At 44.5% G+C, this 144,179-nt stretch overlaps 1 protein-coding gene across 2 annotated transcripts; it reads right to left on the reverse strand.

Moving 5' to 3' along the window:
* Window positions 1-9,754: 9,754 nt before the first annotated feature.
* NEDD9 (neural precursor cell expressed, developmentally down-regulated 9) lies at window positions 9,755-96,881 on the reverse strand. Of its 2 annotated transcripts, XM_066579364.1 has the most exons (8): window positions 96,796-96,881; window positions 70,820-71,012; window positions 24,023-24,439; window positions 15,126-15,224; window positions 13,880-13,969; window positions 12,545-13,669; window positions 11,176-11,265; window positions 9,755-11,094 (listed from the first exon to the last, which is right to left on the reverse strand). In XM_066579364.1, the coding sequence occupies exons 2-8, from the start codon at window positions 70,820-70,822 to the stop codon at window positions 10,591-10,593; spliced, it is 2,328 nt and encodes a 775-aa protein (XP_066435461.1). In that variant the 5' UTR covers window positions 70,823-71,012; window positions 96,796-96,881; the 3' UTR covers window positions 9,755-10,590. The 2 variants fall into 2 exon arrangements, with proteins under 2 accessions (XP_066435461.1, XP_066435459.1); XM_066579362.1 differs by lacking the exons at window positions 70,820-71,012; window positions 96,796-96,881 and adding an exon at window positions 33,976-34,076.
* Between the last annotated feature and the right edge of the window lie 47,298 nt (window positions 96,882-144,179).

Genomic DNA, 144,179 nt, shown 5'->3' on the forward strand with positions numbered 1-144,179 from the left:
AATCCCCTGCTGAAGAGTTTGAGATAATGGAAGTCCCTGCATTTGTCTGCCAGCGAAGAGCAGCTATAAAGTTGGTTTTAGATGGAACGATTATCTTCACTTTCACTTATTGGAAGGATTTTGTGAACGATAATTGTTAGGTCTAAACGCCAGCCAGCGACTGAGAATCGTTCGCGTTTCATTCAGTTTAAACTGCACTCGTTCAGCCCTTCTCATCACTTATACAGGGCATGTGAGCGACAGAATGATTTCTCGTGTGAACGAGCCAACAATGTATCTCCTGTATAGAGGGGCTATCCGAGAGCAAACGAGCTAGCGGTGACGTCACTCCTCTAAAAGAACCCCAAAGGGTGTCCCCTCCGGAGGACCTGACCTGTACTATATGTGCATTGCACACATGGGGCTGTGTAATGCTTCATTTCCCGTTTGGTGGGGGTGCGGGGGAATCGAACCCTTGCTGACGAGTTCTGATTGCTGGAGGTTCTCTGTAACCAGCGTGTCACTGATGGATACTTCTGACAAAAAGGGAACCCCAAAGTGGATAACCCCTGTAACTAAGCGTTCCATCCGCATCTGGCTGCACGTACTTTAACCCACTAGACTAACGGCACGCAGACCCCTTGTGTGAATTGGCCTTCATTGGGTTTTCTTTGTATGCATTGTTATGGCACTTCTTCAGTAATAAAATAAAAAAAATATATAATTTTTTTTTTCATCAAAGTACATTTGCAGACTTTATCTTGTGTAAGGGAATTTAGATTTGGATGCATTACATTTTAATTGAAGTAATCTATACAATCTATTAGGATGCAGCAACTTTGCCTTAGGAATACAGTTTTGAAGAAACTTCTGTTGCCTAATTTTAGCCCTATGAGCTAAGCTTATGGGCCAAAACTAGGTAACCCGCTGAGTCCAGGGAGGTAAGCAGTATACTTTGCCCCTCAGTGTGAGCGCTGAAAGCCACCTCTCAATGCATTAACCAGCGCTGCTAAGTAGTCCGCCCGTTCTAATTTTATAATGGGCGGACTACTTGGCAGCACTGCTCAATGCACTGCAGTAACGGCTTCCAGCGCTCACACTGGGGAAGGGGGATGAGCGGGATGGTAAGTAGTATAACACATCACCAGACTCAGCAAGTCACCTAAGTGTTATACTTACCATCCCAGTCATCCCTACACCTTTCCCGGTGTGAGCGCTGGAAGCCATTGCTGCAGTGCACTGAGCAGTGCTGCCAAGTAGTCCGCCCATTATGAAATTAGAACGGGCGGACTACTTAGCAGCGCTGCTTGATGCATTGAGAGGCGACTTTCAGCACGCACTCCGGGGAATGATGGGAGAGGTAAGTATAACCCTGACATCCCCGGACTCAGCGGGTCACCTTGTTTCAGGCCATAAGCTTTGCTCATATGGCTAAACGTAGGTGAGGGAGTCCCTTTATGTTATCATGGTGTCCTGTATAAGTGTGTCATTAACTTATTGTTGTCTGTGCCTCACCAAATGCACTTTATACTGTATGTACCACTAGGGTTTAAGAAAGGACAATGTGATCTCTACATGTTGCCTGGATGGCACAGCCTATATTAGTTTGTATATAGTTAGCCTAAAGCAATGAGAGCAGATCCTCCATAGCAAATAATGTCCTGTGTGACTGCAGCGGGCAGCAGAATTATGCACAATCTCTTACCTGCTGCGCCGCCTGCGTTTACACCGTCGGGGTCTTTGTTCTCTCTTAGGGCGTTTATTAAGACTTGCTGAGGAATGTCTTGTAATATGCCTCTTCAGTGTTATAAACCATTATTAAAGGGGATGTAGAACGGTATTTTTCCTTTATGCGAAAGATGCTCTTTGAAGCCTTGTGTGTTTTACTGAAACATTAGCTCCGTTTTATTTATGATGACATTGTATTCATTCATTAAAGGTAAACTCGACTCTCCTTCAACTTTATCTTTGTCTACTGCTTTTCTTTGCTCGCTGTGAATATAACGGAGCCAAACTAGTTTTATGGAGGTTGAGATTGGTCCTTTTTTTTTTTATTTCCTTGGGATGACTTGGACCTCCTGCACACGGGCGGTTTTCCATCACCGAGTCCGGGCTGGCGTCCGCCTTTGGACTCCGCAGTAAATACAGCTCATAGTATGAAATGACAAAACGCCATTTCATCTCCACGAGCGGAAATCAATTGCGATTTTCTGCTTGTGGCGAATAAATCACAACATGCTGCGATTAGTAATATTAGATATTAGATATATGGTATACTCAGGTTACACACCATTTTTTTGAATGGCGTCATACACATGAAAAGTGATTTCCCACATGACACCGCAATGCAGGAAACCATTCACGGCACGTCCGGTCTTTTGGAAGTGTCCTCACATCAGCCATTGTTTTCAGTGGGGACGGTGGCCGTATCACACTATGTGCTCGGTGTACGCCATGTTCTCACCGTTAAAAACAGGAGACACTCCGCAATCCTCCTCATTTGCTGCCCTCCAAATAGGTCATTAACAGCTAATTAGTGGAGGTCTGTTGCTCGATCTTCTCCTTGATCATTCGATTTAAAGAGGCAGTAGTTGGCCTCTCAGCCATGTGACATCATATCCATTGGTCAACTGGCCTGAAAGCAGCTCAATTCACTCAAGTGAATGGGACAGAGCTGCAATACTAGTCACCACCATTATACAATATACGGCGCTGTGCCTGGTATGGATTAGAGTGACACTGTCACTTCAGACAGCTGATTGGCTGAGATCCCATAGAAAGGACCCCCATCGATTAAACTATTGAAGGCTAAGGCTATATGCACATGAGCGAGAATCTCACGCGTGTTTTGTGCATTGCGAGATCCTCCCGCCCCCCCCCCCCCCCCCTGTGCAACTGAAGTGAAAGCAAAGGGATCCCATTATAGAATGGGGTTTATGCAGCGCTGATTGGTTTCATCATAAAACAGCCCTTCGGCCCGGGATTCCCCTTTACGGCTCCCTGAATGCAGATGCGAAACCACCCTAAGGTTACTGCAAATCAGGTGGTCCTAGGCTGGTTTTAGACATCTGCTTCGTCCCACTTTTATTCCGTTTTCAGCAGGCCAGGCTACCTAATAATCCATGGTAGTCTAATGCTGTAAATGCACTATACCTATTCTGTGATTGGCCAGCATTGCCTTCATGATCTGCGCAGGCCAATCACAAAGCAGTGCATAGTCTAGTTAAAAAAAAATATGTTGGCGGCCATCTTGGATACCTGAAAACAGGACTGGAACAAGCACAACCAAGAAACGGAGAAGATGATTGAGGGCGGGTAATAGACCACCAACCTACAGTCCCGGGACAGACTTTTGTCCTGAAACTTGAAGGCTGTTTAGAAAACGGGGTGCAGATAAACTGGCGATTAAATTATCAGGTCCTACACCCACTGATTGCATTGGCACGTATCGATGAACAAGCTCTGGGGGTACACAAATAATCTACTTAAAGGGGTTGTCTCACGCCGAAACGTTTTTTTTTAATTCAATAGGCCCCCCGTTCGGCGTGAGACAAACCCGATGCATGTGCTAAAAAAAAAAAAACGGGTAGTACTTACCCGAATCCCCGCGCTGCGGCGACTTCTTTCTTCTTCTTACTTACCTTAGTAAGATGGCCGCCGGGATCTTCACTGTGCGGTCCATTGCCGATTCCAGCCTCCTGATTGGCTGAAATCGGCACACGTGACGGGGCGGAGCTACGAGGAGCAGCTCTCCGGCACGAGCGGCCCCATTCAGAAGAGAGAAGACCGCACAGCGCAAGCGTGTCTAAAATCGCCAGAAGAGGCGATTTTAGACGGATCCATGGAGACGAGGACGCCAGCAACGGAACAGGTAAGTGAATAACTTCTGTATGGCTCATAATTAATGCACAATGTATATTACAAAGTGCATTAATATGACCATACAGAAGTGCATAACCCCAAATGTTTTCATGAGACAACCCCTTTAAGGTGCTCATACATGAGAGAGAAAAGTTTTTCCGGGTGACTTGTGTTTGGAAAAAAAATGTTCGCAATGGTGGACTAGTCTGCCGAAAATGTGTTCCGTCAGGTTGGAAAATGTTCTATTTCATAGGACATAAGAGAATGTCACTAGTTAGAAAATAGGCACATTTGCTCATACCAAATAATAATAATACAAAGAAATTGTACACTAAATTCCACTAGGGGGCGGTGTTGTAATGTGTTTGGGACTGGATTTAGTCACGGTTTTTGAGTATAGTGTGTTATGCCTTTTTCTATAAACTAATGTCTAAGACTCCGTCATTGCCGATTTCATTATATTTCACAATCCTATAGCACTTCATACAGCACTAGTCTTGATTCTCATCGACCCCATGATGGAACCAGACAGACCCTGCTATAACAACGAGGTGTGGTGTGGGCACGGTGGCGCTCTGCGGACGGTGCTGTTATGTATGGCATTCACTGGTGTAACTATAAGGGATGCGGTGGCAGTCAGGCCCAGGAGCCCATAAGGCCTGCCTTCATATAGGGCGCCTGAATAAAGCAATAGAGTTGGGGGCCCTGTTACAGCTTTTGCATTGGGGCCCAGAAGGTTCAAGTTACGCCCCTGCGTTAAGGGGTTAAGAGAAGTTCTGTATTTTGACCCCACACTTTTTGAATGAATCTAAGTAAAGCAGAAGGAAAAAAAATACTATTTTCATTTTTTGGCAATTTTAAAAACAGGGTTTTTTTTTGTACAGCACACAGATGAATGAAGACTTTCACTCCAAAACAGATACCTCTGTTTATTCTGTGTTAAGAGACATACTCATTGTGGCCCTAATATTATGTCTCTATGCACAACGGGGCCCGAACCGAAAGGAGTAGTCGGTGTCTTTCAGAACAGACATTTTGCTTGAAGGTGTTTTAGGCCCCATTGCCCACTTGTAGAGCCCTTAGGTGGCCAAAACGGTAGCAAATCCCCACAAATGAATCCATTCCGAAAACTAGACCCCTTAACACATTCATCTAGGGTCGTACTGCGTATTTTGACCCCACCGTTTTTGAATGAATCTAAGCAAAGCAGAAGGAAAAAAATTACGATTTTCTTTTTTTTTTTTTTGGCAATTGTGTCATTTTAAAAAATGATTTTTTTTTTTGTACAGCACACAGATGAATTAAGCCTTTCACCCCCAAATGGATCCCCCTGTTTGTGCTGTGTTAAGAGACACTCATTGTGGCCCTAATCTTCTGTCTGTATGCGCAACGGGGCCCAAACCAAACGGAGCATTAGACTTCAACAGGTTTTTAACTTTTTATGTGATCGTCATTATCCATTGGATAACGGCGATCACATGACCGGGGACCGCTCACTGCGGCCCTCGGTCACTGCTCCAGGCTCTCGGCTACCTTTAGGAGCAAGGAGATTTTTAATTTTCCGAGCCCTCCCTAGCTTCTGCACTTGTCTGCCATGCTTGCGTCAGGCACATGCAGCAAAGCTGGAGAAAGGCCAGTGGATAAAGATCCCGTTGGGAGACATCGGCCGTGGCCTTAGGTAGGTAGTTTCACCTCCCCTCACAGATCGGATCCGTGACGGAGGTAACTTTTTCTTTACTTTTGTGTGATCGCTGTTATGCTTGGGATAACGGTGATTACGTGACCGAGGACCACATACGGTGTATGTAAAGGATCCTCTGCTCCTGGACAATGATGGCCACACCGCTTCTCTAACTACCTGATGCACACTGGGCTGTAGTATGCATCAATATTCGAAGACACTGCATGCTACTCACCTGGGCAGCAATGGACAATCAAAGCAGCTTGTGTGTCTTTTAGGGCCGTTGAGTGGTTTGCATTATAATTGTTAGGTGTAAACGCGTGCGAGTGAACAATTAGCAATAAATTGTTAATTATTGCTGCTTGAATCCTTCATTGGGACCTAAAAATCACAGTTCATCTGTGAGAGAAAGTGGTGGCAGAGGCCAGGTTATGTTCCAATGAATGATCAAAACTATCCAATTACGTAGTATGTAAGGCTGAAGGGAGACAATGTCCATCTAGTTCAGCCTGTTTCCACCCCCCCCCCCCCCTCCTACCTCCTTGTTGATCTAGAGCAGTGTTCCCCAACTCCAGTCCTCAGGGACCATCAACCGGTCATGTTTTCAGGATTTCCTCAGTGTTGCACAGGTGAGAACATTGCCACTAGTGTTCTCTATGTAGGATATCCTGAAAACATGACCTGTTGGTGGTCCCTGAGGACTTGAGTTGGGGACCCCTGATCTAGAGTATTTACAATTATTCAGTGTAAATGCGTACCAAGCAATCGATATACGATTGCTAAATCACCGCTGGTCACATGCCCTTTCCAATTTATCTTACCTTGTGAAAGAACCCTTAATGCATACTAGAGCACAGCGTGCATCAGGTAGTTAGAGAAGCAGTGGTTATCCAGGGCAAGAGAGTTGCTTTAAGTGGTGGGTTCCCATGCAGAATGGGACTGCTGCACAGTTACGTAGTGTGTTGGTGTGAGCCATGGACAAGCTGTGCTGAGAAGAATATTCTTGACAGAGCCGGAGTGAGCAGATTGTGGAGTTAGATGACCCTCCAGGATCATCGGGTCCAACCCCCTGCTTAGTGCAGGATTTACTAAATTATCCCAGACAGATATTTGTCCAACCTTTGTTTGAAGACTTCCATTGAAGAAGAACTCCCCACCTCCTGTGGTAACCTGTTCCACTCATTGATCACCCTCACTGTCTAATATCTAATTTGTGTCTCCTCCCTTTGTTTCATCCCATTGCTTCTAGTCTTTCCTTGTGCAGATGAGAATAGGGCTGATCCCTCTGCACTGTGACAGCCCTTCAGATATTTGTAGACCGCTATTAAGTCTCCTCTCAGACTTCTTTTTTGCAAGCTAAACATTCCCAGATCCTTTAACCGTTCCTCATAGGACATGATGTGCAGACTTCTCACCATCTTGGCAAGTCTTCTCTGAACTTGCTGTAGTTTGTCTTATCTTTTATTAAAGTGGGGTTCCCAGAACTGAAGTAGAGTAGAGGGGATAATGACCTCACCTGATCTAGACTCTTATGCTTCTCTTAATACATCCCAGAATTGTTTGCCTTTTGCTGCTGCATCACACTGTTGACTCATGTTCAGTCTGTGAGCTATTATACCAAAGTCTTTTTAACCTGTACTGCTGTTTAGCCCAATTCCTCCCATTCTGTATGTGTTTTTTTTTCCATTTTTCTTGCCCAAATGTAGAATTTTGCATTTCTCCTTGTTAAATATTATTCTGTTAACTTCCACCCACTGTTCAAGTTCGTCCAGATCTTTTTGAATGATGATTTTTCTGTCATTTTAACTGTTAGTGTAGGGACTCACAATAAGCGAGGAGCTGTGAGTGGGTTCACTTATTTTGGCCAAAATATTAACCAATACCTCATATGTTTAATAATATGCAGTGCAGCTTTAAACACTGGGAGCGCTGGGGTGCCAGTGCCGTTCACCTATGGGGTGCAGTGCAACCTGCTGGATTCAATTATGGCATCACCAATAGGTTGTAAGCCTGCATGGTGCACTACATGTACAATGTGGTCTGACACTGTATCTACTTATGTGCAGGAATAACCACTAAGCAGCCACTCCCTTCAATATAGGGCCGCTCACACAGACAGGTTGGTTTCCACATGCAGGAGCCTGCAGCAGAATCCGTCTCTGACCACGGCCGGCGACCCCATGTACCTGGAATTTCTTTACTGCGGGCGCTCAGTCGGTCATGTGCAGTAGAGATTTTTTTTTTTTATGTGTATTTCCTGTGCCTTTGTTAGGCGATGACACGGGTACCCATGACCTAGCCAAAATATTTATTGCAGATGGCCTCTATCGACTTCAATGAGGACCGTCATCAGCAAATAGAGCATGCTGCAATTTTTCCTCCACTCGCGGAAATTGCAATTTGTTTTCGCGAGTGTAGAGGAAAAAGCAAAAGTACTTACCTGTCAGTGCATGCCTTTTGCAATGGATGTTGGGTGCAGATTCTGGAATGGAAATCTGGTCGTGTGAGACTGGCCTAAGCAGGGTTTGTGAGTGGCTGTTTCATCTGTGGCCCACACATCTGTTATTTGCTCCTCAGTTTGCACCAGTCTGGCTGTCTGCATGTTGAGGGATAAGTGGTGTATACACCCACCCTCTTGTATCAGTAAGTATATGGCAGTTTTCTGCGATTTTTGTTTTATATTCCCTTTCTGCGATTCTTCTAGAACAGCGCTGCATACTGCTGGATTCCTATCACACTGTGATTTATTTTTGTTACAAAAATTGGGGTTTCTGCTACGTACATTTCGCATTTCTGCCACCTTAGGCCCAGGCTTTTTTTTTTTTTTTTACTGCGGCGTTCTACGCAAATCGCGGTTTAATGTTCCGATTCTTTTCGATGGAGACTAGCAGATATCCGTTCGATCGAGCAGAGTCTTTTTTTTTAAGCGTATAGCGCACCTAACCAATGATTAGGCATGCTAAACCCCGCAGTCGGATGCAGGGAGCTGCCGCCGAAGACAAAAGTAAAGTCACGGCAATGCTCTGGCAATATCATGGTGCTTTGCAGCGCTGCTGTGTGAGGGAGGCCTAAGTCAGCTTGAGGTATGCTGCCACGTGCAGAGTGGCCCCAGTAGTAATACCGTAGTGACTCCCACATACTTACCTCCTCCTTGTCGAAGAGTCGCTGCTTCTTTGCTCGGCGCTGCTGTGGTTTCGAAGTGACTGACTGGCTGCTGTCTCGATTCCCACCTAGGGGGACCTCTCCTTGGTTCCACAGGAGGAGAGAGATTTTTTGGGGTTATCACTAGAGATGAGCGAGCATACTCGATAAGGCAAACTACTCGAGCGAGTAGTGCCTTTGAATAGCTGCCCGCTCGTCTCTAAAGATTCGGGTGCCGGCAGGGGGCAGGGAGATGTCTCTCTCCCTCTCCCGCACACCGCCACAATTCACCTGTCACCCGCGCCGGAAGCCGAATCTTTAGAGATGAGCAGGCAGGTACTCGCATAAGGCACTACTCGATCGAGTAGTTTGCCTAATCGAGTATGCTCACTTATCTCTAGTTATCACCTTTCCTCCTAAACGAAAAGCCTAGACCTACCACCAATACCGAACGTATGTGTTGGATACTTGGGACCTGCCTATTCAACTCCTTGGATTCTAGGGACCCCTAGGACGTGTTTACACTGCTGCTAGGCTCTGCTAACCATATCAGTTTCTCTGTTCTATTTGAGGGGCCGAGAAATAAAAATGAAGTCAGTGGGGAATACAATGGAAATGCTTCATTCTGGTAAGTTATTTTTTTTCCTTTTTAAAAGGAAATATCTCCTTATATTTCTGCATAATTTCCGTTTTTCAAATGGAAAACCGTAGTTAGCTGCGTCATTTGTCCCGTCTGAAAAACCAAAAGTGAAACCTTGTGTGAGACTACCCTTAGGCCAGATTCACAGGTGTATTTTATGCGTTTACTTGAAATCAATGGGTTCTATTTTGAGATGAGCGAGCATCGCTCTTCTCGAGTAACTGCATTCTCATCCGAGCAGGCTCGGAGGGGCAGTGGGGGAGGGGGGAGAGCGTGCTTGCTCATCTCTAATTCAATTCACTATGCATTGCACAAATATGATTGGGCGACTCCATCTTTAAAATGTGTCTTCTATTCCCTTTAATGAGATGTTGACTATACTGGAGAATTCATAAAATGTGGTAATGAATTAGCAAATTAAAATGTAAACTTTAACAAACTAGAAATACAACTTCTTCAGAAAGTTTCTTTATAAAAATCATGTTTTGCTTCTTACATTTTACACAAAGCAAATAAACCGTTTACCTGAACAACAATACTCTGACACCTTATAAACACTCCTTTATAAATAACCACAACTTTCCCACAAGCCGCTCGGAAATGGTCAGTTTTTAAACAACAAAAAAAAAAAACACACACCACCTCTGTACAATTCTTCCAGCTGACGTACATATAAATACATATCTTGCATACTGATCAGTAATGTGTCTAAATAGGCCGAGAATCACGTGTGCCCCTTCTACACGGGACGATTCTCTTTTAAACGAGCGCACGGGAGGGTGACGTCACCACTTCTTCACTCACGCTCATGTAGAATCCGTGAGACTTGCCCAGCGCTTCACATTCTATGTGAACCACTGAGCAGGGAGCGTTTACACGCAACTAAAAGTGAGTGAAACGCTGATTTTTATGCAGGCTGACACTATGTTCATTAGTAAATATTGCTGGGGCGGGGGGGGGGGGTAAAGTTTTCTACCCATTTTTCAAACTGTAGAAAGAAAAAAGGCACAAAAACAGAAATACTACATTTACAAAATTCATATCGTAAACAGCCGGTTATTTCAATGTATTTACACATAACATAAGGTGCAATGCATGAATATCATGGCTATCAGCATGTAATATGTACATAAGGTACTCTAATTCTCATACTAACCCTTATGGCCCAACCAAATAGCACATTTAAACAAAAAGGGGAAAAAAAACAAAACAAAAAAAAAATCTACAAAAATATAGTTTATATATACACACTGAATATTATATACAGCTATTACGTGTCCAGGCCATTTCATAAAGAAGCCATCTGGGCCACGGAAAGTTTAAAGAGTTGCGCCTGATTGGCCAGGTCTGCCACACGGTCCACCATTTCTTGCAAGGATGCGGCGCTTGGATATTTCAAGGCCGCAAATTTCGTGGCGATTACAATATTTTTGAGAAGTTCGCACAGCAAGTTACTGGAATTCATCAGTCGGTGGCAGATGTCCGTGGTGGAGACTTGTCTTGAGAGAGTGTCGCCAATGAATACCAGTTTGTGCGCGCTCAGGATGACGAATTTGCTGTGAGCAACGAAAATCCTAGGAGGCTGCGCCGCTCCCACGCAGCTGAAGAAGGCGTCGATGGAGTTAAGGAGGGAGATGAAGAGGGTCTCGCACTGGTCGGAGTAGAAGGACAGGAGCTGCTTATCTTGAGGAGTCAGGGTGCTGTTTTCCAAGCTGCGAGGCGACTTCCACTTGGAGAGATCATTTTCCATCGGCGCGGTAATCTCCCGCTCCAGCTGCTGGAACTGATTCAGCTGCAACACAGATAATGAAAAACATGATCCCCCTTCTATATATAGCAGCCGGCGGAGAGGCAGAGGGGGAGCAGAGCCTACCTGATGCTGTTCGAGTTGTGGTTTCCCTTGCTTCATGATATTTTCCTTCTCTAGAAGTTCTCGCTGGTGACGTTCAAATTCTTCTTTACCCTGACCAAAAAAAAACACACAATGTAACCTTCAGTCATTCTGCAATGGAAATACCAAGTCACATCACAAGTGATGATCTCATGCCTATATATATATACAGAAACCGCAAACACAAAAAGTCTTCAAAACTTTCCGGACGTAAAACCTACTCGGCCTGATAAGGATGGGAAACTTCAGCGCCGACTTGTATGCAGATACGGAGTTTATCAGGAACATTTACTTCCCATAGACAGAGCGTCTATACAAGTTACTCATAGTCTATAATATTGTCAGGCGTTACCACTAGCAACAAGGCACATTTTCGTATTTAGGAGTATAGTATTAGCTTACTAAAATAGGGCCTTGTTCCACCTCATTTATGCTATCAGATACGACTTGCTTAACCCTTTCCAATCCACTGTCTGAAGACATTCTGATTGAAGGCTGTACAGCTCCGATGTCATAAAACATCCGGCAGGGTATTCTTACTGTATGACTGGTCGCTCTGATCTCTGATGCTGGGGGGCCTCTCCAGCATGTCCCATACCGCAGTACTGGCTCTAACCAGCAGATGGCGCCATTGTATAATGGCAGAAAGAGAAAGCCCCCTAGGGAACTCTGAATCCAAAATTGGATTGCAAAGGGTAGGCCAGTTAAAAATTATTGATTGCCTATCCTTGGGTTAGGTCAACAATAGTAGATAGTCTGGATTGTTTTTTTTTTTCTCTTATGTAGTCTAGTGAGGGCTTATTTTTGTTGTAGGGCTTATATTTCAAGCCTTCTCAAAAAAAAAAAAAAAATAAATAAAAATAAAAAAATCAGGGAAGGCTTATTTTCAGGGAAACATAGTAAGTGCATGGGGGTATGTGCAGTTAGGACGTATATAGGCGCATGCATGAGAGGAAGGGGTTAAAAACTAGAATATTCTCGGGCCATGTAATAATATGCAGTAAAGCGAACTGGCTGCTAGTGAACCATCCCAGCTCGCCTCTCCCTGCTCTCCACTGCCTGAGGTAGCCAGCTTTTAGAGAAGTAACCAAGCGGACCGTTCAATGCAGTGTCCAGAACTCAGCACGAGCCATGCGGTTTTTCGCATATCAAAAAAAGCTATGCAACTCCCATTGACTTCTACAGGAGTTACAGAAACGGAACAAGGAAGATTAGAATATCCTTTTAAAGTTGTTTTTTTTTCTTCAGTTGGTCATTATTAAACTTTTGAAGTTTTACAAGGTACCACAGGGGCTACATCTGAGCTTCTACGTAACGCTACATACCCAAGAATAAGAATTCATTCTGTTACCTGCAAGTGGACATAATCGTAGTCATCCATCCAACTTCTTATTGAACCCTCCCGGCTCTTGAAATTCGGATTAGGCTCTTTTCCCATTTGTATCAATGGCTGAACACTCTCCGCTTGTATAATCTGGGACTTGTACATAAACTCCGAGTTACCGTTCATAGTCTCAGAAGGTTTCTGATTGGGGAGTCCTGCCTGCTTAAATAAGAGTTGGGCATTAACACTGATGGTGGTGGTCAGCTGCTTGGCATCATCTACAATGGTCCGAGCCACCATGACAAATCTTTCTAGACTGTCACATTTGTTTGTTGCTTTACTGGAGGAGAGGACATTAAGTGACCAGTTGCAGTTGTTGAGGTCCTGGCTGGTCTGACCCAAGATCTGGTGGGAATCGTTCAGTCTCTGCAATTCTCTTTTCATTTTATTATAAAGGCTGGACTCGGAAAGAAAAGAGGCGTTTACTGTGGCCCCCTTGGAGAACTGGAGAAAGTCACACAGACACTGTTGTACTTTGTCTACAGCAGAATGGATTTCATTGATATGTCTTTCCATGAAAGCGTACGAGCGCCATTCGACATTGACAAAAGTTAATAACTTAGACACGGACGTTTCCACCATTTGTTGAAGTCTTAGCAACTCTTCTATGGCGGAGTCTGGGTCCAATAAGAGTTTCTTGTCTTGACAAGGTGAAGAGGCCACAGAGGATTCCTTGGACGTTGTGGAAGATGTAGACATGTTGCTCCGAGTGCTTCCGGTGCTGGAGAAGGACAACCTGTTTACACCATCGGTTACATCCTGCGTTCTTTTGCAGTCCTGCTGAACTTGTGGTGGGAAATCATAGATCCCTTCCTGGCCATCTGACCCAGCGTCAGAAGTGTGAATTCCTCGAGGAAAGTCATAATCATCAGATGCCGTCTGACAGAGCTGGTTACGAGGAAAGTCATACACGCTGCCTTTCCTGGACGTAACCTCCGGGTGGAGCTGGCTGACGCCATTCATCTTCTTGCACTGCTCTAGACAAGTCTTAGAGCTCGGAGGAAGAGTGTCGTAAGTGGCTTCTTGCCTTATTTTCACCGATGATGGAAAGTCATACGCTTTATCCTTAGCGGAGGGCAGTATGTTGTAAACCTGAAAATGAAAGTATTACAAGTTAGTCATTTATGAAACTTTTTGTTTACATAATACTACTAATTAGAAGTTTTTAAAGGATGTGCTTCGTTGATAGAAACCTGATTAAAGGGGTTTTCCAGACTTTGATTGATTGTCTATCCTCAGAAAAGGTCAATAGTTGATTGGCTGGAGTATATAGTTTAGTCCCCCTAAAAACCCACCACTTACCGCTTGGGGAGGAGGAACATCATAAATTCCTTGTTCTCTGGCCGGACCCAAGTACATGTTATTTTTAGCAGCTGGTGGAACATCGTATACCTAAGAAAAGGAGATGGAATAGTATTAATCGCAGAATTCTACCAGTTACATTATATAGAAAACTTGGGCGGTAATCACACAGACGAGCGCACTTTTGGTCAGTGAAAAACAGACTGTTTTCCATGCAGTTTTCACGTGTTACGGCAGGCTTTCCTCATTTTTTTCATAGTAATCTGTGTTAACCCATCACACTCACATGAAGTTGCAAGACATGCTATTTTTTTTTTTCTTTAAAAGAAAAAAAAATAAAATAGCAACCCCCATAGAAAATAACGGATGAAGAATCATCGTACAAAAATAGGAACGCAGCGAACTTTGTAACTCGGACTATCGGTCCGGGAGAAAAATCACTCGTGTGTATAAACCCGTTCAAATGCATGGGTGCTTTTCACATGAGAGTTCACCCTTATTTAGGGCGGCTGAGCAGTGAAAGTCATCCACTAACAAAAAAAAAAATAAAATATATATATGGAGGAGTTTATCATGTCACACGGGCCAGTTTTCTGGTAGAAAATAGTTGCAAATTTTGCACGTTTGTGGAAAAAAAAAAATTAATAAAATAATTTAAGACGCTTTTCATTTTTCCACCGTTCACTCTCATGACCCGACACGTACTATAAATTCACACCAGAATCTGGCATAAATTATAGCGCAAGTCTATGCCAGCTCCCAGCTAGAGTAGAATTACATTTCTGATGCACCAAATTCTTTAATAACCCCCATGTATTTGTTTTAGTACTGTAAAAGGGTATTCTCTATTCCATCATTTATGACAGGTCCGCAGGACAGGCCATAAATGTCTGATGGGTGCAGGTCCCAGAAATCAGACTCGCCCCTCTCCCTAGAGAGAGGGTCCATGTCTGCACCCCACCTCCCCATATTCTGCAGGGTGCTATATCCAGGTTGCCAGGTTTACAGGAGCAGCAGAGCACCCCGTGCAGTTTTTATACCTCCCATATAAGTGAATGGAAGTTACATCAACAACAAGCTACTTGTAAGACGTGGCAGCAGCATAGCACGGGGGTCCTGGTCGTTGCATAGACCCTGCCACCTCTTGCAGCCTGGATCAGACATACATATGAGATATGCCATAAAAACACCCCTTTAATAGTGAATGACTTGAACATTTATAGTTCTATGCGCTTGCGATACATACTCCATGGGGTCGGGTAGGAGGCGTATCATACACGTTGGCCTGCCACTTTGGTGAAGATTCATAGCTGTACGCTTGGCCCATCCTTACTGGTGTTATGACCTGTAATTAGAAGATATAAAATACTATTTTAGTAAAAAAGCCAGATTTAATGGACTACAGTTTAAAGTAAGTGCTGCAGAATTATTATTATTGCTCCTTCTCACGGCGTGTGGCGACAGCATGTATAATACAATGCACCAATCTGCCAGACTCCCATGTTACCGCTCACGCATATTGCATGATACATACTTGCAAGAAGGATCACACCGTGTTCTATGTTTTGGCATATTACGCATGCCAGGGCGATTGGTGGCACGCAGTGACTTACGCCCGTGTGAAGCCGCCCTTAGGCTTGTATTCAATAAAAAGTGAACAGAAACAAGTTGCATATACTCCAGCCCATAGAGGAATGCCATGGATCCAATAGAGTCACTTTAAAATGGTGTAAAGATGACTCAAGTGCAAGAGTTACATATATTATACCCAAGTAGATTTGTCAGCCGTATATGGGGGCGGCCGGTGTCACATGGAGGTTTTTGAGCAGTGCTTTGCATGCGCAATACATAGGAGATGGAACCCATTGATTTCAATGTGTTCGGTCACAGAAGCGTATTCTGAAGCATCAGCGCCGTTCTTGTTGTATTCCATCCAGCACTACGGGACAAGTGACTCGTGAAAAGCAACAATAAACTCTGGTTTCTATCTCAAGGAAGGTAGCGGCCGCCCGCCCTTCTGGTTTCCTGCACGGAGAAGTGCGCAGGTAGCGGCCGCCCGCCATTCTGGTTTCACTGAACCGCGATACAAGCTAAACTAAGTGGAACAGTAAGTATCAATGTTTTCAAAATAAGAGGAATAGTAACAACTGGACTTCAAAAACTGATGGTACGTTCACACAACGGAATTGGTCCAGATTTTCCGCAGCACGAAATGTGCACCAAAATCTGTGTCAATTTCCATGTCGAAAACCAACTAAAAAAAAACCACACCTACTTTTAGCTCTGTAAGTAGGTGACCCACTGAGTCCGGGGCTGTAAGCGTTATACTTACCTGCCCCATCATTTTCCCACTGCGAGTGCTGAAAGCCACCCCTCAATTAGAATGGGCAGACTACTTCGCAGCGGTGCACTGAGCGGCGGTTTTCAGCGCTACCACTGGGAGATGCAAGTAGAACCCCTACATCCCCGGATCCAGCGGGTCACCAACTTCCAGCCCATAAGCTTGGTTTACACGGCTTAAAAGTAGATGAAAGACTCCCTTTAAGCAACTCCTTATTCATAGGTGGATAAAATGTAAAGTGTTAAGTGGTGATGTATCTTGTTCCCCCCAGACCATCTTCCCCCCCGTTATCTTTAGCATCTACATACAAAAAAGCCCCAAAACTGTCAGTCAGTCTCATCTCTCTCAGTGATTTTTCCGCTGCCTATGAACAATCCTCGTCCTCCTCCCACTGTTTGCACGCCCACGTCTCTTTACATGATCTACGCAGCGCTTTCATAGTGAAAGATCAGAAACAAAGTTCACAAAGTCCACGAGCAGCGAGAGAATACAGAAGAATACAGAAGTGCCGCTGAAACCCCCTCTGCAGTAACAGCCCACACCGAAGTACTGCGCTGTGTAATTTCCTCAGCGCTCCGAGGTTACTAGACTTCCTGTTGCTCACATTTCAGTTCCTGCTCCTTCAGATTTTCTCATGAAAGGGCAGCGAGAGAACAATAAGGGATTCTGTGTGGGAAAATAATGGGGAAAAATCATTTCTTTCCGCTACTGGATATGCGTCAGACATCAGAGAGGCAAGGTGACAGCCTGCAAATTGGGCTGAGATCAGGGGGCTTAGAGCTTGACCCCTGGCTCTAAATATCTGCCGTCACTTCTTATGGGCAGCGACAGGTGGCCCGGCTCGTAACGCTGCCAGTGCCGCTGCCGTCCTCTACAGCAGGAAAGCATTCTTTGCTCAGTGTTGTTCTATGTACTGCAGGCTGGATTTTTTCAATGCCAACTAGCTGCAATATTTGTACTGTATACCCATCAGGCCGCACAGCGCCCGCGACACGCCACCACCCCGCGCAGCGCCCGCGACACGCCACCACCCCGCGCCGCGCCCGCGACACGCCACCACCCCGCGCAGCGCCCGCGACACGCCACCACCCCGCGCAGCGCCCGCGACACGCCACCACTTGTAGGGTAGGGTTAAGCATTGCAATCTGCTTAGTTTCATAGTCTAGATACAGTATATAAATCTCCTTGTTAGGCTACATTCTGGCGCAAGTTTTGTGCATTGCGAGACGCACAAAACGCGCACGAATACCAACTCCATTGAACAGACTTCTGAACATGTATGATTTTTTTTCCCCCCGGGCTCAAACAATCATGTTCACAAGCAAGCAAGCCAGCCGAACATCTAATGTGTGCGATCATGCAGCAAGCCTACAACAGCATGCACCAACATGGCGTGTATGCGCGTCAAAGTAGAACATGCCACTTTTTTACCTGCGCGCATTGTGTGAGCGGCACAATTAAAAGTCTATGGAAGATTGGTACTGCGTATTACGTGTGCAAAAACGCGGTAGAATACGCTCATGTGAGACCGGCCTTACACTCACTATGATGTTCATGCGAATCGCAGTGACCTCTGCGAGGCAAGTTGGAGCGAGCATGCGATGAGCGGTGAAAAGATTGTTGACATGCATTTACACTGAGCAATAATTGGTCAGTTGTACTTTGGATCACCTCTAGTCACATTGTAACGACGTGTTTAAACTAAGGAGGAATGGCCATAGACAATGATTTTTGGGTCCACCTGAAAGATCTGATCAACGGTTGCTCATCGTTTGGTCGCTGCAGGCGTTTACACCCAACAAGTTATCGATCAATCGATTATTCACACGATCGTTGCTCCATGTGAGAGGCCCTTTATAATAGAACGACAATCATTCAAATGAGCAAAAATGAATGAAGCGGGGAGCGTTTACACGCAGAGAGAATCCAGTGATGTTTTTGGTGTCGTCTGAAGGTCAGCAACATTGAGAAGTGAACTAATAGTAAACAAGTTTTTTTTTTTTTGCATTTACATGCATGATCGTCACTTATTTTAGTTCACTGTAACTAGTTTTGAGCGATAAGCGTCCCGTGTAGACGGCCCATTAGTTCTAGCTGCCTGGCAGGACTTCAGACGCAGAATCTACCCATCCTGCAGTAAAGCAGACAAGTCAATAACAGCACAAGAAGAAGTTTCATCACTACAAAAGCTCCACTTTACTAGCAGGTGATGCCCAGGTAAACACATGGAGTACGGACGGCAGGTGCGCTCGCTGTACAAACAGCCACGGCGGAGCACAACGGGGTCATCCACAAAGGACACTCACTTCTAATTAAAAACTCTTCTAAAAATCAAAAGGTTTCAATGTCCATTGAGAGAAAACAAACGACATGCATATAAATGTATGGAGGTGAAGCCATGGATATCACGCACACAAGTGGCTACGATCAGCGCCGTTTGCTCCGCCGCCCTCCGGCCCCGTTTGCTCCAGTCTCCCGTGTTTTCTTTCAGGGTGGATTGTACTTGTGGCCAAACGTCTGAATCATGTTAGCTAATCCTGCGTTCTCAGACACGGGGCTATAAAAAGCATCACTCCGCTTGTAGGAATCAGTAAGTGTGTTTGCTACATAGTAACAGCCGGACCAACAACACTTCCCCTTTACAGAGCAGCCAGTAGGGACATCGCTGGACCCACTCTTGTAATTCATTAATCACAAGGCTCATTAGGGCCTTTTTAGACAAGACGATTTAGCGTTTGAACGAGCGAGCGGCGTCCTCCAACTCATTCGCTCTCGGGCAGCCTGTTTGTACCGGCAGATACATCGTTGGTTCATTAACATTAGAAATATGAGGCTACCTTCACACAGGCGAGCGCGATATCACGCTTGTCAGAGTGCGTTTTACCTGTGAATGTCAGGCGTTCTGCATGCAAAAACTCTTTGCATCACTTCTGGGAATCCTCCCGCGCTTGTTTCTTGCGTGTCAGAGGATCAGCAAGCATTTCCCATTGATTTCAATAGGAAACATCACTTGCGCTGGTAGGCACATCACATGGCATGTAATGTGGTCGACTATCCGATTGAAAGCAATGGGAGGATCGGAAGGGATTCCCCATTGATTTCAATTGGAAGCCTCACATCTCACTTACGTGGACATCGCATGGCATGCAAGTGCCATCCAATGTATTTACGGTTTCCTTGAAATCAATGGGCGAGCGAGGAGTGAAATCGCCGGCGATATAATTTTGGGATATGCGACGACTTGAAGTTACAAGTCTGAAGCATTCCTTTACATCAATGTAAACCCGAGCATAGCCATTGAAAATGGGGGTTAAAGGTTCCAAGGACGCACAAAACGCGTGGGCAGCGCTGTAAACACAAGGAGCAGCTTAGGAAAATACATGACCGCATTACATCACAGGAGCGGACGATAACCGTGTAGTCACCGCTTATCACCGAGACCTCTGGACTATTACACAGTGGTTATATCAGCGCCATCTAGATAGCAGAAACCAACAGACATCACGGCTAAGTAACAACGTCTTATGATATTACTCAGTCCTGTCCCAAGGGTGCTTCCATTGTTCGAATGTGCGAAGGTGAACGATGGTCAATTGGTCTAAAAGTGAGCCAACGACCGAGCAAAAATTGTTGACTTTTCGCTCATCGTTCATTTTATATAGGCATAAAGAGTAAATAAAAAAAAAAAAAAATATTCAAAAAAAATACTGTTGGCTCGTTTAGTCTTTCACATTCGTTATACAACGGAGCCTTCACGCTGGCGAGAAAATCGTGCGAGATTTATGCATTGCGAGACGCACAAATCTGAAGCCCATTCTTCTTCATCCACGTTCGCGATGTCTTCCTGCATGGCACCGCGATGCAATACTATGCAGGAAACTAATTGTAGCTGGTCTTATTCTTCAATGGGTCTGGCGTCGGCGGCAGCAGCAGCGCCGGCCCCTTTGAAAACAACGGAAGAACTCTGCGATCCCCTGTCGTGGCTGCGACAGCTGCAGCGGGGATTCTGTTAGCCCTGCAGTCATACGAGGTTGTTTCCATGTGAAAACGCCTGGCATCCACGGGTTTCACATGCATGGCAAGGGCGATATCGGGCTGTCAGTCACTGCCCACCCTCGCCAGTGTGAAGGAGCCTTAGTGAATGAAGACGACTGAATGATTCTGAACGATCCAACGATGCATCTGCCTGTCTTAACGGGTTGCACAAGGGCGAACAAGCTGGCGGTGGCGCCACTCAAATGAAAATCGGCTCGTCTAAAAGGAACCAAAGCCAGGATGCTAAGAAGCAGTAAGCCGTTGTTCGATCCCAAGTATCAATGTGTCATTCTGAAAAACTAAGGGGTGAAATCCAACAGAACTCGTAACAAGTCAGACAAGCAGCGTGCAATACAGGAAAGATCCAAGTACGGTTCTGAGCCGTTTCATTTTAACGGAAATCACATTGTTAGATTTCTTGGTTTAGCCAGAACACAGCAAAACCAGATGAAACGGTGCGGCACAGAAAGGAGAAGTGAATGCATGGCGCTCCACTCCACGGCTCTGATGCAACCGGCCGTTAATTCACCCCCTACCTGTCCCCATTCACACTGCAGAAACAAACACTAGATGATACTTCTGTCAGGGGGGAGCTTGAAGGAGGCATCAATTCATTAAAGGATCATTCCTCTACTTGCTACGGCATCCAATCACAAATGAGCAGTTTTTTTTTTGCCACTGGCTCCCTGGTCCAAGTGAACCAAAAGTGGAGGACAAATGAAAGTTAATTTATTACATCTGTAATGGCTCTGGTTTAGGCAAAAAAAAAAAAAGTTTCCCAGAAGCAACGCTTTACTTCCAATCGACCCAATAAAGGCCAGGTGTGAACCAAAACCCACCACTTTCAAGCCATTCCAGACGAGACTGCAAGGGAGAGGTTCAGGGTCACAATGTGGCTTGCTGGTGGTTTCCATCAGTCAGTTATTGCATTCCATCGGAACAGTTGGATGAGTGGAATACCGACTCTGAAAGTAACAAGTTCACTAAATAAATCTCAAGGCCTCGGCAGTGTAGAGCCTAATCCCCTGTTCACTAGGCAGGGATTTGTCTGGAATTAACACCATGTAATTGCTCAGTTTTACTTACACTCAGAAAACCCAAAGAATAGATCATTTACTAGCAGGCTGCTCAAGCCGAATATCCAAGAAACTCATTCATATACAAGATTTTGCACATCCCCGCAGTACAAACTAAATTATGGTGCCGTTAGGGGACCTGACCAGAAGCCGGGTGATGCATTTTCGGTTTTCTAACTAATCCCGTGATCCAATGGTGCCCAGCTCTAAAGTCGGCACACGACACGCAAATGTGACTTGAGTCCCATGCACACGCTCTCGTATACAGGTCTATGGGAGAGCAAGTACACGGGACTCTGAAGTCTACATGTGCCACAGGAAAATCTGACCCTTTTCAGGGGTGGGGGCACCAATTCTGCACCAAATGTCAATTGGTTGTGTGTGGATTTTTTCCTCACAGCATATGGACAAGATTTTCAAAATCTTATCCACTTTTCTGCTACTGTAAATGCCACGGATTTTCCGCACAGAGGGTCCGGCTGGAAAATGCGCCCCTTGTGAACATGCCCTTAAAAGGGATTCCTCATGGCTGACGCTTAGCCAAATCACAGCCAGCACTCAATGAATGGCTGTGATTGAACCAATCGCAGTCATTCATCGAGCACTGGCTGTGATTGGCCAAGCGTCAGCCAATCACAGCCAGGGCTTCCAGGAGGTGGGGATTTTTGAATCCCTGGACAGAAAAGGTGGTGATCAGTGCCAGGGACTCGGGGAGAAGATGCGGCCGGGCTGGCAGTGCGGCAGAGGTGATGTTGTACATGCTACAAAACATTGCATGTGTGAAGGAACCCATAGGAAAGCATGGGCTTCTCATACATGCGATTTGTAGCATTGTAGCAACGCTACAAAATCGCGCAACTTTGTCTCCGTGTGAAGGAGGCCTTCAGTTGGGGCCACACGGGGCAGCATTTACGCAGCCACAATGTGACTGAAATCAGCAGCAGCCAATGTGGTTTTTAAAAGGATTATTAAACGGTCGCACAATTTTGCACGTCAAGAGTAGTGTCATCTGCAAAACCGTGCGGCCATCGCAGTGGCTGCATTCATGGCCTAACTACAAGAGGTCTAGGTGTTGACCTAGCAGGAGGTTAACTTTCCTATAGAGCATTCCAAACCTTCAGAATCTCAATCTACTCTACATATTCCTACGGACAGCGATGCTATGGGTCATTTGTAGAAAAGGGAAAAAAAAAAAAGTCCAAGTGTGGCCCTCACCTTTATGACCTGGCCCGCTTTCTAGCAAAGTGACCCACTGCAGTCACAACTATTGACATAAGGAAAGGAGGTGCGTTAGCAATAGACAACGGCTCTATAGCTCTCCGGTACTATACAGAATACTGCTGCACCTGGCTTTCATCAAAACTAAAGAGGAGCTTCTCCAAGTGTTATGAAACACAAATTCCACATGCGAGCCTTGGTTTTCCAAATATGCATTAGAGCGAGAGGAAGAAAGAAAAAAAAAAAAGAAGAAAAGTCGTCGTCTGGAGTAGAAGTCCCACAAGAAATATTACAGAGGTCTGTGAGCTGCAGCATTAAGTCTAGAGAGGAAAATGTCTGACCTCTCTGCCAATATAAGCCGCCTTAAAAGGCAACGGCAGCCAAGCATTTCCTCCAGCGTCCTGCCTGCGTCTGCTCGCCAATGGGGAAAACATATTGACAACAACTCAGTCAAGTCTGCGAAACAGATACATAACCGAGTCATTGTGTTCTTCATCTGGTTGAGAAGCCGTTTTACACAATAAGTTTTCATGGTGACCTACACTTATGTGAATAGAGATTGATAAACCAGCGGGACGACATTCAATGCGCTCACTTTTGTACTATATTACTTTACTTATTAAAGCGCTGCGTTAAAGGACTTTGCACATCGAGGCAGATCCCTCAACCAGGACTTAGTCATCCATCCAATACATGTATCTGAACAGCCTTCAGGTAATACTACATGTTTTCTGTAGACGAAATGCATAGCCAGTCGAATTGTTCCCTGCCAAAATCTGTTTGCCAGGGGTCTCTGGAGCCAGACCCATGGCAATTAGTTAAGCCCCATTTACAGAGGATGATGATCATTTAAACAATGTATTTTGAGCAATAATTGTTGCGTGTAAATATGCTACCATTGTTAGCTTTTCGGATTTTTGGTTGAGTTTAAAATCCATCCCTCGGCCGGCCAGCTGATAGCAGGGACCGCACGCTGCGATTCTCCACGGGAGCGCTGATAACATTGTATTCAGCTGCAGTCCTGCAGTAGAACAAAGGGGCTGTATGCAGATAACCGAACACCTGCTGTTATCTGCATACAGCTCCAGAGGCTCATTTGCATGCAAATCAAAGTAATAAAAGGGTATTAGTGCCCATTAGCAAATTATGCAAAAGGATCGATCAAACTGCCATTCTCCTTATCTTTTGAACGAATTTTGAGTGATCCTCTTTGCGTGTAAATGGCGCTTTACACTCCATAGCCAAAGGGGTTATCTATGATGGCACAGCTCCTTTAAGTTGGCTATACAGTTATACTTTATATTCCTATAATGGCCTTTTGAGACTCAAAGTTTACAGTTTTAGAATTTGAAAGCAAAAAAAGTTTGGATGAACCCATGGTCAAAATACTTTGTGTGAACAGGGCCTTAAATGCAACTTTTCATCCTTCATAAACACAAAGTTTATTAGCATTAGTAAAGAACACCAACTTACCTTTGCACCCGGAGAACAGTCTATACTTTCAACAAACTGTGAAGCTTGCTTTAAGTCTTCTAAATCATGACCCCTGTAAGCCTTAAACATCACCGAGCTACTGTGAGATGAAGGAACCTGGTAGACGGAGTCCTGGAAAGAACTTTGTGGCACTTGATAAGTCTGATGTTGGTAGCATGATTGAGGAGAGGCTTCTTGCTTGGGAAGATCATGCTTAGACGTGTCCATCACAGGACCAATAAGAAGCTTTAGTCTATTTCCTGGCGCAATACCTTGGCGACCATGTAGTGAGCAGAGCCACCAGCCTTCCAGACCTCCAGTGTTCTGCTCAATCACCGTCAAGATATCCCCTTTCCGGAAGGACAATTCTTCTGCACATTCGGGAACATTATCATACATCGCCCTTGCCATGAGATTCTAAAACACAAAAGAAAAAAAGATTTTAGTTATAATAGTGGTTACCAAAAGAAAAAAAAGGCAACTTTACCATGCATGTCAATATTCATCTACTTTAGGGTGCATTCAGACGACCGTATATCGGCCCGGAATTTGCACAAAAATGCCTCACTTCTGTGAATTTCCAATCCTCTCGCGCGAGTTTCATGTAGGATAGTGGATCAGAAGGGTTTCCCATTGATTTCAATAGGAAACCTCACATCCCACGGCATGTGAGAGCCATGCAGTGTATTTAAGGTCCCATTGAAATCAATGGCTGATGAGGTCTGAGGAACACTAATTATATATATAACATGCCACGATTTTCTCGAAAAATGACTCAATTGAGAAGATTTATACCATTTTTTTTCTTTCTAAATGATCTAGATTAAGAAAATATAGAAAGTTCTATCCTTTGCGACATAGCCTGTGGAAAGCTTACAAGGAGCTAGCCAACAATACACTACAATCCCCCTGACCGGCTCGCTAAGCGCTACACAAAACGTGCGATAGACAACTATACAACTAAAAGGTCTCTTCTACATTATTAAAGTGCGATCCCCATCCCTCCTCCCCCTTCCCCACCTGTAATGGCGGCGGCTTATTTAATGAATCCTTCACGGAGAGTAACAATGTGATCCTCAGGAATGTCCTCATACTTCAAACTGAAGAACGAAGTTTCAGCAACTTCTCCAAGTAAGGGCAAGATGTTAAAAAAAACCTGAATAAGGGAGTAATCCCTTCAGTCTTGTGACAGGCTTATAATAATGCAATATTAAGAAGGATATACGCAGTACTCAGTCTGATCAAGTGATAGCAGGGCACTAATGCCAACCACCATAAAACAATAGGACCGACGTAAGCAAGTGCATTGTGGGTATGTTCAAATGTATCAGTTCATTCACTTGATTATTAACACAGTTACTGCTGGGAGATGCAACAACTTTTTGGCAGCGGTAGCAGGAAAAAAGTAACAGCTTCCTTCCAAGAGTAACTTTACAAGAAAGAGTCTATACAGCAAACAGGTTCTATCAGCAGCTAGCTACACCAGTCCGACGCAGATACTTGGAGTCCGTCTCTAGTTATCTCAGGTGACTTCTGTTACTATTACTTGGCACTGGACATTTCTGCACAAATGCAACAGAAATCGTGAAGACAGAAACCTACAGCTCAACACAATCCACAGTGGATGAAAGCCGTTCAGGAGATCATGGGTGCTATAGAAAACAATGAACTTTCTGTGGTTCGCGGCCTCCTCGCGTGTTCTTACTCTGACGCTTATCCCGCAAGTGGCCCATGAGTGCAATTATTTTGATTGCATATGAAAAACGGTAAAAAGTTTCCAAAATTCAAAAAGGCACAACTCAAGAGCAATGGTATTCCAATACTGAAATGACGGCTGCACAGTTCATTACGCCGGTGCAACGTCCATAGCATTGGGCTTGGCGTTTTAGAGGGATAGCAAAAGTTAATAATTCGCCTGTGAAGGAGGAAGGTGCTATATGTCAATCACCCTCCACAGTCATAATATCATAAACGGACGTCAGTACGCCCTGTAACCTGAAAAGCTGCAAATGGTCACGTACTACAATGGTTAAAGAATGTATTAGGTTTCACAATTTGGTTTTAATTTGTTAAAAAAAAATAAAATGGGGGAAAAAAAAAAAAATCAAGTATCGGTTTTTATTTTCTGATTGGTCATTTTTAGAAGTCCCTTTTCTATAGATAACTATGGGGAGGCCATCCTGCCTAGGCTGCATCAGTATTAAGGGATACTTTATAGCAGAATTCATTAGCCATTCACACAATGGACAGAAGGGGACCCATCGACTTCAGTGGTCAGTGTGAAAATTGCTGTCCCCCCCCCCCCCCCTCAAAATATAGATCATGACATCAATAGTTAAAAGAAAACAATATAGAAAAATCCCCAAATGTGATTATATATATTACACACACACACACAAGAAATTTTCTCACTGTACCCCCACTTTTGTGCCTTTCATCCTCCAGACAGCCTTTCTGTATAGTGCAGCCTCCTGTTTGATAGTCTTGATTTTTTTAGATTTTCCCCTCTGCCTCCTCTCCCTCTATGCTGTACCTAAAAAGTAGTAGAAAGCCATTTGCCGTCTTACGCATGCTGCGGTGCATCCTGTCTACTAGTACGAAAGGTCAGTATTATGCCAACATACATAATACACTACAATACAAAAGTATTGCTGTGTATTATATGAGCGATCAAACTCACAGAAGAAGTTCAAGTTACCAAATGGCACTAAAATTAAAAAAAGTAAAAGAACAATGCCAGAATTACAGCCCGCATACAACTATGCTGGTAGAAAAAAAAAAAAAGTGTAATTATGTTGTGGCCTCAAAAAGGCCAGGACTGAGAAAAATTGCAGAAAAAAAACCCAACAACATGGTCTGAAGGCCAAAATCTTCCGGGTCTTTAAGGGGGTCAAAAGACATACAAGATGAAGAATTACAACTTTCACGGTAGGATCTGCTCTAAGCGCTAATCCAAAACCCTTTTTGGCTAACATCCAGAACAGGGTTTGACAGGTCAATAAAAATATCTATGAGCGTGTCTATGTTCAGATCCAAGACAGCACAAGCCTAAAAAAAGCAAGAAACACAGTGAAATGATCTCACTATGACTAAAAGATGCCACACCAAGTACAACACAAACATTTACTCATAGGTGTGTGTGAAATCGCAGGTTCATTACTCCAGGCGCTGCCAAGGTGTGTTATTACCTACTTCAAGGAATAGGCGATGATGCCAAAGGCTACTTAGATCTGGAGTACAGAGTTAATAAAGCAAGTGGCTATTAATAAGGTGCAAAAAGGCATTCAAATGCTACAGAGCGCTAGAATCACCACCTGCTCCATTCATCCAGCTTCAGACAACCCCTCTAATTATAAATGGGAACATTAGAATTACATGGCAAGCTTCCTCTGCCGTCCCGGTACATGCCTAAACAATGGTTACTTCCACCAAGTGTCCCACCTTCTACTGTTGGCCAAGTATATCTGCGCAGAAACAAAGGGAACCTTTTTATAGGATGATTATTGCCCATGCATTTCCTTTCACACAAGGCTAACGAGTACTAGATATATTTTTTAATAACTAATCCTAAAGCTATTTGAGTCTGGCAGTCTGTAAGCACAAAGGCTTTCATCGCAAGCTCTCTACATTCGCAGTAAGTCTTGCATTCTTCAATACCCATTATAGCTTTTGAAATGCATGGAACCGCAACCAGATTTGCAGTGAATGGGACACTTTCCTAAAAGGCCTTCAATTTGATTACCACATTCATAAGTGTGACCGATTCTTTCCTTTCTCTCAATAAACTCCTTTGGTTGGATCTTTGTGCTTATTAAAAAGGGGTTGTCCGCTTGTAAACAATTGATGGCCTATGCTTAGTATAGGCCATCAAAAGTAGATCGGTCCCCCCCACCCCCCACACACACACACTGACAGCGACACTCACTGATCAGCTGTTCTCTGGGACAGTGTGTGCACCGAGCTGATTTATAGTGGAAGCAGACAGCCCTGTTCTCATTGCAGAGGGCAGATTTGGTATTGTAGGCAAAGTTCCCATGCACTTCAATGGAAACTGTCTACAAAACCAAGCCTAGCCACTGCAGTGAGAAGGGAGCTGTCGGCTTCCTGTAGAAATCAGCTCCGTGCACGTGTGTGCTTGCCTGGTAAATAGTTGATCAGCAGCAGTCTCAGGCTGCGGACACCTGCTGATCTACTATGGATGACCAAAGATAGGCCATCATTAGTGAACAACTGGACAACCCCTTTTACCAGGGTTAAGAAAATTACCCATTATGAAAAAAAAAATGCATGTCAAAGTGCTAATAATTTCATTTGTTTGCAAAAGATGCTGAATTGATCTCTTTTGCAGAAATCTGGGGGGGGGGGGGGGGGGGACTTTTCCAAGTTTGTCATCCTAATGTCTATATTCTGAAAAAGTTTGAAAGTTGTTTTTTTTCCTCCGAGAAATTAATCATATTTGCCGTAACTACCTCTAAAATTAAACATCTATTTTTGGTATTGGGCGCGCCAGGAATAGAAAGCGATGTCATACAGTTCATTAGAAGTTAGTTTGTCCAAATGATGTTCTTCGGAGTTTTTTCACAGCTCTATTTACAAAGTTACCAGACATTTAACAACCACGGGAATCAGGAATGTGAGGGGTAAGCAACTCTGAGCCTACAAAGCACATGCTGTTCCCTTTTCCTCTGTACATAGCAAATACATGGAAGTCTTGTGTTGCCTAGGTAATTCCTGCCCCTCCACTGCTATTCCTGTGAATCTCCGCAGTAAAAGTTCCCATGTTACTAGAGACTTAGGGACCTTTTAATAAAGTTATTAGAATTGAAAAAGAAAATCTCTCTTTTGATGTTAACTGGGCTGATTTCTCCTAAAATGCTCATTTATAGCTGTTAATAAAAGGCATTTGGTTGGAAGCCCAGGCTATGTCTCCTGGTAATCTAATCTAGTCATCTCACATGTCCGGATACAATGGCTTGTAGAAGAACAGTACAGACCGTCTATTGTTACTACTGAAATGGCAAATTGCTGCAAATCTGTAATAGCCGCGATATGATTGCCGACTGCCGTCACACAAGTATGTGTCACAGGTAAATTATAAAAGTAGGGTAAACCAGTAGTATTGTGAGGATGCAGGTGATCACCAAAATAATAAAGGTTAACATACAAATGGCATTATCCACAATCTAGGGAGATTCCCAGCATCTATAGTAGGAGGTACAACCAGTGTGAAGACTTTTTTCAGCTCTAACTGCACATTACACAACAAAGCTGAATATGATACTTTGTGTCGAGTTTGTTACACTTCAAGTTAGCAGCAAGGTGAACAGTAACAGTTTATCTCCAATCCTAGGCAGTCATTTCTACACCAATTCCTGTCATTTGATTTCGTTTGCTTAGCGTATTGACCAACGGCGTTGGGGTGTTAGGGCCCTTTTACACTGAACAATTATCGCCCACTCAAACAAGAAGTCGTTTGGTGTAAACAGATCTTCAGACTAGAGTGGATGCAGAATGGCCATCCCTGCCTCTCCATTATTTACACAAGTGAACAGAGGTATTACACTAATCCACAGCACTGGGTATATAAGGTTTCCCTTTTCTCAGGGGGATTTTTAGCCTGCTCCACCAAAACCAGTTCCTCAATTAAACACGGTGAACTCCTAGGATTTTTTTTTTATCCCTCCTACAGAACGCAGATTAATGGAAAACCCCAAACTTCTGGTACTTGAAATGTAGTTCATTGATTTTTATTCTTGGGACTTGAGTTGTAGACTTATCCTTCATTGGGACTGCACAGGGTTCCAAGATGTCGACTGTGTTCAGATGGCAGGATTTTGCATCAGCATTTGTAAGCCAAAGCCAGGAATGCTTCCAAAGCCCCAAAGACGTACAGACCATCCCGCATTCTCTCTACAGGTTCCGGCTTACAGATACTTACCAAAATACTGCCATATGGAAGTGACCGTATCATTGTGATTGACAGCAACCGACAAGGTACTGCTAAGGATCTTAGAGGAGCAGCAGTTTAATTCCTCATCCTACTGCATCATTTATTATATGTGTTGAGGCAACAGAAGAGATGACCTAAGTCTAAGTATATATTCTGATGAAGTCTACAAGCTGCAAAGACAACTTTTCATAGAAGACTCAAATTCTCTGACATGTTAAGAGATAATTATAAAAGAGACTGCATTCTTTTGCCCACTTCCACCCTCATGTCAATATTAGGATTTTCCAAGTTGTTCGATTTATATAAAATTCTGCTCTCCGTGCTATAAAAATAGGCATATGCTCATTTTTCCCGCTGTGTCCTGCGCCGCCGCTCCGGGTCTCCCCTCCAACATCACGTTTACAGGCTGTCCCAGCCTGCTTATGGGACGTCACAAGCTCTGCAGCCAATGACAGAGCTCAGTAATCAGTACTTAGCTCTGTCATTGGCTGCAGTATCTGATGTTCCGCAAAGCAGGCTGGGACTGCAGCCTATACACAAACACAAAACAGGAGCGAGCGGCGGTGTGGGACACAGCGGGAGAGCAGAGTATATCCCCGTTTGTTACTTTTTCGGTTGAAGGCCTCCATTTATATCTACTTTAGTCTAAATGTATGGGCACTTTCAGTCTCCTACCAGCCCATTTATCAATATCACCACAATAGTGCTAAAATAAACCAATATTGTAATGTTATAGGTCTGCTGATAGAAGAAAACACTTTGGTCCGGGGTATATTTTTCCATGTAGCTTGCAGAAACACAATAAGATGTGAAATTCTATGAGAAAGTATTCATTTTTATTGGCCCGAGACAAAATCCATGTTATGCAACATGGTACACATGACAAGCCCTACAGCTAGATGAATGGGAGTAGCAGTGTTAATGCTGCTTTCTGAAGGTCTTCTGAATACACCCTTAAGAATAAAGTAGCACATTGTGTTCCTGCCTGTCGAACAACCTTGTTCTCAGAGTCACAGTAGACACAATGTCATAAATGAGGTAGGGATGTGTCCGCATGCTGTAACAGGAATCCCTCGGCGCTACAGCTTGCTGCAGCTTGTGAATGCCGACCCTTGGGCGTTCATACAGTAGGTCAATGATAGCAACGGCTTTGCATCCATCATATATGTTACTAGTAGGTGACAAAAGTTACAGACATACTCTGTCCATTAAAAAATAAGTAAGAATCAAGCACTTAGAAAGTTGTCGCTTTGCTGCAAAACTCGGCATTCAGTTCCATCTTAGGCAGATATGCAAATAATGAGAGTTGTGGTGATTAGATGAACGGTCTTATCACATAAGTGGTTCCTCCCTTGGCCTATAATGCGGCTCTCGGAGGCTCCTTGTGTGTAGTGACCTCTTCTTCCGCTTGTGTAGAGCTTGTTGACCACTAGACGCAGAGAAGAGATTTCACCCCGTTACCAGAGGGGGGCGCATTATTGGGATGTGAGAAACTGGATGACTTATCAACGAATTGTCCCCACCGGCCGTTCTGACCAGACTGTTAGGTGGTGTTGGGGCCAGTGGATGCGTGAGGGCATACAAGCCGACCGGGCTCAGGACATCTTCAAGAGACCACCAGTAGAGAGGATCGTCTCACAAGAGGCTCAAACTGTTTAGTTGTCCTCCATCCAGAGACAGGTGGCTTTGGAACCATTTCCAGGGTCTTGGCTGAACTACATTTGATCTCATGGCACCCATTATGTGTACAACCTTTAACACCCATCCATCATTGCCTCTATTTGTAGTGGTGTCGGCCGCACACACAAGGGTGTCACAGGAACGCCTCCACGATGTTGCCGTCCACCAAGAAGCAAGGGTAGGAGAGTCGCTCAGCTCCACTTCAACAGTTGTCCCAAGTAGTCACAGCCACCAACAGGGTGACGAGGGAGAATTTGTTCACTAGTCGCTTCATTTCAGCTGACCTACAAAGACTAGTTGCTGGTTGTTCCATTATCGTCTGTCTTTCATCGACTGGCCAATATTCTCTCAATTGGAAATGGAACAACCACTTCGTAAAAGCGCACAAACCAAATCAGTCGTTCATCCACCAACGGGTCGCAGTAGTTGTCCTGTGTAACACCTCTCAGACTCCGCTCAGCAGAAGATTACAAAGGATTTATGGTCAGCACCGTGTCACCTCCGAATAAACAAGTGCGCCACGAATGAAGTGACTATATGCAACAACGTGAAGGATTCGCCGTGCGCTCCATCGTCCAGGGGAGACATACAACAATAGGAGGAGTACAACACATGCGATCAGGGCTGCCAGCTCCTTCTTACAAGCCATCATTACATGCTGGATAATTACTTTGGTCTTATCTCACAAGGAGGGTTTATCCTGGGACAACTTTTTTCTTCTTCTCTCACATCTCCTCTGCTGGCCTTCACTTCTGGGTGCAGGAAGCCAGAGACGGTGCCCCCAAAACCAGGGACGATTGATGAGCCGCAGCGATCACATGCCCCTGCGTTGGGACACCAACACTCCGTACCACCAACCAGCAGGGGGACAGGAAGAACTGGGAGGTGTGCATGATACAGAATAGTGAGCAGCTTTCGGAAAAAAAACCCTTTAAATTGATATGATCAGCAACAGCCCCGTCCTCTCATCCACTGCAGACTGCCCATGTTAGGTGGCACCAGGAGACGGGCGTTAAAGATACAAAAAAAGAGGCACCAGTGATTCTTGTGCAAAAATGCCAACTTTTCTTGGCACCTGCCAGTTTTGAGAAGATTGGTACGACTTTCTGAGAGGGGGTACAGCTTTTAGGGCACGATCACACATTGCGGACTCAATTCATCTCATTGCAATTAATGAAGGTGAAAATCCGCAGCGAGACTCTTTCACTGAGGTTTGATAAAAGCTCCACTTATTAGGGCGCCTTCACACCTGCGATCGCGATATCGCTGCGGTTTTTTTTTTTTTTTACGCAAACGTCAATAGGACTTTCTAACGTTAAAACCGCATCGCAAAAAAACCCAAAAAAACCCCATTTTTCTTCTTTACGATTTTTGTACGATGCATTTTTAACATTAGAGAATCCTATTGGCATTTACGTAAAAAAACAAAAAAAAAAAACAAACAAACAGCGTTATCGCGAATGTGAAGGCATCCTAAGGGATCTCACATAAGAGTATTTTACCATATATTACGCAGGCGGGTTTTGAGCACGTAATACGCGGTAACAATCTTTACAATGACTTTCAATTGTGCCTCTCGTACACAGTGCACGAAACGTGAGCGCAAAAATAAAAACACCACACATCACTACTTGTATAAAACACATTGAAGTTAATGTATCGTTTTTCACGTACGGGTTCTATCCATATCGCCACTGGAACGCGCGTCTGAATGCGGACTTAATAAAGCTGCAGTGAGAGGCGGCGACACGTTCCCACCGCTCACTTTAAGACATTCCAAAAACGAAGCCAGTTTATCAATAGACATTTGAAATAACTTTGGCGCAATTCATTCCAATCTTAAAAAATAAATTTCAGTCCAACATTTAAAACGCCAGGATTGATAAACGTACGCCGCCATCTTTTTGCAACGACCCAGGCATTTTTTTTATGACACTTCAGAAAGCAAAAACACGCACATCACATGACCATAACTTACCGCATGCGTGCGCAGCATCAGCCCACAACTAGTTTAACAACTTTTGGTTAAAAAAAAAAAAAAAGTTTTGGAGACTACTGTATTAGAATTCCGCAGTGGGATGAGATGAGAGATAAGCGGCGGCACCAGGCAGGGCGGCTAATTAGTAGTAGAGGACGTGCCAGGATTCCAGCACACTGGTGACAGCTGCGCAGCAAGGGGTTAACCTCATTATAAAGTCAGGAGAGCAGCCCCCTCATCCCCATAGTGGGGCCGGGGGGCTTCCAGGCTGCTGCAGGGGAGCCCTCACATACCACGACCCCCACAGAGACCGTACAGAAGACTGCGCCGCCAGCGGCCCCTCACCTTGTACTTCATGTCTGCGGCTGCTCTGCTGCCCGGAGTTAAGCCGTCCACATCGGTGAGACGCCGGATCTGGGAGGCCGCCGCTCCGCACTGCACGCCGCGCTGCTGCAGTCTGACTACTCTGTTTGGGTTTGCACAATGCAGAGTGTACGGCTCATTAGCATAGTCGCTCCTGATTGGTCGGGGCGGAGCTTCCCGTCGGCGGACTCTCCACTCTGTACGTACAAGTGGTGAGGTGATTTCTATATGAGGGCAGAGAGATGTACAACACGGCGCGCAGGAGACATTCTTATGTGCTGACAAAATGGTTTCCTGTAACCTGTGAGGTCTCCACGTAATACATGAACATACTGTGTATACAAGGAGTAGTGCAGGCTGAGGGAGCAATGTCCGACTGTTACCTCATAAGCCATCCTTGTGCCCCTCACTATTACCTCACGAGATGTACTTGTGCCACTCACTATTACCTCATGAGCCATCCTTGTGCCCCTCACTATTACCTCAGGAGACGTACCTGTGCCCTCACTATTACCACATAAGATGTACCTGTGCCCTCACTATTACCACATAAGATGTACTTGTGCCCCTCACTATTACCTCAGGAGACATACTTGTGCCCCTCGTTAATACATCAGGAGATGTACTTGTGACCCTTATTGTTACCTTAGGAGACGTACTTGTGCCCCGCACTATTATCTCAGGAGATGTACTTGTGCCTCTCACTATTATCTCAGGAGACATACTTGTGCCCCTTGTTAATACATCAGGATATGTACTTGTGACCCTTATTGTTACCTCAGGAGACGTACTTGTGCCCCTCACTATAACCACATAAGACGTACTTGTGCCCCTCATTAATACATCAGGAGATGTACTTTTGCCCCTCATTATACACACAGGCGATCGCATTCTCAGACCGTTTTCACGGAGATGCAAGGCGCTTTTTAGGCAAAAATGCCTCCTGTCACTTCTGTGAAGTAGCAACTCTCCCATTGTCTCCCATTTAATTGGAAATCTTGCATTGCACACTGTGTTATGTGTTTTGCTGTCCCATTGAAAACAATAGGAAACTTGCTTGACTCGGCTGGCACCTTCGCATTACAGATGAAGACACCTTGGACAGGTACGCAGGGGGCACCAGGTTGGATTCTGCAGCGGGATCACGCATGCGGAATCTGACACGGCCATGTGCATTCGACTTTACTGTTATATTATAAACATTTTCCGTTCAATGATTTTAGTTTTTATTTTGATTCTGCAACCGTAATTTCACATTTCTGCTTTGCTACCTCACACGTATGTATTACATATTTTTTACCTTTTCTTCTGCTCGAACCTTAAGCCCCATTTACACGGGATGACTGTCGGGCAAACGATGCCTGACACTAGTCCCTGCATGTACTCACTCCGTGCTGTTGCACATGAGCGAGTATCGCTGGCTCATAGCAGGGCAGCTGGAGAAGATTTCTCTCCTCGCTTTCCCCCGCCCCTCTCCATTCATTTAATACAGCGGCCGTACTGAAAGGCTGCTATTTACATTCAACGATCATCGTTCGGGATTGTATGCTGCATAAACGATGGCCGATGAGCCGAACTATGATTGTTCAGTGTAAACAGCAGCCGTTCAGTACTGAACAGCACCTATGTTAAGTGAATGGAGGGGGTGGGGGAGAGCGAGGAGTAAAATCTCCTCCAGCCACCCCACTGCGAGCTAATGATACTCGCTCCTGTGCAACAGCACGGGAGCGAGTACATGCAGGGACGAGTATCAGGCATCGTTTGCCCGACAGTCATCCCCTGTAAATGGGGCTTTAGTCTTTATCTATCATTGCCTATTTTGAATATGTAATCCAGCTGAACTGATGAAGGGGTTTCGTCCTGAAACAAATTTTCCAATGCTGGTTGCTTATATTACCAAATAAAGGAGAAGTTGAACCTAATCATTCTAAGAGTTTTAATGTATATATTAAAAAATAGCCTTAGGCCTGGACAAACAGACACACACAAAACACCCACTGATTTAATTGGTGTTTACAAAAATAATCATCAATCGTAGGTTAAATACCCATCCCTTGCCCTAGAATGGTGACACAAAGGGATATTAGATTGATGACTAGCCTTGGTTATTGTACCATTCCTCCACACTATTTGAATATCTAAAAGGGTTTTCTTGGAGGAATTCAGAAAATTCCTTTTAAGTGTTTAAGCCTTTCTGGCCAGCGGTTCCTGATGAGGTTATGATATTATAGCCAAAACGCGTTGAACCGTAACCGTTAGAACCGTCATCCAGTAATTTTTACAATAGATAGAAAATCATCTTGGATTTTAAACTGAGGCTATTTAGCGAATTTTTTTGTTCTTGATTGGTATTCTAGCATCATGAGACATTTGATAAACTGGAGAGGAGGATAAAAGAGTATGCCAGAAGGCTGGCATAAAAGTTCCCCTGATGACAACCCCCCACCGTTCCAAAAGTTTAGTGAAGTATTTTTCTTTATAACAAAGCTATCAAACTAACATGATACATCAACAATTTAGTGTAATACATAAGGCACAGGAATACTTGCGGCAGTTTTCTGAAGTTAAAAAAAGTAATTTAAAAGTCACAAATTTCGGCGCATGACGATTTGTACTAAAATTTGTAAATTTTTTCTGGATTTTTTTTGCACTATCCACTTTTCAAAAAAAATGTTGGGTTTAGTGGGAGGGGCTTGAGCTTTTTGGGATCAACAGATTTACTACTACTTATGTCCGAATCGGGAGTATAGCACAAATCTTTGTTTGCTCATTGCAGGTGTATATTTGAACTTCAGCTTCAGGAACAGACAAAGATGTACCAAGCTTATGATGCATCTTACTCCAACATAATTAGGTTTAAGTGTAACTTGAAGCTCCTGGGCCCCAATGCAAAACCTGTAACAGGGGCCCCAACTATAATGCTTTATTCATAGTACTGGGCTCACTATATGGAGAAGAGAGGCTTTATGGGCCCCCTAATGATCCTGCATCCCCTATATTTACGCGCCTGGGTTTAAGAATAGGGTATTTAATGTCAGTCTTAGGGCTCCTGCACAAGCGTTTTATCGCTGCTATTTTGCCGCTATAAATCGCCAGCTGAAAATCGTGACCATCTGAAGCATTGGTTTCCAATGCTCTTCTTCAGATGGGTGATTTTTTGGTGCGCAAAATTGGTCGCCCAGAAAAGATAGCGCACATGGTGTGCATTCCAGCTGGCCGCTATTATGCTGAGCGGTCTGAACCTACCTTTTGACGGAATATGCCAAGCGTGGAGCCTATGGGAGCCGCCGGAAAGGGGAGTTGGGAGGGAGTTTAGCAACTCTGCTAAACTCCCTTCCTGTTCCCTCCCCCTCTTTGCCCCTTGCCGACTGCCAGCAAAGGGAGGGGGTGGGACGGGGCGGAAGATTAGCACACTAGCTCTGCTATACTCCCACTCCGTCCCGCCCTCTCCTCTTGCCGACAGCCAGCAAGGGGCGGAGAGGGGGATGGAGTTTAGCAGAGCTAGTGTGCAGGGCCTGACGGTATTCCGGGCTGCTGCGTATACACGCCGCAGGCCAGGGGTCTGAATGGGCATTAAAACGGGAGATGCTGCCTCTCGCTCACGGACGAAAATCGCAGCGTCCGTGTGAATAAAGCCTTAGGATGCTTTTAGATAAAACAATTGTTGTTTAAAAATAGTCGTTTAAATGAGCAAAAGTGAATGATAATCGTTCGGTTTAAACGCGAACCAAGGATTGAACAATAATTATTTACTTTTTGTTCGGTTTTCATTTTATTCAGGCATGAAAAACTTTGTTCGCTCATTCACTTATCGTTCTTCATTCACTTATCTAATTAAAAATTAGAGGGCTACCATTGAAAGACTAACAGTGGGCTGTGATTGATTTGATCCACAGTTGAGGAGGAGAGGTGATGGTCTCTGGCTTGCTGAACCACAACTGATTATGAGAGAGCGGAATTTAGTGGGCTAAATTAACCCGCACCAGTCTAAGGGCGCGGTCACACGAGCGTAGGCGTATTTACGTTCGCACGTGCGCAGCGTTTAATCGCCGGAAAGAACGTTTTTCGGCGATTATGACCAGAGCTAGAAAGCGTATTATCGTTTGTTCCTACTTTGCACTCTATCTTTTCGGCCATCGAATATGCGTTGGCGCGTATTTCGGTCGCATATGTTCCATTTTTTTTCCGGGTTGCCATTTTTACGCGTCGTAAAATCGCCCGTGCGAACGAATACATTGGAAACCAACGCCTCAGATGGTCACGTTTATACGATTGGGCGCAAAAACGCGCCGTTTATGCGCTCGTGTGAGCGCACCCTGAAGCCTGCACAGGAGTGAATATTCCTGATTGGTGAGAATGCAGGACTTAAAGACTAGAGACGTATATAGACTAAATCCTTCTGCTATATGCCGGTATATACCAGCATCTGTTTAGTTGCCCTCAGAAGATCAGATGGAACAAGCCTGGTGCAGTAACTATATACCTTCTAATTACAAATGCAAGTTCAGAAGTAAGTAATCTGGTTCTTGCTTGGATAAATCAAAAGGTGATGCAAGGTTGTGAGATAACTTGTTTATGGGGTGATGCAAGGTTCGATGTGTTTTCATGTCAGATTATGGCCATTTCATCAGGAACCTTTCGCATAGCATCACTATTAGCAGTGTCGCTACTAGATAGTGGATCTTGCATAGTTTAGTAAACTGAACTAGGTAGAAGGTAGCCAACTTGGATACACAGAAGGGGGCCACAGTATCAGCTGAGCTGGCTCATTGATATTTATAGCCCATCAGCGCCAAAGTTAACACTGGTCTGCTGGTCATAGCTGGTGTGACTAGCAACAAACCAAGGGGAAATGATTGCTGTTTTAGCAATACAACTTATAGACCATAGTGTTAAATTTGGCGTTGATCGGCTATAAACAGCTGGATGCAGAAGAGAAGCGGCCCCACTTGTCTTCTGCCTCCCTATGCTCGGAGCGCTCAGCTGTATAACAGCCGGGCGCTCCAAACAGAGAACAGCTGGATGCAAATGATATTTGGCCCCGCTTGTCTTCTGCATCCCCCACTTGGAGCGCTTGGCTGTATAACAGCTGGGCGTTCCGTGCAGAGAACAGCTGGATGCAGAAGACAAGCGGGGCCACCCCGCTTGTCTTCCGCATCCCCCGCTCCGAGTGCTCAGCTGTATAACAGCCGGGCGCTCCATGCAGAGAATAGCTGGATGCAGAAGACAAGCGGCCCCGCTTGTCTTCTGCCTCCCCCACTCGGGGCATAAAGTGATCACTCAACGTTTGAGCGATCACCTTGCGCTTAAAAGGCACACAACGATTATCGCTCAAAAGGCGCTGAAAAATAATCCTTTGTGTCTAAACCAGGCTTTAGTCTGGCAATGATAGCCATCTAATTTTTAACGAGTTGCTCAATAAATATTATTATTTTAAGTGTCTATGAGGGTGCGGGCAGACGAGCGTAGGCGTATTTACGTTCGCACGAGTGCAACGTATAATCGCCCAAGAGAACGTTTTTCGCTGATCACGACCAGAGCTAGAAAGCGTATTTTCGTTTGTTCCTACTTTGCAAACTATCTTTTCGGCCATCGAATATGCGTTGGCGCGTATTTCGGTCGCATATGTTCCGTTTATTTTTCGGGTTGCCGTTTTTACGCGCCGTAAAATCGCCCATGTGAACGAATACATTCGAAACCATTGCCTCAGATGGTCACGTATATATGTTTGGTCGCAAAAACGCGCCGTTTATGCACTCGTGTGCACGCACCCTAACTGTGAAGGGCTTAGATAATTGATTATATAGACAGTAATTGCCTCAGTGAAAATTGTCAAAGATTCACTTATTGTTCCGTTTTAGAAGCAGTTGTTCCGTCCCCTTCATTCACTTATACAGGGACTAATTGATTCTGAAAGATTCTCGTTTGCACAAGACAATGATGCATTTGCCTGTCTAAACAGGCTGCACGAGTGCAAACAGGTTAGCGGTGAAGTCACTCACTTGTACGCTTGTTCGAAATGAGAATTGGCTTGTGTAAAAGGATCTTTAGTAACTTCCCCTATAGGTACTGTACTGCTTCTCTTTATCACAACTGCTACTATATATGCCCACCAGATTTATATGACCTAAGCACCTATCACCCCTTGTAAATGTGAGTACATTTGAATGCATGTAAGCAGTATGCTAATCGTGTATTACAAATGTGGGCCCTGAGGCTACTAGGAGTTTAGCCAAAAGGAGATTACAAAACAATACAAAAGCACATCCTCCCCTAACCAAAATATGCACAGTAGGAATTAGACTCCCTGCCCACAATGGCAAGCACTTCTGTCTAGCAGCACAAAGATGTCTGCATAATAATTCCCCGTTCTTAGAAGTCACAGCTCTTAAAGCTATAGGTGCACATCTGATACAATTCATGTAGATACTCTCCCTTTACATTGCAAATATACTGTATGTGCAACTCCACCTTTTGTAAATGAAGTGATCTAAAAATGTGCCTGCGAGCTACATGAACTGCGTGCAGAGATTTTGTAGGCTTTAACAAGTTAAGAGAAGGTGAGTTCAAAGGGGTTGTCCAAATAAATTTTTTTCTGTAGTTTAGAAAAGTGAAAAAAGAAGGTCTAATCACCGGTGGGATGCGATCCCGTGCCCCTGCAAAGGCCAGCGGCTTATCCGCTCCCAGCGTCTCCTCCCTGCGCTGCGTGCCGGCTGCTGGCCAGCCGGCGCATGCGCAGAGAGGAGCCGGCCCGTCACCGCTGACATTTCTGTGCGGGCCTCTGCGAGACCCACACAGAAATAGAACATGCCGCGATATCACAAGGTAATTTCACACGGACAAATCGCAGCCGTCTGCCTAGGATTGCGTTTTCTAATGCAATCCTATGGAAGCGGCCACGGGTGAAAATTCTGCGGGAAATCCCTCAGCAGAATTTCCACCCGTGTGCAGGGGGCCATAATTGACACTGAAGTGCTCCTAATTATCATTCAGATTGTTTGAGGTATTGACATATGGCATAAAGGAACAGGTTCTGTGCAGCTTCTGCCAAGAGAGGGAAGACAAAAACATCCATTACAGCTACAGGTGCGGCAGCAGAGAAAATGGGCACAAATATCAGGGCCATCAACACATGGAGAAGTAAGCACTCGAGAAGTGCTCTTTCACTCGAGCGTGACCAAAGATCCTGTGAACAAATGGCAGATTTGTGCGCCCGTTCAGACTACCCGGGTCAGGCACATATACACCGAGCCCAGATTGCCGTTGCGCGGGGGAGACAGTTTAGCCCCCCTCTTTCCGCCCCCTTCGCTGGCTCTCGGCAAGGGAAGGGCGTGGGACAGGGTGGGAGCTAGTGCACTAAGCTCCCACCCCCTCTCCGCCCCTTGTCAACTGCCAGCAATGGGAGCGGGCAGAAAGAAGGGGGTGAGAGTTTAGCAGACACGCTGCTAAACTCCATCCCACCTCCCTTCTCTGGAAGCCACCATAGGCTCCCATAGGAGTCTATGGGAGCTGCCGCCGTATTCTGGCCAGGAAGATATTTCCTGAACAATTTTTTCTGGTCGATGTAAAAGTGCCCGTCCGAAATGTGCTCCTTTGCGCTATTTTGGCTGGCCGGGCGCTTTTACTCCATGTGAATACGCCCATCTGAACTGATGCATTGTAAACCAATGCATCAGATAGGCAGCATATATCGGCCAGGCATGAAAGCACGGCCCATATACGCTCAAGTGAATGAAGCCGAAGTCCCACGTCAAACTGGCATTCCATATGTGACTTTCTGAAGAGCATTATGGTGGGTCCTCCATTGGTACCCTTACGAAATTCAGAAATCCACAAACTTAAAGCTTCTGATTTTGCAAAGCAGCAAACGTTTTGGCATTGTGGCAAATTGTGAAAACTGCTTGGCAAATGTGTTGAACCCGATAAAGTGTCCATTTATCCTCCTATCACCCCTACGGCTTTAATGAATGTTTTCGTTCTTTCTGTTCTCAGCAGATCCTGCACAAAGCCTGTTGCTTCATACTGTACACCAATGCAAATGTAGCGCCATCTGGTGGACATAAATCAAACAAATTTTCTATTTTTTTTTTGTGGTCTTAAATAAAACCCGACGTGACATCAGGCATGTCTGTGATTATTCTGTTACTATACGTTTATTACTCACTGAAATACAGATTTAAAGAAAATGTTTACTAACTTTTGAATATCACCCTGTAGATCCCCATAAAGACAGCCGGTGGACTCCCATACACATCGTCAGCTAAAGAGTGCCCCATTTAAGAGTGTCAGACAGACAGGCCTCAATACATAGTGCAGCCATAAAGTACCCCTCAATAAACAATATCAGAGAGTGCCCCTATGATCATTGTGAGTCAGGGGGTGTCCCAAGTAACAGTGCCAGGCAGAAGGTGTCGTAACTGAGCCAAACACAGAATGCCACCTAAGCTTTGTCAGACATTGCTTCAAATATATTGTTAGCCGAGACTGTCATCCAGAGTGCCCCATAAATATTGCCAAGTACACAGTGCATCCCTAAAAATTATCAACCAAACAGGTCAATCACATAAACATTTTTGGCCGGAGAGTACCCACATAACCTCTGTCGACCACTGAGCTCCCCCATAAGCATCGTCAGACAGAGAGTGCCCCCATAAATAGTGTCGGACAATATATTTTATTGAAAAAAACGTAGACTTGTCTCCTCCTCACATCATTATAAGCGATGTTGGCACTAGAATGAGAGAATAGAATATCTTGCCATGTCTTGCCCTGCCAGTTTTCAGTTTAGGCCGTGGCATTAGTTTTATTTTTTCTATAGGCACATTTATGCAGTGAGCCTCCTGTACATTTTGCTTATTAACAGTTTGATGAGAAATGTATCAAGCTTATTAGGAAGTGTCAAGTTCTATACTGTTTAGATCACTTTATAACTTTTACAGCTGAGCATTTTGGTAGAGTCCTACATTTGCAACTGTTTGCTGAGGTACAAGTTGAAAAACCCAAGCTACTAAATAACATCATGCAACAAGCGCAGCCATTAAGACGACACACATAATCATATTTGGACCGGAAAAAGGAAGAATGGCTTAGTGATATATGGGCAAAATACATCACTAAACTGATTTACCCTTGAAGATTATAGGATTTGTGTATCAAGACACAGAGTAAGAAATGTCTCAGAGCACAGCATTTAAAGGGAACCCGTCACGCTGCACATGCGTTGCCTCCCATGCAATCAATCTGCGGGCAGCATAGTGTAGAGCAGATTGATATATGTAGTTTTTGTGGGAGATTCAGTAGAACTGTGTTTGCAGTGGTCTTGTGTCGTGTCCGCCATCTAGAAACAGGTGGCACCATCGTTACAGGCGCCTGTGTCTGTCGAAGCTATTTCCAAGCGCTTGGCTGAAGGAGTGTTAGAAGGTGTTGGGACCAGTGGATGCATGAGGGCATGCACACGAGACAACTGAGGTCAGAATGCCATCAAACAGACCACCAGTAGAGAAGATTGTCTGATCGTCCGACGAGTACAAACAACTCCAACTGTTTTTCGTCAAGCGAAGACAGGTGGCACCATCATTACAGGCCCCTGTGTCTGTCTGAACCATTTCCAGGCACTTGGCTGAAGGACACGTGGTCTCATGGTGCACATTACATGTACGGCCTTTGACACCCACCGTAGCCTCCATTTGCAGTCATGCTGTGAACAATAAAACTGGACTGCTATGACGTGGAACCAGATTGTCTTCAGCGATGTATCCAGGTTTAGTTTGTGTCTGGAGACCTCAGGGTGAGCACCTCAATCCTGCCTTTGCTGTAGGGCGGCACACTGCCCCCCCCCCCCCTGCTGGTGTGATCACATACAACATTCGGTCCCCCTAGTAGTGGTATGAGGGACAATGACAGCTCAGCTATATGTTCAGGACACTCTGCAGCCACATGTGTTCCTCTCATGCAACCCTATCTTTCCGCAGCATAGTGTAGGGCAGGAGGAACTGAGCAGGTTGATATATAGTTTTGTGGAAGATTCCGTATAACTTGTATTCATTTAAATATCTTGAAGGGGTTTATCCAGGTTTTAAGAATTGATGGCCCATCTCTATCCCTGCCAATCAGCTGTTTGAAGGGGCCATGGCAAGTGTATGAGCTCTGTGACCATTTTAATGTTCACACCTGATTCTGATCCTGTATGATCCTGTTTGTACTCAGAACGCCATACCTTTCATGGCGGGTGTTCCCAATACTGTAGAATTGCCTCATTCACTTTAGTGGGACAATTCGACAGTACTTATGCTCAACAACATTCCTTTCTAGTTGCTGCAAGCGTCTAATGGAAAATGTCTAAATACTTATATAAAGACAAAGATGACCTGATTTTAAAGAAGGTTTCCAAGATATAACATTTATGGCCTATCTTTTATGGACTATCATTTATGGACATGAATGTAAGAAGGGTGGGGGTCCCACCCTTGGAGCCATTAATGATGAATGGGGGGTACTGTTGTACCTTGACGCCACCGGAAGCTAGCGGTTTGACAGGGCTTGCATAGAGGAACGGCCCTGTCACGCCCCTAGCTCCTGATTGGCTGAATTCTCTAATGCCCTAGCAGCAGCGTCTGTATTGATTTTTGCCTGGGCTAGAGGGTTAAGGATAGGGTTCATTTCTTGTTAGGCTTACATGATATACCTAACAGGAAAAGTAACCCTAACCCTCCAGGCCAGGCAACAATCAATACAGACGCTGCTGCTAGGACCTGTGGCTCTTCTGTCGCCGCTGCCTGTGGCTTTCCTCCTACCACCCCTGGCTCTTCTCCTGCTCCTGCTGCCATTGCTGCTCCCAGTCTTACTGCTATCCTCCCGGACGGACAACGTCACTTGGGGAATTAAACGCGCCCCAAGCCAATCAGAAGCTGGGGGCGTTACTCAATTTCAAGTGTGCTTTATTATGTCGCCACCCCTATCTTCCGGTGATGACATAATACAACAGTACCGAATGGGGTTCCCATCCTTGGAGCCATTGATGATGAACAGAACTGTGACAACCATATGAGAGTGACTGTGGCTGGTACTGCAGCTTAGCTCTTTCGAGTGTATGTTTGTGTATATTGAATTATATGTGGCTCACTCAGGGTTCAATTTGTCCATTTTGTGGCTGAACATCTGGATGAGTATTTCATCTGTTTCATTTTATAACCTCCAAACTATGTGCATATTCATTATTCTATTGTATTAGCAGTAACCTACTTATCCGGATTAGGCAGCAAATAAAATGCCTCTTTAAATGTTACTTTGTATTTTTTTCTTACAAAGAAAGGAAAGAATGCTTTAGCTAGAACATAATGCAAGCCTCAAATCAATTACCTATAAAGAAACTTTACTTATATTTGGCTGTGCCTGTAAGCTGTCAGACAGTGAGCTAAATTGTGAGGTATGGCTGGTGTGCAGCTAATGTCTGGTCTGCCTGGACTCCTTGAGACTTCTTGGCACACTCCGCCTCACTATGGAAGGAAAAGCAAAGCAGTCGGGAAGAATCCAAGCTATGCGTGGGCCAAAAAAAGAGGAATGCAGGCGCAATGAAAACAATTACAGCTAAGAAAGGGTCCAATTCATTGCTTTTATTTATTACTTTGCTTGTGTCTGATGAAGATTTTTTTTCCCTTTTTTTTCTCTGTTAGGCTAGGGCTAAACAGAAGTTTCGGCTGGGATGAGTGTCACACCATCAAAACTGCTGTGTAGTTAAGCTGCATTGCACGGTCATAAAGCTGAATGGAGTCGCAGTGGGAGTCTCAGGTTGCTGCAACTGCAACATTGCGATCGCACAAAAATCCAGAACTTATGGGCCATTCACACAATGGACAGAAGAGCTTAAATGGGAGTTTGTTATAGACCCTCTCTGTGCCTCTACAACGCAATTGAAGAGACTTTGCCCAGTTAACAGAGTTTGAGAAGGGACTCTTTACTGGAATGAGAGAAGCCGGATGGTCGTATCGGCCATTCTGACCAGACTGTTATGAGATGTTGGGACGATTGGATACATGATGGCAAACACACAAGTCAACCAGGCTTAATACACTCTGGACAGACCACAAGTAGAGAGGATCGTGCGATTAGTCTGCAAACACAAGCAGTTCCAACAGTTTCATTGTCCACCATGCAGAGACATGTGGCACCATTGTTACAGGCTCTTGTATCCAAGCTAGAAGCGACCCTACAGGGTACTAGAGCCTCCATGCCCACCCTTACCACATCTTGTATCCAAACTAGTGGTGGCCCAAAGGGGTGCTAGAGGCTCCATGCCCAACCGTATCACACCTTGTATCCAAGCTAGAGGCAGTACAACAGGGTACTAGAGCTTCCATGCCTGCCTGTATCACATCTTGTATCCAAGCTAGAGGCAGTACAACAGGATACTAGAGCCTCCCTTCAAGTGATCCGTTTTCCACAATAAATGATCCTTTTGCTCTGATATTGGAACCCCTTAAGTTTTATTTCATTCCGACAACTGCTTGATTTTTTTTAATAATGAGTGTATATTTAGGTGTAACCTTTAATTTTGATCCTGCCTGGGATGACAATGATATGACTGCTGGAAAGCTTTCTTTACAGAACAGTAAGTGTTTCAGTCGCACCGGAGGATCGCATCGCATTTTACTTGCATGCACCTCACACGCAATGTTTTTTCCAGCCCCATTGAAAACAACTGGCATGGCGCTCCAAAGGAATGCCCAAAGATATGACATGCCAAGATTTTTTCCAGCACCACGCAATTTTCTCGGCTGTGTAAAAGCGGCCTTAGTGAATATTTTGAGTGAATTAGGTTGGCTTCACATCTGCGTCGGAATTTCCAGTTCAAAATACTGGAAGAAAAGTACTGCATGCAGCACTTTTTCTATTATCCAAAAGCCGGGCAGCTGAATGGAAAGCGGAGCGAACCCCATTATAGTCAGCGGGGTCTGCCTGGCGCTGTTCAGTTCCATCCACAGATGGAGCGGGGATTCTCCAACACGGCTGTGAAACCACACAAGCAGATAAAAAGCAGTGAAATAACAAACTTATTAAATACAATATTGACTACATGGTGTAACATATTTATTACATTGTCTTGAAGCTAGCGAAATGAGAAAAGTCCATTCAAATGGACTTTTAGATGTAAAAAACACATGAACCAATTACATCATGTTAACGAAAGCCCGCCTACTTGAACCCGGTTTGGACTATTTTTAGTAACCTTTATAGAAATAATGTTGCTCATAAAATGTCTGTTTCCTCTTTGTAAATCAAAAGGTTCTCTTGCAGTTATATTTACAATGGCCACAATGTATTTATTGTGCTGCTATAGTTAGGAGAACTAAGCGTCTTAAACTCTACCTCCCTTGGGGAATTAGGTCTCCACTCTCCACCCTTCCGAAACACTGATACAAGAATGAGAACTACGGCGATAAGAGAAAAAACAACCACAGACATGCAATAAAAATGTATATTAACAAAATAATACAGATCTGCTCCTATTGGGTTTAATGGAAATCAATGCCATATTCTATAAAGCGCAGATTTTTTTTCTGCAAATGAATTTGAAATCCGCTTGCAGAAAAACAGGTGATTTGTCATTTCTTGACATGGATTCCATGTTGATTCTGCATTGGGAAATTTGCAGAGTCACCCATTGAAAAGGGCTAAATCTGCAACTGGATCCATGCGTGTACTACTGCATAGCCACGGTAGAAGTCCGCGGCTCAGCTGCATATTTCTGCTGTGGTTTTAGAGGCGGAGTCTGTGCAGAAAAATCACATTCCACCATCGGAACAGAATGTATTGCTCTACCTATTGCATTTCTTCACAGATTTTCTGTCATTTTTTAGTTAGTTTTATATCCTCAAGTGGCCCCACGATCTAAGGGCTCCTTCATGCGATCGTATTGTTACAGCGTATTACATGCATGAACAAATTCCACTTTTGTTCACTTTTTTTGTGATACATTCATATATTTTGGAGAAAACGTGGCACTAAGGCCTCCTGCACATGGGCGGGTCGGACCCCACATATGGGATTCCTGCAGTGGAGTTCGACCTGATGCCCAACCGTAGCTGTCCGGCGTCTTCTGATCAGCGCTGCAGATGTGCCAGCTGGCACTCCGTCACGCATGCGCCGTAGCCGCAAGCGCTCTGCAATAATGCGCATCCCGTGATACTTCCGCAGTGTTTACTGCGGAAATGCTGCGGGACGGACGTCTTCCATTGACTTCAATGGAAACCGGCCGTGTATAGCCTGCACAAGATCGCAGCATGCTGCGGTTTCTCAACCACAAGCGGAAAATTGCAATCGATTTCCGCTTTTAAACAGGAAGTCGCAGATTGTCATAGCATGCTATGGGCTGGATTGGCTGTGGAATCCGGAGAATGCAAATCCGCCCGTGTGCAGGAGGTCTTAGGCCACTTTCACACAAGTGTTTGTAAAAACAATGCATTTTTTAACGCATCGTTCTATGGCGTTGAGAGCAGAGTTTTACAGCTCTTTTGTATTTGCCTGCATTTTTACTGCATATTTTGTGTAGTAACAACCCAGGAAAAGCAAGCTGATGACATCATCGTTTTTTCCCCCTCCAAGTAACATAGTAAGTAGCATCAAAAATGTTCTAAAATGCTGTAAACTGAGTTTTACCTCCATCTTGAACACACCTTATTCGATTCACTTCAATTTTCTGGCTCAGTCTAACTTCACACGGGCGAGCGCGATATCATGGTCGCCAACACGCGATTCTGCCGTGGATGCGAAGCGTTTTTGTTACAAAACCAGCTCGTATCATTTTGGTGAAGTAGCGATCCATCAAAAGAATGAGGTTCATATTCGTGCATCTCACAACGCACAAATCTCGCGCGAGTTTCTCGCCTGTGTGAAGCCGTTCTCGTGGACTCCCAGAAATGTGTCACATTTTTTGCAGCTTACTCCAGCAGGTAACAGACCAAGAATGGCATATGATACAGAGGTCTTAGTGAATGTCCCCCAATTCCTTTTTTAATTATTTGTAGTTGAACTTAAGGCCTTACTTACACGAGCGTTTTTACGCAGCTAATTTAGCCGCAATAAAAATCGTGACCATCTGAAGCTGCAGCCTCCGGTGTGAATGGACGAGAAAACGCAGCTAAAGCTTGGGACTTGCTCGTGGCTATTCTCCATTCACATGTTTTTCAGGCCGCAATGCAGCCAGCATGAAAACGCATCGCTGAAAACAAAATTCTGACTGCTATCCTGACTGTTATCTTGTTGCCCAATAATTTCTTAAATTTCAGGCAAATGAACAATAACCTATCGATCTGTCAAGGTTTTGATGTGCCTTATGGGATTTTTTTGGACTAAAATATATTTTTTCCCTTTTTTACTTCCCTTTCTGGTACATTTGGAGTATAAAAAGTTGGGGACTTGTGCATCTTGTCTCCACTGGAACAATTGGTGGAGACATGGGTTTGTCGCTGTGGAGTTATAGGGAACGCCCACAGCTGGTGATTGGCTACCTGGATGGAGGCTAAAGAAAGCGTCTGACAGCCGGGGGGAAATGGGGAGAGAGCGGGGCCAGCTTCTGGGGCGGCGGTGGTGGGGGACGGCATGACAGATTGCAGCACTGATGGGCGTCCGACAGCTAGAGTGACAGTGGGGGACGGAACCGACCTTGAGCCTACACTTACCTACATGCATGTGACAGCGGTGCCGGCTTTACCAGCGGCGCGTCCATCCATTCAGCCAGGTGACAGTGCGGCCGCCTTCAGCAGCGGAGGAGTACGCCAGCAGGCATTACAGCGGATATGTGGCAGTGACTGACAATGCCTAAGCCGGTAGGGGAGAAGGGAGAGCAGCGGCGAGAGTGACAGGAGGCAGGAGGGTAGGTGATGATAGAGCAGCGGCAAATGTAACATCGGGATCCGGAGCTAAGAAGGCAGGGCCGCGGGAAAAGGCTGACGGCGGGGCCAGAAGCAGATATGGCAGCCTGGCGCAACCACACTGATAACGCAGCTAGAAACACGCTAGCAGCTAAAAAAGGAGCCCAGCGGGGAGCATACATGGCAGAAGGGCGACATGCCACAACGCTGAATACTGTTGTCAGCTTGCGTCTAGGGAGGAATGTCAGGTAGCCAATCGGCAGCTGTGGGCATTCCCTATAACTCCACCAGGACAATCCCAGGTCTCCACCCATAGTTCCGGTGGACACAAGATGCACCAGTGCCAAAAAGTTGTACTGTACATGTTTTAATGCGATCCTCAAATATACAGTCAAACAACGTTTGTGCTTCTGACACTCCGTTTAAATGCTCCTTGATTGTAGGAACATCTGTTTACCGGATCATTTAGCCATGTGGAGCTGCACCCCATCGACTGATGAATGAGCAAATTCTCATTTATTGGCTGATCGCATCTTTTGTGCAACCGAAAAAAATAATTGTTGTTGGCAGCAATCTCCCCATGTGAACACAGGATGGGCTGCTGACAATCATGGAACTGTATGACGGACAAATGGCCATATGTATGAACGTTTGTCCCCTATGCATTCTAAACTGGCCTGTGTGAAGACCTAGTTTACAAGCGCTGAGCTCATTGATCAGTGCCCATTATCTAGTATCATTGAGCCATGTAAAAAGACCTGAAATGTTATGTCTATGGTCAACAGTTATTAATTGTCTGATGACACACAGGCAGTATATATAGATTGTCCGCTGACTTCTCTCATGTTACACAAGAAAAGTTAAACCCATTTTATAGCTCTTCTTCATGCATCTGACACACATGAGTATGATTACTTTCTGATTAATGAGGCAGTCTGTTGTCAAGGCATGCTGGTATTTGTTGTTTTGCAACAACTGAAGAGCCATAGGTTCGAAACCACTGTTCTAGAGCATTTTTTGTCTCTGGTCAAAAATGTTATTGGTCTGCCAGGGTCTATAACTTCTATCTAAGTATTATGCAAAGGTTTGAGGGCAGTTGGTCCAAGATTTCTTGTCCTAGTGTCTAAGGAAAAACGCGTCTGAGCGAACAATTCGTCCAATCAAGAATTTATCCACTTAGTGTTGGAAATGCAAAAGTAATTCTGAGCCACTAGTTTTAACCCCTTAGTGACCAGGCCTGCTTACGCCTTAATGACCAGACCGAATTTTAGAAATCTGACGTGTCACTTTAACATAGAATAGCTCTTCAAATTTTTATAAAGGATCCGGAGGAGGGAATTGATGGAAAACTGATCAAATTTGCCAACGACACAAAGCTAAGAGGAATATCTAACACTAGGGAAGAGAGAGAGAGAGGATTCAAAAAGATCTAGAAAAGCTTGCACAGTGGGCAGTGACTAACAGAATGGTATTTAAAAAGGAATTATGTAAAGCCCTGCAGCTGGGCAAGAAAAATGAAAAAAGCACATACAGGATGGGAGGAATTGGGCTAAACAACAGCACATGTGAAAAAGACTTGCACATACTAATAGCAAAATCGCGAAATCGCAATTTTGCGCAATCGTGATTTTAACATTACAATTCCCATAGACCCCTGCAGAAAAAAAACACCAATTTCGCTGTGAAAAAAAACTGTAGTGGGTAGTCACCCTTAGGGCTCCTTCCACTGGCGAGGTAATCGCACGTTTTCAGTGCGATGCGAGAGTGCGAGCTCTCGCAAGAAAGTCCCACACATGTTGTTCTATGACAACCTTTCCACTAGCGATGTTTAAGGGCAAGCTGCGATGCGAGGATTAAAAATCGCAGCAGGAGGATTGTTTCAGCATTTTGTATTTTTCTGTCGCCCATACAGTGCAATGGCAAAACAGATTCTTACGTCGCAACGCAAAAGCTTGCGATTTTGCAGCGTTGCGATTTTAACATTGCGATTTTCTCGCAGAGATATCGCTATCGCCAGTGGAAAGGAGCCCTTGGGGTGCCTTTTCACTAGCGTTTTTTTAACGCTGCAATATCGCTGCGTTTTTTTCACGCGATTGTCAATGGGACTTTCTAATGTTAAAAACGCAATGCACAAAAATCACAAAGCACCAACTTGCAATTTTTGTACGATGTGTTTTTAACATTAGAAAGTCCCATTGACAATCGCGTGAAAAAGAAACGCAGCGATAAAAAAAGGCTAGTGGAAAGGCACCCTTAGGGCGCCCACCCACTGGCGATTTTTTTTCCTTTGCGTTTTTTCTCAAGAGCAATTAGTTTTGAATGTACTCCTGTCCACTGGCGTTTTTTGTTTCAGTCCGTTGCAATTTTTAACATAGGAACTGTCAGTTGCATATGTGTCCTTATTTTTCTCTTAATGCACCCATGAATGTCAATGTAAATTAACGCAAAAAGCCGCAAAAATGCCGCGAAAAAGCCGCGAAAACGCGACAAAAACGCGACGAAAACGCTGCGTTTTTCACGCACGAAAATCGCAAACGCCAGTGGGTGGGCGCCCTTAGGGTGCATTCAGACGACCGTATATCGGCTGAGTTTTCACACCCAGCCGATATACAGCGTCTCTCTCTGCAGGGGGAGGAGGCTGGAAGAGCCGGGAGCAGTGCTCTGAGCTCCCGCCCCCTCCCTGCCGTATTTTGGGTGGGCATGAAAACCCAGCCAATATACGGTCGTGTGAATAAGCCCTTAGGGTGGACACCCACTTGCGATTTTTTTTCCAGCGACGATTATGAAAACAATGATCTGCAATGATTTCATACTCATTTGCTGCTTCAGCAGAGCTGTGCATCGCAGTGAGGAAATCTGAGATATTGCCCAGTGTTTCCAATGGGGCCAGTGGCAGCAGCGCTAGCCCCATTGAAAACAGAGGGAGAATATCGCGGACTTTTGCCACAGCTGTGGCAGGAGTTTACTTCATCCTCACGGGGACCGCGGGGATTAAGGAACCCTCTGCCACAGCTGTCACAGCTGTGGCAGAAGTCCAGGATGCTATCCCATTGCTTTCCCCGCCCCCTGAAAGGGCTGTGCTGATTGGCTGAACGCTCAGCCAATTACAGGCAGCGCTTAGCTATTAATCAACTAATTCAATCATGGAGAGTGAAACTCTATGTACTGTACTTCCGTGTTATGCTCCCATGTGCTTATTTTAGTTCGTATACAATTAGGTTGTTTGTTTTCATTATGTTCGTTCACATGCGCATATTGTGTGCGTGTATTTTTGGCCATACAAAAAAAGATAGAACGTGCTCTATCCTTCTGCGCATTTGCGCACCAAAGGTCCCTATAGCAGTCAATGAGGGTGCGCAAATGTGTGCGCAATACACAAGGAGATGAGTGAAACACTACATAATTGCACTGCAAAAAGAACACACTTTGAAGTAACTAGTCATTTCAATCAGTGTGCCAATGAACATGCCCTGCGGGCAGAAAAAGTACCGTAGTATACCCTGATACACACGCAAAAAAGACTCATTCATAGTGCAAAAACATTGCGCTAAGGCATGCGCAATTGCGCTTACGCCCATGTGAAGCCGGCCTTTCTGATTTAATAGGGCGGTGCTACTCCTTTTAAGACTTGCTCTAACAACATGAGCCGCAGGGAAACTGTCCACTGCTGAGTTTTTTCCACAGATTACAGCTGAACGCTTGGAGCTCCCGCAGTGAGACACCCTATGATCAGAATATTCTCGGAGACCCTTGTAATACCGTAGGTAAACAAATATCCACAGCAAACAACCCTTGTAACCTCTAAACTGACCACAACAGCAATCGTCAGGAGGCGATGATACAATGTAGTTTCCAAGAAAACAGCTGATACATTTTCTTTACACTGTTTCTATTTTTAGAAACATCAATGATTTGAGATTTATGTTTTTCCACGCCTAGAGATGAAATTGGGTGAATAAAAGTAGCAAAATATATAAAGTATCTGTAATTAATTCTAGCATCATCCCTCTTCTGTTGCCAGAATTGCGTAATTCATTTGCTAGTACTAACTCATAAGAGGTGATGTGATCTATTTCAAATGAGTTGAGCATAGTTAAAATAGACATAAATGAGTAATTTTGACTACAGGGTGTAACTAGAGCCATAGCAATGTATGCGACTGCTATGAGGCCAGCTCCAAAGAAGACATCAACCTAACCCTTTCATGGCCAAAGGTCATTGATGCTCCTGGGTCCCCACTTTACAAAAAAAACCCATAATTTTTCTAAATTTTTCCAGTGACAAATCTGCGTGAGGGCTTATTTTTTTACAGGATGAGTTGTATTTTTCCGTGGTACCATTTAATGTACCGTATAATGTACAGGTTTATTTTTATAGCATTAAGGGCTTATTTATACAAGCGTATATCGTTTGCCCGACACTCCTCCTGTGTAAATGGGCCTTTAGGCTTCCTGCACACAGGCGGAAATTCCGCGTCGGGATTTCCCGCTGAATTTCTGCCCATGCACGCAATCCAATGCACGCAGCCGCGATTTGTCCATGTGAAAACACACGCGGAAAACAAGTCGCGGCATGTTCTTTTTCGGTGCGAGTCTCACAGAGGCCCGCACAGAAATGTCAGTAGAGACACGCGGGCTCCGCTCTGCGCACGCGCCGGCTGGGCGGCAGCCGGTACATCACAGAGAAGAGGAGACGTTGGGAGCGGGTGAGCCGCAGGTCTCTGCAGGGCACGGGTCTGCATCTTGCTCTGAAAATTTTCGCAGTGGGATCCGACCCGGCCATCTGCAGGCGGCCTTCAGCAGTATATACGTTAGTAAACAGGCAGCATAGACTTTAGTTCAGGAGTCATACAGGAGACAGTACTGGCAGAACAAGTTCAAAATGATAAACAGTCCAAGTCGGGGCAGGCAGCTGGCAGAGAGAGTTGTCCAATAAACATAGTTGAGGTCAGGAGTGGAGAAGTCAGAATAGTTAGGAACAGGCCGGGGTCAGAAAACCAGGAAACCACTAACTACTGGTCAGACTTACACAACAGGTGGAACCAAAATGCTTAGTCATCCCCCAGCGGAACCTTTCACAGGGGACAGAATAGGCCGTATGATGAACCACAAGCTGCGGTAAAGTCCGCGCCAAAATCTGCAGGCTACTTGTGGATTTTAATGCAAAATTAAAAATGGATTAAAACCTGCATGCAATTCTGCCTCAAAACCTGCAATTAGACTTCCAGATTTTAATGTGGAAATCCCCAGCTGCGGATTTGGCTATGTCCTGCGTGAAAGGTCCCTTAGAGGGAGGATGCCTAATATAGCCAGGGCTGACAGGGAATAAGTTGGGGAAAGTTTAGCAGAGCGCACATAAGCCGTTTAAAAATGAGTACAGGAATAATAAGCACATGCTGTATGGGGCACACTGGGGAGGATGAGGCATCTGACACAGGACTATAAACAGCGACTGACCACAGTAGCAGGTGTGCCAATATGGCGGCTACAGTGGTGTGCCGTGACATGTATACATTCAGAAACACTGGGTAATGGACAAAATATCTTTCTGAGAATGTTCTTTCAATGACAGATCGTTTGTGCATGAAAGCTCTCGCCTGACTACTGGACGAAAATTTCAAACATAGCAAGCTTCTTTCCAGACGACAATAGCCTCTCATTGATCAGAGAAAAGTATCATTCATTGTTAAATTTCCCATGATAAACGATTGTTTTGGTTGAAATAGTTCATTTTCATCAACATTGGTCTATTGTGTATGGCCACCTCTAGTCAGCGACCTAAGCTTGTAAATAGAAAATTAATGTAATTGTATGTTTGCTTTTCAGAAAGATCTAGAATTTGGCAAATGAGAGTAAATATTCCACAAATGTGTTACAGGTGTAATACTATCAGTACAACCCCTCTCTACCCTGTTTCCCTGAAAATAAGACATACCCTGAAAATAAGACATATCATGATTTTCCAGAATTTTTGAGGATGCAAAATGATTTTTCAGGCTTTTTGAGGATGCTTGAAATATAAGCCCTACTCCAAAATTAAGCCCTGCTAACAGTTAATTAAAAAAGTCAATTTAAATAGTGTCCAGGCAGCTATACATGTAAAAAAGTTAAACCTTTTTGAACAAAAATTAATATAAGACACTGTCTTATTTTTGGGGAAACACAGTAATAAGCCTATAAAGGCATATTGATGTATTTAGGGAAAGAATTTCCACTTACAACACACTTCTTTTAGATTAGAGTGAAGAACACTACAAAGTACATGTCTTTGTGGAGGGGAACAGCTAATGATTGGGGTTTCAGTGGTCAAACCCTCAGTGATCTGTTCTATATCAGAAGAGCTAGAGATTGTCCTGATGCCACAAACCTCTTAATACGTTGCCAAAGTACAATAGCTGTTCTCATTTGTTCAATAAGCAGGCCATGATTTTAGATAGGATGGAGCCACACTGGATCTCACGGCAGCAAACAAAATTAACAGTTGTACCAAAATACACTTTTAGCACTTATCCACAAAAAAGTCTGATCAGTGCGGGTCTCACTATTCCTAAGAATGGGGTCCCATTTTCCCCATTCTCCCCACTGCGAGCTTGCTGCATACCCTTTAATGAGAAATAGATTGAGTTGGGCTATAGCCATGCATGTGTGGTGACACTCCATTAATTTTCAATGGGACTGCCGGAGATAGCCAAGTACAAGTGCTCGGCTATTACCTCAGCCCCATTGAAATGAAGTAGGCAAGTAGTCTCTGGACTTCAGAGAAGTCCCAGGGTTGATTTTTTTCCATACGTGGGAAATAGCTAATTTATTAGCAAAAAAAAAAAGAAAAGTTAATTTGGAGATTCTGGAGGAATATCTTCATTCTTTTTGTTTAAAATGGCTTACCTTGGGTTCTTCTGTATATTAAAAGCTATTATTGAGTAGATGAGGGCATAGGCAAGCCCATCACATGCATAACACGTCACCGAGGGATTGACATCCTCAAAAGTAGTTTGAATGATAACTAGACAATACATGAGCCAGTCTAGCAGGACCTAAATCATGTTACCAACATGTATATTTTGGCACTTATGTGAGCAGATTTCTGGATCTGGATCCACTACTCATCAGACAAAGTGGAGCTTAATTCTCATTCCCATTTGGACATGCAAGGTAGCTGAGTACAGTATGAGCCATGAACTAAGTTAGTATAGATTTGAGTGATGAGACCTCTGACATATGGATACCACAGGTGATTCTTCTCAAATGAGGGTAGTGTGAGGCAGAGGTATAACTTGAAATTACTGGGCCCCAGTGCAAAATCTGGAACAGGGCCCCCAACTATAAAGCTTCATTGATTGTATTGGTTTTCAATATGGGAAAGAGAGACTTTATGAGCCCCCTAGAGCTCCTGGGCCCATGTGCGACCTCACCCTCTGCACCCCCTATACGTACGCTAGTGGTGTGAGGGGAGAAGTGATGTTTGTAAGCAGAAAAGAGATGGAAGGCTTTAATGGAAAAGTTCAGAGGCTGGCAGGTCATGTTTCCTATGAAGTGAGGTAAAGGTAGAAATGCTCTCAAGTGAAAGGAGGTGTTATATTTTGGTGAGGCCTTTACTCAACCTTGTTCTGAAAGGCCCAAATGATGCCTGGAGGAAACACAGGGTTCTTTAGTAAAGTCTATAAAGTTAAATGGGGAAGGTCTAGAATATTTTAGTGAGTCCCATATTCTAAGAGAAGGTTTTGTGATGGAATTAGTAATGAGAAGTTGGGAAGGGGGTCAATAAATTAGAGTCTATGGTAGAAGGGGATATTTCAAGCGCCAAATAGGAGAGTCCTCTGTGGAATGGAGGAGAGCCAGTGTTGGACGCCTTCATTCAGATGTAACCTGCACTATTTGTACTGGCTTCCTTTGCACAAGCGGAGAGCCTTCTAGAGCCAGTATTTCCTTGATATGATTTCCCTTAAGACAATGCTATTTTGTAACCGTTACATAAAGTATCAATTGTTTTCTGGATGACAAATCAGCACCCACTCCTACTGCAATATCCCTGAGTCATATACTGGTACAGTATACTGATTGTTGCCTTAGTAGACAAAGCAGGAAACAAATGGCTGTGAATTGGCATTTAGCACTCTTCAACTTGCTTCAGCTGGCCTCCCACAAAGAAAGAACATTTGAATATTATATTCTACAAAGCTTGAATTGTGGAATTACATAAAATTTTTCTTTCGCCCACCTCCATAGTTTCCATACTGACCTATCAACTGCATTTTTGCAAATGTAAAACATGAAAATCATACAATGATAAAACTTGTATTTTAGATGAACATTGGGTTAGTATGTGAATGTCAAATACAAGACATTTTAGACTGTTTGTGTCCTGAGAAAAGCAGTGGCCAAGGCTACTGATACATTACTATATTCACTTCTGCAAATGGGAAGATGAATCAGTGCCTGTACAGCCCCACCTATTGGAAGTCAATGTCAGACCATTTAACAAACCTTGTAACCAGGGCTGGCCTTAGGTTAGGTGGCACCTTGTGCAAAAACATTTTTGGTGTTCCCCTTCTCCCATCATAGTAAGAAACACTAGGTAAAACAGTGTTGGAACATCAGCTCAGGCAATAGAGGCGAGCTGCAACTCTACAGCCAATATAACATGAATATACAGCACCAGAACCAAACACATACCATAAATACAGTACCAGAACCAAGTTTATAACATAAATACAGCACCAGAACCAATCTGAGTGCATAGATATAGCAGCAGAACCAAACTCATAACAAATAAGGCACCAGAAAAAAGCTTGTAACATAAATACAACACTAGAACCAAGCTCAGTAACTAAATACAGCACTAGAACCAAGCTCATAACAAATACAATGCAAGAGCCCCCTAAAATGTGCTCTATATATAAAGCTTACGCGGTTAGGTTGTCATGCAGCCCTACTCATAGCATAGCATCGCATTGTAAATCAAAACCTTAAATAATTTAAAAGGATGTGACATAGTATAATTGTTCACCCCTCCCCCACTTCACTTCATAGGCACTGACGCCGCTCTTTAGACTATACCAAGAGATGAGTATCAGCTGGTAAACACATTCCACAAAGGTGGTAGCTGAAGAGCCCACGCCCCTGGTGTAAAGCACATACTAATAAAGAAAGATAATTAGGGTGATGGGTCAGCAATGTGGAATAAATCAACTCACTGTGGTCCCACTTAGTAATAAAACCCCCTATGTGACCCCACTTAGCAATAAGGACCTCTTCTGTGGCTCCAAATAATAATATTGACCCCCCTCAGTGCCCTCACTTAGTAGTAAGGGGCTGTCTCTGGCCTCAAATAGTAATAATGATCCCCTCTGTAGACCCACTTAGTAGTAGGATCCCCTGCCCCCCCCCCCTTAGTTATAGTATGCTCCTCTGTAGCCTCAAATAATAAAGTGACCCCCTTGGTGCCCCCACTTAGTAATAGCATCCCCTCATAGCCACAGATAGTAATAGTGACTCTCTTGGTGCCTCCACTTATTAGTAGGATCCCTTAGGTGCCCCCACTTAGTTATAGCACCTTCTCTGTAACCCCAAATAGTAATAGTGATCCCCTCTGTAGACTCACTTGGTAGTAGGATCCCTAGGGTGCACCCACTTTGTAATATTGCGCCCCTCTGTAGCTTCACTTAGTAGTAGCATCCCTTGGGTGCCCCTATTTAGTAATAGGGACCCCTGAGTGCACCCATGCATGTTTAGAGACACCCGTCCCTGCTCCTAAAACTCCAGCTGTTGGAAAGAGTTAAATTACTTAACACATTCCCTCACTGTCTGCCATCTGAGTCCTTATGCGATCTCCACATAGCACATAGTAGCTTTTTCAAGGTACTGACAGAGGCCCTTTAAGGTCATGTTCACAAGGGGCAGATTTGCTGCAGATTTTCTGTCCGGACTCTCTACATGGAAAATCCATGGCGTTTATGGTAGCAGCAATGTGGACAGAGAATAGTTGTAGTAAATTAGAATTATTTGTGTTATTTTTTAAGATTTATCCTTTTGTGACTCTTTGGCATTTTCTATCCTGATTCTGTCCAAGCATACTGTCTATAAACCATTGAAATACGGCGATAAAGAAAGGCCATCGTTGCGGTGGGATTACTTGACCTTCTAGGAGTTATATAAATCTTTAAAAAATGCAAATAAGGGAGATGGAATAATACCTCCACAGTGCCACCTTTTGGAAGGCAGCATTCCTTCAAGCTTTCAAAGTCTGTCTCTTTATACATGCCTTGTATCAATGACTGGGAATTAAAAGCAAGCCAGGCTCCATGTACAGACAGCTGTTTCAGGGTATTTGCCCTTCATGGGGGGCAGAAACACTATCTTTTCTCCTTAGGGAGAGCACCTAGATGGTGAGTAAGGCCATTCATGCTCCTCTGGGTAATATGCAGATAAGGGAGATGGAATAAAACCTCCACAGTGCCACCTATTGGAAGGCAGCATTCCTTCTCGCCAAAGTCAGACTATAAATCCTATAAACCAGTTGCTTACTTGGCAATCTCTGGATGTAGTAGAGTAGACAGTGTACTTGCATGGAGTGCCTGGGAAATAAAGCTTTATTTGTCATGACTATTGCTAGAATAGTACATTATACAATTTAGGCCTTTTCTTGATTTATGACATTTTCCACTTTACATGTGTGATTCACACATAAATGTATTTCAGCTGTAACGATTTCATTTATAAATTGATAATTCTTAGAATCAGTATGTAGCCGGAGTACATTGGGGGGTTTTGCACCAAATGTGTGAAAATTGAGTTTCCTGCTCGACATATTGTAAACTCATTTGGAATTGGGTTGTGGTTTGTGTGTTATATGAGATAATCTAGTTCTTAATTTATTCTGGCTTCTTCACTTGAACCTTTTTTGCAATTTAAATATGCCAAACCGATAAAATAATGTGTCAGTGGTTTGTCTGGTTTTCAAGATCATCTCCTCTTTAGAGTATGCTCACTCCAGGCAGATGTGCTGCAGATTTTACAAAAGCAGCACAGTTGAGCATATGTACCTCTGCTCCATTCACATGGAATAGTCAGGTACACTTGTCTCAGGATTGCTGGGGGTCCCTGCAGTCAGACCCCCCAGCAATCAGATATTTAACCCCTTAAGTAAGAGAAACCAAGTAAGGGTGAAGTCAGCTGAGCGCTTTTTCTTTGCGCCTATGAGCGCAAAAAAAAGGCGTGTCTGATAGAACCATTGGTTCTCTATGTACTTTTCAGATGTCCGTCTTTTACAGGTGCAAAATACTCGCACCTGCAAAAGATAGGACGTCCGTGCAGCAGCAAGGTCCTTGCTACGTGTAAAAAATCCCCGCGGGAAGTCCCCTAATCACTGAACACTGTGACAGCAATGTCATAGTGCTCAGTGACAAGGGGACTCCCCACGGGGATGAAGGAATCCCCTGCCACAGCTTCGCAGTTGTGACAGCTGTGGCAAAGGGCCGCAAATGGATCCAGCGCTGCTGCTGCCGGCCCCATTGTAAGCAATGGGATGCAGGCAACCCCGCAGTGATTTAAATATAAGCCCTTCCCTGAAAATCATCCATACGTGTAGAAATTTATTTTTTTGGAAATTACTCACCTAGCAGCGCTGTCCGGGCTCTTCCGCGTCTTGCTGCTGCAATCCTGGCACTGATCTAAAGCACTTTCAAGAGGCAGGGATCAATAAATCCCTGCCTCTTGAGAGTGCCGGTCTGATTGGCTGAGCGCTCAGCCAATTACAAGCAGCGCTTAGCCATTGATTAAATGACAGCTGAGCGCTGCCTGTGATTGGTCAGACTGCTCAGCCAAATGAATTCAATGAATGGCTGAGCACTGCATGTGATTGGCTAAGCGCTCAGCTAATCAGACCAGCACTTTCAAGATGCGGGGATTTTTAAATCCCCACCTCTTGAAAGTGCTTTAGATCAGTGCTGGGATTGGAGAGACAAGATGCGCCAGAGCCAGGACAGCGCTGCTAGGTGAGTAATGTTTTGGATTTTTTTTTACACCTAGGGATGATTTTCAGGTAAGGGCTTATATTTAAAGCCCCCGAAAATCACTGTCTGGGGGCTTATTTTTTGCAGGAAGAGTTGCATTTTTCAATGGTACTATTTAATATACCATATAATGTACTGGAATACTTTTAAAAAATTCTAAGTGGAGTGAAGTGAAAAAAAAAAGAAAATTCCGCCATCTTTGGGTGCGTCTTGTTTCTACGGTGTAAACACGGCAACAAAAATGACATGATAACTTTATTTTATGGGTCAGTAAAATGACTACAATACCAAATTTATATAGGTTTTTTTGCTGTACTACTTACTATGTGTTTTTTTGCAAAGATAGTTAATTTTTTCAATTATTTTCTGCCGCCATCTTCTGGCAGCCATAACTTTTTTATTTTTCAGTCGACATAGTAGTGTGAGGGCTAATTTTTTTGTGGGACATCCTGTATTTTCTATTGGAAAAGAAGCGCAATTCTGGCGTTGTTTTTTTTTTTTAAGTGGAGTAGTAAATTATATGTTACTTTAATACATCAGACTTTTACGGAAGCAGGATTACAAAATATGTTTTTTTGTTTTATTATTTTTATAAATCTGTCAAACTGGCTTTTTCAAATTCCTTTTTACCTTTTATTATTTTTAATAATTAGTAAAGTTTTAACTTTTTTTTTTTTTAGCCCCCAGAGGGGACATGAACTTGCGATGCTTTGATCACTCCTGCAGTATAATATAATGCCCTAACATTATATTATACTGTGATCTGACAGGCATTCTATCAAGCCACGCCACAGGCTGCCAAGGAGCTTGACAGGCTTGATAGGCACTGTGCAATTGCAGCCCTGGGGCCTTTCAGAAGACCCCAGCTGCCAAGGCAACCTCATGGTATCCCGCAATCTCATGGCGGTGAGCCATATAGGATCCGCGAACATTGGTTGGGGCATTTAAAGGGTTAACAGCTCTGATAAGCAGCGCGTATTATCGGAGATGTTGCGGGCAGGTGTCAGCTGTAAGAAACAGCAGGCACCTGCATTGTATGGAGTGGGATTGACCCATGATACTCCTCCATACTTACCCCGAACGTGCAGGACGTTACTGTACATCCTGTAGCGTTAACGGGTTAATGGTGCAGTAGCTTTATCAGGATATATTACCTCTTTACAGCCAGTTTCACATGAGCATATTCATATATATCTGTAATATGAATTCTTTATACGGGTGTTTTACAGAAGAAATCGCATCTCATCTCCATTTGCCTCCGAATTTGCTCTCATTGGTTGTATTATCTGCTGGGCAAAAATGTTTTTTTTTTTGTGCAATAGAAAATAATATCAATGAATACAAATAAAGAGGCAGATACACATGAAATACTGATGAAAAACGGAAGCAATATGGAGGCATCGGTATTTTAATCACTTTCCCTAGACTATCATTTTTTTCTTCAAAAATGGACAAAAGGAGTGCATGCTGTGTATTTTACATGAGGCAGTGTAAAATAGTGAATAGCCCTGTCAATCCAAGGAGACGTAGAACAACAGGCTTGAAGAAATGGGTCCACTTCTTAGTAAAGAATAGTAAAAAGCCCTTTTTAGTAAAGAATACAGAGTATCTAAAGTGGACCAATTTCTTTGAGCCTGTCGTTCCATGTCTACTTGGAAGGATGGAGGAGGGGGGGGTGGGGGTCTAGAGTTTCCATAGACCCTCCCCCAAAGTGAATCATCTCATTTTTTTTGATTGTTACTAGTTAGACAGTAGGATTTACCCTCTGAGCATTTCCCTTCACTATCATTGCGTGTATTTGGACGTAAGATGTGATACAAGGAAACATGGAGGAATACAGGTTATGTATTGTATCCTGCAGAGTACGGGACAAGTGTAGGCCATCATAAGATAGAGCAGCGAAGGAGGCTGTGTCAGACTGTGGAATACATCTTTCTGTGAGAGCCAGCTGGTTTAGAGATTTTGTAAGTCATTATGAATGGTGGGGACTTTATTGCATGCTGACTGACAGTTCCAGACCACACATTTAAAGGAGACAGGAGAGGGTTACAGTGAATATTTACCAGAATTGAGGAGGTCCCTTAACCCCTTCCCGCTCCAGGACGTACCGGTACGTCCTGGGAGCCTGGTACTTCCCGCAACAGGACGTACCGGTACGTCCTGGGGATAGCGCGGGATCACATAAGATCCCGCGCTATCCCGCAGCGGGAGCCGGCTGTCACTCACAGCCGGCGTCCCGCTGTAACAGCGGGGGGACATCGGAGATGCGCCCCCCGCTGTTAACCCATTCCCTGCCGCGATCTAAGTAGATCGCGGCAGGGAAAGAGTTCACAGAGGGATCACGATCCCTCTGTGTCTCCGGCCGGCTTTCGCGATGTCATCGCGAGAGCCCGGCCTGTCGCCATGGCAACAGGACGCCAGACACTGGCGTCCTGTATTGCCTGTGCCTATAATCGTTGTATAGGCGATAAGGCATGGGAGAGCAGTAGCTCTGCCATGCCTTATCACAGCGATAATAGGCATAGTGCTGCAAGTCCCTCAGAGGGACTCAAATAGTGTCAAAAAAATGAAAAGAAAAATGTAAAGAAAAATGTAAAAAAACCCCCTTTTTTATGCTTTTTCTAATACTAGCATAAAAAAAGGGGAAAAAATGAAAACCCCACATATTTGGTATTGACGCATCCGTAACGACGTGTACAAAAAGTTGAACACACTTTTCATTTTGTACGACAAAAAGCGTTAAAAAAAAAGCTAAAAAAACAGAGGCAAAATGCTAATTTTTAGCATTTTGCCTCCCAAAAAGTGCAATATAAGGGCGCCCACCCACTGGCGTTTTTTTTTCCCTGCGAAATTCGCAGCATTTTGTTTCTGCAGGGGTCTATGGGACTTGTAATGTTAAAATCGTGATCGCGCAAAATCGCAATTTACCGCAATCGCGATTTTAACATTACAAGTCCCATAGACCCCAGGAGAAAAAAAATGCTGCGAATTTCGCAGGGAAAAAAAAACGCCAGTGGGTGGGCGCCCTAAGTGATCAAAAAAGCCGTACATTCACCAAAATGGTACCAATAAAAACTACAGCTCGTCTCGCAAAAAATAAGCCCTCATAGAGCTCCGTACATAGAAAAAAAAGTTACAGGACTTTGAATGCAGCTATAGAGAAAAAAAAAAGATTTCCAAAAAAAAGGGGGTTTTATTGCAAAAAAGTGTAAAAACCTAAAAAAAATATAACAATTTTGGTATCGTTGTAACCGTACCGACCCGCAGAAAAAATTTTGTGTGTCATTTATGCTGTATGATTAACGCTGTAAAAAAAAGAAAAAGAAATCTATGGCAGAATTGATGCGGTTTATCTCCATGTTATCATAAAAAAAAATTTTTGAAATTTTACGATATTGTCTATGTACCCAAAAGTGGCACCGATAAAAACTACAGCTCGCCACGCAAAAAACAAGCCCTTATACGGCCGCGTCGACGGAAAAATAAAAAAGTTATGGCTTTTGAAAAATGGAGATGGAAAAATACGAAAAAAATCGCTTGGTCCTCAATGCCAAAATAGGCCGTGTCCTTAAAGGGGTGGTCTCGCGAAAGCAAGTGGGTCTATACACTTCTGTATGGCCATATTAATGCACTTTGTAATATACATCGTGCATTAAATATGAGCCATACAGAAGTTATTCACTTACCTGCTCCGTTGCTAGCGTCCCCGTCGCCATGGTTCCGTCTAATTTCGGTGTCTTCTTGCCTTTTTAGACGCGCTTGCGCAGATCCGTCTTCTCCCTTCTTCTCCCTTCGGCTCCGCTCGGCAGCATCGGCATTTTGGCTCCGCCCCCTTGTACGCATCATCGCGTAGCTCCGCCCCATGACGTGTGCCGGTTCCAGCCTCCTGATTGGCTGGAATCGGCACATGACGGGGGCGGAGCTACGCGATGACGCGAAAAGGGGCGGAGCCAAAACGCCGATGCTTCCAAGACCAGCCGAAGGGAGAAGATGCATCTGCGCAAGCGCGTCTAAAAAAGCAAGAAGACACCGAAGTTAGACGGAACCATGGCAACGGGGACGCTAGCAACGGAGCAGGTAAGTGAATAACTTCTGTATGGCTCATATTTAATGCACGATGTATATTACAAAGTGCATTAATATGGCCATACAGAAGTGTATAGACCCACTTGCTTTCGCGAGACCACCCCTTTAAGGGGTTAAAGGCCCTTTTACACACAATGATTATCGTTTGAACGACCGAGCGACTGAACGAATTAATGACTTTTTTGCATTAAATGCTGAACACAAAAACGTACAGATAATTGTTTGAAATCCTCTCCATTTCCCTTATTAACTAAAGTAAACACTGGTATATGTTGTTTGCTCAGGTGAGCGTGTGTTTATGCGTGGAATCTCTGGCTGGCAGGTTTTTAATTGTTGTGAAGAAAAGTCTTCTGCTGCATATTTTTTAGGGACTTGATTGCATCTTTTCTTCATTCACGCGATCTAACGGCGCGTGCAGGCGACCATCAAAACGCATACGCTCATGTGAAAGAGCCCTTAGTCTCATCCTTTTGTATGGTCATAAAACAATTGCTATAATTTACAGCAGAGGGCACATATATATTTTCTGAAAAGTAAGTCCATCTATTTCAACCCATTTTCGCTTATTACGGAACTGTTTTTGAAATTTAGGCTTTATTATTATGTGTTTCTTGAAAATTCCTCCAACATTAATTTGTCATTCAGACATTTGGACTAAGTAATTAATTATATAGTAATAATCGTCATTCGTCTCCTCTTCTAAGTCCTTGTCAATTATTTTGAAGTGAATATTAAAAAATTGAATTCCAGGAAATCAAACAATGTGCTTGAATCATTGCTCTTGAGTGTCTATGCTGCTAAGTTATTATGGCAACTGAATGTTGAAGAGGCCGATCCCTACAATCTTTCAGACAGAACAATTGGAATTCCTTTAAACAGGCTTCAATAGGTAATTGCTGTTTAGACAAGTTACAATGCAATAGACTGGAATCTGACATTGAAGATGGAGAACTGGAAGAAATGGTTTATGGTCATGAAGAGTAAATTAGTTGGGAATACACACAATAAATTGTGTAATTGGGGATACAATGTGGATGGTTGGTCATAATAGACTGTAGAGCTTTATTAGTTACGTGTAAGAAGATAAACCTGTAATTCAGCTGGTGACATGGCTATCTCCATATCCATGGATCTGATTAGGGTATCCACAAATGGTTTGTTATAACCTCCTTAGTTGAATTAGACTGCTAATTAGAGATGAACGAGCATACTCACTAAAGGACAATTACTCGAGCGAGCATTGTCCTTAGCGAGTACCTGCCTGCTCGGAAGAAAAGATTCGGGTGCTGGCGTGAGGGAGCGGTGATCTGCGGGAGTGAGCAGGGGGGAGCGGGGGGGGGGGGGGAGAGGGAGAGAGAGATCTCCCCTCCGTTCCCCCCTGCTCTCCCCCGCCGCTCCATGCCCGCCACCGGCACCCGAATCTTTTCTTCCGAGCTGGCAGGTACTCGCTAAGGACAATGCTCGCTCGAGTAATTGTCCTTTAGCGAGTATGCTCGCTCATCTCTACTGCTAATCATTTTACCCTAAAGATTCGTTTGTTGGTTATTGGTTTTAAAAACCATGGCTGAAGATCCGATGGGCATTCTATTAGTATAATTGACACTGCTGTCCTGCCAGATAAGGCATGTCATTGTTGCCTAACAATGGCTTCCATGACAGCCATGTACTATGCAGACTTAGGCCTCATTCACACGAGTGATGCGTATTTACGCTGGTCGCATTGAAAATCGCATGAACAGGAAAAAGCCGCGATCAAGTCGTGGCTAAAATTAGTGTTTTCTTATCCATTCACACAGCCAGGTATGGCGTATTAGCGAAAAAATATGCTGCACCTTGGAATTCCCTCGGTCAGCATAAATGCTCGGAATTACTTCTAATTCTTTACTAGAAACAGCTGTTATGCTTTTGCAGTGTTGCACACTGCTCCCTGCCCTTTCCTTGCTCTGTAGCTCCCATCGGCTTCTATGCCCTAGCTTTTAGCTGATAGACACCTATGGGTGCTGCCAGCATATATCGGCTAAAAGATAGGGCAAATACCTATCTTTTCCGGCCGGCGTATTCGGTAGCCGATGTTCTGTCCTTTTGGACGCAGCTAAAAATCGGTTATCTGAATAAAGGCTTTGGTATCGCGGCTAGATTAGTTGCATAAAAACGCTTGTGTGAATGAGGCCTTAGCTTGTGAAATGTTTCTACGAGTGATAAAGGTGCCCGTACACATTAGAATGAAATAGCTGAAAATGGAAGAATTCAACCAAAATGATCGTTTCTCATGTGAAATGTAACAAGGACTGACTGTTTTAGATGACAAATGACACACTGCCATTGTCTGTAAAGAAGTCAGCCACATATGAGCCTGTCCGCTCCAGCTCCATTGTTGCTATTGGGGTAAATCTGAGGACCTAACTGAAGGGTGGCCAGCAACTCCATGAATACTTAATGCTCACACCTGGTAAGCATAAAAGTTGTGTGTGTGATGGTACCACATCTAGTAATGATTTTTTAGGGGTGTAACTATAGGGGATGCAGTTGCACCCAAGCCCGGGAACCTTAGGGGGCTCATAAGGCCTCACCTCTCCATATAGGGAGCCCAGTACTATGAATTAAGCATTATAGTTGGGGGCCCTGTTACAGGAGCTTCAAGTTACGCCTCTGATTTAGATAATCAATTTACTTTTATCACAGTTCCTTCATTGAGGGTAAAGTGGTTATGCCAAGATTGACACTTATCACCATCTACAGGATAGGTGGTAAGTCTCTGATCAGTGAGGATCCGGCAACATACTATCACTCTCTGCTCTTCAAAGTCTGTGGCACTGATGAAGATAGCCGAGTACAGCGCTTGGCTAACTCAAATAGTCCAATAGACCTTGAACTGAGCAGCAATGCACATGTTCGACTGCCAGTTCATCCAAACTGAGGACATGTGGTTCCTGCACTCTTCATTAATGGAGTTCCCAGCAGTAGGACCTCCAGTGTTCAGACACATCATCGAGTTAAACATCCACCCATTTAGCAGGAGAAAAAAACCCCAAAATGCACATAAAAGTCCAGAGGTAAGACATTGTGGTTTGAAATAAGCATAACATGATTTACAAGTTATACCAGAGTGGCAAACATAGTGCACATGAACATACCTTGAATGTCACTAGCAAAACAATAAAGAAAGTACATGTAGTAGTAGAGAAATAAATACCATAATGTGTCATAAGGTCAAATATTACATGAGGCCTACATGGTTACCGCAAGGTAAACTCAACCTACTTTCTAATGTCTTCCTGTTAAGCATTCGGTCTTCACACATTTCTATCATCTGAAGCTACTTGCACTGATTCATAACATCCTGAGTGACAATGTTGGGATGTTCGAAGAATTAAATGCAAGCGGAAAATCAAAATGTGGTACCGCAATGGAAGTAGTCTAAGTATGTGTAAGTAGAGAAATCTCAAAATATTTTCAGTTGTAAGATTTTTTTCAAGTGTATATCGATCTTTGAACTTTATTTTAAAGTGTTATATATAGATCTTCTTATTTCTCTACAATACAGAACAGCTTTACCCCGACAATTTGAATTCAACTGAAAGGGGGAACTTTGTTGCAGATCTGCACCAAAATCCACACCAAAAGGTGCAAATGTTGACGCAGATCTTTTGTGCATGCAGATTTGCTGTGGATTTTTCCAGCTGCAGCTGTATGTAAAAACACCCTCATAGCTCGGAGCTGAACTTATAATTATTCAGACTTTAATAGAACCTGTAAAATGCCTTATGGGTGCCTAGCTGCAGACAGCAAGCTATATTGACAGACAATCTGCATCAGGGGCGTAACTAAAGGCTCAGAGGCCCTAATGCAAAATGTGAGCTGCCCCCCCCTCTATCTGTATCTGTACCCGTACCCATACCTAAACCTGCTGCACAGAGACATAACTTGAAGCTTCTGGTCCCCAATCCAAAACCTGTAACAGGGCCCCCAATTATAATGCTTTATTCATAGTACTGGGCTCCCTATATGGAGAAGAGAGGCCTTATGGGCCCCCTAAGGCTCCTGGGCCCGGGTGCAACCACATCCCCTGCATCCACTATAGTTACGCCCCTAATCTGCATTCTGAGAACTGTCACTCATACCGAGTAGTTGAGAAGTTTTACAAAACTTGCTTCTGGAAGTTTGCAGTGCTGATTGGCAGATCTGTCTGTCTGCACAGTAAAGGCCCATTTAGACACAGCAATTATCGCTCAAAATTCGCTCAAAAGCCATCTTTTGAGCGATAATCGTTGGGTGTAAATGTGCCCATCTTTCACTTTTGTGCCGAACAATGGATTTCAGTTCTGCGTGAAATCCATTGTTCGGCAGAACAGCTGATAAGACGGACCGCACGCTGTGTTGACTTAAATGGGAAAAATTGGCTTCTACCTCAATGGGATTTTTTTACCTTCCTCTGGATCACCATTGGGGGGCAGTAGGCTGAACTGGATGTTTCTATGTCTTTATTCAACCTTACGTACTATGTTACTATGTATCTTACTACGATATGTTAATGAATCATCCAAGTACAATGTATGCTCATTTAATCAGGTCTGTAAATTAATGTTTTTTAATCAGCATGAACAAAAAAATACAAGACACTCTATTGAAATACATTAAAGGCTATGTTGTGTAGTAAGTGCATCTCAAATACTGAATGATATCTTAATTTGGCAGAATATATGATTGTTATATGTAAAGTTACATTTCTATAGCAAATTCTAACCATGAAACAGTTCAGAAGACTAAAATATACTTCACAGCCTACTTAAAATTGAGAAAAAATATTAAACTTTAATGTTACTACTTTATGCTAGAATTGTGTCGTAACTTTGTTGCTTACCATTGTCTAGCTTTTCCGTTGCATGTCAGGGAACGTAATAGTTTAACTCGATAGCAATCTCCATAGGAAATCCACACTGGCGTTAACAGATTTTAGTTCAAAGTGCTTCAGCCGTGCCACATTAAACATCGACTTTCATTTCATGGGCTTTTTTGCTCCATACAGTTCCCTCATTGTTGACATAATTCTTGAACTAAATAAACAATTAAGACAATCAAAAGAAAAGAAAATGTGCCTGCTATCTTATAAGAAATAGTCTTAAGGCTCATTTACACTGTTGCGTCCTCCGGACGTGCAACCTCAATAACATAAATCAAACGCACAACTGTGCAAAGGAAACATAACACTATGGGGAATACTCTCCCTATAGTCCCCTAACCCGGGAGGGGGCCCTGCCTACTCGGCGGACCGATCGCTCTGACAAGTGCGAGCCCGCACGCGTGCCTGGGCCACTAAGGCCACTAACAAGTCCCTATCAGGGAGCCCTAGCACAAAATAGAAGCGAAACAGAACCAAACAAAACAGAAAAGAACTTAGCTTGCATGGAGAGCTTCTGCCAAGCTGTGTTGCTCCGTCGCTGTCCAAACTGCAACTGAAGTGATTGACCAGCACAGGAGATAGTGCTGGCCTTGATTAAATAGGAGCCAGGCTACTCAGCACCAGGTGCTGACTGACCTTACTCCTGCAGCTACCACACCCCTCATCTCCTGGAGAAGCAAGGGCACACCCAAAACCTGGTCTGGCCTGCAGGCAAGGCGCAGGCCTCAGCACGGCTGCAACATACACGCAAAGACAATCTTTCAAACGATTGAAAGATTGACAGTTCTAGCGATCATTTTGCATAAAGTACTAAGTAATTATCAGCTTCATTTGCAAGTAAACGAGCCTCCAGCAGCTGTTTGAAAAGCCCAGCATGTAGTCTGGACTTTGCACTCAGCTGCATTGTCTTTGCAGGGGCTGCAGTGGGCTGTCAGCTGAATACAATGTAATCAGCTGCTACCATGGAGAACACAGCGTGCGGTGGTCCCTCTCTCTCCGGCTGAAAGATGGATTTTATGCTCACCTAAAAATCATGGTTCAGTCGAAAAGTGAAAAAACGAAGCGTTTACATGCAACGATTATCACACAACAGCCATTGTTTGAATGAATTTTGAGCTTTATAGTTAAATTAAATAACAAAGATTTTTGGTAAATGCAAAATAAAATCATTGAATCATCCAAAGCACATAAAGCTTGCAAGTACAACACTTAGGCTGCCTGTCCACGGGCAGGAGCCAGGAGACGGATCTCCGCAGTGAACCTATCTGACAGATAGGCTCACCGCGGAGAATCGCGGCAATTCTCAGCATGCTGCGACTTGCCGCCCACGAGCGGAGAATGGTGCACTGGAAAGCGTGCACTGCGTTCCCCGCGGCCGGATTATCGCCGCTGGGAACGCAATGCAAAAATGCCTGTGGACATGCAGCCTTATGCTGAGGCGACAAAGATGAGAAAACTATGTTAAAAGGAATATGTTTTATTATTAGCTATCTCTAAATTACTTTCAGTATGACTATAGTATGTAACCACTTCTACATTACTATGACTTATTTAACTTACTTCTTTCTCTTGACATGCAGCTACTTCCTTCACACCAAACTGCGCAGTCTTGTTCACTACTCATACCTAATTTTGGCAAACAGTGTCATGTATATGTATTTGCTTTAAAGAGGCAGTCATCTGTGCTCATGGCCAGCATATGTTAGAACATAGTTAACTATTAGAGATGAGCGAACGTACTCGTTTAGCGCGATTTTGCACTCGAGCAGCGCTTTTTTCGAGTAACTGACTACTCGGGCGAAAAGATTCGGGGGGCGCCGGGGGTGAGCGGGGGGTTGCAGAGGGGAGTGGGGGGGGGGGGGGGGGGGGGAGAGAGAGCTCCCCCCTGTTCCCCACTGCTACCCCCACTCCTCCACGCCGCCCCCGGCGCCCCCGAATCTTTTCGCCAGAGTGGTCAGTTACTCGAAAAAAGCAGTGATCGAGTACGAAATCACCCTAAACGAGTACGTTCGCTCATCTCTATCAACTATGCACTTAACGTGTTAAATACACAGTTTCAACAAGTTTTATTGGCTTTTGTTGTGTTAAGTGTCTATTTAAAGTTTGCTGCAACTGTCAATTTAATGTGTGAAGCATCAAGTTAATGCTAGTTAAATCTGTAACAATAAAGTAACTTTAGATCGGCATGTACTATGCCATTGCTCAAATTCTGATATACAGTCGAACAAGTGTTCTTATATTACTACTACTGTTTAAATGGATTAAATACACCGGTCCACATTATTTTTTTTCACAAGAATATTTAATGGTAATTCTAGTAATATTTCACCTCCTGAATTCGAATATGAAGATTGTTTTCGATCAGGTAGGGTTTTTTTGTGACACTTAAATGTAAACTAAAGTCTACTTGCCTCCGCTGCATATAAAACTGAGACTGATAAAACAATTTGTAAAGGCAATTGATAAAAATCCTGTAGCATTTATGCATTTGAAATCTAAATTTCCTAAACTTAGTGGTGCGAAACTGAAAGAAGGAATTTTTTATAGGCCACAATTAAGATAACTGATGGATGATAAAAAATTTCAGGAATTGTTAAATCCATTACAAAAGGCAGCCTGGTTGTCATCACAAATGTCTCTTTTTCGTAGAAATCATAATTCAGAAAACTATTGCGATCTAGTGATGATCTTGTGATATCATTAGAGATGAGCGAGCACCCAAATGCTCGGGTCTGTGTTATTCGAGTCGAGCTTTTCGTAAAATTCGAGAGCTCTACTCGAGTAACGAACCCCATTGACTACAATGGGAGACTCGAGCATTTTTGTATGTGGGACTCCGGGTGCCGAGCTTTTTTTTTTTCTCTTGGTTCTCTCTCTCCCCTTCCTGACAAAAAATTTGCCCATGACTCGCGCTGCGGCGGGAAGGGGCCAAAACAGGCACGTCACAGTGGGGAGGAGCCAAAAACTGGGCGGGGTCGAACACGATTTGATGCTCGTTTGAGTAACGAGCACCATCGAGTACGCTAATACTCGAACGAGCATCAAGCTCGGCAAAGTATGTTCGCTCAACTCTAGATATTATACCAAGTTATGGGATGCAAAATGTCCTTAAAACTTCACTTCTTGGACTCCCACCTAGACTTCTTCCCAGAAAATCTTGGGTCTGTCAGTCATCAGCATGACAAGCGTTTCCATCACCAGATTTCTAGGATGAAACAGAGGTACCAATATCTTTCCTGATGTATTTATTTATGAGTGCATTCTACAGATAGCAAAGTCTGCAGTTTTCTCCATGTGCAGTGAAGACAGCGAAGCACTAAACTTCTCCCACCAGCTCAGAGAGAACTGAAAATTACAGATACTATAAAGCCTGTAGAGAGGAAAATGGGTGGAAAGTGCAAAGAAACAGGTCATATAATGACTAGAAATAGTGCTGTTCCTCATATACACACAGGGTAGCTGATTCTGAAAAGTTAGATATTAGAGATGAGCGAGTATACTCGCTAAGGCACTTTACTCGAGCGAGTAGTGCCTTAGCCGAGTATCTCCCCGCTCGTCTCTAAAGATTCAGGGGCTGGTGGGGGGCATGGAGATCTCTCTCTCCCTCACTCCCCCCCACTCCCCCCCTTCCCGCTTCCCACCGCAACTCACCTGTCACCCGCACCGGCCCCATAATCTTTAGAGACGAGCGGGGAGATACTCGGCTAAGGCACTACTCGCTCGAGTAATTTGCCTTAGCGAGTATACTCGCTCATCTCTATTAGATATACTTTAATATACACTGTGTGCTTCTTGGCTTAAATGGAAATGCGAAAATCAAGAGATTTCTTTGCATGTATTTAGTTGAAATTGTTAGTTGAATTTCTGTGAGGATGATCAGGTTGTAGAAATAAAGTATTTGAACTCCACCTTGTAATTAGTTTACAAAATGAAATCATGAAACATGACACTGAACAATTGTCAGCGCAAAGTGAAAGAGGGAAATGAATGAGGAATGAATTGGCTGGCAACCCTACAAAGGAAATGCCAGGCTTATCTTTTGTTTGAGAAGTCTTTGTCAGCCCTCAGCCTAGCTAGTACAAAGTAAATATGAATACCTTAGTTGTAGTCTGCAGACAGACTTTTTTCTGTAATCTTCTTAGGCTGGGTCCACACGAGGGGGAGGGGGGAAAGGTGATGGGGTGGGGGGTGAGTTGCAGCTGAATGTCCGCAGTGGCTATTTGGCTGCAAATCAGCAGTGAAAAGCCTGCCTCCAAATTCCCACCATTTGGTGTGGATTTGGAAGCGGTTTTTATCACATATACCTGTGTGGATTCACCCTCTCATTGAGAAGACGTGTATTCCGCAGCGGAAACAGCAATAGAATTGGCATGCTGCGGAACTGATTGTCAATTTCTGTTTTGTGCGTATTATTTCCACAGTTTGTAAAATGCGGAGCGTCCGCACGGAAATCCTCCCCGTGTGATTCCAGCCTGAGGGTGCATTCAGACGACCGTATATCGGCTGGGTTTTCTTACCCAGCCAATATACGGCGTCTCTCTCTGCAGGGGGAGGAGGCTGGAAGAGCCAGGAGCAGTACACTCAGCTCCCGCCTCCTCTCCACCCCCTCTCCCCCCCTCTGCACTATTTGCAATGAGAGGAGGCGGGACAGGGGCTGGGCTAAGTTCCGGGAATTAGCCCCAACCCCTCCCCGCCTCTCCTCATTGAAAATAGTACAGGGGGGTGGAGAGGAGGCAGAGAGGGGGCGGAAGCTCAGAGCACTGCTCCCGGCTCTTCCTGCCTCCTCCCCCTGCAGAGAGAGACGCCGTATATCGGTTGGGCCTGAAAACCCAGCCAATATACAGTTGTCTGAATGCACCCTTAGGGTGCTTTTACATGGAATGATGACAGAGTTCGCTCGGGCAGCCTGTTTATACAGGCAGATAAATCATTTACTCATTCACTCGCAAATCATTTACATTCACTGTACTAGTGAACGACTGAGCGATCGGTATTAAAACCGAAGGATTAGCGAACAAGCCAATGATGATTTCCGTGCTTACATGAAATAAACACTATCAAACAAAATATCATTCAGTGTTGGATCTTTGGCTGTTTACACTGAACAATATCATTCAAATTCGAACGATCCAGCGATTTAAAAAAAAAAACAAAACAACATTTTTTGAACAATATCGTTCCATGTAAAAGCCCTCAGCTTGTTCTACCTGGTGTCTGCACCACAGGCCGCCCTCAGTGTTCTTCTCCCCAGTATTGTATTACGGTAAATGAAGTAAAGAATGAATTTAGCTTTAATTTCCTACAGCATTAAATTTATAAACTAGTAGTCCTTATGGTAGTCCGGCTAACCTATGATTTTCAGATAGATGAGCTTGTTCCTGGAACATGCACCCTACTAGTATAGAGGAACAACTGTAGTTTAAAGGGGTTCTGTCATTAAAAAAAAATTCTATACTTACCTATTTCACCCCCGTCAGTCTACTTACCAGATCTTCACCTCATCAATCTTCTCCTGTCTCCTGCAGTCCAGGGGGCTAACCTCACCTCACACTGCCTGATTCTTTTCCTTCCTATGAAGTTACATACATTGGCTGACAGTCTTCTTCCTGCAAGCCAATGAACGTTATGTCACAGCTCACAGGCCAGTAGAGGAAGTACCGATCTACTTCAGAGGCTGCTCATGCATGCTTTCTCTGAAATAGATTAGAATTCCTTCCTAGGCAGTGAAGCTACAGCACAGGGATGTGACCTTCACTGACACGGTGCAGAGTTTGAGCTGCAGGCCAGGGAGATCTCTCTTGTTCAGACACAACTGCACTCAGTAGTGCTGAGCATATCTGCGCATACGACAATGTACTTTCAGCCTAAACGGTAGGAATGAGCTTCCATGTGTGAAACACTGAATGATTAGTGAGCAAGAACTGCATGATTTTCAATGAGAATCGTGCAGTCTAAACACGCTGCCTGAGCGCGAACAAAGTATAACCAGCTCATTCGCTTGGACAAACGAGAATCATCAGATTCTAATTCAGTGTAAAAGGGGCATTATTAAGCTTTATTCCAAAAGTAGAGCTTCAACCTAGTTATTTCACACATGGCCCTCTGTTAGACTTCCAAATTGTTTGGACCCAGAGGCGTAACTTGAAGCTCCTGGGCCCCAATGCAAAACCTGGAACGGGGCCCCCAACTATAAAGCTTTATTCATAGTACTGGGCTCCCTTTATGGAGAAGAGAGGCCTTATGGGCCCCCCAAGGCTCCTGGGCCCTGGTGCAACCGCATCCCCTGCATCCTCTATAGTTACGCCCCTGTTTGGACCTATTGTAGTACACCCCTAGATTTCTACAAGACCCTCCTGTACCTATTTATTCCTGCAATTTCATACAAATCCAATGAAAAACTGCTGCCTGCTCCCCTTGATGACAAATTATGGAGATATTCTCTCTATTGTTCACGGTGTATGAACGTGCAGGGACTCCATGTACTGCCATGGCTCTGCCAGTGTACATGAGGCCTAAAAGTAGTAAATATGTTACTAATAGTTTTTAGGTGTAGCTACTTTCATGACAAATGTTTTGGTTTTCCTTTTATGATGCATAAAAAATAACAGTTTCTGCCATTGTTAGAAGCAGTTGTGATTTTCATTTGCTACATTCTTGAAACCCATGAATTGGTAGTTTCTGCTAGTTAAATACTTTCTTGTAAAAACACATCTTTATGCAATTGTGATGCCAAATACTTTACTGGGGAATTTACAGTTTACGGAAAACAGTGCTATATTAAACCGTATAAAGTTTATCTTTCACAACAGAGAATTTTTGCAAAAGAAAGACGTTAAAGAATTTGGAGGACCAAACTAAACAGCAATTGATCCACTCAGCAGTTTTTTGGCTCTGTACTGTTTATTATAATGGTGAAGCAGTATAATGAGACTGCGGTCTAAAATATGAAGAATCACACAACAATAATGTTGGTCTTTAGCAGAGGCCTAGCTCACACAAACAGGTCAGATTGGAATTTTTTTTTAATGGGTGAAATGGGAGTGTTTTTACAGCGTTCATGGTGCAGTAACATTTTAATACTGAAAAAAGATCCATGTTTATCTAGTTCAGACTATTACACCCCCAATGTTGATCCAGAAGATGGGAAAAAAACTCCATGAGAAAGAAGCTAATTTTCATAATTTTAGGGAAAAAATTCCTTTCTGTCGCGGCTTGTCGGTTGCGACAGCGTCGTGGCATGGTGGCCTCGACACAGGCCAAGACCTGTCACTTTGTAATGCAGGACATGGGTTGATGTACCATGTGCAGAGACTGCTGGGTGCTGTCTCTCTTTGCTGCATGATCCATGCTGGATTAGTCATGCCTGGGAGAAAGTTGGAGGTGTGCTTCTCTAATTGCTGTGCCAGTCCTGAGGTGTGGGGTAGCTTTATATTCTCACCCCCTCCCTTTGTTCAGTGCTGCTTATTCGGCTCCATGGAGGAGTAGTGGAGAGTGGAGCTCCTCTGTGCTGGGTGTATTGCTACTACCAGATAAGTTGCTGCGATTTCTTTTTCAGTTGTATTTCTGTTTTCCTTTCTGTATTGCTTTGCTGTTCAGTTCATCTTTCCAGGGGACTCTATAGGGACAGTCAGGGCCCAGAAAGAAGACTGTGGGGCTGCCTCTATCGAGGTCATACTCCGCTTCTAGGCAGGGACCCTTCACCCCCCTGCTAGGTTAGGGCCAGGCTTCCTTCTCCCTGGAGTGGTGCTACTGTTCAGCATAGCGTGGTGTGCTTCGGTCTCCAGCAGTGGGTACGTTCTCTGATGCCGTGCTGAGCGTAGTATTCTTGTGTCGCACAGGCCTTACATACTAGTTTACGTACTCCTGTTGTGGTGTGCACTTTTCTACAGTGCATAGTATTATCAAGTGCATTAGTTGTGATCGTAACCCTGTGTCCGAGCTGAGCGTGGTGCTCGTGTGCCGCATGGACGTTACACTTTCCGACTCCAATCTGGCAATCAAAATAATTCCCGGATCATTGACCCTTCTGCAGTAATTAGTGACATAACATGTAATATGTTCAGTACAGTACAAATGTTAATCTTTAGGTTTTGTATGTTGTACTACTTAAAACAAGTATAATTAAATGTAATTTAACAAGTCTAATAAAAATAGTTACATTATCAGTAGGAAGTGATACAAGACCTTTGTCTTATGAAATAATGTATAATGTACCATGCAGATAAAGTTTGGAGCATTCATAATCTCCTTCCGTCTGTTGTTTCATCACCTCTATTTGCAAATTAAACATCAGTTAATTGATAAGAAATCTACATCAGTAAATGGAGCCATATGATCAGTCCAATCCATTCATAAAAAAACATTCATCCATCCATCCATTCATAAAAGACAAAAGGATAGAAAGAAGAAGTAAAGGATATGTGCAAAACAAGAGAACGGAAGGTGAGAAGAGACGGCAGCACCGATGGAGGTATCTAAGGCTAAGTGCACACTAGCTGTAACTGAGTTGCGCCCAAGAGGCTCAGATGCAAATCACACTGGTTCGGACATAAGTTGTTTGAAAAGTCAATGACCATTTAAATGGCCTGCTGGCAGCACAAAGAGAACTACGAAATATTAACCGTGTGCTATGTGGCACAGGTTGGTGTGTACAAGTCCAGTAACTCTCCGCTTAACTTCAGCTTCCATTGGTTGTTTCTGACCATACGTATTGTGCTCAGTCCCTGATTCTTGTATTGGTACAATATTCTACAGTGCTATTCCAATTTATATTGACACTTTGGCAGCTACAAAGGGTGAGCGCTCAATATGGCCAAAAGTGCACAGTACTGGCCCTGCCCTGCTCCAACTCTGTTTTGGTGATTGGTGGTAGACGTCAGACTCTCACTGGTCAGACCTTGATGGCATAAACTAGCAATATGCCATCGGTTTCTTAAATGAAAACCGCATTAATAAAACACAACATAAACATTTTCATACTAAATGGAAAACTTTGAGAAAGTACACATGGCACAAGAGAAAGTATACGAATTATATCATTGTTATACAAATGTAGTCATGTGGTTTATCGACTGCTCCATCTGGTTTATTGCATTTGTGAGCCTTACCTCTGAATGAACCTAGCATAGAAGAAATGTTATTTAGTTTTCTCATCCATACTTGGGCGAGTGGATAATATCATTAGTTGTTTCCGACCATGGCAACTGCAATCAGTTCAATTACAGCTCTCCTACACAAAGTGACAGTGCATGAATCCAGTTATGCCTGGGGATGCGTGATAAGCCTGTTCCTCGCTGGAGCTTTGTAAAGGTCACATTGCCTTTACATCAGAAAAGAAATATATGTTTTTTTTGTAAACAAGGCTGTCTATAAGATTACATTCTGTGTGCTACTATCAATAAGATGGGATCATTGTATTGTCTGCAGTATGTTCATCATCCTCTGCATATAATACTTTCTTAAAGAAATTACAAATTACATTTTTTTTACAAACTCCTTTATAAAATGTGGCTGGAGGTTTATGGAACACAGAGTCACTACAGGTCCATGTGCCACTGTGTCATGTCTCCATGAATATCCGTAATCCTCTTTAGACGAAATTCACCTTGGGGAGAATAATGCCATATACATCATGCCAGAGGTTTTTTTTTCTCATTCCATATAAATATATTTGTCCCATCCTTTATATCCACAATATACAGTATTTATGAATTATGTGATTGTCACATTCACACACTGCTGTTACTTTTTCAGAACCTTGGCTATTCCACACTGTAGTTTTCTAACTGCAAATAGTATCTATCTATCTATCTATCTATCTATCTATCTATCTATCTATCTATCTATCCATCCATCTATCTCATATCTATCTATCTATCTATCTCATTTCTATCTATCTAATATCTATCTCATATCTATCTATCTCATATCTATCTATCTATCTATCTCATATCTATCTATCTATCTCATATCTATCTATCCATCTATCCCATATCTATCTATCTATCTATCTATCCCATATCTATCTATCTATCTATATATCTATCTCATATCTATCTATCTCATATCTATCTATCTATCTCATATCTATCTATCTATCTATCTATCTCATATCTATCTATCTATCTCATATCTATCTATCTATCTCATATCTATCTATCTATCTATCTATCTATCTCATGTCTATCTATCTATCTCATATCTATCTATCTATCTATCTCATATCTATCTATCTGTTCTCTATCTATCTCATATCTATCTATCTATCTATCTATCTATCTATCTATCTATCTAATATCTATCTATCTATCTAATTATCTATCTATCTCATATCTATCTATCTCATATCTATCTATCTCATATCTATCTATCTATCTATCTCATATCTATCTATCTAATATCTATCTATGTATCTCATATCTATCTATCTATCATCTATCTATCTATCTCATATCTATCTATCTCATATCTATCTATAAATCTCTCTCTCTCATATCTATCTATAAATCTATCTCTCTCATATCTATCTATCTATCTCATATCTATCTATCTATCTATCTATCTATCTATCTATCTATCTATCTATCTATCTATTTATCTATCTATCTCATATCTATCTATCATCTATCTCATATCTATCTATCTATCTATCTATCTATCTATCTATCTATCTATCTATCTATCTATCTATCTATCTATCTATCTATCTATCTATCTATCTATCTATCTCTCACTAATATACAAGCCCAGAACCCAGCATTAAGAGTTCTCATGTACTTTTCTATTTTCTGTGATTCTAATAGATGCAGGTTCCACTTATGGGATGTAGGATAAAGTAGCCCCTCTCAATATAGGACACACAGACAACTCTCCAGGACCACTCCTCATTCACTCACTTGCTTTCACAATTGGGCAACTTTTACGTTTTAGCCCTGACTATCAAGGGCTTCAGCTCCGCCATCCCTTCCACTGTCTACTGCACCCAGTCGCCTCCAGTCCAGAGCACATAAAAATGGGATTTTTAAAAAAAAGCAGACTAAAAGATATTGAGATCAGAGCTCTGTGGAGGTCCTGGAAGTGATGATATGGCCCCCAATGAGCTCTGATCTTAACATCTTTGAGTCTGTCTAGGGTTACATGAAAAGAGAGAAAGATTTGAGCATGGCTAGATCCACAGATCTATGATTAATTCTCCAAGATGTTTGCTCGCAGAAGAGGAATGGGACAGGGCTCTAACTTGACCTGAACTTTTTCTTAGAACCATAATGAACACCTAACACAATTACTTATTATTCATAGTACGTTCTATATGACGTCTAGATTAAATAAGTTTCAGCCTGATTATGCTAATATCTGCTCAAGTGCAGAAGCCCACTTGGAATATTTTTCCATCTAATTGGAGAATGTCCCAGTGTTCACGGCTTTTGGGAACAAGTGATAAAATTCCTCAAAGATGACATAAGCTCACCAGTCACACACTGCCCAAAAATGCATTTCCTCTTTGTTGAACCAAATGAGTACAGAAACATTGTGGCCACTTCATCCAAGTATGATCCTGTTAGTACTCAAACTGCCATACTTTTCATAGTAGCTATTCTGAGTACTGCAACCTTGTGCCATTGAAGTGAATTGTGGATAATCTCATTGATTTTCTTTGACTATGACTCTTGTGATACAAAAGTTTTCGATAAAGGTGATGCCATATAAAGAGCCCATAGATCAATTATTGAACATTGGACCTAATCCATGCATAGTCCAGTGGATTTGCAGTTGACTAAAACATAGATATCATAGTGTAGTTGTTAACGGAGTGTATTCTGAACAGAGCCTGGTTACAAATGGTGACTACAAGGGTCTGCCCTGGGTCCTGCTCATTCCAATGTTTGTAAGTGACATTGAAAAAGGTTTGGCAGGTTAGGTTTGTTTGTTTGCTGATGACATAAAAGGGTTAATAGGGTTGATATTCCTGGTGGTGGCTTGAACATGGAAAATGATTTAGCTTTACTAGATAAATGGTGAAACTAATGGAAACTGCAGCTCAATGTTTCTAAATGTAAAATAATGCACTTGGAGAAAAGGAAACCTTGGACTGAGTATTGTAGCAACAGTAGTGTATTGTCCAGGACTTTAGAAGAGAATGATTTATGGGTTCTGATGTCTGACAACTTCAAAATGAGTCAGCCGTGTGGTCACTCAACAGGAAAAGTAAGTAGGATGCTCGGCTGCATAGCTAGAGGTATGACCAGTAGAAAGTGGGAGATTGTGATCCTGCTGTCTAGAGCTCTGGTGAGACCACATCTGGAATACTGAGTTCAGTTCTGGAGAACTCATCTACAGGAAGACATTGAAAAAATTAGAAAGTATCGAAAGGCGAGCTATAGAAATGGTGGAAGGTCTCAAGAACAAAACTTATCAAGAAAGACTTAAAGAACTTATTCTGTATAGCCTGGAGGAGAGAAGGGAAAGGGGGACATGACGTTAATGTTAAAGGTTTAAAAAAGGTTTGGGAGAGAAATGTAGAAACTAAGTAGAAGAACAAGAGGGCACAATCTAAGATACGTTGGGAGGAAGATCAGAAACTACCGGTATGTGAGAAGTTATTATTTTATTGACAGTGTATGCTTGGAACAAACTTCCAGCAGATATGGGTGGAGAAATCCATCATAAGTAAGTTTAACCCATTAAGGACATGGCCTATTTTGGGCTTAAGGACACAACGATTTTTGGCGGATTTTCCTCTCCATTTTTCAAAAGCCATAACTTTTATACTTTTGTGTCGACGCGGCCGTATAAGGACTGTAGTTTTTGTTGGTGCCATTTTTGGGTACATTGACTATATTGTAAAAGTTTTATTATTTTTTTTATGATAACAGGGAGAGAAAACGCATCAATTCTGCCATAGATTTTTTTTTTTTTTTTTTTTAACAGCGTTAATCATGCAGCATAAATGATACAATGCATTTGTTTTGTTACAACGATACCAAAATTCTTATATTTTTTTTAGGTTTTTCCACTTTTTTGCAATAAAAACCCTTATTTTTGGAAATCTTTTTTTTTTCTACATCGCTGCATTCAAAGTCCTGTAACATTTTATTTTTATATGTACAAAGCTCTGTGAGGGCTTATTTTTTGCGAGACGAGCTGTAGTTTTTATTGGTACCATTAGCATTTTGCCTGTTTTTTAGTTTTTTAAAACTTTTTTTGCAAAATAAAAAGCATGTTCAACTTTTTGTACACGTCATTACGGATGTGTGCCATTTTAATTTTTTTAAACTTTTTTATGCTAATATGAGAAAAAGCATTTTTATTAGCTTTTTTTTAACCATCTATGTCCTTCTGAGGGACTTAAAGCACAGCACTGATGATCGCTGTGATAAGGCATGGCAGGACTCATGGCAACAGGCTGGTCTCTCTGCGATTATATCGCAAGAGCCCGGCAACTTCACAGAGGGAGCGCGCTCCCTCTGTGAACCCTTCCCATGCCACTATCTATATAGATCGTGGCAGGGAAGGGGTTAACAGCGGGGGGCGCATCTCCAATGCACCCCCGCAGCTGCAGCGGGAGGCCGGCTATGACCGACAGCCGGCTCCCGCTGCGGGATAGCGCACGATCAGTCATGATCTCGCGCTATTCCTATGACGTAAGGGTACGTCATTTTGCGGGAAGTACCCCGCTCCCATGACGTACTCTTACATCATGGGGAGGGAAGGGGTTAAACATGTCTGGGATGAGATAAATATACATTTAGCCTAAAACAGAAATAAAATGGATATAATATAAGGGCAGACTAGATGGACCACGTGGGGTTTTTCTGCCGTCAAGCATTTCTATTTTTAAAATATCGTATATAACAAAGGAGGACTCCAAAAAAAGAGAAATACTATTTGTAACCTTTGGCTCCACCAATATTTCTCACCCAGCGCTGCAGTTTTTTAACCCACGACATTGAAGACTAACATTGCTGTATCTTTAGAAAGTACATTAGAAATTAGCAACAAAACCAATACATAGTATACAATATAATTTGGCCTTTTCTCTCCCATCTGCTTTTCTTCCTCTTTCACTTCATCTTTTCTGGGATTTCTCTGTGTTGTAACTTTCTCGGGGTATAATCCATTCAAGTTATTTTAGTTCTCCAACTTTTGTAACATGCAAATAAACGTAAAGTCATAGCAAGCATAAGAATGTTTTTGTAAAATACAAAAACACTTTTTTGAAATATGGTTACTGATAGTATTGATTTTACAGACATTGGCCAATCAGAAGTATCAATTTAAGGCTCATTTACACGTAACGGTTATCGCTCAAAATTCATCAAACGATCAAAAATGAGTGATAATTGTTACATGTAAATGCAGGTATTGTGCAGTTTTTGTCTAAATGATGATTTTAAGGTGAACTTAAAATCCATCCTTCAGCCGCAGAGAGATAAAGTATCTCTCAGTAGACCGCATATTGTGTTCTCTGCGGGAGCCAGGAGATTACATTGTATTCTGCTGGCAGCCCCAACAAGAACAATGCAGCTGTTTGCACTTCCAGGGCATGTGATTAGTTACATGCTGAGCTCTGCAAACAGCTGGTGGAGTGCTAAGTGTCCATTAACACTTTATGCAAAAAGATAGCTAAAACTTTCGATCTTTCAATTGTTTGAAAGATTATCTCTGCGTGTAAATGGGCCTTTACAGATAGGCAAAAGGCTCATTTTACACACTGTGGCTTTGCATTGTTGTTTCCACACTGCTAATGCACAATAGATTACAGTACAACACAAGTGAATGGGGTTTTCAAAACTCCATACACATTAAGGCCTTAGTCACACGGGCGTTTTTTCGCGCGATTTGCGCATGCGCATGCGCATGCGATTTGCGCATATATAGAACCAATGGTTCGCTATGGTATCGGTCACATGTCCGCTTTTTATGCGCATATGCGAAAAATTATAGGACACGACGATTCGCAGATCGCGCCTATCTGCGTTCTGCGTTTTATGTGCGCACCAAAATCATTTTTTTCGCCGGTCAGAGGAAGTTTCATGCGCATTTTGATGCGCACGGCGATTTTTCTCCGGTCAGACGGGCGTTTTGCTGCGACGATTAACGCGGCTAGGTGCAGATTTTTCCCGCGATTTTTCGCCTCCGGTCACGCGATTTGCGCATGCGCATGCGACATGCGATGTGCAAATTGCGCGAAAAAACGCCCGTCTGACTAAGGCCTTAGTGTAAAAAATTAACATGGAAAAAGTGAGCATGCTGCAGATAGGCTGGAGAGAGCATCACTGGTCCTCATAGCTTGGGACCCAGCAATGACAACCCCAACCCCAGACTTAGTGGCCAATCCTATGGAAAATCAGTTGCCTTTTCTAGCTTAGCGATTATATAGATTTTGTCATTATATGGCTATTTAGCTGCGGCTGAACATTTGTGACCATCTGAAGCATTGGATTCCAATGCATCTGTTTAGATAGGCGATAGTCCAACGCATAAAATTAGCCGGCTAGAAAAGGTATGGTCATGCATGATGGCTGACCACTTTTACGCACCGCTGGAAAAGTTAGAACTTGTCCTTTTTTTGTGGGAATATGCCGGCCGTTCCCATAGACACCTATGGGAGCCTATGACAGCCATCAGAAAAGGGAAGGGGAAGGGAGTTTTAGCAGCGGCTCATGTTGCTAAAGTGCCTCCCCCTCCGCTTGCCGGAAGCTCCCATAGGTTTCTATGGGAGCTTCTATTGCCGCTATCAGCCGGCAAGGTGAGGGGGAGAGACTTTAGCAACAGTCCGATATATACGCTGCAGCATGGCTGTGTGAATGGGTGAGAAAACAGGAGATTTAGCCGTGACTTGGTCGCAGCTTTCTCCCGTTCATGCGATTTACGGCTGCTATGCAGGCAGCTAAAAATGACCATGCTCGTGTGAAAGAGGCCTAAGATTGACTTCAACGTGGTGAAATCACTGCAGGCATTCTGCGATGTAATACCTGCAGCAATTATGCTGTAAATCTACAGCGGCTCAATGTACACCATTTTGGTGCTGATTTGGCTGCGTTTTTAATTGCGCATCTACTGCGGGATTTAACCCTTTGTATTTTAAAGGGTTAAATTCCGCAACAGAAATCTACAGCATAGATAGACAGGCTGTGGATTTAGAAGCGCCCATTTGATCCCTCTTTGAATGTATGCAGTGACATGTTCTCTAGCAGGTGAACTGCTTTTAATGATACATGTGTTTGTGTCCTTATATGGAATCCTGTTCTATGATTGGATATATATGTTGGGGGGGCGGGGTTCATTGTGATTGGTTAAACACTTTATCTGTTTGCCATAAATGTCTCCGTATGGTCACTTATTGTTATTCTTAAGAAAGACTGTATGGGTTGAAGTGTTGTTGTTAGTGATGGTGTAATACAGCTTTTTTTTTTTAGATTTTTGCACCAATATGCTGTCACTTCTGTTATTTTTGTGGCATTACTGGTCCTTTGGATTCTGGACTGCTACATCCCGAAATGAGTTATAAATGGTGCTGGTATCATTGCCTGTATTATCTTACAAAACGTATCCTTATTACACAGCATGTCTAAAATTGGTGTATCTGGATTTAAAGAGGCGTGCACTTTTCTCAGAGGCTTTTTATTTTTTAACATTTTTATTTTTTATTATCCTTTTCCTAGTTTATTTATTTTTGCTAATTATGTTACTTTTTTACATGTATCACTGTTTATTAAATAAACTATTATTTTTTTACCACTGGGTAAAGGCCCATTTACACCAGCCGATGATCGCTAAAAAAAAATCGCTAATCGGCGATCGTTTCAGCGATAATCGGTGCGTGTAAATGTGCGCCCATTGTCTGCTTTTCAGGCACTGTTAGCTGATCGTTAAATTCAAGCTAACCTAAAAATCGGCCTTCACTTTTATCAGTAGTTCTCCACGGGAAGTGCTGAACCTAAAAATCGTCCTTCACTTTTATCAGTAGTTCTCCACGGGAAGTGCTGAACCTAAAAATCGTTCTTCTCTTTTATCAGTAGTTCTCCATGGGAAGTGCTGATAGCATTGTTTCCCCAGAGAGAAGAAAGGATCTGAGCACAGATAATAGCCTCAGGCTATTAACTGAGTTAAGGGAAGGCTTCATTTGGACACCTAATTGGTTTTTAAGTAGCTGAGTAACTACTTAAATACCAATTAATTTTTATGCAAAATGATTGCTCAAAGCTGTCACTCAAATTGTCGTTTGAGCGATCTTTCAGCGATCACTGCCCCGTGTAAACCAGTCTTTACAGGTTAGCAGGCAACACATTATGTATGTGCTCCCTGCTGTCCCCACATACAGACCACTGATAAACCGTGATCTAATTGTAATAGCCCATTAGATCAATGTTACCTTTGATCTGTATGCACAGACATGCAGAGAGAACGAAATCACTCATTCTCTGCATGCCTACAAGCCCTATCTGCTTAGGGAATCCCCTTGATATTAATAATGCTGGGATTTCTTGGAAATCACCTGAATGCAGAAGTTACTCATTTGTGAGCACAAAGCTCAATATGAGTGCTGCGTTTGAGGTACTTTGACAAGTAACTGAAATAATTAGTTCCCTGACACATTCTGCTGGACCGGATTGTCAGTGTGACAGCTTGATCTTGATGACTAAAATAAAATTAATTAAAATAATCATATAAGAACCAGCCTGTTAGCCCTATAATTTACATGGTGCGGTTGGGCAGGTGTTTACTTACTTTTCAACATTAACACACCTGAAAAAGTACATATTAGGGCTTAAACACATGGGCGTTCTTTAGTATCATCATGCGGACGTGAAAATCATGGTTTTAATGGTTTAGTTTCCACTATTGGGATTCTCGGGTGAGTGAGAAATGATAGGTCCTGATTAGAGATGAGCGAACGTACTCAGTTCAGGCGTTTTTGCACTCGAGCACCGCTTTTTCCGAGTAACTGACTACTCGGACGAAAAGATTCGGGGGGTGAGCAGGGGGTTGCAGAGGGGAGTGGGGGGAGAGAGAGAGCGAGCTCCCCCCTGTTCCCCACTGCTACCCCCCGCTCCACCACGCCGCCCCCCGAATCTTTTCGTCCGAGTAGTCAGTTACTCGGAAAAAGAGCTGCTCGAGTGCAAAAACACCCGAACCGAGTACGCTCGCTCATCTCTAGGCAGGACCTGTCTTCCCGCTTTTCTTTTCTTTTCCAACTCGCACACACTAGCGTAGAGTTGAATAGTCTGAAAAACAACCCAAAACCTGGTTCATGCTCTAATACAGTCCGCAGGGGCAAGCGTATTAGCGCATGCTCCATGTGTTTTTGCCCTTAGGGAAACATTCTCTCTGGAAGGCCATGCTCCGGCTAATTTGGTAGGAACTATCAGTCAGCACCCCAATGCTATCGATCCATCATCAACAGTTAGGCATGGTGAATCTTTTCTCACTCTTTGAGGCAAAACTTGGTTTCAGGTTCATTCTGTTTATGATCGTGTGTTAACATTTCATATGTATATTTCTTGGGACGAAAGCATTCACTGGTGCCAATCTGTCATCTTATACGGACTATGTAGGTTGCCTTTACCCTACAATACAAGCAATTAAAACTCTTCCTCATTTACGTGGAATCTGCAAGTAGAGCACTGCTATTAATATAAGTATCTTAGCTATGCAAAAGCTATGGGGTTTTTTTTTAGATGCAAATTATTGATTTCACACAAAAAGTTTTACGCTGGCCACTGGAGCGGTCATAATAAGCTGCTATTTCCTGTTTGCTGTAGCTTACTTGTCCGCTTTACTCATCTCATTATCATTGGGCAGGGTGAAGGGGATGGCATATCGCTAGAACTTCCATGACCACACTGATCCTAAGAATGAAGGGACCGCATCTCTAATTTAGTGATGTACCCCCTTCTAAAGCTGGCCACACATTTAAGAAATTGATCATCTGCTGTGTGGCCAATTGATTATTTGTGGAGCCATTTGTACAAATGATCCCACAGATCATTGCAGAGCTCAAAAAATTATATAGAATTATATGGCCATGGTGTAAAATAAAGAAATAGGTCTATGCTCACCTACGTGTCCTGGTCACCACCGCTCTGAACCTGTAAGTAGTTGTATCAACATTGCAGGAAAATCAGCTAAACTGGATGAATGTATGTTTTTTTTAAGCCCTTACAAACTGTTTTACTATGTTATTATGGTCACGTGCACAATGAACAACAGAGGGCTACTACCCGTTTCTTCTGGGTTCAGGGGCAGTAATGACCAAAACTGAATGGAGGGACACTTAAAGGAGGTCAGTATAGACCTATTTCATTATTTTACACTATTCCATACCTTACAAAAAATGCATGATCAGCTGGATTTGATTGATCATGCCATAAACTTGGCCATCACGAGCAATTGGCCATGGTAATTTTGCAGCCAATGGTTGTCTAAAATGGACAAAATTGCCAATTTCCGGCAAATTTTATCCCAAGGATATGGCCATCTAAAGTTTTCCCTACACTCAATTGTTCTGGAAACTGCAGTCTTCCCCATTCACAGTGAAGAGGACACAGAACTAAATCATCGCTGCAGCGGCTTCATTTACAGGATCAGTAAGGTTCCCAGAAGTCAGACCCTCACGATCATAAAGTGATGGCATATCCTAGCAATATGCTGTCACTTTATAAGATGGGAAAACACTTTTAATAAAAGCTCTACTATCTTTGCTGGAAGATTAGCTAAAGTAGGATAGCAACATTGTAGACAAGATATACAAATAAAGGTGGCCATTCACATGAGATAGCGATCGCCTGAAATAGCCGACTGGTCATTTCAGGCAACCATCACTAGAAAAGTAACACAAATGATCTTTTTCTACGGACGATGACAGACCATAGTCTACCAAAGATCTGATCCGTTCTGTTGGAAGATTTTATCCAAAGCTGAAAGTATATGGCATGATCTGCTGCAACCTGAATGATCATTTACCATAGTGTTCAAGTCTATAACATAAATGTTTTGATATTCACATGCCCCTCAACCCAGACACTTCTGTTCCTCCAGTGGCCAGTTCCCCACTGGTCTTCACTTCCATTTGCACGTCTTAATACAGGGTCATGGGACCACTGCAGCAGAGCTGGTGAATGTCTGCAATGATCACATGACCATCAGGACGTGCACCCAGAAGTGAGGACTGTCCATCAGAAGAACGGGAGTGGCAGGGAAACAGGGACAGGTGAGTGTTACTATTTCATTATTACACTCTGGACCTGAGCCAGGATAACCCTTGTTACTGTTACCGGTGGGATTGTTCATATAATCAATCCCAAGGATGGTCGATGGCCAGTTTAAGTCTCTATATCAGTGCCTCCAACTGCAGTCCTCAAGGCAGCCCAACAGGTGAGGATACTTTATGGTAAGCACATCTGTGGCAGTGTATGAGGCACTGACCACTTATATATCACCTGTGCCATACTGAGGAAATCCTGAAAACATGACCCGTTGGGGGTCCCTGAGGACTGGAGTTAAGAAATGCTTCTCTACATGCAAGTTCCATGTTTTTTTTGTGGAGGGAACTGCACTCCATCACTTCCAGTAAGCTATAAAAATCTATGAGGATTGTTTCTGAATCAATCCCATTGACTTCAGCTGACACAATTAGCACATACCTTGCCATATTAAATATACAGGCAATATAGGAATGAGTGTCTCCAAAGGAGCCACCCCATGGAAGTGTATTATAGATAAAAAGAATAGTAGCTATAACATTAAAAAAAAAAATTAGACACATTGCTTATCCTCTATATAAAATGACCTAGAAAGAAAGGAAGATTAAATATGATACATTACCTTAAAAATGACCTACCACAAGAACACGTCAATGCTGTAAAGCATATATGAATCAATGTATAGGAGTAAACTGACAGGACAATTATTACATTTTTAGCGAGGCATTGTATCTTCAATTACTAGCTATTCTATTGTCCAGAAACCTATCTTTTACTATATATATATTTTAGAAAACACCTTTCCCCAAAAACTACTAAAATTGAAGATATCTTATAGGTCCTCTTTATTTATAGCATGAAAAATAACAAACAAAAGCATACAGTATGTAGATTTTCCTAAATGCTTCCACCGTTATCCCAATCTACACTGTAATGGAATTGCAGGATATGTAAATAAGTTATAATTGAAATTAAATTTAAAGTAAATAAACTGTCACGTACCTATAGAATTAGTAATTCTGTGACATTTCAATGCTGCTAGTACCAACCTGTCCTCAGTCCCTGTTTACAATCCATATACAATGATGTGACATACACATGATGTACCATCTTGTTAAAGTTATCATTAATTTACGTGATAATCAAGGGGTATCGTAGCCTTATCAATCGGGTATGCCTAATTAATTTTTGATGCATCAGACAAGAAAACGAGAAACACTCAAGTGATGTTTCCAAGCTCTTCTGTTTTATTGTTCCAGTGGAAGAGGTTATACTTTGTAGCATCCCCCACAATCAACAATTCAAAGTCCACAGCATGTGTTATACTTCTCTCTTAGTAAAACATTACAAAGGTTAATTATGACAAAGCTACATGCTCAGTGTCTGAGACCATGTTAGTAAAATTTCACTACAAAGCATCTTTTGCACATATTCTTCTTGCAATGTACATGGCACAAATATTATTCACACAACTGCATAAATTATAATTCAATGCTTTCACAATCTCATGGACATCACATTATTAAAAATAGATAAGAAAAAGAAAGGACCGGGGACAGATGGATATCCAAATTGCTTTTACAAAATATTTGCTGATGCAGAGTTAGGGTCTATATTCCAGTACAGATAGTCCCCACCTTGCAAACGTTCGAGTTACGAACTTCGCAAGTTGCGAACAATCTGTCCTGCACAGTATGATGTAATGCTATGGCATCATACTGTGCAGGGACCGGACAAGCTTCTATCAAGCCTGATAGAAGCCTGTCCGGTCAGATCGCGGGACACTGTGCAGTTGCTAGGCAGCCGGGGCCTTCTGAAAGGCCCTAGGGCTGCCTATGCAGAGCACCTATCAAGCCGTGCGCCTATTAGGCACTCTTCATAGGCAGCCCTGGGGCCTTTCAGAAGGCCCCCGGCTGCGTAGCAACCGCACAGCGTCGCGCGATCTTATCGCGGGACACTGTACGGGCCCCCTCAACATCGGGTGCTGGCTGTTTCTTACAGCCGGCACCCGGCAACAGCAGTTCCGACGAGCCGCGCCGCTCATCGGTACTGTTAACACTTTAAATACAGCTCTGACAGTGGTATTTAAAGTGTTTACAGTTCCGCCGAGCAGCACGGCTCGTCGGAACTGCTGCCGCCGGGTGTCCGCTGTAAGAACATCCGGCACCCAACGATGTATGGAGCGGGATCCACCCGCGATCCCGCTCCATACAAACATTTGCTCGGACATACGAACAAATGTACTTACAAACAGGCTCCTGGAACGGAACCTGTCCGCAAGTAGGGGACTATCTGTATATTGTTGCAATTACCCAGCATTCCTTGCTACCTTGAATTATTTTGGGATATATATATATATATATATATATATATATATATATATATATATGTAACTGATACCATGCTTGCCATCTACTTTCAGTGACAAAAAGCAGAATGGTCTTCAAATTTGGACAAAGCCTTTCAAGTCTAGTCCTGTACTTGGAAGGGTTTCCTAAGTATTAGGAAACTCCATCATCTCTTCTCTAATATGTTGCTTTTAGTTTTCTTGCAGATGGAGGAATGCAAACAAAGATTAGAAGAGGGTCACAGATACTCTGGCAGCAGGTATTAGCTACTATGTCCCAGGCAGACTATAAATTCTAATATTTCATCAGGGTTCTAAAGTAGGCCATACACATTAGATTTTGTTTTTTGAACTGGCCAATTTTGATTGATGAGCTGATGTTAATGGATGTTGCCGACCTTTGGTCAAGGGCTATCATGCGAAAAAACAAGAACTAATTGGTTTTATTTTGTTCTGCCTGACTCTTTGACACCAGAGTTGTCTGGCAGTCATTTCGACTTCCTTACTGATTACTACTATGTTCTGCCTTGACATATCTGATCATGTCAGACTTTAGCAACAGGTGGGTGTGATGTAGCAGCGCGAGGACTGGAGCTATGAAGTTTGCAGTTCATACTTCTGTTAGTTGTAAAGGCTGGGTGGAAGCATCAGTAGATGTGATTTGAAATGAAACTCGTTCTAAGTTATTTCCTCCAATGCAGCCTTTGATATCTACATGGTTGCAAATTGTGTCACTTTCCTTATTTGCCTTCAGTCATTTCACGCTGCACTAAGTCTAGATTGCTACTGTCACACTGCAGCCCTATTTAGCTGGTTGTTGGTGCATCCTGTGAATGCCTTCTTTGACCAAGTTTAGTTTGCATACTACTTCTGTAATCCCTTCGTGTTCACCAGCTTTAACCATTTCCAATCCAATTTGTATCCTGGTTTTCCTAGGGGGCTTACTCTTTTTCTGCTGTTAAACAACGGCGCTTATATGCTTAAGTACTGCATGAGGTGACACGCTGGATAGGCTCTGACAGCAGAGAGGCTGGCCATATACAGTAAGAGAACCCCGACGGACGTCTTCCAACATCGGAGCTGTACAGCCTTAAATCATAATGTCTTCAGAGGTCAGACAGTGGATTGGAAAGGGTTAAATATAAATTCTAATTGTTGATGCACCGTGCAACTAGATCTATATACATCCTCCACTTTAGTGACAAATTTCACTGTATTGCGCTTTGCTAATGAAGTAACGGAGTTGTAATGATCAGCACTAAAGATGAGCGAGCGTACTTGTTAAGGCAAACTACTCGAGCGAGTAGTGCCTTATGCGAGTACCTGCCCGTTCGTCTCTAAAGATTCGGGGGCCGACGCGGGGGAGAGTGGTGAGTTACGGGAGTGAGCAGGGGGGAGAGAGTGAGAGAGAGATCTCCCCTCCGTTCCTCCCCGCTCTCCCCTGCCGCCCCCCCCCCCCCCCCCCCCCGGCGGCAGCCAAATCTTTAGAGACGAGCGGGCAGATACTCGCATAAGGCACTACTCGCTCGAGTAGTTTGCCCTATCGAGTATGCTCGTTCATCTCTAATCAGCACTAAGCAATAAAAAGTGATAAACATAGCGCTCAAATCGAGCCAAATTACCAGCTAATACAGGAAATGCTGAAGAATAAATATACTGTTCCCAGGTATTCCAGTGATGATGAGTTAATCGGAATACGTATATTTGGTATTGTTATACGCAGAAGTGTGAGAAGATTTTTTTTTATGTATTTTTTTTTAAATTTATTACACCGAATAAGTAATAGAGAAAATAAAGACAATTTTAATTTTATACTATTTGACCTTTTTTCTCCATGTAATACATAAAATTAAAAGGTTCTGACCCTGTCCTGTGTCCTGGTATTATAAGAAAGCTAAATCCATCCAACAATAAAAAAAAAATAACGCATCAAATAAAAAATAGTAACCCTTTAAATGTATTGTTTTGAAAATATGAAATACTGATGCAGACATTTAGGCATCAGAGGCCTTGGTCATGGAAGGGGTTAAGGGGGTACTGTTGCTCCTTGCGGAAACAGATTTATTAGATCGAGTGCAATGACTGGAAGAAACAGAAAAAAAAGATGGAAGAAGATATTCTTTAGGGCGGATGCACATGAGCGTAATTCGCTGCGTGCCGCCCGCGTGTGACAGTCACATGGCATGCAGCACGTATGCAATGACATTGCGTACTTGCTGAGGAACGCCGATTGCCACGCATCATCTTGGCATGTATGTGTGCGTAATATGCGGCAAGATAGAACATGCTGCAATCTTTACAGTGCACAAATTTTGTGCAACATTTGTGATCGGCAGTATAGGAGCCTATGGCAGATTGAAGAACTCGCGCGGGGATATGCTGTAATAATACGTTCATGTGAAGGAGCTCTTTAACTCTTTCTAATCCACTGTTTGACGTCTAAAGACATTCTGATTGAAGGCTGTAACAGCTTCGATGTCGGAAGACGTCTGGCAGGGTATTCTTACAGTATGCTTACTGTAGATTACTGGCCGCTCTGCAGTCCTGGCTCTAGCCAACAGATGGCGGCATTGTATAATGGCAGAAAGAGAAAACCTCCTAGGAAACCCTGAATCCAAAATTGGATTGCAAAGGGTTAAACCGTGGACAGTGAACGATGGCACATAGATCTAAGATATTCCTTTCCAGACCAATATTTCTGTCTTCCTTCAAACAGTGGTCAATGAATAGTTCTCAAATATTCAACAATGTCATCTGAATATCTGGGCCTCATTCTTACCATTATGTTAGAAGGTAATTTTTTACTAGTGCATGCTAGGCTACCTGTCCACGGAAGTTGCGGTATCCTGAGGCGGATCTCCGGGAGCAGGAGCCAGCTGACAGACCTCCGCGGTAAGCCTATCTGATAGATAGGCTGACTGCGGGAATGGCGGCAATTTGTAGCATGCTGCGATTTGCTTGCTGCGAGCGGAGAATCGCTATGATTCTCCGTTCGCGCACAGGGGGGCTTCACTTTCCATAGCAGCGCTATGGAAAGCGTGAATTGCATTCCTCGTGGCCCGATTATCCCCACGGGGAACGCAATGCAATAACGCCCGTGGACAGGCAGCCTTATTATTTGCTAACATTAACTCTATAGTAGATTCAAGGTTGCTTCCTGTTATTTTATACTATTGCCTAACAACATTTTGTACATATGTTTATCTAGTGCCAATAAAGAAAATGAACAGGGTCACATATTAGTTAAACCCTTAACACAGGTCGGCTGTTATAAGGAAGCCAAAAGTATCTTAGGCAAAATCATCAACAACAAACAATTAAAGGGCAACACAGAGCTGATGAAACAACAATCACTTCCAAAGATACAATGAAAAGATAACACTTACCATTGAAAGGTCTCACTTTTTTACAGTTCTACAAAAGTAGAAAAGTGTCATCTTTGCAGGAGCTTATTGCAGGTTCGCTCTTTTGCACGGAGGAGTTTCAGTTACTAGTGACTTCAGACAAGTTTAAAAAAAAATTCAAGTTTTTTTCCTCTGTTTGCATGAAACCACAGACTGCTTCCTGTTAAGGCCTGGTTGCTCATATTCAGATAATGTTACTCTCTGTCACTCATCTACTGAATTGTCTTTTCTGATATTTTCTAAGTTTACTTCTCGGGGGGAAAAGTGCCTGTTTGCACCTGCTCACTAACATAAGAATGTGCCAAGACTGTGCAAGTTATAAACAGCTCCAGCTATGAATAGGTGCTTCTCTTAAAGTGCTCTACTTGAATGATCTCTTATTTTCACTTGGATTTATGTTACAGACGTTTAGCACTAATTATGGAGTCAAGCATTAATTGAATGTAGAGCTGAACACATAAGATATTGACCCTACATAGGCTCTGGGCTTTTTATGAAGTCGGCTAAGTTCTCATCTTATATGCAGTGCATTACATGTACATTAAAGTTGAACTTTGGGACACCCAACCAGGGGTGTGGTTCTTCCCCCTCAAAAAAAGTTCTAGGGTTTAAAACCTGGGAAACCACCCACAAGACCTGGCAGTCATGGGTTGCGTTTAGAGACTCGGACAACCTCGAAAGATGGGTAGCACAAGGTTCACTCGATTAGGTAACAGGTCAAGGGATAATCAGAAGTGACCCTACCCCAAGCAGCCATATAGCAGAATACCAAGTGCACTTAACCAACAATTCTTCTCGTTTCTCTCCCACTCCCCCCCCCTTTTTTCCCCCCACTTTTCCTTCCTCAGTCCATCCCCCCCCCCCCCATTGTGTTAAGTGGTTTAGGCCTCCTTCCCACGAACGGATTTCCGCCGCGTAATTCGCGGCGAAAATCCGCTGCGTTGCCCGCAGCTATTAGGTTCTATTGAACCTAATAGCACAATGCTCACGATGCGTAATTCCACCGCGGAATTACGCACCGCGATTTCTCCCGTCCTCACCCGCAGCATGCTCTATTTTCTGCGGGTGAGGACGGGCTGTACGCACTGACGGCTTCCATTGCAGTCAATGGAAGCCGTCCGTTCACGCTATCTCCCGCTGTAACCAGCGGGAGATAGCGTGAAAAAACGCTTTCCCGCCCACCGCCGAGCGCCATATGACGCCAAATGACGCGGTCCGGCCGCGTCACGTGACACGGCTGGTGACGCGAGGGCGGTGGGCGGTGACGGGCGGTGACGCGCGGCGGTGGGCGGGGAAGCGATTTCACGCTATCTCCCGCAGGTAAGTATAGGGGCTCTGGGGGGCGCCGTGACGGGCTTCACAGCGGAATATTACGCTGCGGAGCCCGTCACGCTCGTGAGAAGGAGGCCTAAAGTTTCACACATCTGAAGAGAGAACAATTCATCGCATTCCCGACAGGGACTGCGACAAGTCCTCCCACCGTGAAGGCCAAGGGTAGATGGGGTGGAGGGAATGTGAAGGAAGGAGTTATCATTAGAATCAAACATCTCACCAAGCCGCGCCAGATCTAAACGCTCCTTCTCCAGGCCCCCCCCCTTCCTTCTTCATTCCTATTCCTTTAAAGGTTTACGTGTTCTTAATTGAAGTTTCCATGATTAATGCAGAAATTAAACACAGTCTGTTTTATATATATTCAATAAAATTTATTTGAACCCAAAAGAAGTTCTAGGGTTTGAGGCAGCTTGGATGGAGCTAGCAATGCTGGTGGAGATTGCAGTGTGGGAGGAGATAGCCGTGTGTGTGGACTTAGCTGTTCCCTATTGGGCCAACAATGGAAGAATTGATCCTATTCTAATATTAAAATAAAACTAAATACTATTCTACAGTAAATAATTTGAAATAATATTCTAAATTGTTCTACAATAAGGCACTAATATCCTATACATTTTCTAAGCTTATGTAGGCAAGCCCTGCCCAGAATTGCCTCACCCAGGCTATAATTACATATGCATTCACACCTATAGTATCCAGATTTACTACATTGCACTCATCCACTACTTATAGTCCTATAGTATGTATGAATATTAAGTACCATATATGTCTGCAGCCTACTTCATTAAGGAGTGCATTGGGAGGAGGGGGAAGTTGCGTACAGAAACTTTCCCAATTTTTGCCATGTTGTACAGTATTAGAGTCAAGCTTAACATATAGGTGCAGTGCCAGAGCTAAGCCTAGTGTGAAAATACAACAGAGCCAAGTTCAGTACAGAAATACAGTACCAGGGCTAAGCTCAATGCATAAATCGCGAGAACCAAGTTCAGTGCATAAATGCAATATGAAAAACAGACTTGGTACATATATACAATACCAGAATCAAGAAAACTACATAGATACGGAACCAAAACCAGGCTCAGTTAATGCATTTCCTGAACGAGGTTCAGTGGATTAATACAATACCAGAACCATGCTTGGTATATAAATACAATACCCAAATCAAGCAAACTACATAGATAGACTAATAGAACCAAGTTTAATACATAAATATAGTACCGATGTAGTTATAACTGAAAAATCTGATAATATAATGGAGTTTTCGTCTTTTGGTGATGATGCATGTCTGTGAACCCAACCCATATGTTTAGTATAATAGAACTACTGCAGCAGAATGATAGGCAATAGAAAGGCTGGAATCTGTATAAATGAATGTTTTACTCAAAGCAGTGATTTATAGTAAGTTGTGCATCACAACAACACCATTGCATCATTACTTGTTCTTGGCACAGATCTAAAAAGTTCATGGCCGGAGCAAAGTGCACAGGATGACAGCTGAGCCTACTGAGGAAAGAGATAGCATAAGGGCTAATAGAAGTGACATTGTGGGACAGTGTAGAGAGAGAAACTACAAGAGTGCGCCCTATGCAGCAATACTACTCCGTTCAGAACATGAAAGCATAAAGACAGAGGAACCACGCAGAAAACATCTAGCTTCGTGTGCACTCAAAAAGCAACCATCAAGTGAACAACTGATTTCAAGTCATTGTGTGCCTAAGGAGTAAATACAGTGTTGCATGCCCATGTTCAGTGCTGAACTTTCCCTGAGAGATTGTATAGATAGTGCTTCTAGATAGAGATGAATAGTTTCCACTCTTCCTTTTATATTATGGACTTTGCAAACATCCCACCAGACCCCATTTGCTTAATATTCAATGTCCCATAAAAGGATCAAAGTAAAGAGTTAATCTTGGACTAAAATTCCAATTTACTCCAAATAGACACTGGGGCTGCATGCATTACAAGGTTGTCATTTAAAGTTTTCTTATAATACTCCATTACCAAATTACAAAGCTCGTTAAAACTAAGGAAAGACTGCTCCAAAGTGAATTTGCCATCTATTGTACCGAGAGTACTGGTAGATACAGGTTATAAAGGGAATTGTTAAAAGAACATAGGTTAATTGTATACATAGATTCCATTTTATCTCTCTTTTGTGTGGGGAAATAATAATCAAACTGAAATTTAATATAACTGGAAAATGTTAACTTGTTCCCATTCATATTTCCTCCAGTAAAATTGCATTGTTGGTTAAAGTAAAAATAAAATTAGAAAATGTTGCATCAACATCTGTGTCATATTTCTTCACTTGCTAGAAGGTAGAAATCTGCTTACACAGAAACCAAGCTTAGTAAATATATTTAGTTGTATAACCAAGCTCTGTATATATATATACAGCACGCGGACCAAGCTCAGTACGGACCAACAAATGAACGATCCAAGGTACTGATCTGAAGTAGCCACAGGCAGAATAAGAAATTACATCTAGTGACTTGCAGGTCTTCTCTGATTAGAGTCATTCTCTTCCTCTTTCTTTTCTGCATCCAGCTCAGACTACCATGATAACTTCTCTCAGCCAAGATTTTGTAGAGTCTTTATGTCCTTTGCAGGAATAGTGAGGCACCTGGTGGTAGGGAGTCGCTACAATTTTATAACACCAGAGACTTATAAAGAGTAACTCAGCTCAGTGCCCAGCACAATAATAATTTGTCCATTGTTCCCAACGCAGAATAATGCCTGCTTTGCACCTCACCGTAATAATACCCCCTTTGTACTCCCTCTAAGTGAGAACTGACCATATGTGCTCATACATGGTGAAAATTCCACCTCTGTGCCGCTACAAAGTAAGTGTTCTCTTTGTGCCGGACAGTTACGGCGCCTCTATTTGTGCCCTTAAAGTGTCATTGGTGTTTGATTGTGGCACTGGCAAAACAAAAACAATTTTTTTGTGCAAAAGGTGTTTCTATCATAGAAAAGTAGTAAAACATGAAAAACTATATAAATTTGGTATCGCCATTATTGTATTGGCCTGAAGAATAAACATATTATGATGTTGTTGCTGTTTTTTTTCCATTGACCCAGAGTTATTTAATCAATCAATATGTTTGCAAAAATAGTGTAATCGCAAAAATACAACTTGCCTCATAAAATATAACCCCTCATATGGATTTGTATGGCTCTTGGAAAGCGTCAATGAAAAAATGTAAAGGTGTTGTCCGAGATAATTGAAAAAAATCAAGTCCCCCATGGCAGAAAATAAAAAACAAAGCTAATACCTCCCTGCCAAAAGTTCATGGTCTTCCCTTTGACATACTGGCTGCAGCAGCTTGTGTATGGGATGTCACAGGTAGCTGCAGCCAATCAGAGCCGAGCACTTAATCGCTGAGTATAAGTTTGTTATTTTCTGACATTCGGGGCCTTTTTTTTTTATTATCTCAGATAGCCCCTTTAATTTTTTCATTGTTGCTTTCCCAGAAACATAATTTTTATGTCTCCACCAAACAATGCCCTATGAGGGCTTGTTTTTTTATGAGGCAAACTGGATTTTTGCAATTTCATCATTTTTCGGTACATATGTTGTGGATTTTTAATGCAGATTTCAGTCCTTCAATTGAGAGGGTTAAATCTATGGTGAATCTGCACCAAAATCCACCATTTCGTGCAGATTTTGCAGCTACAAGATTTTTACAATTGACTAGAGATGAGCGAAGGTGCTCGTTTAGGGCAATTACTCGAATGAGCATTGTTTTTTTCGAGTAACTGCCTACTCGGGCGAAAAGATCCGGGGGGCGGGAGGCGGCCGGGTGGAGCGTGGGGTGGCAGGGGGGAAACAGGGGGGAGCTCTCTTTCTCTCCCCCGCAACCCCACGCAACCCCCAGCGCCCCCCGAATCTTTTCGTCCGATTAGGCAGTTGCTTGAAAAAAGCGATGTTTGATCGAGTAATTGCTCTAAACGAGCACGTTCGCTCATCTCAACAATTGACCCATCTGAACATATAGTCAAGCAGGACACAGACTACTATATTTTCCTCCATGTTAACCTCAGGAAACATAGCAGACTTGCGATGTGCACATCATGCCCGTATCAAATTTTTAAGCCAGGCCCCTTTTATGCTAAGTGACTTCTTCATAGTAATAGTATCTCTCTAAATAATAGTCGCCAGTTATCTGTAGTGACATTGATAACAATGCAGTTACCTCCAGAGGTCACAGGTAGCATCATCTCTGATTGGTATCGTTCTCTCTTCCTTTTCTTCTCTATCTGTGCCCAGACCACCACAAAGACTTCTCCAGGCCACAACTTGTCTCTGCAGAATTTTACACAAATCTTTGGATCCTTGCTTTTTCATCACCCCCCCCCCCCTATGTTTTCCACACCGCTACACACTCTATAGTGCCCTAGATTGTAATTAAGTCCCACGCAGTAATGCTGCTTTTAATACTCTGCACACAGTAGATGTATTCCCTTTTCTACCCCCATCAGTAATAATGCTGCGTTTTCTGCCCCATAACTTAAAATGCCACTTTTCTTTTCTCATAATAATGTCTAATTTCTGCCTCCATAATTAATAATGCCCCCTTTTTTGCCTCATAGGTAGTACCGACTTTTCTATCCCCTTAATTTATATTACCACCTTTTCTACCCCTGTTATTAATAATGCTGCCTTTTTTGCCCCCTTAAGTAATAGTGCCACTCCTGTTAATAATGCTGCCATTTCTGCCCTATAATTAATAATATCACCTTTTCTGCCCCTTTGCAGCCTCTGTAATTTATTAATTCTGCCTTTTCTACCCCCATTATTAACAATGCTGCCTTTTGTGCCCTGTAGCTATTAAAGCCTCTTTCTCCCCCCAGCCGTATTAATAAATACTGCCACTTTTTCCATGGCTAATTCTGCTACCAAAAAAAGGAAAAACAGCCATATACTCCCTCTCTCACAGCACTCGCCCAAGCCACTCTGGACCACACTTCTCCTTTTCATTCCCTTCTTGCCTTCCTGGATCAGTGCGGACATGTGGTACGGGCTAAGACATGTGACCAGCACTAGCCCAGCGCCAGTCTTGTATCACCGTACATATCATGTGACTACTCTGACCTCAGAAGACAGGAAGGGAATGAAGAGTAGAAAACCATTCCAGTTGGGGGAGTGCTGTGAGAGAGGGGAGTATATGGTTGTTTTTTTTTTTTAACGACTGCAAAGTTGGGCCTAACTACTTCTCACTAGATCTACCGAACCAGTGAGAACCAGTGTTTGGGGTCCCTTCAGCCTCCTAAAGAGCATGCTGCCGGGGGCCCCCCTGAACATAGGGGGACCATTGGGCCTGGAGCAAGTGCTCCATTTGCACCATGGTTAATCTGACCCTGATTGCCATGGTTAGTTTACTACACACAGCCTATTCAACAATGACTGTCCTATGCTCTTGTGTTTTTGGAAAAGCCTGGCATGAGAGATGAAACCTGTGAAGGGAATATCTGAATCCAGTCATTATATTTCATGCAACTGTTGTGAGGAAATGCAATAATACAAGCAAACAATATAATTAAAAACAAATGAATCGGAATATGTACAGAATGTTTGACTAGGCAAATTAAATGTAGGCACATTAAATAAAGAAATATAGTCTATTTATAAGGAGCGAAGTTATTTGTATTCAGGGGTGTAACTAAAGGCTCAGGGGCCCTGTTGGAAAACGTGAGCTGGGCCCCCCCTCTATCTGTATCTGTACCTGTACCCATACCTAAACCATGCTGCACAGAGACATAACTTGAAGCTACCGGACCCCAATGCAAAACCTGTAACAGGGCCCCCAACTATAATGCTTTACTCATAGTACTGGGCTCCCTATATGGAGCAGAGAGGCCTTATGGGCTCCCTAAGGCTCCTGGGCCCGGGTGCGACCGCATCCCCTGCATCCTCTATAGTTACGCCAGTGGATAGCACTAAAATCACACTACACTGCAATACTTTACTACTGTAGTGTATTGTATAGTAGATTGCAGAGCAAAGTCCCTTAGTAATCATTTATACTGCAAAATGCTATTAATAAAAACTCCAGCTCACTTCACAACAAACCCTAAGGCTACCTACACAGACGCGAGCCTGATCTCAGGGATTGAAACTCGGCCCAATATCACACTCACCAGTGTGTGTTTTGACACTAATGTGAGGTGCTCTTATGTGAAATACATCTCCCATCACTTCTGTGAAGTAGCGATTCTCCGGTGCGGCTTTAAGCCGTGTTAGAGGATTGGCAAGTGTTTCCCATTGTTTTCAATAGGAAACCTCACATCGCACTCATGTGCACCTCGCATCGTGTGATGTGTTTTACTATCCCATTAAAAACAATGGGTTCTGAGTAGAGATGAGCGAGCGTACTCGGTTCGGGTGTTTTTGCACTCGAGCACCGCTTTTTCCGAGTAACTGACTACTCTCGGACGAAAAGATTCGGGGGGCGCCGGGGGGTGGGGGGCGGCATGGTGGAGCGGGGGGTAGCAGTGGGGAACAGTGGGGAGCTCTCTCTCTCCCCCCCCCACTCCCCTCTGCAACCCCCTGCTCACCCCTGGCGCCCCCTGAATCTTTTCGTCCGAGTAGTAAAAGTAGTAAAGCAACACATATCAATTTGATATCGCTGTAATCAAACTAATCTACAGGATAAAATTAACATTTTAACATTAAGCATTTTTGTGGTGAACTCCATAAAAACAAAGCACAAAAGATAATGGTGGAATTGCACGTTTTTTTTTTATTCCACCTCATTAAGAATTTCTTATACATTTCCCAATACATTAGATTTTTTTTTTAAATGCTGTCATTAAAAAATACAACTTGTCCCATGAAATACAATTCCGTATGGCTATGCCCATGGAAAAAAAAAATTACGGCTCTTGGAAGGCAGAGAAGAAAAATTGATTGGAAGGGGGTTAATTATATTTCTGTATAATATGTTTCTAGCTAAATCATCATCATCACCATTAGTTTTTGTCGGATGCCGGGTTAGTAGAAATTTGGACCAAAATCCAGACTCGGATAGGCACAGCAATAGTTACGGTAAACGGTAAGAGTAACAATTCACAGCTTTCTAAATAACCTTCTGCAACTATGCAGTAATAAATAGTATCTAGCATCTTGCAGAGCAGTAACAGCCTAAGCTGTCCTCTGACCTTCCCGTCATTCTGCATCTCAGCACCTATAATGGCTCGTCCACCAGCTATATTTTTGTCAAGTATTCTTAGCAGATCATTCAAAGCTCTTAGAAAATCACAGGATAATTATAGGATTTAACACATGTTTGTAGCATGGGAAAGTAGACTGAGACCATATGTTACAACCCTAATGAAACCCTAAAGAAAAACCACTACAACAAAAGAATGTATCTGAGCCTAGATGCACGTCAATAACGACACCATAAGTTGTCATAATGAGAACGGCAGCGAAAAACCGATACTTAAGCCAAGGGTGACCGTCACTTTGGCATGAAGTCCGGGCATTCAGCACGGCAGAACTTTCCCACAGAGCCACTTGTAAGTCATTACTGTGAGACGGCATCGTTTATTACTGTATAAGCTGTCATTATTTGAGCCATCAGCAGAACGACCCCAACAAAACCTGAACGATTCAATAATATGCAGTACATGCAATTTTTTCCATAACAATAAGTAAAAAATCCCACCTTATTAAACCATGCAATCTAGATATTAGTCCCCTGTATGAATGATGGAACATTCTAGTTATAAAAACCCAGTCAACATTAGCATAAGTTAAAAGAGCGCAGTTTCAGAATATATTACTACTTCATTGGGCAGATTCATGAGTTTTCAAAGTACAGAGGTGCCTTGGCTTAAGAGTTGAATTTAGAGATGAGCGAACCTACTCGTTTCGAGTAATTAATCGGTCGAGCACCGCGATTTTCGAGTACTTCCGTACTCGGGTGAAAAGATTCTGGGGGCGGGGGGAGGCGTGGCGGAGCGGGGGTAGCAGCGGGGAACAGGGGGGAGCCCTCTCTCTCTCCCTCTCCCCCCCACTCCCCGCTGCAACCCGCCACTCACCCATGGCGCCCCCCGAATCTTTTCGCCCAAGTACAGAAGTACTCGAAAATCGCGGCGCTCGGGCAAAAAAGGGGCGTGGCCAAATACGCTCGCTCATCTCTAGTTGAATTCATTCCGTGGCGGAGCTCTTAACTCAAAACACTCTTATCTCAAATCAATATTCCCCATTGAAATGAATTGAAACATTAATCCGTTAAAACCATTAATCCGTTCCAGACCTTCCCAAAAATAAGCTGTAACTACACTACATGTAAAAAAGCAAACATCAATACGCACCTACCGCCAGCGTTATGGTCCTTGTGCGGGCTGCTGCTGCTCCAGCCTGCCGTGTCTTCTTTCACGCCAACAGAGCATTTCTTCCTGGAAGCGGGGCTTTAATTCCCCACCTCCAGGGAGCTAATTCCTCACCTCCAGCTGATTGGTTAATCCAGAGCCGCATCAGCCAATGAAAGCCGGTGCTGGGTTAACGAATCACAGCCATTCAATGTCATCATTGAATGGCTGTGATTGGTTAATCCAGCACCGTCCTTCAGTGGCTGACGCGGCACTGGATTAACCAATCAGAGCATTAGTTTGCTGGAGGCGGGATATTCAAGCCCCGCTTTCAGGAAGAAATGCTCTGTCGGAGTGGAGAAGGATGCGGCAGCCTGCAGCAGCGCCACAGGCCATCGCGAGGACCAGAATGCCCGCGGTAGGTGAGTATTAGACCCCTCCCTGAGCCAGCCCCCCTATGTATAAGCTTGCAAGCAGGCTCGTAACCCGAGTTTTTGCTCTTAAATTTGGGAGAGAGCCTGCTCGCAAGTCAGGAAGCTCGCAGGCTGAGGCGCTCACAAGCCAAGGCACCACTGTAATTTTAAGTTCCATTTCCATAAAACTATTACATACTGCAATTAAATCCGTTGTGGGTGTCAGGTATCATAACACATTTGTCCGGCAGCACATGCAGAATAAAATATGTGTAAGCAATTATCACATAGCAAATACCATGTATGGAAAATAACTAATGGATTAGTAGAAGTTATTTGGTTAAACTGAAAAGTTTGTATATGAGTGGAACACCCTGGAAATGAAGCTGCGCAGGCTGACTTTGCCAAAAGTGACAAACCTATATTTTCTTTAACCCTTTCCAATCCACTGTCTGACGTCTAAAGACATTATGATTTAAGGCTGTACAGCTCCGATGTTGCAAGACGCCCGTCAGGGTTCTCTTACTGTATATTGCCAGCCTCTCTGCTGTTTGAGCCTATCCAATGTGTCACCTCATGCAGTACTGGCTTTAGCCAGCATATAGCGCCGTTGTATAATGGCAGAAAAAGAGTAAGCCCCCTAGGAAAACCCGGATACAAATTGGATTGGAAAGGGTTAAGGACTAGAGATGAGCGAACGTGTTCGTCCGAACTTGATATCCGTGCGGATATTAATGTGTTCGGGATGTTCGTTATTCGTAACGAACACCATGCGGTGTTCGGGTTACTTTCACTTCCTTCCCTGAGACGTTAGCGCGCTTTTCTGGCCAATTGAAAGACAGGGAAGGCATTACAACTTCCTCCTGTGTTGTTCCAGCCCTATACCACCCCCCTGCTGTGAGTGGCTGGGGTGATCAGGTGTCCGCCGAATATAAAAGTCGGCCCCTCCCGCGGCTCGCCTCAGATGCCTTGTGAGTTAGATGAGGGACAGTGCTGTTTGTACCGGAGCTGCTGTAGGGAAAGAATTGGTAGTTAGTGTAGGCTTCAAGACCCCCAAAGGTCCTTATTAGGGCCACTGATAGCTGTGTGTTGGCTGCTGTTAGCAGTGGCAATTTTTTTCCCCCTCAAAATCGGCTCTGCAGAGCGTTGCACCCGGCATTAGGGACAGAAGTGTTGCATAGGCAGGGAGAGTGTTAGGAGTGAGTGTAGCCTTCAAGAACCTCAACGGTCCTTTCTAGGGCCATATTTAACCGTGTGCAGTACTGTGCTGGCTGCTGTTAGCTGTGCTGCATATTTTTTTTCTTCTCAAAATCGCCTCTGCAGAGCATTGCACCCTCCATTGATACTGCAGGGAAAGAATTGTGTAGGCAGGGCCACAACACAGTTATTATTCATTGAATATACGCAGTGCGGCCTTTTGCTTGTAAAACAAGTGAAAAAAATTCTATTTGACCTGCCTCTGTCCGTCCTAAGGGCTGTGTGTACGTGTCGGCTGCGTGTGCAACGTTTAAAAATCAGACGCACCCAGCTACGTTTTACTGCTGGCTTCGCCATTTGCTTTCCTTAATTGGGAAAAAAATACCTGCTCTTCCAGAGTTATAATAACTCTGCTACCCTCACGTTCTGTGACACATTAGCAGGGCCACAGCACAGTTATTAAACTTAGATTATTCATTCACTAGAGGCAGTGGGGCCTTTCGTTTTCAAAAAAGGGAAAAAATTATATTTGGCCTGCAGTCTTGCGCCAATTTATTTCCTGCTTGTGAAATCAAATCACTGGTAATACAGCATGCTGAGGGGTAGGGGTAGGCCTAGAGGACGTGGACGCGGCCGAGGACGCGGAGGGCCAAGTCAGGGTGTGGGCACAGGCCGAGCTCCTGATCCAGGTGTGTCGCAGCCGACTGCTGCGCGATTAGGAGAGAGGCACGTTTCTGGCGTCCCCACATTCATCGCCCAATTAATGGGTCCACGCTGGAGACGGTTATTAGAAAATGAGCAGTGTGAGCAGGTCCTGTCCTGGATGGCAGAAAGTGCTTCGAGCAACCTATCGTCAACCCGCAGTTCTGCGCCGTCCACTGCTGCAAATCCGAATCCTCTGTCTGCTGCTCCTCCTTCCTCCCAGCCTCCTCACTCCACTACAATGACACCTGCTCAGGAGCGGGAACACTCCCATAAACTGTTCTCGGGCCCCTGCTTAGATTGGGCAGCAGCGGTTCCTCTCCCACCAGAGGAGTTTATCGTCACTGATGCCCAACCATTCGAAAGTTCCCGGGGTCCGGGGGAAGAGGCTGGGGACTTCCGCCAACTGTCTCAACAACTTTCTGTGGGTGAGGAGGTCGATGACGATCAGACACAGTTGTCTTGCAGTGAGGTAGTAGTAAGGGCAGTAAGTCCAAGGGAGCAGCGCACAGAGGATTCGGAGGAAGAGCAGCAGGACGATGAGGTGACTGACCCCACCTGGTGTGCAACGCTTACTCAGGAGGACAGGTCTTCAGAGGGGGAGTCAAGGGCATCAGCAGGGCAGGTTGCAAGAGGCAGTGCGGTGGCCAGGGGTAGAGGCAGGGCCAGACCGAATAATCCACCAACTGGTTCCCAAAGCGCCCCCTCGCGCCATGCCACCCAGCAGAGGCCGAGGTGCTCTAAGGTCTGGCAGTTTTTCACAGAGACGCCTGACGACCGACGAACAGTGGTGTGCAACCTTTGTCGCGCAAAGCTCAGCCGGGGAGCCAACACCAACAGCCTCACCACCACCACCATGCGCAGACATATGATGGCCAAGCACCCCACAAGGTGGGACGAAGGCCGTTCAGCGCCTCCGGTTTGCACCCCTGCCTCTCCCCCTGTGCCCCAACCTGCCACTGAGATGCAACCCCCCTCTCAGGACACAGGCACTACCGCCTCATGGCCTGCACCCACACCCTCATCTCCGCTGTCCTCGGCCCCATCCAGCAGTGTAGTTCAGCGCACCGTCCAGCCGTCGCTTGCGCAACTGTTGGAGCGCAAGCGCAAGTACGCCGCCACGCACCCGCACGCTCAAACGTTAACCGTCCGCATAGCAAAATTCATCAGCCTTGAGATGCTGCCGTATAGGGTTGTGGAAACGGAGTCCTTCAAAAGTATCATGGAGGCGGCGGCCCCGCGCTACTCAGTTCCCAGTCGCCACTACTTTTCCCGATGTGCCGTCCCAGCCCTGCACGACCACGTCTCCCGCAACATTGTACGCACCCTCACCAACGCGGTTACTGCCACGGTCCACTTAACAACGGACACGTGGACAAGCACAGGCGGGCAGGGCCACTACATCTCCCTGACGGCACATTGGGTGAATTTAGTGGAGGCTGGGACAGAGTCAGAGCCTGGGACCGCTCACGTCCTACCCACCCCCAGAATTGCGGGCCCCAGCTCGGTGGTGGTATCTGCGGAGGTGTATGCTTCCTCCACTAAAGCACCCTCCTCCTCCTCCTCCTCCTCCTCTGTCTCGCAATCAAGATGTGTTAGCAGCAGCATGTCGCCAGCAGTCGGTGTCGCGCGGTGTGGCAGCACAGCGGTGGGCAAGCGTCAGCAGGCCGTGCTGAAACTACTCAGCTTAGGCGATAAGAGGCACACGGCCCACGAACTGCTGCAGGGTCTGACACAGCAGACCGACCGCTGGCTTGCGCCGCTGAGCCTCCAACCGGGCATGGTCGTGTGTGACAACGGCCGTAACCTGGTGGCGGCTCTGCAGCTCGGCAGCCTCACGCACGTGCCATGCCTGGCCCACGTCTTTAATTTGGTGGTTCAGCGCTTTCTGAAAAGCTACCCACGCTTGTCAGACCTGCTCGTAAAGGCGCGCCGGCTCTGCGCACATTTCCGCAAGTCCCACACGGACACTGCCACCCTGCGCACCCTGCAACATCAGTTTAAGCTGCCAGTGCACCGACTGCTGTGCGACGTGCCCACACGGTGGAACTCTACGCTCCACATGTTGGCCAGGCTCTATGAACAGCGTAGAGCTATAGTCGAATACCAACTCCAACATGGGCGGCGCAGTGGGAGTCAGCCTCCTCAATTCCTTTCAGAAGAGTGGGCCTGGTTGGCAGACATCTGCCATGTCCTTGGTAATTTTGAGGAGTCTACCCAGGTGGTGAGCGGCGATGCTACAATCATTAGCGTCACCATTCCTCTGCTATGCATCTTGAGAAATTCCCTGCAAACCATAAAGGCAGCTGCTTTGCGCTCGGAAACGGGGGCGGTGGAAGACAGTATGCCGCTGGATAGTCAGGGCACCCTCCTGTCTATTTCTCAGCGCGTACAGGAGGAGGAGCATGAGGAGGATGAGGAGGAGGGGGAAGAGACAGCTTGGCCCGCTGCTGATGGTACACCGGCTGATTGCCTGTCATCCTTTCAGCGTGTATGGCCTGAGGAGGAGGAGGAGGAGGAGGAGGAGGATGATCCTGGCAGTGATCTTCCTAGTGAAGACAGCCATGTGTTGCGTACAGGTACCCTGGCACACATGGCTGACTTCATGTTAGGATGCCTTTCTCGTGACCCTCGCGTTGCACGCATTCTGGCCACGACGGATTACTGGGTGTACACACTGCTCGACCCACGCTATAAGGAGAACCTGCCCACTCTCATTCCCGAAGAGGAAAGGGGTCCGAGAGTGTTGCTATACCACAGGACCCTTGCGGACAAGCTGATGGTAAAATTCCCAGCCGACAGCGCTAGTGGCAGAAGGCGCAGTACCGAGGGCAAGGTAGCAGGGGATGTGCGTAGATCGAGCAGCATGTACATCCCAGGCAGTGCAACAGTCTTTAAGGGCCTGGCCAGCTTTATGGCTCCCCACCAAGACTGTGTCACCGCTCCCCAGTCAAGGCTGAGTCGGCGGGAGCACTGTAAAAGGATGGTGAGGGAGTACGTAGCCGATCGCACGACCATCCTCGGTGACGCCTCTGCCCCCTACAACTACTGGGTGTCGAAGCTGGACACGTGGCCTGAACTAGCGCTGTATGCCCTGGAGGTGCTTGCTTGTCCTGCGGCTAGTGTCTTGTCGGAGAGGGTGTTTAGTGCGGCTGGGGGAATCATCACAGATAAGCGTAGCCGCTTGTCAACCGACAGTGCCGACAGGCTAACACTCATCAAGATGAACAAAGGCTGGATTTCCCCAGACTTCTGTTCTCCACCAGCGGACAGCAGCGATACGTAAGCAATACGTAGGCTGCACCCGCGGATGGAAGCTACGTTCTCTCTCACCATCCAAAACGGGGACATTTCTGCTTCATCAATCTGTGTCTAATATTCCTCCTCCTCCTCCTGCTCCTCCTCCTGAAACCTCACGTAATCACGCTGAACGGGCAATTTTTCTTAGGGCCACAAGGCTCACTCAAATAATTTTTCTGAACAATTTTTATAAGTTTCAATGCGCTTAAAAGCGTTGGAACTTTAACTTGAACCAATTTTTCGTTACACTGGGCTGCCTCCAGGCCTAGTTACCACTTAAGCCACATTAACCAAAGCGATTCACCTGCCATCTTGGTTGGGCATGGCCAATTTTTACTGAGGTACATTAGTACTGTTGGTACACCAATTTTTTGGGGCCCTCACCCACAGTGTAATCATAGCAATTTGTATGTTCTTCGCCTGCACTCATGGTACAGAAAGGTGTGTGGGGTTGGCCTACACTTTAGCTACATAAATGTAACTTGGGCCTTGGCTATACTAAGGCTACTGAAATGGAACTAAGACTGCGCTCCCACTATACTGCTGCTTCAGAATTGTTACTGGGGCCTGTCTTGAGTGCTACTATTGCTGACATGGAACGAAGACTGCGCTCCCGCTATACTGCTGCTTCGGAATTGTTACTGGGGCCTGTCTTGAGTGCTACTATTGCTGACATGGAACGAAGACTGCGCTCCCGCTATACTGCTGCTTCGGAATTGTTACTGGGGCCTGTCTTGAGTGCTACTATTGCTGACATGGAACGAAGACTGCGCTCCCGCTATACTGCTGCTTCGGAATTGTTACTGGGGCCTGTCTTGAGTGCTACTATTGCTGACATGGAACGAAGACTGCGCTCCCGCTATACTGCTGCTTCGGAATTGTTACTGGGGCCTGTCTTGAGTGCTACTATTGCTGACATGGAACGAAGACTGCGCTCCCGCTATACTGCTGCTTCGGAATTGTTACTGGGGCCTGTCTTGAGTGCTACTATTGCTGACATGGAACGAAGACTGCGCTCCTCCTATAATGCTGCTACTGATATGTTAGTGGGGCCTGTCCTAATGCTACGGCTGAAATGTTACGAATTCTGGGCTCTGCCTATACCGCTGCTAATGGTATGTCTCTGGGGTGTGGAAACAGAGGCTTCCCAAAGACATGATGGCGGCGAGGCCATTTCCCACCAACGCGGTTACTGTTAAGGTGCATATAACCACGGACACGTGGAGAGGACACGTAGTGCCTCAAAAACATCCCCCTCCTCCTCCAACAGGGAAAACATTCTTGGCAAAAGCCTTTGCATTGGTTCGTCTGGTGGCAGTCCAAGAATTTCACCTTTACCGACACAACAAGAGAGCCCCCACACCATCCCCCCGCCACGGCCCACTTAATCCTGGCCGCATTCCGAAAACCAACAAAATACAACCGTGCTACTAGGTCTGCAGTCACCACCACATTACCACCAACGCGGTTACTGTTAAGGTACATATTACCAGTCTGACTGGGGCATGCAGACACCTTGACAGAATGAATAGTGTGTGGCACATAGGTTCCCCATTGCTATGCCCACGTGTGCAGCTCCTGATGGCGGTGGCACAGGATTATATTTCTCATTGCTTCTGTACAGCATTGTGGGCTATCGCCCCGCCCCTTTTAAAGAGGGTCGCTGCCTAGCCGTGCCAACCCTCTGCAGTGTGTGCCTGCGGTTCTTCCTCATGGCAGACACACTTCTAAATAGACATGAGGGTGGTGTGGCATGAGGGTAGCTGAAGGCTGCGCAGGGACACTTTGGTGTGCGCTGTGGGGGGGTGGGGGGGCGGTTGGTCAGCATGTAACCCAGGAGAAGTGGCAGTGGAGTGTCATCCAGGCAGTGATTGTGCTTTGTTGTAGCTAGTGTGGTGCTTAGCAAAGGTATGCCATGCTAATGAGGGCTTTTCAGAAGTAAAAGTTGTTGGGAGGGGGGGGGGGCACTCTTGCCGGTATTGTGGCTTAATAGTGGGACCTGTGAACTTGAGATGCAGCCCAACATGTAGCCCCTCGCCTGCCCTATCCGTTGCTGTGTCGTTCCCATCACTTTCTTGAATTGCCCAGATTTTCACACATGAAAACCTTAGCGAGCATCGGCGAAATACAAAAATGTTCGGGTCGCCCATTGACTTCAATGGGGTTCGTTATTCGAAACGAACCCTCGAACATCGCGGGAAGTTCGTTTCGAATAACGAGCACCCGAGCATTTTGGTGTTCGCTCATCTCTATTAAGGACCAACCGATTGTCATCATCACATTGCAAGAGCCATAACCTTTAGTATTTTTGGGACAAGTTGTATATTTTAATGGCAGCGCTTTGGCGTACATATATTTTATTCTATAACTTTTATTACATTTTTTTTAAAATCCTGCCATTGCTTTTGGGTTTTGTTTTTACAGCGTTCACCATTCAGTAAAAATATCGTGATAACTTTCTTATCTCTATCAGCTGATTACTGTGATACCAAGTTTATATAGTTTTTTTTATTTCTACTTTTGCACAATAAAAGCACATTTTTAAACAAAAACAACTGAATCTGCATCGCTGCATTCTAAGATAGATAGCTTCACTGGCGTAACTATAGGGGATGCAGGGGATGCGGTTGCACCCAAGCCCAGGAGCCTTAGGGGGCCCATAAGGCCTCTCTTCTCCATATAGGGAGCCCAGTACTATGAATAAAGCATTATAGTTGGGGGCCCTGTTACAGGTTTTGCATTGGGGCCCGGGAGCTTCAAATTACGCTTCTGGATAGCTTTATTATTTTCCAGCGATGGAGCTGTGTGAGGTCTTGTTTCTTGACGGGAAGAGTTTTAGTTTTTATTGGTACTATTCTGAGGTACATGTGACTTGTGGATTGCTTTTTTGGGAGGCAAACAAGAGAAGAAAAAGGGAATTCTGGCATTGCCTTTTAAAATTATTTTCCCAGTGTTCACCATGTGCGAAAAATAACAAAATATTTTGACTGTTTGGTTCATCACAAATGTGGTAATATCTATTATGTGCTGCTTTTAAAAAATTTTCCTTGATATTTTATCCATTTAAAAAGTTTTGTGTGTGTGTGTGTGTGTGGGGGGGGGGGGGGGGGGGAGTGTATTTCTAAAAGTGGATTTTTTTTCCCTTTAAATTAATGTTATCGACACTATTTTTCTGTCCCTGAAGGGAACTTGAAGTTGGGATTGTTGATTGTTTAATATATTAGATAGTACACTGCATTACTTATGTAGTGCATTCTACTAAGCCAATGACAGCAGTCTGTCAGATTCTGGCAGAGGCGGGGTCTAATAGACTGAGTTATATGGCAGACACAGAGGCCTTTGTCAGGCTTCCGGCTGCCAGGAGTACTGATTAGTATCTTGTGATCATACTGTGGGGTGCCGATGGGTGACTGAAGGATTCCCCTCTATGTCCCATTTGTTTAAATTGTGCAATTGCTATGGATTGTGGCGGGTAAGGTATTAAACTGCCAGGATCTGAGGTTTCTTTACATCTGGTAGTTAGAGCAGGAGCCTGGCTGTCAGTAGTCAGCTAAGCCACCACCTTAAAAAGATGTATATGCAGGTTAAAAGCCCTTTAGTGAGGTCAATAAAGAAGTGTTTTGGCCATCACTAAGGGGTTAAAATACCCATACACATTGGGTACATGTCTGCCAACCATCTATTACGTATGGGGGTTACCAGAGGCAGAAATAAATGAGCCTATTTATAGAGGAATTGGTAAAAATAGCTATTGGCCAGCAGCTTTTAAGTGTCTAAGGTCTTTAGACATTTTTGGTGCCTCTTATGTCCAAAAATACAGGACTGGTTATTCTAATATGGTCCTCCATTTATTATTAGGTTGCTTCTGGGTGAAGAATTTTAGGCTAGTGAATGCTACAAAATAACCTCTTGGTAGAAATATCATTAAAGCTTTGAATGTTTGATGACTTATCCTAAGGTATTTCTGCCACTCAGGATGCCTGCCTATCCACTGTTTGCAAGGCTGCTGTCATAGTATATAGAGCAAGAGGCAGGCAGCTAAGTGCACTTTGCAGCTGCCATGGTTGGCTATACCAATGAACAAACAATGAACATCTGATTGGTTGGGGTCCTGATCGGCAGAACCCTGGCTATCAACTATGGATGACCAATCCCGAGGAGCATCAATAATTTAAGGATGGACAACCCCTTTAAATCCACCATAGCTTGTGAAGGCTTGATCTGGGTTGTGTGTAGTCAGTGTCATTGCTTTTTCATGTATTTCTGCCTGCCACAGCATGACTTACTGGAAGTTAGTTGTCAGCGTTGAAGTGTTCATAAAATATAGCAAATCAATTGAGCCTCAAGGGAAACATTCCAAAGCAAACACAACTCATAATAGATTTCCGCCGGCTATGAATATACGCTTTACAATAGTAATATTAAGTCAATATAATAATATGATGGTAATGATAAGCAGGGTTTTATGACATCTCCTATCATACACACTGTCATTAACTTTCCTGCTGCTTCTTCATCTCTGTTCCTCAGGGTACATTTCTTACACCTGTCAGGCACAGTAACCCATTAAATATGAATCACTTTGACTTGTCCCTTACCTTGTTCTCACTGACCTTCTCTTAATATTTATAGGTCAGTAAGATACAGACGATTTTCATGTTCTGACCCAATAATCATGTCAAAATATCATATCTAATAAAGCGTTATAATAATGGTTGAAATATTACATTTGACAGTAAACTGATTATAGCAATGTAACTATGGAGAGAGCTGGAAGTATAAGGAAATATACGTGTGGTGATGTTAGGAATGTGTAAAACAGTTTTTGTGGTGTGATTCCTGGCAGGGGTGAGGAAAGTTGTCGTGGTGCCCAAGACAGGAGTTTTACAAAGTGGGTGGTGGGTGATGTCGCAACATAGCAGCAGAAGAACTTACAAAAATATGCAATATTTATTTATGAAAAAAGGCATGGAAATGAGTAATGTTGTAACACCAAGCAAGTAGTTATCTTTTAGGGTAAGTTTATCAGATACTAACTATGGCTTACTAAATTCTAGGATCATAATATTCTATGCACCATACAAAATAACAGTAATGTGAAAAACAGAATCAATAATGTTGTAAAGAGATCAGTCCTGTTAAACAGAAGTAGAAATCACATAGTCTATACTTTAAGGGGTTAACACTTTGTTACTAGCATTTCGGTCCACCTGAGACATAGCGTTTGAACTCCTGCTGATATGTCTCTATTAGTAGGCTCGTGTTCCTCTAACAATATCTCAGTTCGTATCCGCGAGCACTAGTACAGTCCAAGTCCTACATAACAGGCCTGTTTAACAGTTTGTGTTCCTAATGTGTAAACATCTAGTGGATTTTACTAAGGTTGGCCTCACTTACGCTCCTTGACAACAAACTCCTCAGTGTCCTCTTTGGTCGAGGTCCGTTCCTCTAAACTGCAGTCCCGAACTCTCTCTGTCCTGCAGATAGCTTGCTTCCATGGATCCCAGTATTCACTCAGGCTATTCCTCAAGCAGCCCCTGTCACATCCAAGTGCTCAGGATCCCACTGCATTTTCCTCTCTGGCAGCAGCAGACCCTCTTTTCAGGACGCAAACTCAGGAGCTTCTGTATGGCTCTTCCTGTTGAGATATCCTTCAATCTGGATATCTCCCCTGCATAACCATGTCCTTGTTCCTTGCTCCTGATACAGTCCTTGTTTTTGTTCCACTTTGTTTGCTTAATTGGACATTCTATAAAAGCCTGGCTCTTCCTCCAGTTCCTTTAAGATTGTTGTGCTTTCCGACTGTAGTTAAGCTCCTCTATCTGCCTGGTGCATGGAACTGATACTGCTACTCCTGTGTACCGACCTCTGGCTTTACCTGACTATGCTATCGACCAACACTGGTTGCAACAAGAGGCTTTGAATCGGATCATGACACCCCTGAGGGTTGTTCCACCTCTCACAGCAGCACCTCCGCTCTCTAACACAGTCTCTGCACTCTTTCTGTGATGCAGCAGAAATTCATTTAACAGTGCTATTATCTCACTAGAAAGTTCCCAGTGAGCATGCTCAGATCTGTTTAGAGTGGCCATCTTGATGCTCCATTATGTCACCACACCCCCAGGAGAAAGAGGAAGGATATTTGTATAAACTGCTGCTTGATGGTTTCACATTTATTTTGTAACACATAAACTGAGCTCCTCTTTCTCAGTAGCCCCAACGTAGTCACCTACACATTGTCCATGACTAACCCTCACACTGATGGGTTTGTCATCTTGAATCACACTCCATTAAGGTTTTCAGTATCACAGAGCTGGATTTACAATTTTTTGCAACTAATTGAAGAGGTGATTTCCAAAGTGACTTAAATTAAACAAATGCCATTTTTCACAAAACGGGATTTTCTGTGCTGTGACTTTGGACACTTTGGAATAAAATGAGATCTTTGCAGTGAACTATGACTACAAAATGTTTGCTATGACTTCTATAGAAGTGGGACCATCAGACATTCTACGCCAAATGTTGAATAGAAAAAGAATGCTGTATATTTTCTTGGAGTATGGGGGCAAAGCCTGACCGCGAGAGAGATGGAAGCTCAAGTCTGCAGCTCTATCTTACCGACATGCACAAGCTAGCTTCCCCGCAGAGCAATTATGTGCCACACTATGGTAAAGATTAAAGGGGTTGTCCCGCGGCAGCAAGTGGGTCTATACACTTCTGTATGGCCATATTAATTCACTTTGTAATGTACATTGTGCATTAATTATGAGCCATACAGAAGTTATAAAAAGTTTTTTACTTACCTGCTCCGTTGCTAGCGTCCTCGTTCCCATGGAGCCGACTAATTTTCGCCGTCTAATGGCCAAATTAGCCGCGCTTGCGCAGTCCGGGTCTTCTTCTGTTCTCAATGGGGCTCCGTGTAGCTCCGTGTAGCTCCGCCCCGTCACGTGCCGATTCCAGCCAATCAGGAGGCTGGAATCGGCAATGGACCGCACAGAAGAGCTGCGGTCCACGGAGGGAGAAGATGCCGGCGGCCATCTTCACCGGTAAGTATAGAAGTCACCGGAGCGCGGGGATTCAGGTAAGCGCTGTGCTGTTTTTTTTTTAAGTCCCTGCATCGGGGGTTGACTCGCGCCGAACGGGGGGGGGGGGGGGGGGGTTGAAAAAAAAAAACCTGTTTCGGCGCGGGACAACCCCTTTAAGGACAAGGCTGGAGATGACCTGGAACACTCAGAGCCCTAAAAAAGCAGAAATTCCTCAGAAAACAGTCTGTATAATCTCCTCGAAGGGCCTCCTAGATGATGTCGGACAGCGCGAAGGCAACAGGAGCAGAGGATATGATGGAGGAATCTGACCCAGAAAGCATCGCAGAGGAGGAACATGACTCCACAACAACTAAAAAAGTTTAGTACTGTGTTAGCCAGCAGAGCAAACAATGGTTACATCCAAACGCTTCCTCCGTAAGACCTTGACACAAGCTCTGAAGCTAGTTATTTTTGAGCTGGCGAAGATAAAAAATGAGGTCACCGCATGGAGGGACTGGAGAATACTTGCACAGCATTAACTGAGCATGCTGAAACTCTCTCCACCCAAGAGTCTTAATAGCTGACTTTGTTTTACCTCCTTTAATGTCAAAGGTCCTAATTCCCTCAAATAAAAGACACCACATCATACTTCTCCTAAGTAAACTAAAAATGAGTAATTTTTTTCACCAGAAAACCATCTAAAAAGAAAATGTCCCTAAATTCCCAACCAACTCTTTCAATCAATGGTTTCATAACCCCTACCCCCACCCCTCCAAAGGTGTCTCTATAGCAATTCAAAAATCAGTTCCTTTTAAAGTATCCCAGCAATACTCTTATTCTGAGAGCAGAATACTTTTTCTTTAAAGGCCACATTACCTCTAAAATGTTTACCTCTGTTAATCTTTACGTCTCAAATAAAGGACAAACCACACGGCTAATATAAACCTTAGAGACCTTACAATTATTCGAAGAGAACCCAATCATCATTGACTGTGACATAAATCTCACCTTAAACCCTTTTCTCCTCCACGATCAGATCACAAATAACACACTCTGCTCTTGCCAAGATAAAAAAGCTCCTCACAAGACCTTAGTCTAATTGACATTTGGAGGCATCTCAACTCCTTAGTATAAGATTTCTCCTATTACTCCAACAGACAGCAATCATTTCAGAGGCAGGACTATGTGCTACTCTCGACCACACGTTTCCCTACATCAAAATCTAAAATAGGGAACATAAAAATTTCAGATCATGCCCCTGTACACGTGAAGCTATCGTTGAGCCACCTACCTTAGAGAGAATGAAACTGGAAATTAAATGAATCCCTATTAGATGCGGAGCCACATGTACACCATATAAGGACACACCTCAAAACCTTTTTCGATATAAATTGTGCTGTTGACACGTGCTACCCACTGTTGTGGGGAATCCAAAATGCATACTTGAGGGGAATTTTTATCGGATTGGGCTCAAGAGTTAAAAGGGAAAGGCAAAAAGGAATTGATTCTACTTTAGCACAACTGTTTGCTCTAGAAGTAATTCAGAAATATTCTAAGACACGGGTAATTCAGGATGACCTTCGCAAACTTCAAGAGCATTAGAACTCTATACTCAACATCAGAGCAGCTAAAAATATGATTTACTTTATACACAAAATTTACGCCCATGGAAATAAGGGGGGGGGGGGACTTATGTCATCCCTCATCAAAAAGGCAGGAACACAGGCCCACTTTACATTCATAAGAAATAAAGAGGGCGAAGTAATCACCTCCACTACAAAAATAGCCCAAGCATTCCATGAATTCTATTCTAAACTCCATAAAAGCTTAATGTGGCCATGGATAGAAATGACCTTGTCACCACCTTCTTGAATTCATTAAATCTTCCGTCCCTCTCTCAACAAGATTCTTCTAGTTTGTTAGAACCTTTTGATTTAGCCGAAGTTCAAAATACAGTCAACTCTTTCCTACCCAGAAAAAGCCCTGGGCCTGATGGGTTCCCACTTTTATACTCTAAAAAAATTCCAAGATGTCCTCTCCCTAGGCAAGCTCAAGATGCTCATATCACATTGATTCCAAAGGAGGGTAAGGACCCCCAAGCATGTGGTAGCTACCACCCAATATCACTCCTGAACCTAGATTTGAAAATCTTGGCAAAACTACTGGCTCTCAGTATGCGTAAATACATCCCCACATTAATGAAAGAGGAGCTTTGTAGTAGGTCGGGAGGAAAAGGTCAACTCCTCTCGGATGATTCTTGCTATTCAGTTAGCACATAAATCTGGGCTGCCACTGGTCCTTCTCGGCATTGATGTCAAGAAGGCTATTGATAGAATAGACTGGACTTTCATAGGAGCAATGCTGAAAAGATGTAACTTCCTTGAACTTTTTATACACATAAGGTTAATGGCACACTCACAGAAGACTCTTGATCTGACAGGGAGATCCCAAGCTCCTTGTCCCATGATAACAAATGTGCAGGTTTAACAAAAACCTGCTTATTCAGAAGATTATCAAGGATTTTAGCTGTTTTTCTCGAGACTGAGGTTTTGACAGCTAATATCAGATAAGGGTCTGATTTGTGGGGAGAGAGAGAAGAATTTTGTACGTACTTGTTTGAAGCGTATATAATGAAGAAAGTAGGCATTTTGTTTAATCAGCAATTTTTTAAAGCTGGAAAAGTCTGCCAGAAGGTATTATAGGCTTCACCTCGTACCCTGCATATCTTAGGAAGCAGGCTAACAGGCATAAGAGGAGAAGGCTGTGGTGCTAAGGATGTGAAGGGTATTCTCCAGACTTCACAAGTACCCTTCAACATAGGATCCAATTTGGATTTCATGGAATGGGCTCGTTTTGTCATCCAGAGGAGCTCATAAAAAGTGGCTGGCATGGAGTGTCTTACGAAAGTGACCATTCTTGTTTTCTTACTCGGACCTGACAGTTCCAACTACCTCCCAAGGTGTATAGCTTGTAATAGGAATGCGGACCTGGGAGCCAAATTCCTCCATTCGATTTCTTTTTGATTAGAAGGTTGTATGTCAAGGTGGTTTCTCACTCTTCCAGAGGAATTGAGAAAATAATGAACACAGAATAGGAGATATATTGGAGCCATTTGCATGATGTGCAAAATCTTGGGCATAATATAGATTGTTGAGAGATTTTTCCTACTGAACCAGAAGACCAGAGGGATGTCTTAGGTCGATAGCAAAACCTTGATCTTTGACAGTAGGGGGTCATAGTTTAGTTATATAATTCCTTCAGATTGTTGGATAGCAAGATTCCTAACTATTTAATTGTGTGGTAGGCTCAGGGAAAGTTTTTTTTTAATTGGCTTACCTTAGTGTTAGGAAGGGATATATTTATTACTACAGAATTGTTAACATTTATTTTTAGGTTGGACATTACTCTGGGTTTATGATGAAAAATAACAAATCATCTGCAAAAACAGTTGCCTGCAACTCTAAAGTGCCCAGTTTGATCCTTCTGATTTTCTGGTTTTCCGTCACCCATTGTAGCAATGTTTCTTTTATGAGTATGAGTAATCTTGGTGAGAGCGGACACCCTTGTCTCATTCCATTAGTGATCCAGCTTTGGGAGTCTAAGCAGATCCTTAATTTCTCACAAGGTTTCCCCCCCTGTGTGAGATTACAGGAAAGTCATTTTAAGCTCTTATCTCGATGGTAACCTTCCCCAGGGCACTAGTTTACACATAAGTTGGCCTACTCTAATATATGTTGGAGATGCACCTCTTCTTTTGGTACTCTATCTCACATATGGGGGCACTGTCCAGTAATTCGCCCCTTGTGGGAGTGTATTGCATAAACCTTAAAATGTATAGCCCCATCTAATTTTAAGCTCACCTTGGATATGATTGTCCTTGCCTCAGATTGTCCAGACCCAATAATGCATATCGCCCGTCTAAAAGCAATCTCTGCACTTTGTTAATTGCTGCTGCAAAATAATTGATATAAGTTTTTAGATGGAACGATTATCGTTCAAAATATCGTTGAAACGAGCAAAAGTGATCGATAATTTTTTGGCCTTAATAAGAACCAACAACAGAACGACGAACAAGAATTGTTCACTAGGTTCGTTATTCATCTTATGGATCCTTGGTTTGATCCCTTATCATTTGCTCGTTCAGTCCCTCTCATTCGCTTAGACAGCGATTATGAAAGTCAACAGTTCCAAAAGATTCTCATTTGAACAAACCAACAATGTATCTGCCTGTCTAAACAGGCTGCACGAGAGCCAACGAGCTAGCGATGACATCACTAACTCGGTCAAACGATAATCGGCTTGTCTAAAAGGATCCTTACGCTGAATCGGTTGCAAAGGTCAATCAGATCCAGAATATGGTCAAACAGAAAACATGACCAATTCGTTAAGATGTGGTGACTTTGGTCTGTGCTTGGACTTTCTTGAGATGTCTTTTCCCTTGTCTCCTCACTAAGTGCTGACTCCCACTAGGACACCAAAACATACTTATAACGTATGCTGTAGCCTCTGCTACTTTATTGTAATAGTCTCAGATAGCCCGCCTCCCTTGTCTCCCCCCCCACAGCAAATATTGTTTGATATCACATTTTTGCATTACCTTGAACATTGTAAGTTTTTTCTATATGGTAATTCAATAAAGAAAGAATTAAAAAAAAAAAAAAAACCTTTGAGTATTACACATGTAATAACATAGGCACAACCCCAGGATGTGATTAATATTTCAATAACGATTCAATGTGATTGCTTTGATCTCAGGTCTGTTATTAAACATAATGGATGGCTACAGTTCTGACATTCTGCGGATTGTTCCTCTATAAGGTATGAAGCACACATACAAAGCACCTGGTTGTGCTTAGGGCACCCTAGAAGCTAAAACCTGTGCTGACTTGTAAGGAAACTTAATGGCTGACCGTGAACGTATTTGCTAGCGTATTTGTGCAAAAAATTTTGTATACTCAATACGCAGAAACTAGAACCCATTGTTCACAAGTGTGCATTTAGCGTGCGCAATTGTGTTGCGCTAAAAAAAAAGAAAGCAGCATGTTGTATTTTTCTGAGCATTTTGAACTAATTGACCATATCAATGACACAGCATTGGCGCATATTGTTTTGCGCACACAATTGCGCACGACGTGCATGCACAAAAAGTACAGTAAAAAAAACTGTTGCGCACACAAATACACAACACCCAATGCAAAAAACATGGTGCAAATGTGCGCACAAGTAGGCATATGCTCATATGAATCTGACCTAACTGTGGATTTTGGGGCGGAATCGCAGGCAGGTTTTAAGCCATTTACAATTCTGCATTAAAATCCACAGGTAGTAGAGATGAGCGAGTATACTCGCTAAGGCACATTACTCGAGTAGCGCCTTAGCCGAGTATCTCCCCGCTCATCTCTAAAGATTCGGGGGCCGGCGGGGGAGAGCGGGGAGGAACGGAGGGGAGATCTCTCTCTCCCTCTCTCCCCCCAGCTCCCCGCCGCAACTCACCTATCACCCCCGCCGGCCCCCGAATCTATAGAGATGAGCGGGGAGATACTCGGCTAAGGCACTACTCGCTCGAGTAATGTGCCTTAGCGAGTATACTCGCTCATCTCTAACAGGTAGATATTTGGTTTTATGCGTCGGGGGAAATGACCTGGGTATTCACCCGTTTTGGGATGTAATGCGGGACATGCGTTATGACATATTATGGTTACGAACTATGATCCCTGGGATGATAATAGCGTGGTTGGAGATTGTTTTGCGGTAAGCGGCACGATCAGTGGAAAAATTAAATAAGGCCCGGGTTAAAGCAAATATAGACGTATCTGCCGTTATGGCAAGGAATGGGGGTGTGAGTGCTGGACATGCTGATCTGGAGTCAGGACATGGCAATTTTTGGCGTAATAATGGTGCTCATGGTAACATGGTGGGTACTGACATGTGGGCACTGGCCATTCAGGAAGGAATTGAGCGAGCGCTATTATTGTGGGGTGCTTTGCAGACTTAAAGTATTAAGTCATGGTAGCTGTGGCGGGTGGGGTGGTCCTTGTGTGAGGGTATATGTATATATCACCATATGTTTTTTATGCTTTTATACCTGTATGCAAGTTCTATTCAATTCCAAATGAGAAAAAACTTAATCTGTCGCCTTACATCAGATATTCCAAAGGCCTTGCAAGGCGAAGACAAAATGTATCTTAAACACAGCAAAGAAGAATCGGACACGAAGGCCGTGTGCTTGGCTGTTTTCCCAGAAGCGCCGTATCTAGATAACGACTGTTCAACTACGTATATAATCATCAGTGTCTCAGCCGGAAATCCGGACTTCCCATATATAGTTATGCGGTGAATTTGAGCCAATGAGCCCATCACCCATTCTTAGTGATGAGACCAAAGGGTATAAGATCCCATGTAATCTGTAACAAAGTGCGCAGCTATGTCCCCGTGTGAGGAACTATACCAGACCTCCGTGTGTGGTGTCTCTTCTTTACCGCCGGCAGCGGGGCATTGGGGTGGGCCTGATTGGTGCTGTACGCAGAAATTTCCCTGACAAATGGCGCCCAAAGGTGGGGCAGTAAAACCGGAGCCGTGCAGCCCTGTCCACCCGGATCCACGCCACGGGAAAGCCGTCCTGCTGCAAATTGACCCTGATCAACTCACAGAACTCCAGGTAAGACCGGCATATATTTATGTTGTGTTTTACGCTGAGAGTCTTGCAGCAGGAGGGACTATCTGTGTATTGTGACCAGACCGGTTGGGTTAAGAGTTCTACATGGTAACTCGTGGGCTTCGGGTTTGCCGTCACGGACCACTGACCGTGATAAGCGCACCAATCGCTCACCCAGGGACTAGTCATTAGTCTATTTGTACTTTGAAGTCCATAGTGTTTTTAACGATAGTGGAGATTGTTTGTTGTATCTGCAGAATTTTTTTCTCTTTCTTTTCATTTAGTCTCATAAGAGAAGGGACCCTCGGTTGTTTTGCCATATAACAATTTGATTTAAGAGGGATGCATTTTGTGAGACAGGCTTCATAGGAGAAGGGACTCTCGGTTGTTTTGCCTTATATATGGGGCTAACGATTTAATTTCAGAGAGATGCATTCTGTGAGGCTGGTTCCATAGGAGAAGAGACCTTTGGTTGTTTTGCCAGTATATAAGGGGCTGACAATTTGGTTTAAGAAGGATACATTCTATGGAGCGTGTTATTATTATTGTTGTTCTAATATGCATAAGACCTTATTAAAGAAGATGGAGCCCCTCAAGGGCCACCGCTGTGCGGATGAATTGGTGAAGGAGAGACAAGGGTCCCAATCTGTAAAATGTAAGAAAACTCTTATGAAAATGTGTGACATCGACCCGCACGGTTGATTACAGTATGGTGACTGGGAGGAGGTCTTTAGGACCAAGAAGGGTGCCTTGAAAGACCAAGGGTTGCTAGAAAAAGCTGAAGTGAGGAAGAGAGAAATAAGGGGAACAAGCAAAGTCGAGAGTAAAGTTACAAAGCATGTGATTTGTTGGCAAAGAGAGAGGAAAAGGTGTATAATATGTATAATCCATACTAGGTGGATATATATGTGTGTTTATATGTATAGATATGTGTGCAAATGGTTAACTGAGCTTGCTTTTAGTGGGAGAAGGATTGTTTACTTGAAGCTGCAGCTTGTGTCTAGCTTTCAAGGTCAAGAGATAACAAAGCAGAGAGAATGCAATACTAACCCTGAAAACTATCTTTGCTTGCTGTAATGGAATGGAAGCTTGTAATGAATCTAATTAATTATAACTAGAGATGAGCGAGCATCAAAATGCTCGGGTGCTCGTTATTCGGGACGAACTTTTCGCGATGCTCGAGGGTTCGTTTCGAGTAACGAACCCCATTGAAGTCAATGGGTGACCCGAGCATTTTTGTATTTCGCCGATGCTCGCTAAGGTTTCCTTGTGTGAAAATCTGGGCAATTCAAGAAAGTGATGGGAACGACACAGCAACGGATAGGGCAGGCGAGGGGCTACATGTTGGGCTGCATCTCAAGTTCACAGGTCCCACTATTAAGCCACAATACCGGCAAGAGTGGGCCCCCCCCCTCCCAACAACTTTTACTTCTGAAAAGCCCTCATTAGCAATGCACACCTTAGCTAAGCACCACACTACCTCCAACAAAGCACAATCACTGCCTGCATGACACTCTGCTGCCACTTCTCCTGGGTTACATGCTGCCCCCCCCCCCCCCCGCACGACCCAGTGTCCACAGCGCACACCAAACTGTCCCTGCCCAGCCTTCAGCTGCCCTCATGCCACACCACCCTCATGTCTATGTATAAGTGCGTCTGCCACAGGAAAAGCAGGCACACACTGCAGAGGGTTGGTATGGCTAGGCAGCGACCCCCCCATAAAAGGGGCGGGCTGATAGTCCACAATGCTGTACAGAAGCAATGAGAAATCCAATCCTGTGCCACCTCCATCTGGAGCTGCACACGTGGGCATAGCAATGGGGAACCTATGTGCCACACACTATTCATTCTGTCAAGGTGTCTGCACGCCCCAGTCAGACCGCGGTTTTTTATAAATAGTCACAGGCAGGTACAACTCCGCAATAGGAATTCCGTGTGCACCCACAGCATGGGTGGGTGCCAGGAAGCCACCGGCGGTACATAGAAATATTCCATTGCATTGCCCAACACAGCTGAGGTAGTAATGTCGTGCTTAATGCAGGTGGGCTTCGGCCCACACTGCATGCCCCAGTCTGACTGGGGTTCTTTTCAAGTGTACAGATGTAGTAAAAACTCCGTGTGCACCGACAGCATGGGTGGCTCCCTGGAACCCACCGGCGGTACATAGAAATATCCCATTGCATTTCCCAACACAGCTGAGGTAGTAATGTCGTGCTTAATGCAGGTGGGCTTCGGCCCACACTGCATGCCCCAGTCTGACTGGGGTTCTTTTCAAGTGTACAGATGTAGTAAAAACTCCGTGTGCACCTACAGCATGGGTGGCTCCCTGGAACCCACCGGCGGTACATAGAAATATCCCATTGCATTGCCCAACACAGCTGAGGTAGTAATGTCGTGCTTAATGCAGGCGGGCTTCGGCCCACACTGCATGCCCCAGTCTGACTGGGGTTCTTTTCAAGTGTACAGATGTAGTAAAAACTCCGTGTGCACCTACAGCATGGGTGGCTCCCTGGAACCCACCGGCGGTACATAGAAATATCCCATTGCATTGCCCAACACAGCTGAGGTAGTAATGTCGTGCTTAATGCAGGTGGGCTAAAAATTTATTTGATTACACTGTAGGCGAGGGCCCACAAAAATTGCTGTATCAACAGTACTAATGTACCTGAAAAAAATTGGCCATGGCCAACCAAGAGGGCAGGTGAAACCCATTAATCGCTTTGGTTAATGTGGCTTAAGTGGTAACTAGGCCTGGAGGCAGCCCAGTTTAACGAAAAATTGGTTCAAGTTAAAGTTCCAACGCTTTTCAGAGCATTGAAACATCTAAAAATTGTTTAGAAAAATTATGAGTGAGCCTTGTGGCCCTAAGAAAAATTGCCCGTTCAGCGTGATTACGTGAGGTTTCAGGAGGAGGAGCAGGAGGAGGAGGAGGAATATTAGACACAGATTGATGAAGCAGAAATGTCCCCGTTTTGGATGGTGAGAGAGAACGTAGCTTCCATCCGCGGGTGCAGCCTACGTATTGCTTACGTATCGCTGCTGTCCGCTGGTGGAGAAGAGAAGTCTGGGGAAATCCAGGCTTTGTTCATCTTGATGAGTGTTAGCCTCTCGGCACTGTCGGTTGACAGGCGGGTACGCTTATCTGTGATGATTCCCCCAGCCGCACTAAACACCCTCTCCGACAAGACGCTAGCCGCAGGACAAGCAAGCACCTCCAGGGCATACAGCGCTAGTTCAGGCCACGTGTCCAGCTTTGACACCCAGTAGTTGTAGGGGGCAGAGGCGTCACCGAGGATGGTCGTGCGATCGGCTACGTACTCCCTCACCATCCTTTTACAGTGCTCCCGCCGACTCAGCCTTGACTGGGGAGCGGTGACACAGTCTTGCTGGGGAGCCATAAAGCTGGCCAGGCCCTTAAAGACTGTTGCACTGTCTGGGATGTACATGCTGCTCGATCTACGCACCTCCCCTGCTACATGGCCCTCGGAACTGCGCCTTCTGCCACTAGCGCTGTCGGATGGGAATTTTACCATCAGCTTGTCCGCCAGGGTCCTGTGGTATAGCAACACTCTCGAACCCCTTTCCTCTTCGGGAATGAGACTGGGAAGGTTCTCCTTATAGCGTGGGTCGAGCAGTGTGTACACCCAGTAATCCGTAGTGGCCAGAATGCGTTGAATGTGAGGGTCACGAGAAAGGCATCCTAACATGAAGTCAGCCATGTGTGCCAGGGTACCTGTACGCAACACATGGCTGTCCGCACTAGGAAGATCACTTTCAGGATCCTCCTCCTCCTCCTCCTCCTCCTCCTCCTCAGGCCATACACGCTGAAATGATGACAGGCAAGCAGCATGGGTACCGTCAGCAGTGGGCCAAGCTGTCTCTTCCCCCTCCTCCTCATCCTCCTCATCCTCCTCCTCCTCCTGAACGCGCTGAGATATAGACAGGAGGGTGCTCTGACTATCCAGCGACATACTGTCTTCCCCCGGCTCTGTTTCCGAGCGCAAAGCGGCTGCCTTTATGGTTTGCAGGGAACTTCTCAAGATGCATAGCAGAGGAATGGTGACGCTAATGATTGCAGCATCGCCGCTCACCACCTGGGTAGACTGATCAAAGTTTCGAAGGACCTGGCAGATGTCTGCCAACCAGGCCCACTCTTCTGAAAAGAATTGAGGAGGCTGACTCCCACTGCGCCGCCCATGTTGGAGTTGGTATTTCACTATAGCTCTACGCTGCTCATAGAGCCTAGCCAACATGTGGAGCGTAGAGTTCCACCGTGTGGGCACGTCGCACAGCAGTCGGTGCACTGGCAGATTAAAGCGATGTTGCAGGGTGCGCAGGGTGGCAGCGTCCGTGTGGGACTTGCGGAAATGTGCGCAGAGCCGGCGCACCTTTACGAGCAGGTCTGACAAGCGTGGGTAGCTTTTCAGAAAGCGCTGAACCACCAAATTAAAGACGTGGGCCAGGCATGGCACGTGCGTGAGGCTGCCGAGCTGCAGAGCCGCCACCAGGTTACGGCCGTTGTCACACACGACCATGCCCGGTTGGAGGCTCAGCGGCGCAAGCCAACGGTCGGTCTGCTCTGTCAGACCCTGCAGCAGTTCGTGGGCCGTGTGCCTCCTATCTCCTAAGCTGAGTAGTTTCAGCACGGCCTGCTGACGCTTGCCCACCGCTGTGCTGCCACGCCGCGCGACACCGACTGCTGGCGACGTCCTGCTGCTGCTGACACATCTAGATTGCGAGACAGAGGTTGAGGAGGAGGAGGAGGGTGCTTTAGTGGAAGAAGCATACACCGCCGCAGATACCACCACCGAGCTGGGGCCCGCAATTCTGGGGGTGGGTAGGACGTGAGCGGTCCCAGGCTCTGACTCTGTCCCAGCCTCCACTAAATTCACCCAATGTGCCGTCAGGGAGATGTAGTGGCCCTGCCCGCCTGTGCTTGTCCACGTGTCCGTAGTTAAGTGGACCTTGCCACTAACCGCATTGGTGAGGGCGCGTACAATGTTGCGGGAGACGTGGTCGTGCAGGGCTGGGACGGCACATCGGGAAAAGTAGTGGCGACTGGGAACTGAGTAGTGCGGGGCCGCCGCCGCCATCATAGCTTTGAAGGACTCCGTTTCCACAACCCTATACGGCAGCATCTCAAGGCTGATAAATTTGGCTATGTGGACGGTTAACGATTGAGCGTGCGGGTGCGTGGTGGCGTACTTGCGCTTGCGCTCCAACACTTGCGCCAGCGACGGCTGGACTGTGCGGTGCGAGACATTGGTGGATGGGGCCGAGGACAGCGGAGGTGAGGCTGTGGGTGCAGGCCATGAGACGGTTGTGCCTGTGTCCTGAGAGGGGGGTTGGATCTCAGTGGCAGGTTGGGGCACAGGGGGAGAGGCAGCGGTGCAAACCGGAGGCGGTGAACGGCCTTCGTCCCACCTTGTGGGGTGCTTGGCCATCATATGTCTGCGCATGCTGGTGGTGGTGAGGCTGTTGGTGGTGGCTCCCCGGCTGATCTTGGCGCGACAAAGGTTGCACACCACTGTTCGTCGGTCGTCTCTGTGAAAAACTGCCAGACCTTAGAGCACCTCGGCCTCTGCAGGGTGGCATGGCGCGAGGGTGTGCTTTGGGAAACACTTGGTGGATTATTCGGTCTGGCCCTGCCTCTACCCCTGGCCACCGCACTGCCTCTTGCAACCTGCCCTGCTGATGCCCTTGCCTCCCCCTCTGAAGACCTGTCCTGAGTAGGCGTTGCACACCAGGTGGGGTCAGTCACCTCATCGTCCTGCTGCTCTTCCTCCGAATCCTCTGTGCGCTGCTCCCTTGGACTTACTGCCCTTACTACTACCTCACTGCAAGACAACTGTGTCTCATCGTCATCGTCCTCCTCACCCACAGAAAGTTCTTGAGACAGTTGGCGGAAGTCCCCAGCCTCTTCCCCCGGACCCCGGGAACTTTCGAATGGTTGGGCATCAGTGACGATAAACTCCTCTGGTGGGAGAGGAACCACTCCTGCCCAATCTGAGCAGGGGCCCGAGAACAGTTCCTGGGAGTGTTCCCGCTCCTGAGAAGGTGTCATTGTAGTGGAGTGAGGAGGCTGGGAGGAAGGAGGAGCAGCAGACAGAGGATTCGGATTTGCAGCACTGGACGGCACAGAACTGTGGGTGGATGATAGCTTGCTCGAAGCACTTTCTGCCATCCAGGACAGGACCTGCTCACACTGCTCATTTTCTAATAAAGGTCTCCCGCGTGGACCCATTAATTGGGCGATGAATGTGGGGATGCCAGAAACGTGCCTCTCTCCTAATCGCGCAGCAGTCGGCTGCGACACACCTGGATCAGGAGCTCGGCCTGTGCCCACACCCTCACTTGGCCCTCCGCGTCCTCGGCCACGTCCACGTCCTCTAGGCTTACCCCTACCCCTCAGCATGCTGTATTACCAGTGATTTGATTTCCCAGGCAGGAAATAAATTGGCGCAAGCCTGCAGGCCAAATATAATGTTTTCGCTTTTTTGCAAAGGGAAGACCCCACTGCGTATATTCAATGAACAAGAAGTTTAATATCTGTGGTGTGGCCCTCAAAAAATGTCACAGAACTATAGTGTAGCAGAGTTATTAACTCTTTTTTTTTTTTTTCAAATCAAATTTTATTAATTTTTCAATAAACACAAATGTATACAAACATAGTTGTCTGATATCTCTAGAAAAGCAGAAACAGATATCCCCATGTTAGCAATATCAGCAATTCAGCCTATCGGATAGTATTACGCGGGATAAAACCCTATACCCCGATAAAACACTAACAATGAGTTGTACACAAAAGAGGGGAGGGAGGGGGGGGAAGGAATGAGGGGGGAGGAAAAGGGGGATGGGGGAAGGGCCTTAGGATATGGTGAATCTCTGCCTATTGAATAGAAAATAGTCAGATAGCAGGTTTACCTCGTCTCATTAGTCCCACAACGCCAGGAGCCGAACCTCGCGCCATGGTGCCCAGGTTACGATAAACTGGTCATACGTGTTGTTAGTCCAGCTGTGCAGTTCCTCCATAGAGTACAGGTTATCGACTCTCTCCCTCCATTGACCCATCGAGGGGGGGGTGTTTTTCAGCCAAAGACAGGGGATTAGTGATTTAGCTGCGTCCAGAAGTAGGGCTATCAGTTTATTCCTTTTAGGATGAAAATGTGCCTGTGGCCTCCATAGAAAGACTAGGTCTGGTGAGATTATCGTCTTTGGGGAAATCTTCCTGATAATTGTGTCTACTCCCCTCCAGAAGGGGGTCAGGAGCGGGCATGACCACCATATGTGTAGGTATGTCCCCTCCCCGGCCCCACATCTCCAGCAGGTGTTCTGGGTGGCGAGCTTGCGGTCAAAGAGCCACTGGGGGGTCCGATACCACCTTACGAGCAATTTGTAATGTGCCTCTTGGGCTATAATGCAAGGGGACAGGCCGAATGACGTGTCCAAGATTGATCTAGACTCCTCTGCATTAATGCGTATACCCAGTTCCCTCTCCCATGAGGAGAGGAAGGCTGGCTTGCAAGATTGTCCTGGGGAGACAAAGTTCCTCCTGAGGTAGGAGATGCTTTTTTGGGACGTTTTATTTCCCAGCCAGGCCCTCTCAAAGGGAGTATAGGGTCTCGTGGATTTGAATTTATTAAGGAAAACTCTTAGCGTGCCCGCTACCTGGGCCCTCTCTAAGAATGTGAAGTTCTCTTCAGGTCGCAGCATCTGAAGAATGCTATTCGGATCGCAATGAGCCATGGCCTGTAAGTCAGCAATGTGAAGGGGCCTAAGTTTCTCCCACACTGGCGCTATGTCCCCTCTCGACAGAGGGTTCAGTATGTTCGGTACGGAGGACAACGGTAGCATTGGCGAAGGGGCCGGAGCCAGTGTCTCTCTAAGTCTGTCCCAGACCTCGCAGGGGCCCCTAAGCAGCGGACTGTAGGTTCTGGACTGATAGCGTGCCCTCACTGGAAACCATAGGTCGTCATCCAAAGAATGCCTGTTGTAGCCTTCTGCCAGGCTCACAAGAAGCTTGTCCCCCTCCCTCTGAGTAAGGTCCCACCAGTAACGAAGTTGGGATGCTTTGTAGTAGTCACAGAGGTTGGGGAGATCAATGCCGCCCTCTCTACGGCCCCTTATCATAAGGCAATGTGCCAGTCTCGGTCTCCTCCACCTCCACACAAAGCCCGAAAAGGCCGCTCGGAGTTCTTTGAAAAAGCTCGAGGGGAGGTGGATAGGGAGCATCCTGATCTTATATAAAATGATGGGGAGAATGTAGGTTTTGATGATATTTTTTCTCCCAAACCACGACACACACGGTATGTCGTAGGATTTGAGGAGCTGTTTGACTCTGTCGGCAAGGGGGGAAAAGTTAACATTAAATAGATCTTCCGCTCTTTTAGTTAATTTGATACCCAAATACTCTATGTGAGAGGGTGCCCAGGCCAAGGGCGAGTTGGTTCTTATTTGCTCAAACTGCGCTGATGGGATAGAAATATTTAATGCCGTCGACTTTGCTAAATTAATCTTGAAGTTTGATATTCCGCCGAATTCATCCAGGATTTCTAGTAATCTGGGCAAGCTTTTCTGGGGATCGGTGACTATGAATACCGCATCGTCCGCGAAAGCCGCCACCGAAAGTTGTTGTCCACCAATGTCTAGGCCCTTGACTCTCATGTCCTGTCTTATTCTCAGTAAGAGGCTCTAATGACAGAATAAAGAGGGAGGGGGAGAGGGGACACCCCTGCCGAGTACCATTTTTTATAAGGAAGGGAGGAGAGAGAATCTCGTTTACTCTCAATCTTGCGTGAGGGCACGCATAAAGCGAAAAAAATCGCTCGGATAAACTGCGTTGGAAAGTTAAACCTATGCAGCACCCTCTCCATGTATAGCCAGTCCACCCTGTCGAAAGCCTTTTCGGCGTCCGTACCTACTAAGGCAAGCGGGATCTTGTGATGTTGAGCGTATCTAGCCGCATGGAGAAGTCTGAGACAGTTATCTCTCCCCTCCCTTCCCTTGACGAAGCCTGCCTGCTCTCTGTCTATCAAAGAGGGCACCCAGGGAGCCAATCTGTTTGCAAGCAGCTTCGCCCAGAGCTTCATATCTTGATTGATCAAGGATATGGGGCGGTAGTTCCCACATAGTTCGGGATTTTTGTTGTCCTTCTGAATTAGGACAATGTGGGCTTCCATGGCTTGTCTCGGCAGGGGCGCCCCCCCCATCAGGTCATTGAACAAAGTCGAGAGTCTCGGGCCAAGCACCTGAAGGAAGGTTTTATAATATTTGAGAGGGAAACCGTCGGGGCCCGGGCTTTTATTCGGGGGACTGGACGCTATCAAGTCTTCAACTTCTGATATTGTTACTTGGTCAGTCAACGAGGAAGCCTTAGCCGAGTCGAGTTTAGGCATCTTAATCTGTCCCAGAAACCCATCTATCAGGTCGGCCATGTCCCTCGGAGGGAGAGCATCGCTGTCTTTTCTTATATTATATAAGCTCAAATAATATTTTCTGAATTCCTCCGCAATGTCTATGGAAGAAGTCATTACTACCCCCTCCGGGGATCTGATGGCCCCAATCTGGGTCTTGGCCCGGGATTTTTTGATCAAAGCTGACATGAGTCTACTGCCCCTGTTACCTTGGGCATATATCTTGTGTCTGAAGTTCAATTGTTTCTTGTTGAATTTAGAGTTTAATAATAATTTCAGGTCAGCTCTGACTTCCGCAAGCTTACTCAGGTTTTGTTTTGTTTGGGACAGTTTCGCAGAAAGCTCCAGTTTAGCAATATAAGAAAGTTTATCATCAACGGCTTTCTGCAAGCGCTTTTTGACCCGGGAGCCCAGGTCAATCAGCAGGCCTCGCATGTAGGCCTTATGGGCTTCCCATACCATCGGGGAACTGGTCTCCTCTACTGAGTTAAGGAGGAAGTACTCTTCGAGCTGCTTAGACAGGCATTCCCTGTCCTCAATTTGGTCAAGAAGGGAGGTGTTCAAAGACCATCTCCACTCCCTGACACAAGGGTGTGGTGGGCGAATCGTCACATGCACGGGGGCATGATCCGAGATTGTCATAGTATCTATGTCAGCTCTGGTCAGAGTCGCGAGGAGGGCGGAAGAGACCAGGACATAGTCCAGCCTTTGGTATGTTGAGTGTACCGCGGATAGGAACGAGAAGTCCCTCGTGGTGGGGTTTAGAAAGCGCCATGCGTCCACTAAGTCGAGTTCCTGAATCCGTCTACCCAACTTCCTCAGTTTTCCCTGCGAGATCTGGGACCGGCCCGAGGACGAATCCAGCACCGGGTTAAAGGCAACATTAAAGTCCCCCGCCAAGATGACCTGTCCTACGCTGAAGTTTTTCAAAATTTCTAGCTGCTTTAACAACCAGGGTATCTGATCTATATTGGGGGCGTATATGTTCGCGAGGGTAATCTTAGTGTTATTCAAGGTGCCTCTCAGGTAAAGGACTCTGCCCTCCTCGTCCCGGAATTGAGCCTCTTCCACAAAGTTAACCGATTTGTGTAGAAATATGGAGACTCCCTTCGAGGCCGACGAGGGGTGAGTGCTGTGGTATGTAAAAGGGAAGCACTTCCCCGGAAGGGAGAAGGATTTGGTTCCCTTATAGTGGGTCTCTTGGAGGAAGAGAATCTTTGTACCGTACCTTTTCAGAAGTAACTCCAGGTTGTGGCGTTTTTGTGGCGAGTTGAGGCCCCTGACGTTGAAGGAGGTAAGGCGCAAACCACTCATAGTACGGCTCCTGTTCTGAGAGATAGAAGGACCAAAGATTACTGACAGTTATAGGACCACTTACTCGCAGGTGATAGGCCAAAGGGACCCGCACGGGGCTCCTCTGTGGGATCACCACCTTAGACAAGGAAGGGTAACAAGTAGGATTGAGGAGGGGATAGGAAAGAGGGGGAGGCGAGGAAGGGGGGGTTTGGGGGAGGGTGAGCACCAGTCACACTTGTTAGAGATACAAGCTAGATTCCCTATCCAGGGAAACTCGACTTCAAGTGTATCTAGTAGACAACAGATATCGATCAAGCAAGGATATGCTCGATATCTGGGGGCGGAATTCCGAAGTCCTGGGGAGTCCCAGACTCTGACGGGAGTACGGAATAAAAGCTACTGCCTGGACAGTACAAGCAGTCACCCTACGGCTCCTCTGGAAAAAGGGGGGGGTGGGATAACCCCCACAAAAAAGAAAAGAAGACAAGTATTATGCAACGGCATAAGCACCTATATAATACATTCTAGTGCAAGCATGAAAATATTGAGACATTTTTGAAAGTAGCATTAGTGGCAGTAATAGGACTAATACTAATACTTCTATACGGACAAAACTCCACGGTCGCAGTCACCAGTCCCATGTCATGAGCCGGGGAGGGGGGCAGCAGGGGAATAAAGACCTTCAGCGTCTATCTGGAGCAGATCTTTACCCTCCGACCCGGCCGTAGGAAAATATTGCTGCAGAAATCTAGCGAAAGAACGTAATAAGAAACGTAATAAAAACAACCGGTAACAGGTCAGTGAATGCAAGACCAACAACAGGGCGGGAGCAAAACCCCTTCTGTAAGCAGACCCTGTAGATGGACCTAGGTCTGCCTCTGGGGTATGCTCCGCCTCCGGATAACCATGGTAATGGGACGAATGAACCCGATCATTAGGATCACGGGTCCTGACGTGGCTTCTTCTTCCTCCCCTTAGGGGATTTGGAGTTACTTGCTACCAGCCAGTCCCCAGGGTCCTCAAGCGGTTGGAACTGGATCGGGTCTGGAATTGATTGCCAGTTTGGGAGGTCTATAGGCTCGATATCCAGAAGCTCCCATAGATTATGCATTTCCTCTTGGGTGCGGATGTTGATTCGCTTGCCCTGAATAGTGATGCTGATTCCAAACGGGAACAACCAAGCGTAGCGGAGCTCCCTGGCTTTGAGGATCTCTAGAAGCGGGCGTAAAGCCCGGCGTTTAGCAAGGGTAGACGGTGCCAGGTCCTGGAAAATCCGGATCAGTGAGTCTGAATATTTCAGGTCTCCGTGCATTCTGGCTGCCCTCAGCACTGCAGTCGTATCTGGAAACGCAAGCAGCTTGCAAACTACGTCCCTGGGGGGTTCCGCATTGCCAGGTGGGGGTCTGAGAGCTCTGTGGATTCTCTCGATATTGATGTCGGATGCCCTTTCTTCACCCAACAGAATGGCGAAGATTTCCTTGGCAACTTTCACTAAACATTCGCTCGCGTAAGATTCGGGGATACCCTTTAGGCGCAAATTGTTGCGCCTATTTCTATTCTCCAAATCTTCTTGGAGTAGGAGCACTCTATTGAGGTGCAAGTGCTGATCTTTAACGGCTTGCTCCAGTTGCAGGGAGTGTGATACTATGGCAGCGGAGGAAGTCTCTAAGTCCTCCACTCTGTGGCCCAGCTGCTTCAGTTCGTTCTTTATCTCAGACAAGTCTGAGCTGATGGGGCGCAGTGCTTGGGAGAGTAAGCTTTTCATAAACCCTCTGGAGACAGACTCACCCTCCTCTCCGTCCGAGGGCAGCTCTTTTTCTTCCTCTAAGCTGGATGCAGGGATGAGCTCACGTGCCGGCGCCATCTTGGATGGGGGACGCGGGGACCGGGCCTGCCGTTCTCTAAAGAAGCGCTGGACGTCTGCCTGCACTTTGGCCGGTCGAGGGGTTCCCTGCAGGTCTGTGCTTCTTTCCCTTGAAGTCTTGCCCATTTTTGAAGCTGTTTGCCGTTGCTGTGAGGCTCCATGGGTCACTGCTTGTGGGAGCGCGGCTCTCAGTCAGCCATCTCGCTCGGTGTCCAGGCTCCGCCCCGCAGAGTTATTAACTCTGGCAGAGCAGGTATTTGCCAGTCAGGAAAGACAATGGCGCTAGGCTGCAGTAAAGCGTAGCTGGTTGCGTCTGATTTTTGTACGTTGTACACGCAGCACACACGTACACGGAGACCTTAGGACTGACACAAGCAGGCCAAATATAATTTTTTTCCTTTTTAGCTTAGGGAAGACCCCACTGCGTATATTCAATGAACAAGAAGTTTAATATCTGTGGTGTGGCCCTCAAAAAGTGTCACACAACTATAGTGTAGCAGAGTTATTAACTCTAGCAGAGCAGGTATTTGCCAGTCAGGAAAGACAATGGCGCTAGGCTGCAGTAAAGCGTAGCTGGTTGCGTCTGATTTTTGTACGTTGTACACGCAGCAAACACGTACACGGAGACCTTAGGACTGACACAGGCAGGCCAAATATAATTTTTTTCCTTTTTAGCTTAGGGAAGACCCCACTGCGTATATTCAATGAACAAGAAGTTTAATATCTGTGGTGTGGCCCTCAAAAAGTGTCACACAACTATAGTGTAGCAGAGTTATTAACTCTAGCAGAGCAGGTATTTGCCAGTCAGGAAAGACAATGGCGCAAGCCTGCAGTAAAGCGCAGCACACACGTACACGGAGACCTTAGAACTGACACAGGCAGGCCAAATATAATTTTTTTCCTTTTTAGCAAAGGGAAGACCCCACTGCGTGTATTCAATGAATAATAAATGTCTTCTGGCCCTGCCTACACAATTCTATCCCTGTAGTATTAATGCCGGGTGCAATGCTCTGCACAGCCGGTTTTGAGAAAAAAAAAAAAAAATGCAACACTGCTAACAGCAGCCTGGACAGTACTGCACACGGATAGAAGTGGCCCTAGAAAGGACCGTTGGGGTTCTTGAAGCCTACACTAACTCCTAACACTCTCCCTGCCTAACCCCCACTTCTGTCCCTATTGCAGGGCGCAATGCTCTGCAGATCCAATTTTGGACAAAAAAAAAAAAAATACTGTGCTAACACAGTACTGCACACTAGTAGATGTGGCCCTGAGAAGGGCCGTTGGGGTTCTTGAAGCCTACACTGACTCCTAACGCTCTCCCTACAGCAGCACCAGCAGCAGCACTTTCCCTCAGCTAAGTCACAAGGCATGTGTGGCGAGCCGCGGGAGGGGCCGATTTTTATACTCGGGTGACATCTGATCGCCCCAGCCACTCACAGCAGGGGGGTGGTATAGGGCTTGAACGTCACAGGGGGAAGTTGTAATGCCTTCCCTGTCTTTCAATTGGCCAGAAAAGCGCGCTAACGTCTCAGAGAGGAAACTGAAAGTAACCGGAACACCGCGTGGTGCTCGTTACGAGTAACGAGCATCCCGAACACCCTAATATTCGCACGAATATCAAGCTCGGACGAGTACGTTCGCTCATCTCTAATTATAACATTTGTCTTAGAAGGCAGGAAATATAGCAATTTCTAAGGTATATTCTTACTGAGTTCTGAGGTCACAAATGGACACGTCTTGGTCTCTTTCATACAGGTGTAAGAAAGTTATACCCCACTCACATCCTGTGGGGGCTTTTAAGAATACAGGGGTTGAAAATGTAGAACATGTTGCGCTGTCAGAAGGTCCCAGCATATGTGTTATTTATTAGTTCAAATGCAGGGAATAGTTAAACTAAAACAACTCTGTTCAGTCGGTGAATGCATATTCATAGAGAGATAAGTTATTTTGCAAAGGTGGGGGCTTTCAGATTCACTCTAAGCTCAGGGTCACAGAGAAGAAAAGGAAGGGGGGCTGAAAGATACCCACACATTCTAAAATACTTCAGCGTTTAATATAGCATATAATAGCTTCAGTAAATAAGAAATATAGAATGTCTCAGTCACTCAAACTTTTTCACATAATTTGTCAAAAATAGCGCTCATTTACAATCTCATCTCAATAGAATCATGTACTTTATACATTATAGCACTCACCTCAATGTTTTTCAACTGATGTATGTATGTTTGTCAAACTTTTTGTCTGTGCATCTGTATGTACTGGTACACCTTCAATAGGGGGTGACGGGACAGACTTGAGCGCATGGATGGATGAGAGTTAATGCCCAGTGTTCAGGCTATGATGAATGTAAAATGTGTGATGCGGATATTGACTGGGGATAAAAGTTCCCCCCCATGCATAAGACTTTACTTGTTTGTGATGTGGACGTGCAAACTGTTAAGCTTAAATGAAGGTGTGTAGAAAGAAGCAAGCGGCCAGTATCGAGGGGGTGGAGCTAGGTGATGTGATGGAGTCATCCCTCTTGTCCACAAGGGAGGGGGTGAGGATCTTGAGCAGCTAGTAAAAGTTTTTTTTTTTTTTTTTAATCTCTCAAATTTGATAAGACATTGCAGGCAGGATCAGATTAATAATGAATTTGCTTAAAGGATATCACATTTCAGATATTAATAGATGTTTGTAGATTATTCTGCCCCGATGTAACTCATGTCTCTGTTATTGGTGCTAACATTTTACAGGCCTTATCTGCATCCATCAAATCTTTTTACAATGTTGTACTACCTTGAACCCGGCTACTTTTCTTACAATTGAGTACCCTGGTTCAAAAGGGGGGGGGGAGGAGAAGGCATAGGTGATCTAGGTATTGCAAATCAGCCATTTTTAAAATTTTTTGCAACAAAATTCTGATCTATTTGAAATAGAATATCAGCCTGATTGTCTAGCATTGATGCAACAAGAAAATTTAAGTTTTAAAAAGTTACTGAAGCCCCTTGTTAACAATGCATATTTTGAGTTCTTTTTTATAGATGGTCCCGGGGTGAGGATGGACGACTCCACACTGGATATGCAGTGGTCACACAACAAGATGTCCTAAAATCAGAAGCTCTGCCTCCGCATGTCTCAGCACAAGAAGCGGAACTAAAGGCCCTCACTGAGGCGTGTAGAGTGGAAGAAGGTAAGACGGCAAACATTTACACTGACTCCCGGTATGCATTTGGCATAGCTCATGATTACGGCCCAATATGGAAGGCCAGACAGTTTTTTACCTCAGCAGGACAGCCAATTAAGAATGGTGCAGTGGTGCAGAGTCTCACGGAGGCCCTACTTCTACCTAACAAAGTGGAAAGCTCACACCAATTCCTACACCAGAGAAACAAGAGGCAACGCCATCACAGACCACACAGCAAAGGCAGCGACCCTCAAGCCGTGGAAGAAAAGAAGAATTTAACAATAACTTTGGACTTTGATAAAAACTTTGGACTTTGATAAAAACTTTGGACTTTGATATACTAAGGGCTTTACAGTTACAAGCCAGCAAGGAAAAAAAGGAAAAATGGACTAAAAAGGGACGGCGTATGGCGAACAGTTAACAGCACTTGCCTACCACAGTCCCTGTGCCCCATGATGGCCCAGCTGATGCACAGAAAGACGCACCTCTCAAAGCAGCAATGATGTCGACGCTTGAACAAGGACGGGTGGCTCCTGGGTTTTCTGTAGCTGCTGCATTATTTGTCCAATTTTGCATGATCTTTGCCATAAGCAACAGAGCAGAAGTAAAATTTGCCACATAACACTTGCCGGGGCCACTCTACCCATTTCAGGGATTGCAAATTGGCTACACTCAGCTCCCACTTGTTGGGAAGTATGAATATGTGCTTGTTGTTGTTGATTTCTTTTCAGGTTGGAGACCTACTCTGTTACCAAAGTAAATAAGCAGGTAACCGCACAGAAGCTCATGAATGAGGTAATCCGCAGATACAGGGTACCGGAAATGATTGAGTCAAACAAAGGTACACACTTCACAGGTGAAATAATACAACATATCATGTCTGCTTTGGGTATATTCCAGGCTTTTCACACACCCTACCATCCGCGGAGTAGTGGGAAAGTAGATCCAAAAGGCAATGAAGGAAATGGGCAAATCTTGAATTGAGTGTCTCCCATTAGTTCTTTCCCAGGAGGGTACATGCCACAGTAACTGAGTTTGGGGAATGATTTTCTTGTTAATTTTGTCATAGGCCTCTCCAAGGAATTGTCAGTAACGCATTCTACAGTCTCTGCTTTTCTCCCAGGTCCTACAGACGAGTGTCACAATCTGAAACCAGGTGACAGGTTCTATGTGAAAAAGTTTGAGAGAGAAACCCGGTTTAAAGGTCCCTACCAGATGTTGCTCACCACCCCAACTGCAGTCAAGCTCGAAAGAAAGTCCACTTGGTTCCACACTTCGCACGGCAAAAAGGCGCTGGGTCCCGTAGCACAGAACTCATGATCCTGCATATCCTTTACATGCTATAATGTGGTACAATTCCTCTAACACACACCTTTGACTACTGTACACTAGCCCCCTGTTTCAGGGATCAGAACAAATTAATACAATCAAATGTGCAATATGAAGACTACACTGAGGGTGATAATCCAACACCGCATCGTACTAAGAGAGAAGTTGACGCTCCAGGTGGTAACTTTGATCCACATGTATACATAGATGCTATAGGAGTGCCAAGGGGGGTGCCAGATGAATTTAATTCTAGAGATCAGGTTAAAGCAGGTTATGAGTCCTTATTTGCTATTGTTAATAATCAATAATTGTCACTGTTAATAATAATGTAGATTGGATGAATTATATCTATTACAATCTGCAGAGGTTTGTAAACTACACCAGGGATGCTTTACAAGGGTTAGCTGACCAGTTAGGGCCCACTGCATCCATGGCGTTCCAAAATAGAGTGGCCCTGGATATGATTTTAGCAGAAAGAGGTGGGGTATGTAATTTCCTGTATGTGTATTATCCCTTTGATCAAAAAGAGTATGAGTAAGGGACTGGATAATGTGACACCAACATTTCCCTTGTTTGAAAAAGATGAAGAGCCAGTTCCGATAATGCCAACCACGTACGTTACCAGAAGAATGGAGAAATGTACTAGTACTGCGCCGCCCCGATCTTGTAAGATGAAGTCAGTGGACTTCCCATTTGCCTAGGGATAGTGCAGAAGACCTTAGGTTCGAGCGAGGGCACACTCTGTGGGGTGTTAACTTGTACAGATAGAGGGTATGGATGCCCGGAAATAAGCCCAGGGAATCCATGGCCTCCTTCTGAGGTGAGGTAGGGATCCCCCGTCCTAGGAGTAGGGACTTACGGGCAGTGGAGAAACCCTGACGCAAGGGAGAGGCGACCGAGGAAGAGTGCAAGGTCTGGTGCTTGATCTCCATATTAAGTTTTTATTGGGGTTTGTGAGGGTATATGTATATATCACCATATGTTTTTTATGCTTTTATACCTGTATGCAAGTTCTATTCAATTCCAAATGAGAAAAAACTTAATCTGTCGCCTTACATCAGATATTCCAAAGGCCTTGCAAGGCGAAGACAAAATGTATCTTAAACACAGCAAAGAAGAATCGGACACGAAGGCCGTGTGCTTGGCTGTTTTCCCAGAAGCGCCGTATCTAGATAACGACTGTTCAACTACGTATATAATCATCAGTGTCTCAGCCGTAAATCCGGACTTCCCATATATAGTTATGCGGTGAATTTGAGCCAATGAGCTCATCACCCATTCCTAGTGATGAGACCAAAGGGTATAAGATCCCATGTAATCTGTAATAAAGTGCGCAGCTATGTCCCCGTGTGAGG

Source organism: Eleutherodactylus coqui, chromosome 9, assembly GCF_035609145.1.
Source record: "Eleutherodactylus coqui strain aEleCoq1 chromosome 9, aEleCoq1.hap1, whole genome shotgun sequence".
Classification (NCBI taxonomy): domain Eukaryota; kingdom Metazoa; phylum Chordata; class Amphibia; order Anura; family Eleutherodactylidae; genus Eleutherodactylus; species Eleutherodactylus coqui.

Coding starts and splice junctions, on each gene's coding strand:
- NEDD9 (XM_066579362.1), bottom strand. Junction 15,225..24,022: donor ACTGTTCTCCGGGTGCAAAG/GTAAGTTGGTGT, acceptor TTCTAATTACAG/GTCATAACACCAGTAAGGAT. Junction 11,095..11,175: donor CACAACTCGAACAGCATCAG/GTAGGCTCTGCT, acceptor TCTGTGTTGCAG/CTGAATCAGTTCCAGCAGCT.